The following is a 104,049-nucleotide window of genomic DNA, read 5'->3' on the forward strand; positions in this document are numbered from 1 at the left end:
TGATTGTGCATGCTGTATGACATTCTGATCTAGTTCTTAATGCTCTGGTATTTGAACTAAAGGTCCAAGATCTCTCTGACCTTCTCCTGCCCTCCTCTCTTGCCCTTCCTTCTCCTCTGAAGTATAAAAAGAGACTTTCTCCAAATTTCCCTTATGCACTTGACAGATCTTACTACAAGTAACTCAATTGCTATGCACCCCCCCCCAGCAAAAAAAATCTAATTGTGTCACAAGAGAAGACACTGGAGGTGACACCACCAACTCTGTCACAGGCTAGCACTTGTACTTTTTTTTTGAGGGGAGGGGTACTAGGGATTGAACTCGGGGGTGCTTTAGCACTGAGCTACATCGCCAGTTAATTTGCTGAGGCTGGCCTCGAGCTTGCAACCCTCCTGCCTCAGTCTCCCGAGACACTGGAATGACAGACATGTGCCACTGTGCCTGGCACAGGCACCTACACTTCTGAGAGTTGTTAGGCCACCTTTACTACCCGAGAAAGATATATTTATCTGTATACTAAGACAAGCTTTACTTACCATAGATGTCCCCAGACCTGTGTCCCCCACCATCCCCCCAGAAGCCCCAAGCCCCTCTTCCTTTCTGTAACTCAGGATGCTATATAAACTTCAATCATGTGGCTCTCCTTGAGCCTCATAATTTTGTGGGGCTTCTGTGTCTATGCACACAACCAACATGCTTCCCCTCCTGTTAACCTGTCAGTTTATTCATAGACAAATTATCGAACCTTTAGAAGATAGAAAGAAGGTATTTTCTCCTCTGTAGTTATAGGAATTTGATTTTAGAACAATGAAAGGGAATCAGCCTGAAGCAGTGGTGCATGCCTGTAACTCCAGCTACTCAGGAGGCTGAGGCGGGAGGATCTCAAGTTCCTGGTCATGTTGGGCAAATTAGCACGATCTTGTTTCAGAATCAAAAGTGAATAGTGGGGGGTAGCTCTGGGGTAGAGTGCCCTGGGTTCAATCCTAGTAGCAGAAAAAAAATGTTTGTTGTAAACAAGGATGTTGGATTTGTTGATTCGGGACTTGACAGCTCTGTGGCTCTCGGACAAGCCTAGCAAAGGCCCCGGGGTATCCTGGAGAGGGCAGAAGCTCACTAATCATCATGTCTCGATCAGATCCTAAAGGGGATGGGAGCCGGACTAATGGCAAAAGCTGGACTGGGCTTAGCTGATCACAGAGCTCTGACTGGGATCTTGTTTGCACACATCCACGGTAAGGGGGAAGGGGTCCATTGATAATTCTGGCATGCCTCCCCTGGGTCAGGTCCCACGTGTGATGCAGTTGTCAAGCCAGTCCTAGGGGAGATGTGATTCATCCTCTTTTTACAACTGTAAAATCCGAGCTCAGATGGCTAAAGAGCCTCGCTGTGCCTTGCTCTGCTTCCCTGGCAGCATATGGCGGAGACGAGGAAACTTGATAAGGTGAAACTGAAGCACACAGCCACACAGGAGAAAAACCCACTGCCTTCCAGAGAAACAACGGAATGGAAGAAGCAAGCAGACCAGTCCAAAAGAGGGCGAGATGCCCGGTGCACACCGCAGAGCTGGCCACTGAGGGAAGGAGGGCTAAAAGCTACTGGATGTGGGAGCCTCCTTATCTCACTTACCTTTTCAGAGTAGGGAATGTGAGCTCAAGTATGAGGGGAAGGGATGTCATTCTCTTGGCCATGGGTGGCTGTCATTTTGTAAGATGCAGAGAGGTTGGATCCAGTCCACTTTAAATGACTCAGCTGCCCCTTTCACATCAAAGAATCAAGAACTTCTGAAAAGGAAGGCCGTGCCTGCCTCTCCCATCTGCCCGCCTCCTGCCAGGCAAGGAAGGAAAAGGAACTTCCATGTTGGTGAAGGAAGCAGCTCTGGCCGGGATGCTGGTGAGCTCCGGGGTGAAATCCAAGCTGTTCCCGAAACCCAGAGCTCAAACTCCCTCACGCTGAGAGTATAAACCACCCCTGGCCTGTCCCAGTGCCAAGAAGTGAGGCCTCCTCGGCAAGCACAGACTAGCTACGCACACACATCACCAGGCTTTGTTCTATCAATTGCCATGGCTTCTGGGGGACCCCAAAGAAGCCATCCAGCTGCTTCTCCCCAGTTTGATCCAACTGCATAAAATTCTTGTCTCCATCACTTTCTTCTGCAGGCCGGCGGCTGAGTCTGGCCAGCTGGGATCCAGGAAGCCGCCCTGGCTGGGTGGTGGGTAACCGTCCAAGTTGTCCCGCAGGCTGTACAATCAATCCAGTTAATCAGAGTCCCATCTCGTGTGTGTGTGTGTGTGTGTGTGTGTGTGTGTGTGTGTGCGCGCGTGCAGGCGTGCAAATGATTTTAAGTATTGGGATGAACGAATGTTAAATATGCAAGTAGAAGTTTTTAAAATTTGGAGGGAAAAATACAACTTTGCTGAGGACCACACAATAGCCCCCAAGGAGAGGCCCATCTGGCTGCCTTCAGAGTTGTTTTGTCATCAAAGGTCCCAGCTGGTTTCCTTCTGCCAAAGGAAGTTTGTATTTCTTTGCTTTTTGATAAAGTCGCTGTTTTGATGTTTTGCTAGGGGTGAAAGGGCGGCTCCATGGTGGCCTCTTTGGGAAGGGTGGGGTTTCCTTGGGAAATAAGTCTCAGTCCTCTGAGGGTTTGGCCACACTGACTTGGGTTGAATTGGCACCTGGAGTATGTACCTGGGAAGGCCAGGGGGCCCACTCGAGGCATTAGAATGCGGTGACTCTGTCCCTTGATGCTCACTGCAGTGTGGTCAAGTCGGGCACTGGCTTCCTGCGTGGGTGCTCCCACATCTCTGTTGGGATCCGCCCAGCCTGTAACTGGAACTGATTTCTGGGCTTCTGTCCTTGCTTGGGCATTCTGGCTTGGGGGCGCTCCTGTGGGTCATTCTTTTCCAGCAGAGGTTGAGTGGCTGCAAACCCCCTAACCCTGGCTGTCCTGGGGTGAACTCCCAGCTGAGCAAGGATATCAGGGACAGGAGAGGAGGCCTGGATGGGGGAAGTCCTTCTTTTCAGAGTAGGGAATGTGTGCTCAAGTATTGGGGGGGGGATGTTATTATCTTGGCCATGGGTGGCTGTCATTTTAAGCAGAACCAGATTTGCTGGCATGAAAAAAATTATTTTTAAACAATCAGTAGATGCAGGCACTGCAGTGAGATCAGCCTCAATTAAAGATGTCACATGGGAAAAATCCTACGGCATCTTCCTCCACTCTCCCCACCCCACCCAAACCCACTGCCATCGACAGGAATGTCAGCTTCTCACTGGTTCCCCACAGAAAGTTCCAGTTCCTCCCAATTTTTGGTTATGCTGGAAGGTACCAGGAGGGTACCAGAGGACAGTTTGGGGAGCATTAGCCCTGCCCTCCCCTGACACACATACGTTTTCTTCATTAACCTCCTGAATCTAACCCAAACACACAATCAATAAAAACATTGTGCTTTCTCTGAAAACAGGGTGTCCAGGGAAGAACTTCTCAAATTTTATTGTGCATGTACAGCACCTGGGGATCTTGTGAAAATGTAGATTCTGATTCAAGAGATCTGAATTGGGGCCCCCCTAAGCCTGCATTGCTAAGAAGCTCCCAGAGGATACTAAAGCAGCTCCCGAGAAACCACACTTTGCTTCTGGAAGCTCCAGGCAACCCCATCCCTGCCTCCCACCGGTCAGCTAAATGCCTCCTGATCTTATTCCACAGACTTCTGGGAGGGCTGTAGGGAAGGAAGAGGGTGCCCTGAAGTCAGAGTCTTTCTGTCTGTCTCCGTCTCTGTCTCATACACACACCTCAGAGACTCAGATTGCAAGTCCAGACCCAAGCCATAGTCTCGGCTCAGCAGGGAGTTTCCAGGAGTTGCATCCTTCTCTGGGCCTCAGTCTCCTCACCGGCATTCAGTGGGCTTGATCTGAGAAAGAACCGAAGGCTCCTTTAGCACCAACATCATTTCTAATTTATCAACGAGCATATCTGAACCCCTCCCTACACATCTGAGGCCTCGGCTTCCCATGCAAACTCCATCCCATTTTGCTTATGCACCTTTGAAGGATCATTACCTCCTCCGGTCTTGGTGCTCTTGTTTACCAGGTAGGGGATGACAAGGCACCTTATCTGGGCAAGTCAGGATGTAAACAGGGCCTTGTACCGAAAGGTGCCTAGCCTAGTTCTTGGCAAAGTAAGGATCAGTCGATGTGTTTGGATTGGTTCATGCTTGTGGGGAGAATCAGACTGCCTACCCTGTGTCGGTGTAGAGTGGAATCAAACTTGACCCTGCCCTCCAGTCATCAGAGTGCACAGATTCTAGGTTAAAGGACGGGAGGTGGCAGCTAAGGAGACCGGGAGGGGATGCCTTTCCTGTGATCTGAAGAAGAAATACAAGAAGGGTAGGGGATGGTGAGTGGGGAGGGCATGCCTGATGTAACTCCTGATGAGCAGGCATTGGTAGGAGACCCCTGACCATATTCTGACTCAAACACGGAAAATGCATGTTTGTTGGGGGAACCGCAGCAAGAGGGGCAGGAGTATGGGGGTATCTAGATTTGGGGGCTTTAGATGGTAGAAATGTGTGGGACTTCTGATGGGATGAGGGTGAGGAAGGTCAGGGATCATCTCTGCCTGACTTCTTCTGGGCCTTAATCATTCTGGCTGGGAAACTGGAAAGTGCTGACAGGGTGTGCAGCAGAAGGCAGCTGTGATAACAAAGAATTTCATCCTAAAAGCACCAAATCAGGATAATGATGGTGGTGATGACATGCCCTAATTTTAATGTCATGACATTTCACAAGGGGGATGGAAATGGATACCCCTACTGATGACATTTCTGTTTGGAAGCTCTCAAGATTCTTTCCATGTAGGTGTTTTAAAATTTTATTTTATTTAAAAATTTTATTTACTGATAAAAAACATACCGTATGCAGGTCCTGGATGCAACTATGCTACCTTTGACTTCCACTTAATCAGTGTCATGACAATATGGGCAAAGTCATGGAAAACCTATTTGATAGTCAAATGGAAATGAAGGGTGCCCTTTGTGACCCTGATGGGTCCTTTCACTTGACTTTTGTTAAGATGATTCTCAACATAGCTAATGAAAATAAAGTGGGTAGCATGTTTGCCCAACCCCTGGTGTAGGAGAGGAAGGAAAGGGGCAGTGGGGCGTGGTATTTCCATTAAACAGTTTACAGGTGCCCTTTTGTCAGGCACTCAATGGAACAAATCCTCTCTGAGCTAGGAAAGCGACAAGGGGCAACATACTTTAAAACCTCCAAGCCCTCCCCTAGAGACCATGTTGGCCTAGTCTCTCAGGGGCTTAAAGTTACCAAAAGTGACCTAAAGTTGTTTTTAACAACGTGGCCTGAATGAGAAGCTGGTAACCAACAGGGACCTACTGCAGTTCCAGGCCTCAGTGCCAGAGACCCTTCCCTGGAAGGCCCGGGAACCCCTGCCTGGCCCGCAGGCGGCGCGCACGCGCCGTGGGGAGGAGAAGGGGGACCTGGTACCGCGACGGGACGTGCTCGCGGCCGGCAGCGGCGGGACCGCGCACGCCGGGGCTTCGGGAGGCAGCTGGCGCCTCAGAGAGCCACTTCCGGGAGGGGCGGGGCCGGCGGCGGGCCGACCTCCAATCTCTGCGGCAGCGGCCGCCCTGGGAGCTCCAACCCTGCGGTCCGCGAGTCAGTCGTGCGCTGAGGAGGAGACGCTGGAGGTGGAACCGCCGGCGAGGGAGAGTACCCTGGGCAGGAACCGGCCAGCTGGTTCCGACTGAGGAGGTGGAGGGGCCCCGCGGGCACGGGCTGGGGAGAGCCGGCCCGCAGTGAGCCCGGGAGGCGGGCGGCCGAGGCCGGGCGGGCGCGGGCCGGGGGTCCGGGCTGAGCGGATGGGAGGCCCGGAGTGGACGGAGCGCGGGAGCAGGGGCCGGGCTGCCCGGGCTCGCTGGCTCTTCTGTTCTGGAGGGAGCCGGGGCGGGGGGACCCCGGGTCCGACCCTCGGCCCGGGTTAGGGTGCTTGGGGGGCTGGGACTCGGCGACCCCTGACGAGGGTGGGCGGGGCGTGTCCCCTGGTGTCTGCCGGTGTGCACTGCTTTGTGGGAGGCTGGATCTGGGTTCGTGTCGCCTGCTGTGGGAGGAAAGCAAGTTGCAGCAGGATTCTGATTTTCTGGTTTGGGGTGGAGTGTGATATCAGGGAGTGAAATCGAAGCGACCCAGAAAGGGAGAATATTCTGTCTTGGCTGCTTTGGTGAATCTGGGTGGACCATCGGGCCGTCTGAAGCTTTAGAAGTAAACAAACCTGTTTCCCTTTTTCAGAAGCTGCAAAAGGGGGGCGCCGAGAGGACGTCGGAAGAGGAAAATGCCTAATCCCGACCTTTTGATGTTGGTGAGTCTTTCCCCGATGTCCTCCTCCTTAGACGGTTCTTGTTCCTGAATTTTTATTTTTAGTCGGAAGGATCTGAGTGTGGGGATTTTACCCCTGATGTTTTCTTTTGGTAGCTGAGCGTTGTTGCCATCTTTTGGGGGAGAGTCATGATCAGGATGAATAAATGTTTGACTGAAATATATTAATACAGCACACAGAGACCTTAGAATCCCCGCCTCTGTGCTGGAGATCAACTCGGCACCTTGCCCACACTAGGCAAGTTCTCTACCACTGTGCTGCATCCCCAGACCCTTTAAAATTCTTAAATCTTTTTGAAAATTCTTGCAGGTGACTTTGATCTCTTTCTTTCATACTACCAGAGCAGTTTAAAAACTCCTATTTATTCATTTTATGCTGCTCTTTCATGTATTAGTTTAGCAGTATTTGTCTCCTAGAGTTTTGATTCCTTGGAAGGCAGATAACATGGTTTATATGTTTAGAGATGAGTGAACAAGTATCAGAATATAGTAAGTGCTTAATAAATGCTTGTTGAATTTTTTTTTTAACTAGTCTGGATTTAAGTTGTTGCCTGATTTTGTGGAAGCTGTTTTCTTGCTTCCTGAAATCTTTTTTTAAAATATTTTTTTAGTTATAGACGGATGCAATATCTTTATTTTGTTTATTCATTTTTTTTAATATGCTGAGGATTGGACCCAGTGCCTCACATGTGCGAGGCAAGCGCTCTGCCACTGAGCCACAATCCCAGCCCCTCCTGAAATCTTTATGTGTTTTTTTTTTTCACTGAGCAGGAAGAAAAGCATTACAAAATGCACAAAGACATTCTAGTCTTAGGATATTTATGATTCCGTGATTCTGCGTAGGCTCTTTAGCTTGAAAGTTGTGGGGAGCCCACAGCAGTACAGAAAAAGTATCTGGGTTTAGTGTTTGGTTGAATAAATCACTACTCTGAGTCTGGTATCTCCTTGTGCACTATCAGTGATTTAAGACCAAGTTTCCCACGGCTGTGGTTATGGCTCAATGGTAGAGTGCTTGCCTAGAATATGCAAGGCACTGAGTTCAATCCTCAGCACCACATAAAAATGAATAAATAAAATAAAGATATAATTTTTTTTAAATAACAAGTTTCTCTTTATCTCATTAACCTAGAGAGTTGGTTGTTGTCATTGAGAAATTGTCAAAAACTAGTTGTATGGTTCTTATATTAGCACTGACTTTCTGTAGTGGTAAACCTGTAAGGTCTTCAGAAGGGATAATGAAGAGGGAAACGAAGTTGTGATCTCTCCTGGTTTAAAGTGTTTTTTCCTGAATGTAAGAGCAAAGGAATACTTGGTTTATATATAGAGCCTGATGATGAGTTCTCAAAATATATTCTTGCCCCAAGTGTCATAGATTTTCAGTAGATGATAAATAGCCTTATGTAATTTAAAACTTGTATTATAAGAGCATTATGTTAGAAACATTGTAAACTGTAAATAAGAGAAGGAGACAAATCTCTCATGTCCTCTCCTGCTTGCAATAATTTCATCACCCAGACATAATCATTATTGGCATTTTGGAATGTTCATGCAGAATGGCTTATAACAATTGGAAGTTTTTGATATTCCTCTTATAGATTGAATGTTTACATAAATTATAGATTTCTATATTTAAGTAGGATATTTCTCCATATACAGAGTTGTGCTTATTTCTTCTGGGGCTTATGAGTGTACTTTAGCAGTCTAAGCAGTGATTGCATTTATTTAGGGTATTAACTTTGGAGTCAGTTTTCTTTTGAAATATTTCTCAGCTGTTGTCATATCTTTTACTTCCTCACCTAATAATCTAGAATGTTCAGTAATCCTTTGCTTTTTTGCTGTAAGGATTAATTTATGTAGGTGTGAGTGGCCCTTGATAGTTCTCATTTCTTAAAGATAATGTACAGGTTGCATGAAATGCTTGTACTGGAAAAGCTGTCATCCCCTCCTTGATTGCAATGTTCTATAGGCTAAATGATAAAGAACCAATGACCAGCACTGGGGTTTTCAACAGGACACTAAACTGTCATGATCTAAGTTCAGCATGCTCTAAATAGTTTATGTGATATATAAGACAAGTTTTTGGGCCTCTGACTGGGAAGAAAGGATGCAAGCGAATGAAAAATAACCTCGATGCAGGGCAGTATCTCATAGACTCTCACAATTAAAAACTGTTAATTATGATATTGATCATATAATTATATGATGCAGCTTCTTATATTGCACATGAATCCTTTTTTGGAACGTCTCTTTTAAATGGATACCCAAGTCACTCATCCTTTCTGCTAGCAGAATAAAAGGAGCAAAAGCCAGGAACCAATACAAGGTGGAGTCAGCAATAATAGCATCACTCTTATAGTTAACTTTTATTGAGCATGTATTATATACTAGGTGCAAAATATATATATTCTACATATTTACTCAATTTTCATAAAAAACATTTGAAAAATATGCTGGCATCCTTCTTTAATAGTTGAAAAACTAGGGGCTGGGGATGTGGCTCAAGCGGTAGCGTGCTTGCCTGGCATGCATGCGGCCCGGGTTCGATCCTCAGCACCACATACAAACAAAGATGTGTCCACCGCGAACTAAAAAATAAATATTAAAAAAAAATTCAAAAAAAATAGTTGAAAAACTATACTTATAGCAGATATCACAACAGTGAAGTAGAGGGCCAGATCATACCTCAGATGGTCTGACTTCAGATCCCTCCCTCTTATCTACCTTGTGCTACTGGTGTATGTTCATGATATGGAACTGAGTTTGCTGACTATCCACTGGGACTGACAGAAGAGGGTTAGTGTAGAACACAAAGATTGGATTGCTCTGCCCTCTAGGGAGCACTTTGGAAATGTTGGGGTGAGGGAGAAGGGAGTCTTTGTCTTCTAATATAGTCTTGTCTGAAAATACATTTCATTATAAAATTTTCTTGTTAGGAACACTATGTAGAAGAAGGGATTGAGAAGGAGGGAGGAAGGGATGGCCTGGGGAAGTACAGAGTAATGAAATCTACCAAGTTATACTGTGTCCTTATGTGAGTATACCGCGATGAATCTCATGTCTGTGTGTGTGCGCACGCGCGCATACACACACATATGATTATATATAATTATAATGCATAATTAAAATAGCTATGATAATAATAGAAGGGAGATTAATAGAGCAGAGCAAGTGGTTTGAGGAAGGAGGGAAGGTGTTGGGGAATGAGATTATTTTATGTTATGTGCATGTACAAATAAGATATAATGAATTCCACTATTATGTATAATTATAATACGCCAGTAAAAAAAGAAAAACATTAAAATCTTGTTTATTTTACATTGTAGTTAGGTCATTATATTGAAATTTAAAGTTTGTATCTCTATAGATACAATATTATAATCTTTGGATTTCACTTCAGAATAGTAAAAGGGCATTATGAAATATTTGTTATTAAAAAAGATTGGGTTTGATAGGGGTGAAAACCGCTTGTGTGGACAGATGCTGAGAGAACACCTGAAATAATCTGACACTCACATGTAACAGCTGAATCCACACGAGGGAGCTTGGGCTGTCACTCCTCAGTGCATTTCTGCTCTCAATTTTGTCCCCATTTGAGGAGGGTGGTTTGCCTGCCTTTTCCCATTTGCTCACATGTGCATGTCAATGAGTGTTAATACTTTCCATCTGTGTCCCAGTGAAAATAAAACAAGTATGTTCCTCTTCTGAGAGTCGTGATGCTTTCAAAGGGAATTCAAATCCTGCAACTTGGTAGCCTCCTCTCTCCTTCAGCAGCCTTTCTTTTCATCCATATTTTTCTCAGTGCCAGTAGGCGGGCATTACTTTGCAAGTTGCCAAATACTTGTAGTTTAAAGGAAAAGGTACTTAATAAAGCCAGGTGTACCCCTTAGAACACTTTTCTCTTTTCCCATTCAAAGATGATGATTAAATTAGCTGGTATCACAGGTAAATCAAGGTTAGCATTTGTGGCCTGGTAGTACTGCGTGGGGTTTGAGTGGTAATTGTTTATCTAGGGCAGTGGTTCTCAACCTGGAGCATGTTTGCTCCCCGGGAACATCTAGCAATCTCTGGAGACCTTTTTGATTGGCACACCTGAGACCTTCATCTGTTGGGTGGGATTGAAGAATGCAACCAAACATCCTACAATGTACACAGTTCACAAATAGAATGATCTAACTAGGAATGTCAGTAATGCTGAGGTTGAGAAACCATAGTCAGAAGTTCCCTAACAAAGATAACTGGGTGTCAGTGTAGTCTGTGCTTTACTGTAGGTTGGCAAATGAGTCTTTTCTTAGAGTTGGTGGGTCTGTTCCCTTGTTACTTACAGTTGTTGTGACTGTGAATCAAGCCCTGCTGCTTTAGAATGGACTTGGAGAGTGTGTAGCATGGACTGCAGCAGAGCAGAATTCTTAAGAAATGCTTTTCTTCTCAGTATTTCAGCAGTCTTCTTGATTTCAAGAACAGCAAACCTCCCTCAGTTTGGGGTTTTGGTTCTTGGTTCAAAATCAAATCTTTACATGTCTTTGAGTTTATCTTTGAACTCCCTGAAACTTTTTTCAGGATTTTTTTCCCCCTGAATTTAAATGGAATGTAAGCAATAAACTGACATTAAAAGCTCATTTATATTATTTGTGCCTATTTTTGTTTGTTTATAAAATTAGAAGAAAGGTAAAATTCATTGGAACTGGTAGATAGGACATTTAAAATTTATTGACATTTGGGTGACCATTATAGGGTGAACAATATTTGGTATTGTTTCAATCTTGTAAATGAAGTGGTACTATGATAACTTCTACAGCCTTTGGTGTAAAGAAAAGGGGAGTTATAAATAGATAAACCCCCAAATCCCAGTATTTGGCTTAGCTTTGCAGTCTGTGTGTCAAGAATTTTTAGTAACATTTGCCTTCTTAATTCGGCATTGCCCAATCTAATATTATATACAGTTTATACACCTAGGTGGCAGAGTTAAGAACCATCTTGGGGTTAAGAATTTTCTATAGAGAATTGATTTGTAGTGAATCAGTCCACTTGTGTAAACATCGAGAACCCAATTACTGAAAGGAAAACCATACTGTGGGGTGAGGGGAGATAGGAATCTTCTGGAACGATGCAATAGTGAAAGCTGTAAGTAGTGTGTTGAATGTACCTCTTCTCTCCGCACACCCCCACAGCGTGATTGAGGTTAAGAGACTGTTTATGAAGGCTGGTCAGGGTTAAGGAAAACCAGTAGGGGATGGTCAGACGTCCCAGGGCTGGGGGGAGCCTTTGCCATTCTTAGGCCTGAGAAGGCAGGGGAAAAAGTAGTTTCTGGAAACTTGACAAAAGGAGGAGCTAGCCTAGAGGATTGCAGCCACTGTCACCAGTGGCCCAGGAGGAAGGGCATCATGTTTTCCCACCCTCTGATTCCCTACCCAACCCAGCTGGAAACCAGAGGAGAAGGAAGCCTGGGTTGATTTAATTCTGAGGGCAGCCTTGTGAGACGCACAGCAGAGTTGGAGAAAGTTGAATGGAGGATCTGGAGGAGAAAGGAAGAGTAACCAGCATGCTGAAGTTGAGGTCAAGTTAGTTTTAAAAGGTACAAGTTAATGCTTGAGCAGAATCTTAAAAATGGATAGGATGTAACTGTTATGGAAAAGAAATATTCCCATTGGTTACAATGGAAGAGTAGATTCAGAGGCAAAGTGTTGTCATGGCTTTGGCACGCCCAGAGCTGCTTTGTCCCAGTGGTAACCTTAGCATCTTAATTGCCTTCATGAAGGGCCTTTCAAAGCCCTGTGGTCCAGCTGCCTTGGTGCACAGCAATCCCTCCTACACTGCCCTGTTGGGTGTGAGTGCTGACGATGCTCTCAGGGAGTCTTTCTGCTGTTGGATGACTTCATTGTGAGAAAGTTTTTCATTTGTCCAAATTACCGCATGTGTAAGGATTAGGCTTGATTATATATAACAGAAAAAGCTTAGTAGAGTTTTTAAAAGACAAGGATGTATTTCTTTAAAGTAAGAGAAATTAGGAGTAGGCACTCCTGCCCAATATGACCATTCCTCTGGGTCTTTGAGGTTCCAGGCCACCTCTGTCTTGTGATCCCACCATCAGTAGTGGGATCCCTTCTGGTCGAGGGTAGCTGCTCTGGGTTCCACTTAATGAGGTTCATGTTTCATTCAGCATGATGAGGAAAGGGAAGAAGAAGGGCTCACTCTCCATTGAAATTATAGATGCTTTTATATGAAGTTTATTATATATACAGAAGAGCCTTTAAAGCACATATCTATATTTTACAGAATAAAAAAGAAAACAATTGTGTAATATGCATGTTAAGAAATAGAACATTTACCCTGAACCTCTTGTGCCCACCCTGTTACAGACATCTCCTTCTGCTCCTTCTAGGGGTAACCACTGTCCTGTTAGGATAATTATTTCCTTGCCATTTTTTTTTTTAAAGCCACGTTATCACCTATGTGTGCATCATTAAGTTTCGTTTCTTTTAGTTTGAAGTAAATGGATTTATGTGTATTTTTTGTGATTTTTTTTTTCTTTGTTGTTCAGTATTTGAGATTTGTCCACATTGTCACATGTCTCTTAGTTGACTCATTTTCATTGCTATATGGCGTTTCATTGTAGGACTAAACTGTAATTTATTTATCCTCATTTTTACCCAGGAGCGACATTGCTGGATTGTAAAGCCCATACACCCTTGAATTTGCTAGATGCTGCCACACTTTTCTAAAAAGGCCAATGCATACTGTCAACAGTTTGTGGGAGTTCTTATTTCTGTACAGCTTTGATGAATTTGACATTTATAAGTCTTTTGATTTCTTTTTTTTTTTTTTTTTTTGCCAGTCTGGTAGGCAGATAAGACTTAATGTGGTTTTCATGTGCATTTCCTGGTTACTGTTGAGGTCAAGTGCCCTTTTAAATGTCTGTTAACCGTTTGGATTTCCTATTTTGTGGGTGTCTCTTTAAAACATGTGTTTTAACAATCATCTGTTTCTCCTTGTGATTATATTAGATTTTGTTGTAGTATATGTTGAAATTTTGTGCTAGATGTGTACAGATTTTGGATTGTTACATCTTACCTAGTGAGTCAAGTTTTTAATCTAATAACTTTTTAAAACTTAATATAGCTACATTAGTTTTTTTGACATGAAATAGGCATATGTAAAATTTGATGAATGAATTTCCTGTTGTATAGGCAGAAGATGCAGAATAGTCCTCCTAGCCCAGTCTTCTGTCATATTGTCATTTGTGTGTCCTGTTGTCCCATGAAGTGAGTAAATCATATTTGAATTAAAAAACAAACAAAAAATACAATGAAGGGCACAAATCTTAACTGTATAGGTCAGTAAATATTTCCATATGGATGCACTATACTACTGTCCAGATGAAGGTCTAAAAATTTTCAGCACTCCAGTGGGCTTCCCACATTCCTTCCCAATTGATATCTACCAAAGGTAATCATTCTTCTCACTGTAGATTAGGTTTGGTGATTTTGAACTTTAAATGGAAACATACAGTATATTCTCTTCTGTGAATGACATTTTAAAAAATTTTAATTTGTGGTACTGAGAATTGAACCCAGGGTTGCTCTACCACCAAGTTACATCCCACCCCACAACCACCACTTTTTTAAAATTACCAAGCTAATTCCTAACCCTTCTCATTTTTTGTTTTAAGATAAGATCTTGCTACATTGCACAGGCTGGCCTTGAACTTGTGATCCTTCTGACTCAGCCTCCTAAGTAGCTGGGATTATAGGCATGCACCATTGTACTGGGCTATGATTGATCTTTTTTTTTCAACATCTTGTCTGTGAAATCTAGCTAGGCTCTTATGTAGCAGTGTATTTATACAACGTATAAATGTATCAGAATTAATTTATTCATTCTGTAGTTGAAGAACATTTGTGTTTCTAGTGTTTTGGTTATTATGAATGTTACTGTTACATTCTTGAACTTGCTTTTTGTAACCCTAAAACATAAATACATAAGTACACTTCCTGTATCATAGTGTGTTATGCCAAACAGGTTTCCAAAGTGGTTGTCCCACTTTTCATACCTATTGGGTTTTCTTAATATAGAACTTTTAGATTTAGCTTTGGGCAACAAATGTTAATTTCTGTCATCTGCAAGTAAACACTTGAAGAGAGCACCAAAACCCTTCCTAAGGAACTTAGGTACTTTGTAAATGTGAGATGCCCTTCCTTTTGAGTAGAGCCTATGTTATAATATTTATAATATCTATAAATATTAATAACATTTGATGGGAACAAAAAAGCTTTGATTTTTATTATTTAAAGGGTCCTGTTAAAGGTCAAATTTAGAGTTGTAAAAAACCATTTTTAATAGTTAATTTCATGGCTAAAATCATAATCCTCTGGAACATTTTAGAGTTGAAGTAGCTCTTGTGGTTTATTTACGCTCTGTGCTCAGTATTGGGGAGCCCATGGTATCTGGATGCTTCTTCTAAAGTATTTAAATGTGCTGTTTTGAACTGCATTTTGGCAGATGGTTCTAAAATCGAATAGATTTAGTTTCTGAATTCCAGTCTTAATGGTATCTAGTCTTTGAGACATTTGAGGCAAATAGAAAACAAGTTTTCTAACTCTTAAGAGAAGGCAGTCCAGGGCAGATATGAGGATGCTGTGGAGGACTTGTTCCTTGTCTAGTTTTAATTTTTTTTATTTTTAAAAATGTGTGTGTTTGTGTGTGTGTGTGTGTGTGTGTGTGTGTGAGTTTGTTCAGGGTGGAAGAAAACTTGGGGTGTATCACTCAGTCCATTTTGAAAAGCATTTTCTTCAGATTATTTTCCAAGAATCATGATGTAACAGTTAATAGCTTCTGTTTGAATGACTGAAAATATACAAGTTTATGATTTGCAAACATAGTGGGTAAGTGATTTAATTCTATTTTTTTGGTAGGTAAGAGGGCACTTGCAGCCTTCTGACTGATTTAGTGGGTTGTTGACTCAACATAATTCTTACCAAACTGAGGCGCAGCTCCTCACTAAAATGCATTTTATTACCACCATCTGCAATAAAATATAAGAGGTGTGGGAGTTGACCTGTTGAGAGCCTCTCTGGCTTCTTTGTTATTTTGCTTGAACTCAGCAAAGGTTGCTTATCCTAGCTGATTGCTAAGAGGAAAGGAAAATGTTTACCGTCAGAGAATTCAGGCTTATCAATATTTATTAAATATTTATTATCTGCAGTCATTTTCTTACCTCATTTAATATTTATAACAACCCGAGGAGTAGATGGTGGTGTTTTTTTTCCCCTTTGAATTTTTTATTTTTGCTATGAGCAAATTTCAGTCACACAGAAGTTCAGTAATGTGACAAAGTCTCACAGCTTCTTAGTGATTGCTAAAGTTGGAGCTTTTGATTACCAGTGGTGACTTTCTAGGGCCACATAGCTGCCTTTCTGCAGAACACATCAACGTGTCTTTCAGAGTCATAGAAGTGATGAGAAGTCAGTTCTGGGAGGACTCTAAGGTGACTGTCTTTCTCACATGTCCTAGGGAGTTGCTGTAGTGTGTACTCAGGAATTGCCAAAGAAAAACAATGGTTTTACAAAGTTTCATCATTTTAACAGTAATTATGTTTCTAAGTTCTTAAAAATATGCTTTTAGACAGTAATGGCTTTCTTTGTCTAGTTTTATACATAATTGTTCTACAAATTTATTTTTCTCCTTTTTTTTTTCCTCTTTTTCAGTACCAGGGATTGAACCCAACAGATGCGCAACCTGTTTTTTTATTTTTTATTTTGAGATGGAGTCTTGCTAAGTTGCTTAGGGCTTTGCTAAGTTGCTAAGACTGGCTTTGAACTTGCCATCTTCCTGTCTCAGCCTCCCAAGCTGCTGGCATTGCAGCCGTGTGCCACCACATCCAGCCTGTTCTGCAAATGTCTAAGTTGCTTAGAAACTTATGTTTGATCTTATTTGGAGTTCAGAATTGTACTCTCAATTCTGGAATTGCAGTTTCTGCTGTCTTTGGCTCATTTGGAAACTTTTCAGAAGAGTCCCCCCCACCTTTTCTTTCTTAAAGAAAGCTCGTGAATCCAAAGAATCCTAGGGAGCTAGTCTTAGCTGAGAGAACATCCAGTGATCACAGATGGCATTGCTGGGTCATGGTGCTTTTTAATTGTACAGCTCAGTGAATGTTTTGTATATTCAGAGATTTGTGCAGCCATCACCACAGTCAATTTTAGAACACTTTCCAAAGAAACCTTGTATTCTGCAGTCATTTCCTTATTTTCCTCTATTTCTAGGAAACTACCAGTCTACTTCTGTCTGCTGATTTGCTTGTTCAGGACATTTTATATTAAAAAAAGTTTCATTGAATTTCGTATATGTAGTTTCTCATGATATGATCTTTTGGGATTGACTGTTTTCATTTATTACAGTGTTTTCAAGTTTCATCCATGTTTAGTATGGGTCAGAATGGCTTTCCTTTTTATTTCAGCTGTAGGGCTTTTCCTGGAGAATTTTAAATAGTGGCTATATACAATAGTGTTTCTAAAATTCTCACCTACCAAAGACATAGGAATCTTGGGCTTACTTTAATTATAATAGGGCCTTTTATAACACTAAGGCCATGCATTGTTAATTAGGGAGGGACCCCAATGATTGGCCTTCAGGATGTCCTTAACTCTTTTAAAATTATTTATATAAGCTTTTATGTTTCTAATAATTTCTGGGGAGGGGTTGAGATTGGAAGAATTATAAAGATCTCTAGCTTTTGTTAAAAGATAATGTTCATCAAGTAAAATCATGACCTTCATATAGATATAAAATGAACAAGTTGAGGATTTTATTTTAAAGGTTGTTTATACATGTTATTTTTTATTTATACACGAGTGCCACAGGGATTATATGAGGATTTTCTGTACCTTTCTATCAGTTTTTCTGTGAACCTAAAATTGTTCAAAAAGTCTTATTTTTAAAAAGAAGATTTTACTCAGAATGAGGAAATCAGGCAGTTGTTTTAACTAGTTCAAAGGCCAGTAATATTGAAATGAATGTGCAAATGGAGGCAGAACTAGTTTCCACAGTGGAGAGGGAAGTCAGCTGAACCTTACAGGACCTGGCACAGTTCACTGGTTTATAGATGAAAGGTAATTTGTATTGCTGTCAGTCTTTAAAAGTGGCTCTTTGGAGACTGGACTTGGAAGGCAGACTTTTCAAAGGCAATTTATATAGGCTGAGGGTCAGTTGGAGACCCGCAGATAGATACCTGTTTTATTCTTTATAACAAATTTGCATTTCACAAATCTCTAGAGAAGTAGCCTTAGCAACTTACTTAGGTTGTTCAGATGTTTAGTATTCTCATCTCTGATAGCAGCATGACTTTCAAAGGGATGGTATTTTTACAAATAGTTAAAAATTTGAAAAATCTGTGTTTCTTAACTCCATGACAAAGGTAGATAATCCTGTTAGTAAGACAGGTAAATGGAGGGAGAAACTCAGCTCTCTTCTTCCCTAGCTGTTGATGTGTTCAGAGAAATTAAGGCTGTTCTGGGTGAAGAACATGGGCTTATTTCAATAGATCTTATTATCCAAGAAATTCCCTTTTCTAGTCTTCAAAAGTCAATACACTTCTTTTGTACTTTGAAAGATAGCCTCTGTGCATATGCACAGTAAGTCACTTAGCTGTATATTTTAATAGACTCTGAGAGTTCATAGCAAATTTAATAGGACATCATGTGCAAGCTTGAATGAGTTTTTTCCTTTGTCCTACCTAGTTGCCTTAGGCCAAGAGTGTATTTACCTAAAAAGCCCATAATCACTCCTTTCCTCTGTATTGCTTGGCATGATCTGCTTATGGAACTTAATTTTATGCATTTTACTCTTCTCTCCTCATTTAAGTTCCTTGGAGTACTGTGTACCACTGAGCTACATGATGTATTTTAGAAGAGAGGTTTTAAGAATTTAACTTGACATAATCATCCTATGTCTTTACTTCATTTTTTGTCCTGATAACAAGTAAAATAAATAAAGTGACCTTAAAGCAGTGTTTCGCCCATTAGGTTTTATAAGCTTAGTCACATTGGTTTTCTCTGAGTGCCCTCCTGATGACGTGGGCACATTGTATTCTGTCTCCTTTCTGTAGCCAGGATTATTTTGTATCTCATATGGAAAGGTGCTTTCCTGATTATTCCAGTATTAAGTGTAGAGCTGTTAATTTTGGAAGTGCTTGTTGAATAGTACTGAGTGTGCATATCTGACCCTGACAAAGTATGGCTAGAAGGGAACCTGTGGATTGTTAAACTTTTCAAGATAAACTGCTCAGTTACTGACATCTTGACTCACATAGTAGAATCTTAGGGGAAGTATGTGGTTTTGCTGTTGGTTGCCTAAGAAGCGATGATTCAGTCACTCCAAACATTTCTGAATCATACCAAGCGTGATGGTGCCCCTGTGCTTGTGGTTACTTGGGAGGCTGAGGCAGGCAGATTGCTTGAGCCCAGGAGTTAGAAACCAACCTGGGCAACATAACAAGACTCTGTCTCAAAAGGAAAAAAAAAAAGAAAAATTACGTGTGTGTGTGTGTGTGTGTGTGTGTGTGTGTGTGTGTACATTTTCCTTTCCTTTATCTGCAGTAACTACTGGTTACTTGGAATGATGTTTAGTTTTGTTGCTCAGTTCTCACTTCTTTAATGACCCAAGGGAGTTTTCCCTTTGGGCTTGTGATCTGTTTTGCTGATAAACTCTAATGCCTTTTGAAGCTCTAAAGACAATAGTGTTTTCTTACCTGTTTGCTTTGCACTTGAAGTTCTGCAGAATGTCACATGAAAGACAACCATGTGGAGTTACCTTTGCTTTGTGTATTTTTAGAACATAAGTACAGTAAGGATAAATATACTAACTCTTTGGGTTTATTTTATATTTTAACTTCACCCTCTAAACTGAGGTTTGGTGCTTAGACCATTTGATCTTAGGACTAAGGCAGTGGGTGAAAACAGGTTTTTCCTTTCCTCAACAGCCCATTCTTGCTTTAAAGCTCAGATTTCTGCTTTCTGGAAGAACTGCATTTGTGTTAGAGGTGAAGAAAGTGGAAGGATTGCAGGGTGGAAGATTTTGATTTTCATTAGTGTCTGGCCAAAGAATAAATATTAGCCAGGAATAATTAGTTGATCTAGTGGATTGATGTGGCTAGTCTCTAACTTAGACAGTTGGCAAGAAAGCTTAGTGGGTATCTGTTTCCCCCTTGGAGATCTGGGTAGTCACTAACTTTGATGATTGTGTCTAAGTATTATGTTAAGTTAGCTGTTGGATGATTCTTTTATAAAAGAAAGAGATGGGAACATTAGTAAATCATGGAATGCCTGTCAGAAACACCTGGGGGAGGTTTTTCAAAAGACACATTTCTGGGCTCCATACTGCACTTTTAAAGAACCTCTGGAAGGTTCATTAAGCTCCTTGGATGATGTTGATGCACCTGGTTTAAGGAAAGTGTTGAATAAGAAGTTATATTCTGGCCAGCCTGTGGTAGTGTACACCTCTAAATCCACAGACTCTGGAGGCTGAGGCAGGAGGATCACGTTTGAGGCTATCCTCAGCAACTTAGCAAGACCCAGTCTTAAAATAAAGATTAAAAGGGCTGAGGATGTGGCTCAGTGATAGAGTGCCCCTGGGTTTAAGCACTAATAACAAAATATGCCTTCCCTGGGCTCAAACTAGAGTCAGATCCCATATCAGAATCTAACCTTTTTTTGTGTGTGTGTGTGTGAGATACTGGTGATTTGAACCCAACACCTTTTGCATGCCAGGCAAGTTCTGTATCCCTGATGTATATCACTAACACTTTTAAAATATTTATCTTGAGTCAGGGTCTCCCTGAGTTGTCTAGGCTGGTCTCAGACTTAAAATCCTTACAGGCATGTGTTGCCATGCTCAGCTCATTTTGTGATTTTTGAAGACAACTCTTCCAAAGTACTTTCCAAAGAACTTTCTAACTTTCTTTCTTTCAGTCTTTCTTTTGGGAGCAGATGAGTAGTGTGAGTGGTGAAAGTCTGGCAGAATGAAGCTTGTAGTTTGAGAAGGCCATTCAGTAGCTGCCCACATCCCAGAAGAGTCCAGCCTTTGTGGACACCTCATCATCTGGCAGTGTTGGCTTTCTTGAGAGTAGTGAAGCCCTGGGCTCTTAATTTGACTCTTGGAGTAAACTAGATGAATGGACTTAGAGAATTGTTAGTTTTGAACCTATTGGTCTTCTGATTCGTACCACAAATAGTTTGTTTCTGGAAAACTGCAGAATGGAAAATGTGGAAAAAATAATATACTTTTGAACCAGGAGGTTTGAGTCCTTTCTATGGCATTTTGAGCTGTGTGACCTTTGGACTCAGTGCCCTTGTCTATGAAGTACATATCACCTCTGATAGCCTGTGGTGTGGCTTGTCAGAATAGTGCCTATGTATGCAGCGTGGTTACAAATAACCAGCTTTTCTCTTCAGATTCAACCCACTACTACTATCTACACAGCTTAAATAAGAGAGATGTGGGAGAGGGGGAGGCAGAGACTTCCTGGGATATTAACAAAACAAAGCTGTCAAAAATCAGTGTGCCATTGTAATTATTTTATTTTAATCAAACAAATGTTGAGCTCCTGCTGTGTTGAAGATGTTGTTTTAGGAGGTGCAGGGGTTATGAGACCTATATACTTTCTTTTTTAAAAAATATATTTTTAGTTATAGATGATACAATACCTTTATCTCATGTTCTTCTTTTTTAACGTGGTGCCGAGGATCGAACCCATGCCTCATCTGTGCTAGGCAAGTGCTCTACCATTGAGCCACAAACACAGCCCCTATATACTCCCTCTTATTTGCATTCTTATCAGCATCCAATAACATAAGAGAAGTCATGTGTTGAAATTTTTTACTTATTCTCCCTCACTGGGATTGAATGCTTTGCCTCTAGGTCAGATTAACCCACGATCCAATAGGCTAATGTAGTTTGCCCCTGTTTAGCTCCTCAGAAATAACCTGAATTGAGGCATTTTAGGTATTTAGCATATCAGATATTCAAAGAAGACTAACATGGTGTGAATAGGGAAGGAACTTTCCCAGAGCCCAAGTTTTATAGTTAATCTGCAGAGATCAATAACATTAGACTTTACTGTTTTGAGTGTCTCCTTGAGTAAGTGACAAACTTTCTTGGGACTCTCTGCCCCAATTCTCTGTGGTGGTCAGCAATCTGCATTGGGTCAAGCACATTTGAAAGGTACCTGTTATTTTAGGAGCCCAAGGAAGCTGGCTTATGTGCATTTTGCTTTTGACTGTACAAACTGTAGTTTTGTACTGTGTAAAAATCAACACTGAAATTGCTGTTATGAGAAATAGTGATTATATTAAATTCTCATGCCAGCTCCCTCTAAATGTTAATCTGTAGTTGTAACCTAGCTACACAATTTTTTTTATACATTTATTTATTTATGTGGTACTGAGGATCGAACCCAGGTCTTTGAATATGCTAGGCTCTACCGCTGAGCCACAACCCCAACCCCTAGCTACACCATATATCCAGGATAGATTCTGCCCAGAATATGAATCATAACAGGAAAACTCTTGGGCTGTCACTGGACTGAAATGTGTTAAGGGATCCTCTGCCCAGGGACTCTGAATTATGGGTTGAAAGAGTGCTGATTACTGAGTCAAGGGGCTTGGGTTCCTAGGTTTCACCCAGCATGAGCCTGTCTGTGCAAGGTCAGCCACCCATTTCTCTTCGGGCCTCAGCCTGTGAAGTGGGAATACTGAACTTGATCTCTAATGCTCTCTTTTAGCTCCTAAATCTGATGCTTCCCAGGGGCTGGGGTATTGCATCAGGATCCAACCTGAGGTTTGTGCTGTTTTCAAGGCCCAAAGGAACTACCTTGTCCTTTTTTTCAAGATAGGATGCGTTACCCCACAGAGCCCAATAATTCAGTGAGCTCTCAGTGCTATGAGGTGCTTCTCCACTGGGGACTGAATCTAGATTGTTTGTAGTAACCTAGAAGGACCTTAGAATGATGCCAGGAGATGTAATTTCTATGACCAGCTAGCTAGTCACCTACTCAAAAAGTTGTCAAGACCCATCCAGTTACGACGTCATTCTGTCTTCAGAATTAGAGAATTTAGAGATTATCTCCTCTTAAAGTATCCCTTTTGAATTCAGGGATTCCCATTATCCTCTTAAGAATCAAACCTATTAACAATAAAATATATTTTCACTGAATTTAATTATATAAATGTTAATGAGGCATGTCTTCATATTTTAATTTAAAAACATTTAAAAAATTAGATTGCATTTGTTGTTCTTTGCTTTCTCCCTAATATAGGTTCTGTTATTTTTCAGTTTTGTGCTAGGAAGAATTGATTACAGTCATTTTTTGACACTGGTAATCTCTAATTTCTGAGCAAATTAGAAGTTAGTATCTGCAAAAGAAAAGCTGATCTGATTATTCTTTCATCTTTGCATCATTGTATTCATTATTATGCACACTTCCTATGTGTGTGTGTGTGTGTGTGGGTGGGTGGAGATATGCTGGGGATCACACCCAGGGATTTACACATGCTGGGCAAGTGCTATACCATTGAACCACATCCCCACTCTTAACCCTTTGGGTTTGGTAACAGCTTTACCCTACTAAGCAGTTCTTCATAGGGCATACCTTTGATGACAGACTCTGTGGTCTTTCCAAGATTCTGAATGGTACTGCCACTGCTTTGTAGGATTGAGGGTATTGATAGCAACAGTGGGCTCTAGGGGATGGCCACCAAGAACTGTGGGGGGTGGACATTGCAGATTTGGTTGTTTCCATGGTTGGCCCTCGAGGGAACTCAGTACTTGCAGTAATTGTCTGTACCACATTCTAATTACTAAGAGTATTGTCCTAGTCCATTTGGGCTGTGATAACAAAATGCCATAAACTGAGTGGCTTATAAACAACAAAAAATAATTTCTTATAGTTCTGAGGGCTTGAATATATAAGATCAAAGCAACAGCAGATTGGGGGTCTGATGAGGGGCTAAAAGATCTCTCTCATAGAAGTAAGTTCATACAAATGCTTCATAGAAACTGTCTTCTTTCTGTGCCTTCACCTGGTAAAAGGGATGACTTAGCTCTTTGGGCTCTCTTGTATAAGAGCACTGCTCCTATGATGAGAGCCTCTGTCTTCCTGACCCAATCATTTCCCAAAAGCTTCCACTTCTTACACCACCAGCATTAGAGCAGTAGGTTTCAAGGTGGAATTTTGGGGGAACATAAACATTTGGTCGATGGCAGGTGTAAATTTTTCAAGAAGCACCTGTTAAGCACCTGGCCTCTCTAAGCTTTCATGATCTTATAGCAGTACATATGGATAGAAGCAGAAATATATGAAAAAGAGAAGAAATAATGCAGGTAAAATTTGATAAAAATCAATCAAGTCTAATCAAGAAAAAAGCAAGAATACAAAAATCAATATCAGTAGAAAGGGAGCTATCAGAGTAACCCTACAGATGCTAAAAATATATTAAGGTAATATTAATATTGTATACCAACATATGTGATAGCTTACATAATATGTTCTATATTAGAGAAGAATCCATGTGCTGAGAACAAAGTGTATTCAGTCATTGATGGATGAAATATTCTATATGTGTCTGTTAGTCTAAATTACCAATTGTATTTTTTACTTCTGTAGCTTCTTTATTTAGTTTTTGTTTGGAGCATCTATCCAATAGTGACAAAGGCATGTTAAAGTCATCCAGGATTATTGTGTTGTGGTCTATTTGATTCTTGAAATTGAGAAGGATTTGTTTGATGTACATAAATGCTCCATTGTTTGGGGCATAAATATTTGTGATTGTCATGTCTTGTTGGGTATAATTCCCTTAAGCAGTATGAAATGGCTTTCTTTGTCCCTTCTGATTAACTTTGACTTAAAGTCCACTTAATCTAATCTGAGTATAGAAACCCCTGCCCACACCCATTTTTTTTTTTTTTTTTTTTTAACTGGGGATTGAACTCAGGGGCATTCCATCACTGAATCAAATCCCCAGCCCTATTTTGTATTTTATTTAGAGACAGGGTCTCATTGAGTTGCTTAGCGCCTCGCTTTTGCTGAGGCTGGCTTTGAACTCATGATTCTTCTGCCTCAGCCTCCCGAGCCACTGGGATTACAGGTGTGCACTACCATGCCCAGCTCCAAGCCCATTTTAAATATAGGCCTACTGTCTTTCTTCTGGCCTTAGTACTCTGACTAATGAGTTTATTAGTTTACTTGGCCCTGCCCACATTGTCCAAGTTTTATTCAGTACAAGTTGTGTGCTGGGCACTGTGCTGTATGTTGGGGCTTGAGTACTGGTAAGACAGATGTGGTCCCTACGGTCCTCTAGCTTTATTTTTACCACATGGAACCTCTGCCATTCCCAGTTTTCTTTTATGCTTTTGCAGCTGTTCTTTTCTCTTCTGGTATGACTTTTTTTTTTTTTTAACTTTTCTGCCTAGAGAATTTTCTTTTACCTTTTTAACTAGCTGAGGTTTTATCCTGATTGTCATTATCTCAAGTAGAGTGAGGTAGGGCTTCCTCAGTGATCTCTTAGAACTTACCTATGTCCTTCTATGGTTTTTCCTCTGAAGAGTTTTAGTTGTGTGTGTGTGTGTGTGTGCGCGCGCGAGAGAGAGCCTGTGTAGGTATGCACGCACCAAGTATACAGCAACACACAGATGCCTTTCCTGCTAGGTTGTAATCTCAGTAAGGACCAGGAGCTATGCTGTTTACCCAAAGCTTCTCCAGCTTTGTGCCTTCAAAATGCTGAATAAGTGAGTGAATAAGAAGCTATCAGATGAACTTATTTTTGCAGGGCACTATGGGGGTTGTAAATAAGAAAAGAGCTAGTCTTCCTTCAAGGCCCTAACCTTGTAGCCAGCGAGATAAGAAATAGATGAGTAGACTGCAAGGCAGGTTGGGATCAGTTCTATATGGAGCTTATCACAAGTGAATACTTGAATTTAAAGGGAGAGATGAATTCTCACAAAAAATATTCTGGTAAGTTTACAGATGACAGTGTTTTCTTCTTATTTATGACAGGAATACATTGTGAGGGATACAAATGATGATAAAATATGGAACCTGATGTAGAATTTTACAACTCAAGTAGATCCTTACAACAGGGATTAGCAATCTGTAGCCTACAGGCTAAATCTAGGCCATGAACTAAGTAATTCTTACACTTTTTAAATTGTTGGGAGGAAAAAGATTTTGATGTGAGAAAATTAATATGAAGTTGAGATTTTAGTGTGCATTATTAAATTCTGTAGAAACACAGCCGCATTCGTTTGTTCGCATACCATCTATGACTGCTTGCACTGCAGCAGCAGCAGAATATTTATAACAGAATGATTGATTTGCTATGTCTGGCCCTTTACAGAACTAGTCTGCTGACTGTTGGGTTAGAGAAGGTAAAGATTCAAATAAAGTAGAGAAGAAGAGAAATGACATTTTTATTGAGGATGGTGGCACACACCTATAATCTGAGCTACTCAGAAGCCTTGGGAATCACAAGTTTTAGGCCAGCCTGGGCAACTTAGTGAGAGCCTGTCTCAAAAATTAACTAATTAATTAATAGGGCTAGAGATTGACCTGGATTTAATCCCCAGTACTGTCCAAGAAAAGGGTGGGGGGGGCAGAGAATATTGGCAGTTGTATAAAAGCTTTAGAACTCATATGATGATCAAATTTAGCCCTCTTATTTTGCAAAATAAGCAGAAGATCAAAAATTATGTCAAAGTCCACAGGGCTCACAAGTGGCAGTGTTACACTGGAATGAGTGGTTCAGAAGTTTTCAGGGCTGTAGAAGATGATAAGATTATTGCTGAGGTAGGGCTGCATCATGAATGGCCTTGCCCTTGAAAAAGGAGAGCTGAGGAACAAAATAAGAACAGGCTTCTTTTCTGACTTTGAATGTAATGTTTCTTTTTCTTTTTTTCTTTCTCTTGTATTTCTAGAAGGCCTTTGAGCCCTACTTCGAGATTTTGGAAGTATACTCCACAAAAGCCAAGAATTATGTAAATGGGCATTGCACCAAATATGAGCCCTGGCAGCTAATTGCATGGAGTGTCGCATGGACCCTGTTGATAGTCTGGGTGTACGAGTTTATCTTCCAGCCAGAGAGTGAGTATACTGTTCCTTCTTAAAGGCATAGTGGAGTGTCATTAGCTGTGGAAGTCATGGCTGATGGGTTTGGACTAATTTCTTGACTTTGGGTTCAGTTCCAGTTTTTATTTATTTATTTTTAAATGGAGAGTGATAGGTTGTTTCCTGGTTGGTAAAGGAAACCAAATAGGATTTTTGGGTAACCATTACTGTTTATATTGATTTTTTTGCATTTGTACCTTATATAAAAACTCCTCAGAAAATTAGTCATTGTAAGGATCCACAGATGTCTCAGTGTGGCATTAGCCTTCTTCAGGACCTAGAACATAATTGTGTCACCTGGAGTTCCCAGAGCAGAAATTTATCGCTTTCATTTAGGACCATCCTTTTCAGTAAAGATTAAATGAAAGTGGAATAGCACTCATGCAGCTACCATTTGCGTGCCTGTTACCTGCCAGTCATTGAACTAGGCTCTGGGGATATCTGCATAAATAGTATAGGGTCCCTCTCCTCTTAGAGTTGAACTTCTGATGTCAGGGGACAGTGGTAGTGACTGAGGGAGCCAGATCACCATGGGGAAGAAGGATACTATTCTCAGGGAATGCAGAAAAGAAGTCTCTTAGTGATCTGCTTGTGAATCCTCCACCCTTCCTAATATGTAAGCTTTGACCCTGCCCACTTATCTCCTCCCCACTTAGAAACCTAATTGCATGTAACCTTCTTGTGAATTATTTTCCCCCCTGCAGGTTTTGCTGGGTAAGTTTTATTTGATCACACCTAAATCCAAATATTAGATGTGGTGGTGGAGATTCTGGAACACTCTCATGCACCCTTTCCCCATTCTTATGAGGTTGTCTTAGTTAATGCCCTTGGTATAAGAAACCAGTACCATTGCTTATTCATTTCAATTTGTTCAAAATGTTTGCAATGCTTTTGTCATTCTGATCTCCATGATAACATCTGTTTATCTGTAATTTTTCTGCTTTTCATTCTCTTCCCCAGGAAAGTCAATTTAGAAGCCAGTTTTTTTCTCTTTACCATGCAGATAGCCATTGAGCTATTCGTGTAGCATTGCAGAGTTAGGGAATAACAAACATTGCAGAACCTGACAACCAGGGAGCAAGTTCCACTGCTTTTGAGCTTTAAAAACTAAAGTGGAAATGGGAGATGACTGTCTTGCCTAAAATTTTATCTTTAAAAACCCTGTCCTGAGTTTCTGTTCCCAGTCCTTTCAAGATTTTATCATTAATTCTGACAGATTAGACTGGCCTTTCTACTGCATCTGCTCAGTGGTTTGGTGTGGATGCTGCCTGTGTTTGTCTATCCAGGCATCTTCCTTTCCCAGAAAGATTTGAGTCAGTGACTGCAAGGTGAAGTGCCCCATTCCAGAGGGCTCCAAGAAGTAGCAGTAAATGTTCTTTCTTTCTAAAGGGATAAACATAACATAAAATTTACCATTTTAACCACTTTTAAATTCAGTTGCATTGAGTATGTGCACACTGTTGTGTAACCACCACCGCTATCCAACTACAGAACTTTTTTTTAATATATTTTTTTTTAGTTGTAGATGGTCACAATACCTTTTTTATTTTTGTGGTGCTGAGGATCAAACCCAGTGCCTCACATGTGCTAGGCAAATGCTCTACCACTGAGCCACAATCCCAGCCCCTACAGAACGTTTTTAACATTCGAAACTGAAACTATTACTTTAAAAAGTAATTATCTTATTACTTTCCCTCTAGCCCCTGGCAACCATCATTCTGTACACTTTTCTTTTAAAATAGTGTATTTATGAAACCAGACTAAATTTAGAGCTTTTTATATTTCTTTGCTATAATTAGTATTAATCTTAGGTATGCTTTAAAAATTTTTGTAAATTTGTTTTAATTAACAAACAAAAATCATATTTATTGTGTATCACATGCTGTATTGAACTATGTATACATTGTGGAATGGCTAAATTGAGCTAGTTAACATAGGCATTACCTAACGCTTTGCATTTTTTTACAGTTAGATATCTGCTTGCATTACCAGTTTTGCAGCTCACTGTACCAGGCATGTAACAGCCTTCTGCACCTGGTATTTACTTACCTCCTTTTCATGTTTAAAAGGGAATGTGCCCTTGCATTCCATGAGAAAAGTTAACAGCAGTATATTAATAAGTTGTGCCATCTAAATCTTTGTGGGCTGAATTCCAAGCCAAAGTTGTTTTGTTTTTATTTGTTTTTGTGTTTTGGTACCAGAGACTAAACCCAGAGGTGCTTAAACACATTTGTGCTGAGCCACATACTCAGTGTTTCTTATATTTTATTTTATGACATGTCCTTGTTAAATTGCTTAGGACCTCACTAAGTTGCTGAGGCTGGCTTTGAATTCGTGATCCTCCTGCTTCAGCCTCCCAAGCCAGTGGGATTACAAGCTTGTGTCACCATACCTGGCTGTTTTATTTTTAATAATACATATTTTCCTTTTTATAAAAATAGTTCATGTTTATTGTAGGAAATCTGGATATATGAATAAGCCATAGGAACAAAATTAAAATCTTACTACCAAAGGATACCGCTATTTGTATCTTTTTCTATGTCTAATTTCAATCAGGTTGACCTATACAAAAGGTAGTTTTTATGTCAAAAATTGTTGAACACTGATAGTTTTATACTCCTTTACACATACACACAAAAAGCAGTTATTATTTTGTAAATTCCACATTGAATTTGAGATGCAGATCATAATATCTTTCCTCCAAAGATTAGGGATAATTTTAATGGAATTGAGGGGTTTTATTTCCCCCTTAGCACTTGATAAGGTAGAAATAAGCTACCTATTGCTAAACAATCAAGTTCTTTTTAGTGTATTGCACTAGAGGAGTCTAAAATCTGGACTCATATCAAATTTGGCTGATTTTTACACTCTGCATTCCTTTCTGCGGGGGGAGACAGTCGTTCTGGAACCTCAGATTGGAGACTAGTGAAGGTAAGAAGTGGGAGCAACAAGAATCTGAGCAGAGGTCAGCCATTCTGGAAGGCACAGTCTTCCTAATTCTCTGTGTTGATCAGTCATAGCTATGTCTCCATACTGTAGTGTTGATTCTAACTGTGGGATTGTCCATAGCACATTAATGGAAACCAGTTTTATGGGGGGGTCTTTAGCCTGGCTTCCTCACAATCAAATGGGCATAGTATTACCTGCCCTAATTAGTCACAGGTAATATGAGCATCATTTGTGTGAAAGGAATTTGTAAAATGTCAAGAGCCAAACATTGTTGTTCTTACATTGGCACTTCTTATTTTAGCTTAAAAAATTCTTACTAAAATTCTTTCTTAAAAATTGACAAAAATTAGGGCTGAAGTTGTGGCTTAGTGGCAGAGCACTTGCCTCGCACTTGTGAGGCACTGGATTTGATCCTCAGCACCACATAAAAATAAACAAAGATATTGTGTTCATCTAAAACTAAAAAATTTAAAAATATTTTTAAAAATTGACAAAAATTGTATTTGTGATGTACAAAGTGATATTTTGAAATATGTATACATTGTGGAATGGCTATATCAAATTAAACATACACTTTATCTCCCATGCCTTTTTTGTGATGAGAACACTTAAAATCTACTCTCTAACAATTTTCAAGTATATAATACGTTGTTATTTACTGAACTCACCGTGCTGTTATTGAATCTCTTGAAGTTATTCCTCCTGTCTGACTAGAATTTTGTATCCCTTGACCAGCATCTCCTCAAATCTCACTTCCCAACCATCCTTGGTAACCACCACTAAAAAGTTTTGTTTACTTTTCTTTCTGTACCTCCAGGGACTTGACTTCTGAGATCGATTAAGTTCACATGATATTTCACTTTAAATTTCTCCATTATTATGCTGTATCCATTCCTTTTGCTCTGTCCCTTTTTTTCCGTTACAACTTTCACAAAAGTAGTTTATTCTTTTACTTTCCTCTGTGGACACATTACTATACTTAAGGAAGGCTGGCCCAGTCTGCTGATTTTTAGATAATTTTCTACCTCATTAATTAATTAGTTAATTCATCTGTTAAAGAAGCAGTTCTGAGTCATATTTATAAGTAACATCGTTAAAGTTGAATAAGCTGGGTACAGTAGTGCCCACCTGTAATTCCAGGAACTCAGGAGGCTGAGAAAGAAAAAGAGTTAAATAACAAGCAGCTTAAGAATCCCACGTTGTTATTCTTATTTGATAATATTTAAAATGTGCTTGGGGAGAATTTTTAATAATGTAGAAAATGCTCACAGTGAGAAGAGGATGTGGTTACATAAAGGCGGCCTCGGTTGTGTATTACATTGTGTAGAACTTAGGACTGAAAGGAAATGCTCTGAAATTCACACAGAAAAGCAACTACAAACTAATGGTTTTAGTTCCTTTGTCTTACTATTCAGACTGTGCCTTGGTGACTGGTTTTGTCCCAGGCATCTACAGAGTGTTGATGATAGAATGAGGTGGAAAGACAGGGAATGGCCTGAGCAAAAACAGAAGCCAAAACAACTAGCAGAGCTGCAAGCTGTCGCGTAATAAAACATGAGAAGAGGGAGGTCGCTCTCCATGGTAGTGGAATAGAGAGCGAGTGGGAGTGCCCCGGTCTCCTAGAAATGCAGGAAAAGTTCATGCCTGGATAACAGCTGGGTCTAGATTATTACAGTCTGATTTGGGATAACAGAAAATTCCTACTGTGCATTTGAAGTAGCATAGATTCCTGGAAGTCCTGGACTTAAAAAATGAAGACTTCAGTTAAATCCCTGTTGTCATTGATCTCATCTGTGACCTTGAGCTAGTGCTCAAGCTGGATCTTCGGTGCCTTTCGGTGCCTTTTTTTCTATTGGATGGTGTGTAAAACCTTTTAGACCAACTTCAGAATATTGTTGTCAGTCAGTTGAGACATTTTCAAATGTGAATATATTAGAAGGTATATCTGTCTATTTAGACGCTTGCCATGTATTTGTAATTATTATAATTGACAAAATCAGATTTCTGTATTTATCTTTTATACTGACTGACATTATGGACTTTGGTTTCTATGATTTTCAAGCTCTTTTTAGATCCAAAAAACGTTGCTAGGATCTGTGTTGGTTGAGAGACTAGAGCATAGATCCAGAAAACAAAAACAAAAACACAACACACTTAGCCATTTGGTTCAGGGAAAGGAAGAGAATTGTTGGTCATCTGTGGAAACCCTGGGAAAGTCAAGAACTTTGGGAAGAATACATCTGACATTTAACTGAGCAATTCTGCTTCTGAGTCTATCCTGTAGATATTCTTGTATGTATGCACTGTGGTATATGTTTCAAAGTTAGTTGTTTTAGCCTGATTTGTAATAGTACTATTAGAAATGATCTATATATCTATCAGGGGAAGGTTAAACAGATCATGGTACATTCATATGGTGGGATAATTTGCAGTTATAAAAATGAAGGAGTGAGGTAGCACTGATCTTTTGTCTTTCTTTTTTTCATTGCAGTACTAGGGATTAAACCCAGAGGTACTGTTCCACTGAGCTATGTCCCCAGTCCTTTTTATTTTTTGAGACAGGTTCTCTCTTGCCAATACTAGCCTTGAACTGGTGCTCTTCCTGCCTCAGCCTCCCATGTAGCTGGGATGACTGACATGTGCTACCACATTCATGGAGGAAATACAGTCTTTAAGATATTTCTGAGTGGAAAAACAGTCTCACATGGTGGTGGACAGTTACCTTTTGTATAATAAGGGCAACAGATAAGAAGATGCCTTTTTTTTCTGGTACTGGGAGTTGAGTCCAATGCCTCATGCATACTAGGCCGGCACCCCACTGGGCTATGCCCCCAGCCCTTTCTTTCTTTTTTTTTGAGACAGGGTCTTGCTAAATTGCTCAGACTAGCCTGGAACTTGTGATTCTCCTGCCTTAGCCTTCCTGACTAGCTTGGATTACAGGAGTGCACCACCATACTGGCTAGGAATGTACCTTTGCTTTTACTTCATATGTGTAAAGAAACCATTGGAACGTAGGCTGGAAACTAATAGAAGTGTTTACTTGAGGGCAAGATGAGGCCTGGAAGAGAAATACAAGAGAAAAACTGTCATTGTAAGTATGTTTAAATTTTCGCCTATGTAAAACTGAATTTAAAAGTTTTTTTTTTTTTGGTAATAAAATAATTCCATAATTCAAAGGCAGGTGAGGTTGTGAGAGACACATTGAATAATTGCTCTCTTGGACTAGCAGGTCATATCTATGAAAATTTATTTGACTAATTTTCTTCTTTAGGTTTATGGTCACGCCTCAAGAAGAAATTTTTTAAACTTACCAGGAAGATGCCATTTATTGGTCGCAAGGTAAGTGAACTTTCCTTAGGTCTTTTCTCACCCCTCAATAATCATACTTCTTTCTGTTTTTGTTAGATTCTTAAGGTGGAGGGGGGATTTTGTTGCTTATCTCCAGGAAAGATTTGGTGGCAATATCTGGAGACAGTTTTAGATTGTCACAACTTTGTGGCATGGTATTGATCTAGTGGATAGAGGCCAGGTGTGCTGTGACATATCCTGCAGTGTACAGGACACACCACAGCAGAGATTCTCTGGCTCCAGATGTCAAAAGGGATGTCAGGTGGTGGCACATGCTTGTAATCTAGCTGCTCAGGAGGTTGAGGCAGAAGAGTCTCAAATTCAAGGTTATCCTGGCCAACTTAGTGAGACTCTAATCTCTAAACAAAAGTTTAAAAAGGGCTAGTGTATAGATCATGAGGATACAGATCAGGAGTAGAACACTTGCCTACAAGAGAGCCTGAGTTTAATCTCTAGTGGGAAAAAAAAAAAAAATCAAAAGGGGTCAAGGTTGAGAAACCTTGACTTAACCCTTTCTCCAACATATTTGGCTATAGGAGGGATGATGAGAGGCTTGTTTCAGAAGAATTTGAAAATAGAAACCCTGAAGTGTTACTGAGCTTTAGAACATCATTTGGCAGGGCTGAGTTGGACATTTATCCAGGGGTTAGTTTGGGATTGGCACACTTCTATAAAGGCCTACCTAGGAAGCATTTTAGACTCTGCAGGCCATACTGTGTTGCAGCAGGAGGACACAGGTTAAGGAATGAGTCTGGTTGTGTTTTGGGAACACTGTTCACAAAAACAAGCCAGCTTTGGCCTCTGGATGCAGTTTGCTTATCCCAGGTTTAGAAATGTCAAGAGATAACAGCCATTCTCTTGCTCTTTGAACCTGTTTGCCCTCTCCACTGTGTCCTCTCTATCCTCACCCACACTGGGATAAGATATGTTCCTTGGTGTCCTCAGACTCCTTATCACAGGCAAAGATAAAACAGGGCAGGCCTCTTGCAAGCTCTAAGGAAGGCAGTTGAGGCCTTGCTATTATCATATCCTGCTGTACCTTGCCCCTCACCTTTCCTTTGATTTTTTCCAACTTTACCTGCCTTCAAGTGTTTTTTCAGTTTATCCTTTCCTGGGTGGGGAGGGGAGAGGCTGGAAGATAGGCTGGCTCACTGAGGTTAGCAGGATTCCCCCTTAGCATTCCCTGCATTTTTTTTCCTCTTAGGCTTCTCATTTTCTTCTTCAATTTCAGGATTTCGAGACAAATAAATGCTAGGGTTCCAGAACCCATCTTTAAATTTATAAAATAACAGAATTGGGAGATCCTTAGAGATGATCTGGTTACCCTCCATTTTTCAGACACAGATTCTGAGGCTTAAAGGCAAAAAGTTATTTATTTCTTCTGTATGTACACATGCAGGAATCTGTTATTCACTTATGCAACACGTGTTATTGACATTTGCTCAGTGTCAGCATGTACTTCCCTGGTGCTGGGGATAGGGTGGTGAACAAGACCAAGTCCTTCCTCCTTGTGGAGTTAATAGTTTAGCAATGACGACAGAAAATAAACAAGTAAACAAGTTCATAACAATTTTATTTTGAAATAAATGAACAGATTAAAATTGGGTAATGTGATAGAAACTCTGAGGCAGGACTTAGAGGTGGGAAAGTGCTTGCTGTGCTTTCTAATATTCCTCTCATTGCTGTTTTTAGTCTGCTTTCTTTTATTATAGCCTCATAGTCCACACAGAAGCTCAGCTTTCCTGGTTTCTTCTTGTTGCGGGGTCACTGTGTGTTCAGCATAATTTTTTTTTTACATCTTTTAAAATATCTCCATGTCCATAGATGCCTCGGCATTGCCTGAGAGTGTGGACTCTGCTCCCTGTCAGCGCTGACATGGGATGCTATGTAGACATGCTTTAAAGAAGTGTTTTTCCTGTGGTTTCTCTGAGGGCCTAAGAAGATCTTGTATGTACTCTAATCATCCATGACTTGGACAGAGAAAGTCTAAATAGTTTAGAGTGAGATCTTGGAATCAGACTTTAACAAATACATCACTGAAGCTCTAGCACTGTAACATGGCACAAATTGCAACACTTAGCCTCTCCCCAAACTTACCATCAGAGACTGCCTCTTACTCTGCTCTATTGTTTTTTTTCCCCTAGCACTTTTCATTACATGGCTTTTCATTTTCTGTCTCTTTGACTAAAAGTACACCTCTTGAGATCAGGAGTGTTTTTTTTTTTTTTTTTTTTTTTTTTTTTGCTGTTTCCCACTGCCTAAGTTTGTTTTGTTCACTGTGTAACCCTGACCTGCAGCAAATATTTGTTGAACAAATAAGTAAGGGAATGAATGAAAGAAAATGGCTCAGAAGCTGTGGTTATGAGAATGGAAAAAGAAATAACCTTAATGGATAAATTACTTAACAGAAAGGCCCTTAGTTCCTCTAGGGTTTCAGGGTCAGACAGTACAAGCTGTTGACAAGCTTGAGGGGGATACAGTTATCCGGCAGCTCCTGAAGTCTTGTGCTAATACATGGGCACTTGAAGGGGCTCTCCAGAGTCCTGATGTGTACTGTGCATGTCTCCTGAAGTTGCTTATCACTTGCACAGTGACCAAGATCCCTTTAATACAGTGTGGTGGGTTTCTTGACTCTGCTTTTTCTTTTTCCATATATGCACTTTAGGCTACTACCAAGACAGGGACAAAGACCAAATATTGCATTCAGATTATTGCTGACTTCAGCAACTACAAACCAAGTAAGGCAGTGGTGATGTCAGCATGGCAGAGAAAAGGGGTGTAGAAAGAAATTGAGCATATCTTTGACCTGTAGAGAGATGGTTGACTCTTCAAACTTCTAAGAGTCTGTTGAATATGCTCGGTAAACTTTCAAAATATCACATCTTTTTATGAAAAAATAACCTGGTTCAGTACTCCTCATGCATTGCTTAGTGTTGAGCAGTTGATTGACTGTCTAATAACTGGCAATTGTATACTCTCTATTGCGTCTTCTTGCTAATTTTTTTCTTTCCTTTTTTTTTAAACTTTGTCTTTCTACCTTTAAAGATCCAAGCCAAGCTGAACAAGACTAAGGAGGATATCAATAAGAACATGTCATTCTTGAAAGTGGACAAAGAATATGTGAAAGTTCTCCCCTCCCAGGGTCTGAGCTCATCTGCAGTTCTGGAGAAACTCAAGGAGTACAGCTCTATGGGTAAGATGCTGTTCAAGTGTGTGTTGTCTCCTTCCTTGCAGATGCTGATTTTGTCATTGTTTAATGTTCATGTTGGTTAAGAGTAACTCATTCCTGCACAGTTAGGTGCAGTGGTGCAACCTATACTCTCAGCGACTCAGAAAGCCACGTCAGGAGGGTTGCAGTTTCAAAGCTAGCCTCAGCAACTTAGCAAGACCCTTTCTCTGAAATAGAAAGGGCTGGGGATGTAGTTCAGTGGTAGAGCACCTCTGGCTTCAATTCCCTATATAGCAATTAAAATAAAATAGCTGGGTATGGAGGTGCACACATGTAATCCCAGCAGCTTGGGAGGCTGAGGGGCAGGAGGATGGTGAATTCAAAGCCAGCCTTAGCAATGTCAAGGCACTAAGCAACTCAGTGAGACCCTGTCACTAAATAAAATACAAAATGGGCTGGGGATGTGGCTCAGTGGTTGAGTGCCTCTGAATTCAATCCCCGGTTACCCCCCAACAAATAAATAAATAAAATAAAAATAAAAATAGCTCATCTCTAATCCTTATATTTTCAAGAGGGCCAAATTACATAATTTGAAAATTATTTTTAGATTCATCTTTCATCCATAAAGCAAGCAAATCTCACAGACAGTGGAACTTCGTTTCGTTTCTTTCTGGAAACATAAATAAAACAGATACATTTGTGTTTAAAAAAACAATATATGTAATACAAGTGGAACACAGAATCATATTGAAATTACAAAGTCTGTATGAAGGCATGAAAGAAAATAAAAGTCATTCTGATTTCATAGTCAGAAGGTGAACACAGGTCACGTATATCAGATAGGTAAAAGTAGGTATGGTCTTTCTCTCTAACTCTACCTGATGTCCCTGTGTATCTCACAGTTACACAGTGCTTTGTGTGTGTATGCATGTGTGCATGAACATATATAGGAAGGATAAAGACAACAAATAGCTTGAGGTTTAAGAGTGTAACCCCTGGAATTGGCCTGGATTCCTATACTGGTTTTGCCACTTACACGGTAATCCTGGGAGAGTTATTAACCCTCTGTCTGCCCCATTTGCTCCATTTCTACAGTCTCTACTTCCCTGGTGATTGTGGGGATTAAATTAGATCATACATAGAAATGTGTGGCATACCTGGCATGTAGCAAGTGTTCAGTAAATGTTCACAATTATTGCTGCTATTTTTAACACACATTCATGTTTATTATAGAGTAAGATTATATTACAATTACTTTGTTTAAAATATGCTTTTTAGTTTGGCTTTCTTTTTGATTTATGGAAAAGTAGCAAAGATGATACAGAGATGTCCTGTGTGTCCTTCATCCAGCTTCTCCTGATGTTAATGTCGTACATGACTGTGGCACATTTGTCAAAACTAAAAAATTCATCTGGGGACAGGACTATTATCCAAACTACACATTCCGTGCAATCAGTTTTTCTTTTTCTTTTTTTTTAGTTGTAGTTGGACACAATACCTTTATTTTATTTATTTATTTTTATGTGGTGTTGAGGATCGAACCCAGCACCTGGCATGTGATAGGCGAGCACTCGACTGCTGAGCCCCAGCCCCAGCCCCCCATTCAATCAGTTTTTCTACAAATGCCCTTTTTTCTACTTTGGAATCCAGTCCAGAATATTATGTTGCATTTTGACAACTTTACAAATTTCTAATCAACGTGTATTGAATTACTGGTGTTGGATGGTACAGCATTAGATATAGTGCAATATGTGATGGTATAGAGCAGGGTTTAATACCCTGAGACTCTGTTTAAAGATTTACATGATTATGAGGGCTGGTTGCTGCCACCATTCCTTCCTCTTTGGTTTTTAAGTCATGGTTCCTTACCATACTCTCTAACATAGTAAATGAACAGGAGATAAAGCCTCGTGTCCTATTCTTAAAAGGCTGGTGACTGTGGGTCTGAAGATACATCTGGTACCCAGCAGTGTCCTCTAAGGAAAGAGTGAGAGTCAAGCTAGTAGTGAGCCAGAGCTTGGCAGATGACCTTAAGAGTGAGGAATTTGTTAGTGTAACTGTGGCTCTGTGCAGTTTTCAGTTAGTGTGTTTCTGTGAGAGCTGACTCACTATTCACTTTCAGTAGGGCACAGTCACGCTGTAGCAAAAAAGGACCTGAGACACCCACATCAGCAGATGTGTTGGTATAAGGTGGAATGTCTCTGGAGAGTACCAAATACAGGAAGTGGGAAGTCCGACCCTCATTCTGATCCCCCTTTTAGCCAGCCTCGTCTCGGGGTGACTGTGCTCCTCATCTTTAGTACTTGGCATATGCTGCTGGAAACAGGAGGCTGCTTCTCTGTGGGTTTCCAGGCTTGTAGAAGAAAGGGCCCTGAGGCCAGATGCTCGCTGCTTGTCCCTCCTCATGGCCAGTGCTCTGTGTGGCTCCAGCTCTGAGGATAGTGTCCTGAGAGTTCACACTTTTGTGTTGTTCTGCCGACCTGCCCACAGCAGTTCTCACACTTGTGACTGGACAGGAAGGTAGGGAAGGAGGGTTCGTTTACAGAAAACAGTCACTCTAAAGCCATACAAAGAACAGAGAATAAGTATAGGTAGCTTTTCTGCTGAGAGAAGGGGCTGAGGACAGGGGCAGCATTATCACTAGACTGTCTGAGCAAGTTTTTTTCTTTCTTAATTTAGTATAAGAATGACATGTGTCTTCACCCAACTTTTGTTTTCTCCTGTGCCCAGAGGGATTTCTGCGTATTTGCTCTTTTAGAACCTAGCTGTCTTCCCTGGGCACCTGCCTGTTGATCGAGTGACCTTGACTTTCTCCACAGATGTCTTCTGGCAAGAAGGAAGAGCCTCGGGAGCAGTCTACAGTGGGGAGGAGAAGCTCACGGAGCTGCTTGTGCAGGTGAAAATGCAGCTCTAGGGCCTGGGTGCTGCTCTGTGTACTTGACCTCATTTTTCTCCTCCTCCTTGTAATTAAATAAACTTAGTTAAGAAAAAGCTGCTTGTTGAATAAAACCACAGAGGTTTAGAAATTTTCTCTTTACACAGACATTCATGAATATGCATAATATTGTTACCTCTTCAGTCTGTAACAAAAAGTAAAATGTTATTTATGTTTCTATGTTTTGGAGAATCGCTATGAAAAAGGTAGAGTTCTAGGGAAGGTAGTCCTATCATTTGAGCTTTTAATGGTAGGACAGATTTGATTACACAGCATAGGGTCATTTAGTCATAATTTCCTCAAATCACACAACCTGAGATGAGCAGTATTCTCACTTATACTTCATATTATTCTCATTCTATGTTGACTTTAGGATGGTCCTTAGCTTCTTTCATTTCTAATAATTTTTTTCTTTTTAAAATTTATTCATGGTGCTGGGGATTGACCTAGGCCCTTGTGCAAGCTAGGCAACTGCCCTACCACGAGCCATGTCCCCAGCCCCAGTCAGTTTTATTTATTTATTTTATATGTTTAGGTTTGGATTAAACCCAGGACCTCACACATTCTAGGCAAGTGCTCTAACACTGAGCTAATCCCCAGCCCTAGATTCATCATAACCCTACTTCATCATATAAAGTTAGGATTTGACTGATGATCTCCAAGGCCTTTATGTTTGATTACAGTAATTACAAAATTGCACACAATTTACTCAGTGTTACAGTTTTGCTTAGCTATATGTTGGCTATGCTCTAGTCTGTCTTCTATGCTTAAATCTTTCGGTTAGCTCTCCATCTATCAGATGAAGCCTGGATCTCAAGCATCAGGGAATACAGAAGCAGCTCCCTCCTGTTGTTTTAAACACTCCCGATACCTTCCCATGTAAACACTTACCTTCCATTTTTCTTTAATCAATGCATTTACTCTATCTCAATGTTTTCTTCCACATTCAATTCCTCCTGTCTAGATGAACCTTACATCTCTCAAGGTTCCACTCAATGGACACTTCCAGAGTGCTCAGGTGTTAGTTATGCCCTCCTTAGAGGCCCTCACATTGTGCATGTAAACCCAGTATTGTACTCAGTAATAACTGCAGCTTTGTGCCAGGTGCTCTACGAAATGCTTTACATGCGGTATGTTGTTTAATTATTGCTAGAGCTCTATAAAGTATGATTTTCTCCCTTTGCATATGAGGAAAGTCAGTTTCAAAGAGTTATTTGACCTACACAGCTAAAAGTGATAGGCAAAGCTACGATTTCAAACTGTATCTGTTGGTGTCATCGTCTGTACATTTACTACATTTATAATTCTTCCCTTACCACATTATAAAATCATTTATGCATGTCTGTCTCCTCCGGTATAATTTGGTCTTTAGTTGTAGAACATATCTTACCTTTTTTTCCAGCTCCTAACATTGGGTCTAATACTTTGAGACTTTTATTTAGTGCATGATTTTTTGTCCTATAGAGTGCAATAATCTTGTCTCACATCTTATACTTCTTTGTAGGCTTATGGAAATTTTGCATGGAGTAACCCACTACATCCAGATATATTCCCAGGACTACGTAAGATCGAGGCAGAAATTGTGCGGATGACTTGTTCCCTGTTCAATGGAGGTCCAGATTCCTGTGGCTGTGTAAGTATACAAAAGTGACATATACTTAGCTTCGAAGATAATAGTTTATTAAAAATGTTTTTATTATACAAGTAATGTATGACTATTGTACAAAGATCTAGAATAAGTGCAGTTTTAAAATGTTACTTGTAATTTAGTAATCCAGAATATCAACATTTTGGTATGTATTCTTTTTTCTTTTTTAATGTTTTTGTTTGTTTGTTTGTTTTTACTTGTAGATGGACACAGTACCTTTATTTTATTTATTTATTTTTATGTGGTGCCAGAGCCTCACATGTGCTAGGCAAGCACTCTACCACTGAGCTACAACCCCAGCTCTGGTATATATTCTTTTAGACATTTTTTTTCTCTTTACCTGTTTAAAAAATTTTTAAACGTACCTAGGGTTTCTAGCATGTTTAAAGAATATTCCAGATCCACCAAATGTAAATATTTTGCCAAATCTGTTCTCCACTGCTTTCGTTCCCTTCCTCTTTCTTTTCAAGCTTAGTCATTGACACACCTACCTACCACCCATTTATCTTAATTCTGTTGAACCCTTTAATAGTCCTTTTTTAAAAAAAAAAAATAGTGTTTTTGTATTTTTTTTATACTTTTATTTTGTTTATGTGGTGCTGAGGATTGAATCTAGTGCCTAGGCAAGCGCTCTACCACTGAGCCATAACCCCAGCCCCAAGTAGTGTTTTTTTAATTACTATATTAGCATCAGGAAAATCAGCATATTCTGGTATTCACTAGTTAACCAAAGTGGTATTCCTGGTATTTCTTTTCATAACAAAATTCTGAAACTATTTGGAACTGAACTAATCACAATACAGCAGCAGGCCCTACTGAAGGGGTAATGACTTAGGGGACATGGTGATGTACTTGCACCAGATGGGTATTCTTCTCACTATTAGACAATGAACTTTTTAAAGTGACCACAAGTTACATATCCACAAAATAATTTGAACTTTTCTAGTAAACTTGAAGATACATATGCCTTGTGACCTAGAAATTCTGCTACTCAGAATAGACTTTAGAAAAATTAGTGCACATGGGTATCAGGATATATGTACATGAATGTTCATAGCAGCATTATTTGTGATGGCTAAAAACTGGAAGTAATTCAAATATCTCAGTCCATTGTAGTTTTTATTCATATTCACACTCAAATTACTCATTTTTGGCCCGTAGAAACATCTTCATTTTGGTTCTTGGGTCCTTTTTCATGATTCAACTAACCAAGTAGCCTTTGAAAACTTCCTTGCAGACACAGAATCAGCTGTTTCTTCAAGGAGCTCTGGTTTAGTTACAGCTATGTAAAATATTTACATGGTTTCAGAGTCACATTTATGGAACATGACAAATTCTGGAAAAACTTGAACATAACCGAGAAGAAGAAAGAAATAGAAAGTACAAAAGAGAGGCTAAGACATAAGAGGGACAGAGAGAGAAGAGCCAGCACATGTGATTTGGCTATTTGAGAACAGCCAGAGAAAACAGATGACCTGTAAAGGGAGAACTTGAACAACTGATGTTCTCAGTAGCAACTCATGGGGGCTGTTTGGGTAGTTGAAAGATCCTCTATGAGCTGGAGAATTATTGGAGGTCGATGGTAAGTAGAGAGTTTTATTAATTCCCTCTTTAATCATGGCTAATCTGCTTAGTTGTTCCATTGGGCTTTTGAATTCACTTACTGTACTTTTCATTCTTTGAGAATTCTGCTCTTATTTTATGATATTGTTTTTTGCCATACTTGGGATTGAACCCAGGGCTTGCACATGCTAGACAAGCACTCTCTCTCTGAGTCACATCTCCAGTCTTATTTACTTATTTATTGAGTCAGGGTCTTGCTAAGTTGCCCAGGTTGCACTTAAACCTGCGTTAGCCTTCTGAGTAGCTAGGAATATAGGCATGTGTTACTGTGCCCCATTTGTTTATTTTTGTTTCCTTGTTTTAAATCTGCTTGGTTCTTTAAAGTTTCTTTCCTTGGTTTATAGATTATTTGTTTAAATATGTTGCACATGAATACTTTATGTTCTGCGTGATGATTTTTATATCCATGAGCCTTACCTGTCTTACTCTGCTCCTTTTCACTTTTTATTTCCTTTTATCCATGATTGTTCCCCTCTGCCCATTTGAGTCACTCATTTTCCTGGGAACTTCACCTATAGGGATTCTTTGAGCCTAGATTAAAGTTAAGTTCTTTCAGAGAACATTTTGAATTACTTTTGCCAGTTGCTGGGAGGTTACTGAGTATTGTACAGTTCTCAGGTTGGAAATAATTTTGTAGCACAGAGGTCATGTCAGTTCAGACCACAGACTCACATAAAGCTGTCTTGTCTCAAATTCTAGAGTCTTTTTCTTTCCCTTAGTGTGAGATTGAGAAAGGCAACATCCTTTTGTTCTAGAGGAGTTTGTTTCTCTTGCACCTAAGTGTGTGTAGGTCTTCAGCCATCTTGTGTTAGAGCCCTGCTTGGACAGGCCCTCAGATTAGCTCCTGGTCCACAAGCTGTTCATTTGTCTCCTGGGGTTGGTTCCTCCTCAGGAAAAGAGCTAGTTTTAATAGTCACTTTGTCTTGCAGGATTCTGGATTTCACTTTGTTTTGGAGCTTAGTATATTTCTTTATGTTAACTCAGTGATGGGTGTAATTTTTTTTAGGTGTAGATAGATACAGTACCTTTATTTTATTTATTTTTATGTGGTTCTGAGAATTGAACCAGTACCTCATGTGTGCTAGACAGGAACTCTATCACTGAGCTACAATCCCAGTCCTGGATGTAAAAAAATTTTAAAAATGTTTTATCCGCCTTTTTACTTATTTTAGTTAGAAGGATTGTTCAGGGTATTAATCTGTGTTGGTGGAAATAGAAATTCCATAATTTTTTTTCACACGTGACAGGTCTTTGTATATTTGAAAGCCCCTTTCTTTCTGAATCTTGTCTTTCACATCTTTTCTAAGTGGCCTGGGTATTTGTATTCTTTCATGGGTTACCAGCCATTGCAGTCCTTCTCTGAATGCCCTTGGCTATCTCTGGTCAGATGAGTATGCTCTCTAAGTGGAAGGTGGCATTGGTCTTTCAGTCTCTCTTTTTAAAATCTGGGTTCACTAAATTTATCTCAAACTTTTATCTCTAAATCAGTAGTTTTATCTTTATTCTCAGTAGTGTTTGTTCTGTTTCTTGCTGTTCCTAATGAATTTATTATTTCTGTATTGGTGCCATTTGCCTCTTCTGTTTTTTAGGTCTGTAGTTTCATTGCTCAGTCTTTGAACTCTGGTTTTCTTGAATTGCAATCCTGTGGTAGTGTCCTAGAGTGAGAGGCAGCCATAAGGGATTGCCTTCTGTACCTTGACTTGTTCCTTAAGTAGAGCTTTTATTTTGCATACTGCATCCTATCCCACCTCCCCATTTCATAGGTTGCACAGTTGCTGTTTCTTCATCTTGGTTCATCCTGGGGTGACTCTCTTCAGTCTATTCTGACACACACTGGATGACTTCTTGTGTGCCACTATTTGGTTGGTGGCAGGACTCAGCTAAAGCTTTATTCTATCTGTTAGAATTTCTAGTCTGTATTTCTGATTATGTTATTGTTCTTTCTGGCCAGTTGGAAAAGAGCAACTTGCTTTGAGCTTTGATTATTGCTTTAATCCCCCCCTGTATCCCTGAAGTCTTCATTCAAAGAGTCAGGCCTGGTGTTCTTTCTCTCCCCGGTTCACTCATTTCTCCTGAGCAGCCATGTCCAGTATTCACTGATCAGAAGAGAGGGAAGGTCAGGAAGCTCTCTCCATTTGTTTCTCTGAAGGTTTTTATAGGCTGTTAATGAGAATTCTCCAGATTTTCTTGACTGCCTAGTACATTTTCCTTGCAGATTAGGAACTATATTTTGCTATGTAACTCTTTTAATGTTATGCGTGTTTCTCTTTCTCTCTCTCTCTCTCTCTCTCTCTCATTCACTCACGCACTCACTCACTCACTCACTCTTTTTTTTTCTTCTTCTTCTTTGCTTCCTAATTTATATGTTAAGGGGAAAGGAAACTCGGTGAAGTAATTTCAATTTTCCATTTTAATCCAGAAATCCAACCCTAGGAGCTTTTTGTATTGTGACAATTAAACTAAGTCTCTCCCATCATGATCTTTTCTGGTGACTGGGGTAGGGACCAGGGGATAGTCTGATTCCCAATCTCTTCTAGTACTTAGACTTCTGTAAGATAACTAATTAGCTCTGGCATTATCTGAGTGTCTCTCTCACCCCCAGCTCTTCCTGTCTGCGGTTTCCCTCTCTCCTCCCTTAGTCTCTGCTCTTATTTCTGTTTCTTTCTCTTTATTTTGCTCTGTCTTTCTCTTGAGGAGTCACTTTTGGTGAAGGAAGAGTTTAGTGTTGAGAAGTAGGAAGCAAGTGAAGGCCAAATGACTGGGCCATCTTTAGACTATTCCTAAGGGTCTTTTACTCTTCTCATTCTTAATTTTTCAACCTTGAAACTTTCCTTTTATTAACTGTGTTTGCCTCAGCTATTGTGTATGAGAGGTGACTCCATACATTGAAGAAATCTGGTTGTCATGTGGAACATTGCTGGCTTATACAAATATCATCAGGACCAACTGCATCTGAAAGAAAATATCTTGTTTTCTTAATATATACGTTAGAGTGAGAGTTTTTATACATGCTGAAAGAAGTTGAATAACATAACAAGTACTTAACTGGCACCTCCATTTTCTTACCTCACAATTAAATATCTGTTTAGATAGAAGTAGGAGAGTAACAACATTTTTAAAAGCAGAATTTAGGAATCAGAAGTAAAAATTAGAAGTAGGATTTAGGCATTCCTGCTTTCACAGTACACTCGTGCTTGCCCAACAAAGTAATGATGTTGATTTGATTAGTTATTGATCAATAAACAGGACACATGAAGTGGGAGAGTCCCACAAAAAAAAAAAATGTTTTTTGCTTTGGTTATTACCGAACCTTAGGAACCTGAGATTGACGTGCTGGAGATTGGCTTTGCTGGCACTTCCCTGACTTTCTTCACAGCTGGCTGGCTCCTCACATGACATTCTGAGGTTTTGTGCTAGGCCACAGGACGGCCTGCTGATGTGTAGAGCTGATCTCAATTCCGAGCACTTTGTCTTCTCCCGCATGGAAATGCAGAGACCTACAAACAAGTGTCCCATGCCCGCTCTGCATATGTTATTTTGCGGATGATACTCACACGTTCCATGAGGGCTTCCTAAGTCAAAAAATGGCTTAACTTTTCTGAGTTAGTTTTCATATAACCCCTGGTCACTAGGATTCTGTATTCAATGGTATTTTTGTCCTGTATATTAATGGATATTAGGAAATAATCATCCTTTCTCTTTCCATCTTGTATTAAGCTACACTAAATATCAAAACATAGATGGGCTACTACTCACGACCAGATGCTAACATAAGACATTGAATGAATTGTTAGTGACTCAGTTTTCTTACCTTTGAAAAGAAAAGCCCGAGATGGTATGAATTTTCAGAAATGGTAAATCTTAGAAGATAGCCAAGTGGCTATGATATGCCTGTGCTGGTCACAGTTTATGGAGATCAAGTCAGGCATCAAGAAATGTCAGGAAAAAAAGGCAGGAACCACTCCTAGACCGACCAAAGCAGCTGTGTCCCCACGTCCAGCACCTGGTCCCTCCACCGTGTCCAGGAAAAAGGCTGAAGGGGATGTTAAAGGAGATGAAGCCAAGGTGAAGGATGAACCATAGAGAAGATCTGCAAGGTTGTCTGCCAAACCTGCACCTCCTGAGCCAGAGCCCAAGCCTAAGGAGACCCCTGCAGAGAAGTGAGAGAAGGTACCCACAGGGAAAAAGGGAAGAGCTGACGCCGGCAAGGACACGAATAACCGTGCAGAAAGTGGAGATGCTTTGATAACTGTGTATTTCGGGTGACTGTTCAGTTTGAAATACTGTTTTTATCAAGTTTTATAAAAATACAGAATTTTGGTTTATTTTATTTATTTATTTATTTTTTAAGCTATGTTGTTAGCACATAGAACATGTCATTGTGGTTTTGGGGGAAGGAGCATACATCACTAGTAGAATGTCTCCAAAGCTGGATTGCTGTGGGGGAAAACATCTTTCCCTGATAATTTTAAAAGACTTCCCCCTGGCTCCCAGGAGGAGGGACTCCCTGATGTTGGCACACAGAGCCTTGGCACAAAGCCTTGTGGTATGGAAAACTCAAATTCATCTTTATATCCTTGTCTCCCTCTCTGCCATTGGCATAGACTTATCTCCCCTAAACTCAGACCTGTTGGGACCTGACTCCCAACAACTGGTTTTACCCGTGTGTAGGGCAATCTGGACTTTCCAGTGACATCATCGAGATTGTGTCCCTCAGAAAAGCAGCAGTTCCTTTTCTGGATTGTGGATCTTCAGATTAATAATTCTGCCATTTTTATTTCATTTTCTGAAAGTCGGGGTCAGCTCTTGAAAAGTTGTTAACATGTTAATGTGAAATGTCAACCCTCACTCTAAGTTTTCTGTATTCAGACCATCAAATCAAGATTTCATTGGGTTTTATAGTGGCTTTCTGATTTTGATAGTCCATCTAAGAAGGGAGTTTGAAAGTTATATACTGTTAATGATTGTTTGTTCATGTCCTGCCTGAAATACCATGATTCTTTTTGAAAAGTATCTTTAGTAAAGCTGGATACAGTTTGGCTTGGGAAAAAAAAAAAAAAATGTTGACTAAGGGTCTGTTAGGTGTCAGCTCTCAGCTGATTTCTAGGAATGTAGTTAGGAACAGATTGGCCTGTACCTTCAGGGGTCTGTGGTCAAGTGAGGAAAATAGAATAAATGAAAAGACTTCTGCATGTTTTTTGAACTCTGGTAAAGAAATTCACCTGTCAGTAGGGCTAAGTCTTGCTTTTAAAAATCTTTTATTTCCCTTAAAAACATTAGGATTTTTGTTTTGCTTTCAGATAAGTAAAGCAACAAACTTCTAAGTGGAAACTTCTGCATTTTTCTATCTTCTAGACTGTCAAAGCCACAGGTTCACTTTGGAAAGTCCAAATTTTTTTTTTCTGATCTTCTAATGTATTGCATACTTTACTAGACTTGTAACTTCACAACTTCACATTCTTCAACAGGCTTTGAAATTTTAAATTAAAATCAACAATCCTGGGCTGGGTGCAATGGTACATGAGTATAATTCCATTGACTTGAGAGGCTGAGGCAGGAGGATCACAAGTTCGAGTTCAGCCTGGGCAACAGAGCAAGCTTCTGTCTCAAAATAATAATTAAAAAGGGCTAGGAATGTAGCTCAGTGGTGAAGGCACAATCTGCAGTGCCAAACCCCCCAACATAAAAATATCAATAATATGGGGCTAGGGCTGTAGTTTAGTGGTAAGAATGTGTGCTTAGCATGTGTAAGGCACTGGATTTGACTTCCAACCATGAATAAAATAAATCAGTAATCCTCATACTTGTGAATGGGATAAATGCACTATCCTCTCTGAAAAATCGATGAATTAATGCAGAAAAATAAATGGATTGTAAACAGGGTGAATCTGAGCAGATACGTGTTTCTCCAGACAGTGCTAAGCACTCACTTATTTAGAGTTTTCTTTCTTTTTCTGAAGCAAGATTAGGCTTTGCAACATAGCCAGTGTTCCTTCTGGAAGACAGAGCAGTGTCTGCCCTGTAGTATGGACCCAAATCCTTATCTGTTTCTGCACCAAACAGTGTCAGGATTAGGGCAGGTAGTACATTTTGATATCTGTCCCTAACTCCCCCTGTTGATGGCTTCTTTTCTTTATTATAGGTGACCTCTGGGGGAACAGAAAGCATCCTGATGGCCTGCAAAGCTTATCGGGACCTGGCCTTAGAGAAAGGGATCAAAACTCCAGAAATGTATGTGTGGCTGCTTCCCCTCTGAGATGGTCCCTGTTGAGTGCTGCTATTTGTCAGCTGTGGCCCATTTCCTGCTGCCTCTCTTCTTCTTACAATCCAGTCTCCTCTCCCTCTCTCCTGGCTCCTCTCCTCGTCCTTTCACATTCAACAAAATTCTGTTACTGTTACAGACTCTTCCTACTCCTGCAAGTTTGTGTGTGATATGTATTACTAGGAAGAATGACATCCTATTTCCAAAAGTGACAGAGTTGAATCCTGTGGTTTGAATCCTATGGTTTTTAAGTTTTCTGAAGGCTAAGGAAAACTGTCTACTTATCTTAGTTCAGTGGAAGTTTCTCAAATGTTTCAGGCTGAATGTATTAGGGTGCTCCCTAGAAAAAATTCAATCTGAGGGCTATTCTGGAAGGAAAAATTATTTAAAAATCTGTTTGAGATTTACTCATGTATCTACCTGTGAACATAATTTTGGTGTTTAGTTATATATTTTTTTTCTATAGACCATCTCCTACAGTCTAATTACTCTGGACTGTTTGGGTTAATGTGTTTTCTGTAAGTGGCAGTGATGAAGGAGTTTCTGTTACATGTGATCTTAGAATGTGACTCATACTTAGCCTAAGAGAATAAATCAGGCTGCCATTCTTGCTTCATGTGTAAGTCTTTGGTGCTTTATACTTACCATAATAAGAGTTTTCTGTCTTAAAGGGAACAGAGCAGTTGTGAGGGTGAGTGAGGAAAGTCAGAGAGCAAGTGTGTCTATGCATAGCTCCTCTTGCAACACTGTTTGACATGCTGCTTCCAAGAGTGAAGGAGAAGTAGAGATTTTAGTTTCTCATAGGCTCATGATCTTTCAGAGTTGGAAGGGACAGCTGACCTGGTGCTTGACCACTTTAGCATCCCTGCCAGGAACCCTGAGTCCCTGAGGGAGCACAGGTCAGGAAGCTGCTTCTCTTTGAGGTGCCTTAGCATAGCCAGCCTTTAGAATGCTCTGCCTTGTCCTGCTCTTATCTAAGCCCCTTGTCGCTGAATTCCTCCTGCCATGCCTAATTTGTGCTTTGATTCTCTCCCTTTGGAATTACTTCTGAGTTCTTTCTTTTGCCAGAAGGATTTCCTAACTAAATAGTGGGGAGAAGGTTTCTACAGAAAATGATCAGACTTCTTTTTTGTTTACACTTAGAAAACAATGTGAATACTTCCAGTAATTTGAGGAAAAAATAATCAGAAGTTTACTTCTGATGAGTTAATTGGCTGCTAACTGTGCCCTCTCTTGAACCCTGTCAGATCTGAGTTTCATCATTCTCCTTTCCCCCGTCATCTAGTGTGGCTCCCCAAAGTGCCCATGCCGCCTTTGACAAAGCTGCCAGTTATTTTGGGATGAAGATTGTGCGGGTTGGCCTGAATAAGATGATGGAGGTGGACGTGCGGGTGAGTGCTCTGGAGGCATGGGGGCAGAATGTGCACCACTTGCCTTCCCAGTCACACACAGACAGCCCCACTGTCGCAGAGTACCATCAGCTGCCCCTGACCGTGGTGATGGACTGTGCTTCCATCATTTCCTAGATCTGTGAATCCTAGAATATGACCAAGCCCCTAGGTTGGGACCTTAAAGACTTGCATTTTGCTTTCAGCGCCTTCACTTCATTTTCCTTTCTCTGGATTTTACTTCTAATATGAAGTCAATGTGAATGAGCCACTCCAAGACTCAGCTGTGGTTTTGATTGGCCTGAATTAGTGCCATTGTCATTCCCAGTAGTAATTGTTTTTAAGCTTCACCTTTGTGTGGAAGAACATTTCTAGCTGCAGAGTGCTGTCAGAATCACACTTGAGAACCTTGTGAGAGTCCAAGGGGTTGTGGAAGCTGTTTTATTATTGTAGTCCACAGATGAGGAAATAGACTTGAGGTTAAATGATTTACTATTGCTTAGTACATTGTGGGGCTGGGACTAAATTTGGGCTCTCTGCCTCTTACGCCGGTATTTCTTTTCACTTCTTATCTTGTGCTCTGGACAGTTCCCTGAATAGCCTTCTCTGTCCCCCATGGTGGGAGGAAGTCTTTCCCCGGGCTGCAGCAGTGGAGGAGACACTGGTGCAAAACACTAAGTTGTGGCCCAGATTGTACCACAGCAGAAGAGAAAAGTAATTGTAGATTACTCTTTTTGCAGAAACATAGATTCCCATGTTTCTTAAAACTTTAAATCCCTAGGCAATGAGAAGAGCCATCTCCAGGAACACTGCTATGCTGGTCTGCTCTGCTCCACAGTTTCCTCATGGTGTGATAGATCCTATCTCCGAAGTGGCTAAGGTGATGAGATAATTGAGCTGATATTTTAAAATAGAATCAAATGGAGGGTTGGGGATGTAGCAGAGTGGAAGAGGACTTGCCTAGATGTGGGGCCCTGGGTCCAATCCCCAGTACTACAAGGAAAAAAAAAAAAAAAGAAAAAAGAAAAGCAGATGATATAAAAATAGAATCTAATGGTGCAGTACTTGGCGGACAGAAGTGGTTTTGATTTTAGGTTTGAGTACAGTGATGAATTGCTCTCATCAGCCCCTAGTGTAAGCCCTGCAGCCCTGTTTGGGACCTCTGAAAGTCATTAGTTTATGCTTTGGGGAGTGTAATTAATACATGACCAAGGTGTCTCACTAGATATTCTGAAATAGTGTTGACTTTTAGATTTAGATCAGGAAGTAATCTGCATTTAGAAACATGGACACCATCGACTGAAGGCTAAAAAATACAATTGAAAGATATTCTGTGTTAGAAATATAAAAAATAGCCAGTTTTGACCACAGGGGAGACATGGTACAGGATGGCTGTGCCTTTGAAGCCCACCTTTCCACCCATGTCCTACAAAATTTTTATTATAGGGTTATAATGAAATTCTCTGATATTCTTTGTTTCTTGGAACCAGCTGGCTGTCAAGTACAAAATACCTCTTCATGTAGATGCATGTCTGGGAGGCTTTCTCATCGTCTTTATGGAGAAAGCAGGATACCCACTGGAGAAACCATTTGATTTCCGGGTGAAAGGTGTGACCAGCATTTCAGCTGATACCCACAAGGTGAGTTAGGGAGGAAATCAAATACTGACAGTTGGTTATTTTGACTGTTATCTATAAAATAAATTGGCTAATGCATTAGTTTGTCCTCTAAGCATAAAATTAAATCTGGCTCTTTGCTCTCATCTCGTCAACCATTCAGGTGATGGGATTGTAGTGGTATAGGTGATAAGCCATAGTGGAAAGGATCTGGTGTCTTTGCCTCACAGTGGCTAAGAGACCTTCCCTGTCACTCACTGCATGTAACCAGTGCATGCCAGCTCAGTGGCCATTGTAACAGGGATCCCTGAGGCTTTGAGGCTACTTGAAGTGGTGGTGGAGTTGGCGAGTGTTGATCCTGGAGTTCCTTAGCAGGTGGCTGTTGATGCTGCAGCTCCTGTGCTGGGGCCCTGGACTGAGTACTATGCATGACTGGGGTGCACTGATGGAAGAATCCTTGGGGAAGAGGGTGCCTGTGTGCTCAGGTGTTTGGCTTATGATGTTTGAAATGCCTGTGCCTGTCCTGTTGGTGAGCCCAGGTGAAGATCAGCTGGCCATTCTTGACAGTGTATCCAGATGTAGGAAGCTGAGCCTTGTTGAGAGTGCATGTTCAGAGCTTGTTTTAAATTAAGAAGATTTAATAACATAGGAAGATTTGTTTTTCAAACTCTAAATGATCTGCAGTCAGTTTTCAATCAAGATCTGTCTTGCCTTACCACACCAGCTGCTTCTGGGCCCCTGCTTCTTCACCATGCATTTTTGGGTGGGTCTGGGGATGAAATTGGTTCCATATTATCTTCAGTAAGGGTTAATTAGGAGAGCACATTTTCTATTAGGAAACCAGTTACACGGTGTATTTTCATGTTGGATTAAGTAGCTTTTAGATTCTGAGCACCACAATGTTCTTAAAAAAGAAATATAATATTAAGTAAACAAAGATGGGAAAGTGGTCAGATTGTGATTTTAGTTGCTCTGAGTGACTTCATGCTTTCCTGGTTTCCAGTAGAAATTCATCCTTGTTTCCATCCTGATATATCATCCAGAGAAAGTTTTTAAATAAGGAAAACAGGAAAACCCCATGCTAGGCTCGAGAGGAAACCCATCAACTGAGCGAGGCACCATTCTTCCCTGGCCTCAGTTCCTCACCCCTCACTCACAGAGAGAATCTGAACTCCACCCATTAAGTTCTTTCTGCCTTTCAACACTCTAAGTGTGAACCCTTAGTGTGAGTGCCGAACATCGCCGTGTCTGGTGCTCAGGGCCAGTACTGCTGGGCAGAGCCACTCTGACATGTCACCTTTTCTCCTCAGTACGGCTACGCCCCCAAAGGCTCGTCAGTGTTGTTGTACAGTGACAAGAAGTACAGGAGCTACCAGTTCTTCATTGGCACAGATTGGCAGGGTGGCATCTATGCTTCCCCAAGCATCGCTGGCTCACGGCCTGGTGGCATCATTGCGGCCTGTTGGGCGGCCCTGATGCACTTCGGTGAGAACGGCTATGTTGAAGCTACCAAACAGATCATCAAAACTGCTCGCTTCCTCAAGTCAGAGTATGTGTGGAGGACGGGGACTCTGCCTTGCCTCTTGCTCTTTCTGTTAGTTGGCTTAAGGCATCTGCCTGGCCATGCCCCCATAGCCTGACCCCTTTGACATCTCCTGGGAGATCTGGGTAGAGGACAGTAGCTTAGGTGTAAGTGCTGGCGGGAGGAGACGCTTCCCTTCTCTGCTGTGACTTGGGAGTGGGTAGAGGGATAGAAGCCAGTGGTTCTGATTCTTTAGGTCTCAATGGAGTTTGGATTTGGATTTGTAGTGTTCTGCCTGTGATTCTGGTCTTCTAAGAAACACTGATCCCAGCCTAGCTGCTTTAGTGTAGAAGATGAGAAGACCAAAGGATGATTGAGAGATGATAGCCAAAGGACGTATGTGGCTGAATTTCCTTTTTGTTTGCTTATTTTCAGACTGGAGAATATCAAAGGCATCTTCGTTTTTGGAAATCCTCAGCTGTCAGTCATTGCTCTGGGCTCTCATGATTTTGATATCTACCGACTGTCTAATTTGATGACTGCCAAGGGGTGGAACTTGAACCAGTTGCAGTTCCCACCCAGGTATGCTTTAAGAAGCCTCTTTTCCCCCCTTCACTCCATGGCTTTTGAAGAACTTGGGTAGCAAGGTAACCTGATGCACAGTTTGACTGCTAGAGCCTAGCATTTTCTTGGTGACCTCATTATCTGTAGGATTTCTGACTCACCACCTGCAATTTAATTAGGCATTAAGAGATTTGCTGTCGATTTTAGCAGAATCGGGTAGCAGCCACCTGAGACAAGTGGTCAGCTATGAGAACCACCCCCCACTCTCTCTCAAGTCACTATACCTTCTGATCTCTTTTGTATACAGTCATGAGATTGCTAATAAAATACTTGTGGCCTGGTAATATTTACCTCACAACCCTCTAGAAAGGTCTCTGATCATCCAGGCCTGCCCCTGTGTTCTTCGTATGCTTTTCTAACCTGTCTTTCACGATACCCTTAGGTCCTTTGCTCCAGCTGAATGGGTCTGCTCAGTGTCCTTTACATAGAGCCTGCCTTTTGTGGATGGCTGCCATTGCCAGCTCTATCTCCTTTTTTTATCTTCTGGTACTGGCAATTGAACCGAGGGCCTCTCAAAGGCTGGGCAAGTGCTCTACCACTGAGCCATATCCAGCCTTTTCCTCTTCATAATTCTGCCCTTATCCTCCCTTCAGGGTGAAAGAGTTTCCTCATTGCCCTGGAGTCCTCTGAGACCCAAGCCACATGGTCCTTTCCCTATGAAGGCTTTTCATCTAAAATAAAGCATCCCACTGGTGGTCCTAGGGTTGGAGGAATCATGATGGACAGCTTGAAGGGAGGGGTGGCACAGGCCAAGCAGCTGTGTTCATTCTCTTAGGATGGTTCTTGATTCTGCCAAGAAGCCCCGATGCCAGCCTATGTTCGACAACCCAAGGATTTGAGAGCCCTGACCCATAGGACTGGGAACAATGGGAAGAGGCACCCAGTCAATTCCTATATTGGGAAATGCTTTACTTTAGGGCATATTTTTCTTTTTTCAAGGTTTATCTCTCTCTTTTTCTCTTCCCATAGTATTCATTTCTGCATCACATTAGTACATACCCGGAAGCGAGTAGCAATCCAGTTCCTAAAGGACGTCCGAGAATCTGTCACGCAAATCATGAAGAATCCTAAAGCCAAGACCACGGGAATGGTGAGGACACATGAGATTTTTTTTCCCTCCTTGGAAGGTTTTGGCATTGGTGTGGGGGTCTGAAAGAATCAGACACTTGGGAGTGTGTTCCTGTCTCTGTCCCTTTTCACAAACTTTCCTCCTTGTTAGTTAATCGTTGTGGATGATCTCTCCCTGCCCATTCCCAGGGTTGTCTGGGAGTCTCAACTGACATATATTACATATAAAGCTTCTATAATTGTGTATTAGAAAGTACTGTACAAAAGCAGGTGAAAACAGTGTCCATTTGAAAAAATAATTTGACACAGAGAAGTCAACAGACACATTTTCTCTGGAGTTTTTTTAACAGCAAATCCTGTATGCAGAAAGGCAGACGGGAAAATACCTTTGCATAGTACAATGTGCCAGCTGTTTATCTGATAGAATGAGCCTGAGTCGGGAAGGTCAGTGGGTGCACATGGAGAGCTAGGACTGGGGGAGCAGGGATCATAACCACAGTTTCATCCTTGTTCCTTATTCATCACCACTGATAACGTATCATTGATTGGATTTATAGGGTGCCATTTACGGCATGGCCCAGGCAACTGTTGACAGGAATCTGGTTGTGGAATTGTCCTCAGTCTTCTTGGACAGCCTGTATAGTACGGACGCTGTGACCAAGGGCAGCCAAATGAATGGTTCTCCAAAACCCCGCTGAGCACGGACCCTTTCCAGTCCCACGGAGCGTCTGGTCTTTAGAAGGTTCTCGGGGGATGGAACAGGCTGCGTGCAACTTTGACATCTGTTCCTGCTCCATAGAGCACGAGGTGGACCACGAGACAGCTTGCGCCTCAGGATGTTGGTTCCTCTTGTTACTTTTTAATGATTTTTAATTTGAAGACCCCAGAGGATTCTACTGCATAATGATTCTTCCTTTGTCATAAATGTTACCCTAGGAATTGTTTTAACTTTTTCCTTCTCTAACTTCTCAGCTTTCATCTTTGCTCAGTTCTTATGTGGTGGCTCTGGCCTGTCTTGATTCTATAAGGAAGCTGTAAGATAGCAAAAGGGTTTCCTTGTTACCTAGGTGGATGTTTTGGCTAGCTAGGCAGCACAGAGTATGTAACAGGTATTTCCTTGGGTGGGTGTTAGGTACATTTTAAGTAGGAGTCTCTCGCAGCCCTCTGCTCAAGAGTATTTCAGTTATCTTTCAAAATCTCTTTCATTGCAGCTTGTTCTGTTTTTCTAGGACACAGGTTGGCCAGGTTGCTGTTCTCTGTTGTGCAGCACTGGAGTGGTTGACCACGTCTGCTCCGTTGCCCATGGCAGGGTATGGAGTGCTCCATTGTCCTCTTGTGTGCTGACAGGCCCTATGAAATGTTGGTTGTCGCCATCTTTGGAGATGCTTATTTGAAATGATGTGCCCATGGATTTGTTACTGTTTCCCTAGAGTACGAGGAGAATGGTTTCCAGAGCATCTAGGGCTTTCTGGTTGTGGTGCTGCCTCCCTGCGTTGGCAATGGCCAGAGTATACTTGAGTCCTTTCGGTGATGAGCAAAAACCAAATGGTTTTCTATACTTCCCTGAATATCAGCATAGGTGAACATCCAGGTTCCAATATGGGTCACCAAAGTTAGTGGTGGTTCTGCCTCGCCCTAAGGGATTCTGTCTGCTGAAGGAAAGCTCAGAGCACCTCCACAAGTTGCCTTGACTTACCCTAGGTGGGTGTGGAAGGGCGTGGAGAACATTTCCTCTCTCCACATCTTCCTGCCTCTTCCTCTTTGATTTACTTTCCAAAGGTACTAGGCAATTTAGCCTCAGGTACTGGATGCTCCGCAGCTCTGGCTAAAAGGGAGCAGCAGGGGAACAACAAACATTTTGGAATAGGAATGTCGGACTTCCAGCAGCCATTATAGTCTAGGGCCTGGAGTTCCTCCAGGAGACTAGTTGCTCAGGGTGTGCAGGGGAAAGAGCCAATCCTGCGCTCACTTCCTTCTTTTCTCCCTTTTTTGGGGCCCTGATCTAGGTTGAGACACTGTCCTTCTCTAGTGACATTATACCATGTGCCTTTCTCCCCAGCAGTGAGCCCTTCCTGACCCAGTCCTAGGGGAAGTGGACCAGTCTTAGAAGTCCCTGTTCTGGTGGCAAGAACTTAGGAACAAGTCCAGAGCAACTTCACTCTGTTCCCTCCCCTTCTCAGGGACTTGTGCCTCCCAGGCTGCTGTCCTCAAGCTGCCCTCGAGTTCCTTAGCACGTCTGTCACAGGTGTTCTTTAGCACTGTACTTTTCACCCAGTAACTGTGACAAGCTGGCTACATCATTGCGGGGCTGGTGTGTGTGAGTGTGCGCTCACGTGCTTGCTTCCCTCCTGTTTGCTCTGCAGTGCGTTGTGGGGTTCAAGAGCAGTTGATGTACCTTTGTGTGTGTGTGTCAGGAAGAGGCTGAGATCTTTAGGACGTGGGAGTCATACGCTTCCTCCTACTTGCTGAACTGGTGGGCACTTCCTTGAGAGAGTAGCTGTGGATGGAGCCAAGAATTGTCCCAGGCCTCCAGGCATCATGTTGGAGGTAGTCCAGGGACTCGGGGCCACCCAACAAGCTGCACCATGGCTTGCCAGCTGCTAAAAAGGAGAAGCATATGCCCTTTCTGTTTCCCCAGGACCAGACCCTGAGCCACTCACTTCCTCTGTACTGTGACAGCACTGGTGCTGGGGGCGGTGGTGGTTTTCAAAGGGACCGACTGTAACCACTTTAATTTATGATTAAGAGCCTTAGTTTGACTTAACACTTGTGTAGGCTTTCATTTTGTGTAGATTTGTGTGTGTGTGTGTGTGTGTGTATGTGGGTGTGCACATAATTCCTAGTATGTGGCTCAGGTGAGTAGGGTATCTATTAATGGTATCATGTTGCTAACAGATGTCACATTGGCTTCTGCAAAAACTATACTGTCTTGTTTCTGCATTAGAAGTAAGTAATCCTGTGAAAATACTGCCACGTCACTTTTAATATTACCAGTTTTATACTTGGAAAATGGTACTTGCCTCTTTTAAATCTGTTTTGTCTTCTCTAACCCCCCCCCTCTTCAAAAATACGCTCCCTTCCTAATTGCAGCAATAATCTCTTTAAAAGAAATTAAACAATTAAATGTCCCACTGTGGATGGTTGCATTCATTTGTTTACTGGGGTGCACACAAACCAGATCATCCATGCCCTGATGGCAGCGCTCCAATGGGCTGTGGTGAGGGATCGCCCCCTGGTGGTGAATCATCATGTGGCCGCTAATTGGCAGGGCCAAGGGACACAAGCTAGCAGCAGTCCAGCTGGTGTCTAGGAGCTTCAGTAGGTAGCTGATTGGTTTCTCTACACCAGAGCTGGTAGGCACACCTGTTCTGGGAGTCCTGGCGGACAGGACATCAGTTCCCCAGGACCAGTGCTATCTTCTGTTTCCTGCCATCTTCATCTACTCTACTTGCCATGTACCAAGGAATAAGCCTCCTGGATGGTCTTCGGCCAGCTGAGCCACACAGCTCTATCTGACCAAAGGACATGTCATGGCTCTGAGCCTGGCATTTGGTCTTGGGGCTGGCAGAGCTCTGGTGATCTTCACACGTCACTACTGGGCATCTTGTTCCATTCTGAAAGAGGAAGAGGAGGCTTCCCAAGGGCTGGTCAGGATCTAAGGCTGTCTTCAGGTAGCCTAGCTTTCCATTCTGGTTTTCATCCCATTCAGACTTTTCCAGAATGAAGATAAGGAGTGCTGGCTTTGTTGTAGCTACTGTCAAATGGCCTGGTCCCCTGAGCCGCAAATAAACCCTAAGGAGAGGCCAGAGTGTGCTTGCAGCCGGGGCCTGGCCCATCTAACAGGTAGTGACTGGGAGGCTTGGCACTGCCTCTGCAGCTCTAGACCCCTTTGCCTTCTCTGTAGGGTTCTTGGAGGCACCAAGCAGCTTCTAGCTGGTCCCAACAGTGACAGAAATAATGACAGGCCATAGCCTGGGCAGACAGAAAGCTTTGATAGCCCTTTCTTGACTTGGGGTTTTAATGGCCTTAGTTTTCACTTGTGCTTTTGTCCTTGACATCATCTTTTCTCTGCTTAATATCCCCTCTTATTTTCAATTATTGGGATTAGTTTTAGAATAAACATATGTTTCTGAAAAGTGTTGCCTATGTCTTTGTCCCACACAAAGTTTCCTCATACAAATGGAGGGCTGCATGGGTGTCAATTTTTTGACTCTTGATCCATGATAAAAGCAGAGGCACAGTCCACAACTCCATGTCTGGTGTCTTCTGTCCCGTAATCCTCAGTCATCAGATATAAGAGACCTCTGTCTGAATCTTGCTGGTCTTGATGTTAAGCATTGCAGAGAAATCACCATCCACATGGGTCTTGATTGTCTTTTACAGCATGTAGGCTAGGAAAGGGTCCTGCTTACCCTCTTTAGACAGTAAGCTTATTTCTCAGCCACCAACCTCTGCCTCTTTTATGGCCCTGGGGTTTGACTCATCTTGACTACCTGAGTTGTGATCTTGCAGGATGCCTGCTCCTAATGACTCTGGCATTTGCCAGGCATCTCAGTGCCCAGGCAGTGCTTCAGGTTGGCACCACAGGTGAGCGATCCTGGGAGAGAGCTTCCCTGTCTGTCTCACAGCACATGCAAGGTGGGGGTCTATGTGGCATGCACACTGGGGTGAAGGTAAGTCTGCTCTGACTGTCCCCTTCCCAGTCATGGTACATCTGTAGACCTATTCTGTCCTGGAGTTACTGACTGGGGACCAGTCCTGTGTAAATCAGCCCTTAACTGACTCCTAAACCACAGCTCATTTCCTGTCTTATAGAATAAAAGCAGGTGAGCTCTGAGACCTTGGCTAAGATTTCAAGAAATGCAAAGGTCATCAGGATTAGGAGCTCGCCTTTGGTGTTACAGGTCAGTGTATGAGGTTAAAACAGCCAGTATACACACAGAGAAGGAAGGGACTTCTTAGGAAGAACTGGCTCATGTGACTAGAGATCAGCAAGTCCCAAGATCTGTGGTTGGCAAGCTGGAGCCCCAGGAGATCTGAGGTGCAGCCTCAGTCCAGAGGCCAGCAGGCTTGAGACCCATGGAGCAAGGACTGTTCAGTTTGAATCTGAAAGCAGGAAAAGACCAATGTCCCATCTCAAGGCAGACAGGCAAGTGTTCTCTGTTTGGAAGTGGGCCAGCCCTTTTGCTCTATGTCAGCCTTCTGCCTTAGGGAGGGCACTCTGCTGTACTCAATACCAACACACGAATCTCATCCAAAACATCAACACTGATACATCCAGAATAATACTTGACCCAAGGTCTGGGCACCCCATGGCCCAGCCAAGTTGACACATAAAATTAGTCATGACCGCAAAAAGACAACATTGTCCCAGACGGTCTAGTTGGAGGTCCCATGCCCTATTCATCTTTACCTGTGTTCATGATGCCCCCTTAGCCATCTCTGCCTCTCAAGAACCCTCTTTGGGTCTTTGACTCAGAATCATCCTTGTCACCATTAGTCACTGCTTATTTCTTATCCTGACATTTAGCCTTAACCTAGTTTTCCTCTGCCTAGTCGATAGTCTTCCTGATTAAGTCCCCTACATGATAATGAACCTGAAGTTGCCTGGTGTGTGCAAGGCCCTGGTTCCATCCCCAGTAGGACCACATGATGCATTAGATTTTATTAGAAGAATAAAAACACATGTGTTTCCTAAGACAGGATTTTATTTCACCCTGTGTCACAGCTGCTTGGGAAACGGATTTGGGATCAAGACACATCCTGGGAAGAAAATCACTATTGTTGCTGGGAACTTGCCAGGAAAGGAAGGGCTCACTCTAATATAACAGCCCAAGGATGAAGAGTGGTAGAGGGGAAGGGACTCAGTTCCTGGTGTTGGCAATGACGCTGCCATCTTCCCACAACATGGACTCCGCCCCTACATGGAGGCAAGAAGGGTGGACACAGGAGAGCCGACTTCAGCAGTCTTGGGACCAAGGGCTCCCTACCTGGATTCCCAGTTCAGTCACCCGCCCTTCCCCTGAAGAATACAAAGAAGGGCAGGGTCTATGTCATGGACACTGCTACTTGTTCGATGAAGCTGGCCAGATTTATGTCCCGTTCTGAAAGGCCTGCACATTCATGGGTGCTCAGGGTGATGTGCACCTGAAACAAACAAACAGAAGTTCAGGGCAACTCCACTGACTTCACCTAAGAGTAGGAGACTCACTAACTTGGGCTCAGCCCCACTAAGCGCTCCAGAACAGCAGCTGGTCACTGCCATCTTTCCTGGGTCCTGCTGCCCTGACAGGTCTGTGACAGCAGTGCAAAGCCATCTTGTACCGCACTTCTCTAATGTTTTCCAAAAACAATGGTAACTTCAACTACAGAATAAAAATTTAACATCCAGATGTCAAGAGCAACCTAAAAGCTAAAGGCAGAACCCAAACTACTGCTAGCTCCTAAACTACCCATTTACAAAGAGCCTCTTCCATCCTTAATGTTTTTAAACAGGCCAGCAGAGTTCTTGGCACATGCTAGGTATGACTATTGACTATTCAATTGATTAAGCAGACAGATCTGTTTGTTATGCATGGGGATTCTCAGTTCAAGTTTATTACTTTTTTCATTCTTCTATCCCCCCAGAAAGATTAAAACCACGTGGAGCTATTAATAATTATGCCTGATTCCCACAGCCTTTCCTTTCTTGGGTTTTGCCTTATCGATATCTACTTTAACCACAAGTATCTCAAAGTGTTTTAATTTGAATGTCCTTAATTTGTAGTGAGACTGACCACTTAATGTTGATTCTAGGAAGGAGGTGGACAGACTGAATGGACGGTCAACCTCTGGTGGGGGCAGAGTCCAGTTCAAGGGAGAGCCTTCAGAAAGTGCCCAAGTGCTCAGATGTGGATGGAGACAGAGCACAACACAGGCACACAACCTTGCTCACCTTGTTGTACATGTTAAACCACTCAGGATGGTGGTCCAGCTTCTCTGCCTGCAGGGCCACTCTGGTCATGAAGCCAAAAGCCTATTTAAGTGAAGTGAAACCCAGGTTAGCGCTCTGAGAGAAGGGATTCCTGGGCACCTTTTACTGATCGATTGATACAGGAGGCTGGACTAGCTTCCCTTAGCTCTAATCATTTCCCATGACAACCTGCCCCTGCTCTGAGATCTTACTTCCAGGTTGTCTCTCTATAGCAGGAAGAAGGTCTTTTACTAGGATCCCTAACAAGTTCAAGAGGTTAAAGTCTTAGTCTTTTGACTATGAAAACATCCTCAGATGTATCTCTGTTTGCTACTTGGGCTGTCTTTTCTGAGGATTGTTCCAGGTAGGGAGAGTCCAAGACCCACATTCCTACTCTGTGATTCCTGAGGACGCCACTTTCCAAGTTATTCAAGGAAATGAATTTCCCTACCAGCGGTGCCTGAATAAACTGGATTAGTGTGTCTGGCACTGTAGGACTTGAAGGGAGGGAATAAGTCTGCAATGTGGCCCATCAGCCCCAGACTGGGCAAACCCTCCCACCCTGGACACACCCTGTTGAAGTCTTTGAAATGGAACTGCTTGAAGATGGCGTCTCGGCCTTCCATCTCATTCCACCCCACAGCCCTCAGGTTTGGCAGCAGCTGGTCTCTCTCCTCAGCACTTAGCCTGTGTGCTTTGCCAGCCTAGAAGAGGAAGAGAGCAGAGGCCCAAGGGCATTTCTTTCATAGGTCAAAAGAGAGGGCCCCAGACCACAGGGAACTTAACCAGCCTGTGCTGGCTGCTCTGGACACAGATGACCAAAGGGCAGCAGCTCTCTAGGCAACAGACCAGCAGGACTTGAGAGGGGTGCTTCACCCAGGAGGTGGGGTCTGGGCTTACTCACTGATAGGCTCTCAGGTGTTGAGTTTTACACTACCCTCAGAGAGAGATCTCAAAGGAAGTGTAATGCCAATCACAGGATGAAGCAGCAATCCCCCCTCCAACTCGCCCCAAGTCCCCAAGCCCCCCAGCTGTGTGGATTATATCTATGATGAGGAGTAAAAGCAAAATCCAGCCAGATCTCACACAAGGTTCAGGAAAAGGGCACCAAGTATCAGGCCTCCCTTTATCAATCTTCCTTTTTTTTTTGGTACCAAGGATTGAACCCAGGGACGCTCAACCAGTGAGCCACATCTCCAGCCCTTTTTATTTTTATTTTGAGATAGGGTCTTGCTAAGTTGTTGAAGCTGGCTTTCAACTCATGATCCTCCCACACAGCCTCCCGAGTGGCTGGGATTAGGCCTGCACTGCCGCTCCGGGCTCCAGCCTCCTTTGGTATCAACTCTGTCCTCTGTGCGTCCCCCACCCCCACCCCTCCAGAGCTTTCAGAGAAAGCGGAGGTGTAGAGAGGAGACAGGGCTTCTCCACCCCTCTCTCACCCCAGCACTAGGAGGTTCTCAAAAGTGTGGTCTGTGCATCTGCATCCCTGGGCTGGGCTGGGCAACAGCATGTAGAATGTGTTTCCAGTGATTCTTAACCACACTGCAGTTGACAGCCGTGGCTCTGCGCCCCAAAGGCACTTAACCACACCACCACCTAGCCTCTGGTTCCCAGTTGTCAGGCCTGGGTTCTCAGGCTTTCTGTCTCCTGGAAGCTTGGAGAGCTCTGGCCACAGGGCTCAGTCCCAGAGGGGGAGTAACTTGTCCAGGCAGCTGGCAAACCCCATCCTGTTTGTCTATTGGTAGAGCACACTGGAGAAAGCCCAAAGTGACACGAGTCAGGCCACGAGTGGACCCTCAGAGAAGAAACCAGGGTCAGTTCTGTTCTCTAGAGGGACCCAGGAGCTTAACGGACCCCAGAAGCTAGACTTCTCAAATAAAACCACCTAAGAGCAGACAGGGACAGGGCCCAAGCTGAAATCAATTAGGTCTGGGGAGAGAAAGCAAGGGAGTTTCCTTGAGGTTTTAGGAAGCGGCCCTGTCTGGACGCCTGGGGGGAGTTGGCCCAGCTGGTTTAAGTCTCAGTTTTCACCATTTACCAGTCAGGTGGCCCAGTGGCACTCAAGAGAATTTTGGAGTCATGGGTCAAGCGACAAGAGCTCTCACGAATCATCCAGAAGTGCCAGTGCAACACTTTAATAAACCACATGGCTACTAAGTAAATGCATGCGTTTTTAAAAATACCTCCTGGGTCAGGTGTGGTGGCATAGGCCTATAATCCCAGCAGCTCAGGAGGCTGAGGCAGGAGGATTGCAAGTTCAAAGCCAGCCTCAGCTTAACAAGGCCCTAAGCAAGTCAGCGAGACCCTGTCTCTAGATAAAATATAAAAAGGGCTGGGGATGTGACAGTGGTTGAGCGCCCCTGGGTTCAATCCCCAGAGGCCATGATGGGTTCACTGCATTGAGCTAGCACTTTGGGTAGAAGATTTTCTCCCTCCAGAAAATGTGGGATCTTTCTCTGAACTGATGAGGCTTGGTCCTTCTCTTGTCATGGGCTACAGACAGGGACAGGGATGGCAGCTGAGATGTGCATCGCCCACCTGACAACTAGGTCTCCTTTCCAGAGCTGGCCTTTTCTGGGGCTGATAAGCCTGGTCTGTTTCCAGGCAACCAAATGTCAGCCAAGACATCAGAACCCTGCAAGGGGGCGGGCAGATACAGGTGAGTTCCTGAAGGGCCCCTATTTCTTTTTAGAATCTTCTAGGCCCTCCAAAGTCCCATAGCCTGGGCAGACTGACAAACCTTAACTCTGGGGTCAGAGGGAAGGAGCCTTGTTTGCTTAGTAAATCAGGATCAGGCCTAGACCAGCCTCTGGTCTCTGGGGGAGTGTGCAGGGAGTGTGCTGAGGGGTTACTGATTACCCAAACTGCAACTCTCCAGTCTCAGCCCCTATCCCCAAGCTGTAACTGCCAAAATGCCCTTCCAGTCCTGGATGCTCCCAACGACGGTTCCTGGCCTAGCGGCTCCAGGATGCACAGACCGGAAGGGTCCGATAGCCCGCCCTGGGGCGGCTGGGGGGAGTTCAGCCTGGAAGAAGGATGATCCTGGGCCATCAGGAGCCCACGCTGGGCACTGACCTCCAATCAGGCGCAGGGGCGGGGTCTGAGGCCAGGTGTAGCAGTACCAGGTCTGAATCCCTGCTAGACCCCAACCTTAGTGGGGGCAGGAAGGGGCCAGGATCAGGCCCTGCCTGGGCGTGCACAGCAGCTGTCCCCGCTCTCCGCCCCGCCTCTGGCGCGGGCGCGCAGCTGTGCGACAGGGAGCCAAGGCCAGGCCCAGCTGCCGCCTCGCAGGGCCTGCCCGCCACCGCCCCTCAGCAGCCCCGTGGCCACCCCCGCCAGGGAGACCCGACCGTCCAAGGCGGGCCACGTAGGCTCTGCAGAGGCTTGAAGGGACCCCACCGCCTTCCCCACGCCCGGCTCTTCCCCGCCCCGGCGCTGCGCGATCTCGAGCTCACCATGTCGGCTGCGGCGCGCGGGCAGGTGGCCGGACGGGCAGCAGGTGGCGGCGGGCACGGCGAGCTCGCGGGGCGCTCTGGAGGCTGCCCGGGGGCGGAGCCGCGCTTGGGCCGCCCACTGGTAATGATTAACGGCGGCCGCGCTCAGCTCGGGTCCTTCCAGCACTTTCCTGGGCGCAGAGAGCCGCTCCCAATGGCTGGCCCTTCTGAATCACACCCCTGGTTCCCGACTGGGTGATCCTGGGCTCTAAGTCACCTGACTTTATCTTGAAAAACAATCGGATATAATTGACTAGAATAAATGGCACATATTTAGAGCACACTTTGACATGTGTCCGCCATGGAGCCATTACCACGATCAAGATCATGAAAACATCCCATCAGTGCTAAAAGTTTCCTCATGCCACTTAGGAAACTCTGCCCCTCCCCAGGCGACCACTGATGTAATTTGTCACTATACTTTGCATTTTCTAGAATCTTATGTAGAGTAGATGGGACCGTACCGTACCCACTCAGCATAAGTCTTTTGCGGTTCATCCATCTAAGTCTTAGAATCAGGTAATGTCACTTCTCTTAACATTATAAAAAAATTTTTCTATTAACTTTTTAAAAAAATTTTTTAGTATAGGGGTGTTGAACTCAAGGGCACTAGATCACTGAGCCACATCCCCAGCCCTTTTTGTATTTTATTTAGAAACAGGGTCTCACTGAGTTGCTTAGTGCCTCGCTGTTGCTGAGGCTGGCTTTGAACTCCAGATCCTCCTGCCTCAGCCTACTGAGCTGCTGGGATAATAGGTGTGCACCACCACGCCCGGCTTCTATTAACTTTTATTCTCATAATCCATTCTTCTTCTCCCTTTAGTAGCAACCTCTCTAATGTGCTAATGTAGTTTTATTTGTACACATTCTTGCAAAATTCATGTTGTTGCCTCTTCTCTATGCATTTTTAAATTTCTGTAAGTGATGGTGTTACCTATCACATTCGGTTTCAGGTTTCACTTGGTGGAAAGTTAAGACTTTTCCAAGCATATATTTAATCTGCAGTACTAAGTGTTGTCACTGCTGCTTGGTATTCCATGATGATTCTCCAACGTGGTTGAACATAGTACCACTCATACTTAACACCACCGCCACCACTCTTGGGTCCCTGGAGTGTGGCAGGTAGTTGGTCCCTCATGCCTGTGCATAGCAGTAGACAGTGATACTGCAGTGAACAGCTCCAGGAGCTCCCTGGTCTGTGGGAAGCTTCTTAACTTCGGTAACTGCATAACACGTAGGCCAGCAATTCCCCTCGTGGGTGTGAATCTCAAAATAGTTCCAGATGTTGTCCAGAATGGCCACTTCAGTCCAACTCACCTGTGCTGCGTGAGCATTCCTATTTCCCTACACATCTCATGCGTACTATACTTGGCCTTATCTGCCTTTTTATTTATTTTGGTTAGGCTAATAGCTATAAAATGAGCTCACTGTTTTACTCTAAGTTTTTTTTTTTTTTTTTTTTTTCCTGATCATTAGCGATTTTGCACACTTCATATGCTTGTTAGCACCTGGGGCTTGTTATTTGTAAACTGCTTTTTAATATCCTTTGCCATTTTTTTTTACAATTTATAGTTTTTTTTTTTAGTTGATTCTGTAGGCATTTATATTTGGACATTAATTGCTTATCAAGTTAAGATGTTGCAAATATTTCCTTCCATTCTGCCATCTGTATACTAACTTCAACTTTGATGTTCTTTGTGGGTAGAAATCTTATATTTTATTGCAATAAGACTTATTTTCTCAACCCATATTGCCTTATAATTCTGTGTTTTTCAAAACACTTAATGAGCTGGATGTGATGGTGTACATCTGTAATCCTAGTGGCTCGGGAGGCTGAGGCAGGAGTATTGCAAGTTCAAAGCCAGCCTTAGCAACTTAGCGAGGCCCTAAGCAACTCAGCGAGACCCTGTCTCTAAAAAATCTTTAAAAAGGACTGGGGATGTAGCTCAGTGGTTCAGTGCCCCTAGGTTCAATCCCTAGTACCAAGAAAAGAAAAAAAAAAAAAGGAGACTTTAGTCCTCTCCTCCCGGGTCATAAAAATATTCTCCCTTTATTTTTGTTAACTTCATTTTTAGATGTATGACTTTTTTTTTTTTTTTCCCAGTACGGGGGATTGACCTTAGGATGCTCTACCACTGAGCTATATCCCCAACCCTTTTTATTTTTTATTTTGAGACAGGTCTCGCGAAATTGCTGAGGCTGCTCTCCAACTCCCCGTCCTCCTGCTCAGCCTCCTGAGTAGCTGGGATTTTAGGCACGTGTCACGACACCCAGCTTGAAAGTTCCCTTTTCATTACTTGGGATATTAGCTAGTCTCCACATGGTCCCTCAACTGACACTTGACTCCCAATAATCACACTCTATGCAGTTTTTCCTTGTTGAATCGGGTGGCCCTGCCTGACCAACTGAATATGGTAGAAATATCACCATGTAACTTCCAAATCAAGGTCAAAACCAGCCAAGGACCCCCGTGACGCCTCCTGTTGAGACTAGAGGTCAGGGATACCTGGATTTGTTTGGACCATCTGGTTGTCCCATTCTACCCCAGAATTTTGCCCCTCCATTAAAGTGACTTAGTAGTCACCTCTTCCAAGGACCAGGGGCAGATCTAGGATTTAGATTCTTCTCAAGTTTTGTTCTTTAAGACACAGAAGCTGGGGCTGTAGCTCAGTTGTAGAGCATTTGCCTAGTATGTATGTATGAGGTGCTGGCTTCCATCCCCAGCACCACGTAAAAAGAAATAAATAAAATAAAGGTAATGTGTCTAATACAACTGAAAATATACTTTAAAAAAAAGAAAAGAACACAAACTACAGAAACAATTTTAAGTATCCAACATAAATTTTTATTTAGAAGGAGAAAGAAATTCACAACAAATTGCAGATTTAATAGAACTACTACAAACACCACAAAGTTCAGAAAAATAATTCTTTTATTAGCTGCTTGGCACACGGCTATAGCAATGTTCGTTTCCTGCCATATTGGCTGTTTCCAAGGCCTCTTCATATGATGATGGTTTTGCATTAGTAGTTCCTTCCTCCCTCCCTCCCTCCCTCCCTCCCTCCCTTCCTTCCTTCCTTCCTTCCTTCCTTCCTTCTTTATTTTGAGATAGGGTCTTGTTTTGGTACCAGGAATTGAACTCAGGGGCACTTAAGCACTGAGCCACATCCCCAGTCCGATTTTGTATTTTATTTAGAAACTCGCTAAGTTTCTTATGGCCTCCCTATTGCTAAGGCTGGCTTTGAACTCAAGATCCTCCTGTCTTAGTCTCTCAAACCGGTGGGATTATAGGCTTGTGCCACCTGCCACCTGCCACCCGCCAGGCTGCATTAGCTTTTTTTTTTTTTTTTTTTTTGTCATGCTGGGGATTGAACCCAGGACCTTTTTCATGTGAGGCAAGCTCCAAAGAAGCTACATCCCCAGCCCTGCATTAGGATTTTTAAAGAGAGAAAAGCAAGATAAATTTGGGTAATCAGGCTAGGAAAAAGGCATTGTTTTTATTATGCATAGTTTGAATGCATAAGCTGTGACCTTGCACAGAGTATGTTTGCTGGTTAGTCTTGATAAACAAACAAACAAATAAAAATTTGAAAAGTTCTCCTTGTGCAATAAAAAAATGATAGTGTATTTGTAATTGGCTGTACTATATAATTGAGAATATTCCTAACAAGGAGAGAACATCCATCTTGATTAGGTAATGATCAAAATAAAATTGTCTGCTCACACATGTCACCCACTTGCTGATTGGAACAATTTTCAGAGATACCAGCGCTGTGCCCAGCAAGTTCTCTTCTCTTACCCACAGACTTCTCTGCCAGGGGATATGGGGCATATCTGACAAGGAGAAGTCTTCCTGGAAGGCATTCCTGTCACCAAGATGACAGTGGCTGAAAATCATAGAGATGTATCTTTCTAAGCCCAGATTAAATATATCCTCAACTTGTGTGGCCCCTAGCCAGGTTCCCAGACACACCCAACCGCTACACTGACAAAACCCAATTTTCTTAGTGAAGATCAAAGTGGAAAAAGACAATGAGCTTAATTCACTGCACTTAAAATACCTGTCTTTTCAGCTTTTGCAAAAACATATGACATGCCAGGCGTGGTGGCACATGCCTGTCATCCCAGAGGCTTGGGAGGCTGAGGCAGGAGGATCACAAGTTCAAAGTCAGCCTCAGCAACTTAGCAAGGCCCGAAGCAGCTCAGCAAAACCCTGTCTCTAAATATAAAAAAGGCTGGGGTGTGGCTCAGTGGTTAAGAGCCCCTGGGTTCAGTCCCTGGTACCAAAACAACAAACGAAAAACACATGACATGTTGGTCCTCAGACGGGTCCCATTCAAGGAGGGTTCCCAGGCCCAGGCCTCACTTGCTTCCCAGGACACCCACTTTAGCCATTGAGCCCGCTTCCTTCAGGCCATGGTTATGAGGTCCCTTTCCCCCGTTTCTTTCTCTTGCACCTGAGGGATGAAAACGGGGCATCTCGGGTCTCCACAGTGCCTGGCGCTCTGCCCTGGATTTAATACTTTTCAAGAAACGTTTCCCAAGTCTATGTTTCTGTTTTTGGGTGGCAGCAATGGCTACTCAGCACCTTATAAACTATATTCAAGAAGAAACGTTTAACTTTGACGACTCTGACACTCTGCCATTTAGGTAGTGTTCATCTTTTGCCAGGCCTTGGGCTGAAAATCCAAATTTTTTTTTTTTAAAAGCTTTTAAAAAAATCATAGAAGGAAACTTGTATTCGTGGTGCAGGGGACCATATGGTTGGGGTATGAGGAGAAATGCCCAAGGTCACCTCGCAGAGGTGTCCACTGCCATTAGAGAGAGCATCTGCTCTGAGGTCAGGTTCCTTCACTCCCATAGTTGTGAGATTTACCTTTGGAGTATCAGTTTTCTCACCTGTAAAATGGGGATAATAATAACAGCTGTCTTGGAGGATTTATTCTAGTGATTAAATGAGATATTCCATATCCGGTGCCTAGCATTGTCATCCAGGTCCTCTCCACCCCATGCTGAAGGTCACCTTCACAACGTGGCTTTCTGCCTCTTCTGCCTGCAGGATGGACTGTGCCCAGGTACTAGGCAGACTGCAGGGGATGGGAGTCAGTGCCCTATTCTCAGCCTTTCAATGTCCAGCAGGAGTTCCAGGATGGAGACCCACCCTCAACGCTCCTCTGGCACTGCACATGGTCTCTCTGTCTCTTGTGGGGTCCCCAGCAGGGTTCTGTGATCAGCTGCTCAAAGCCCTTTCGTCTTGTCCCCCACCACTAACCCACCTTTTTTATTCTCTTTCCTATTTCAAGGTTGTCTTTTTCTGGTGGATTTGTAAGATAATAGCCCTTCATTTATTCTTTATGTTATAAATATTTTCTCCAAATCTCATTTGCTTATTGGCTCACTGATTCTGAGAAATGCTTAATTCTTAGATAGCCAAACCTGCCTGACTTTTCCTTCATGTTTCTGGTTTAGGAAAGACTTTCTGGCCCCAAGATTAACAAATACATGTCTTTTGGGGGGGTGGGGTACAGGGGATTGAACCCAGGGGCATTTAACCACTGGACCACACATCCCCAGCCCTTTTCCCTTTTTTTTTTGGTATTTTATTTAGAGTCAGGGTCTCACTGAGTTGCTAAGTGCCTCACCAAGTTGTTGAGGCTGGCTTTGAACTTGCATTCCTCCTGTCCCAGCCTCCTGAGTTGCTAGGATTACAGGCATGCGCCAGCCGGTGACAAACATGTGTCTTGATTGCATTCTCAAACTTTACAGTGAGTAAAAAGTTGGAAAGAGGCTTGTTTCTCTGGGATTTATTTTGGGGCCTTATGTGAGGAGCAGTAATAACAATAACAATGTTCGTTGTTTACTCTCTAGGAGGGTCAGCACGCATCCAGGCAATTTTGTTAATACACTGAGGAAGGAGATTGGGATGATGCTCACAGATGTCCTTGCAAGGATGTAAGCAGGGTGACACATCCTTTGCTCTTGTGCTGCCTTCCCATAATCCCCTCATTGGTTTCCTCATTCTTCTCCGCTCCTTTGATCTGGCAGCTCCACCCTGTTTTAATTTCTCTAGCTTTGTAGTTCGTTTTGATGGCTGGTAGGTCACATCCCACCTCATTTTTCTTCTTCAAAACGTTCTTGCCTGATCTTGCTTGTTTACTCCTTTGGGTGAGCTTGAAAATCAGCTTGTCAAGTTCTATAAAAATCCCTTTAGGAGTCTGATTGGGAATGCATTGAATTTATAGATTTAATTTGGGAGGAATTGACATCTCCGTATTATCGAGTCTCCTCATCGTGGAACATGATATATCACTCCATTTATTCAGAGCTTCTTTATGTCCTTCAGTAAAGTTTTATCGTCTTCCTCATATAGGACTCGGATATTTCTCGTTACGGTTATCCTTAGGTTTTTTATAGTCTCGGTTGGCCATTGCATATGGGATGTTTTCCCCATTACCTTTCTAATGGACCTTCGCTGGGCTATGGGGGGTGTGGCTCTTGATCTGTTATCCTGTCTCCAGTTGGCACATCGGCCCTCTGCTGAATCCTACTGTTTGCCAGTGGATTGGAAGACCTTTGAACCAGTACTGCCCAGGCCACGTGGGCGGGCCTTCCAGTGACTGCTTTTGAACTCACAGGAGTTCCTAATTGTGGCCTCAGGTCTGTTTCCGTGCCCTGTCTCCCGAGCTGCCTGGTGCTCGAGGGCAAGCTCCCTTCCCTTCCTTCCTTAAGAGTACTTGATTCTAGGTGCCAAGCTCTGTGGCAAGGGCTGGGACGGCGGGGAAGGAGACTGGGATGATGCTCACAGATGTCCTTGCAAGGACGCAAGCAGGGTGACAAGATTCTCAGACTAACATGGGGTAGAGCCTGGCTTTAGTGCCATCTGTATCAGGGGACTTCTCTCCTCCTCAGGTGGCTCATGAACCCCAGGGGTTTGCCTCCTCCCAAAGGAGGGCTGCCACACTCAGTGACCCAAGAGTCCCACGGCTGTCCCTGGTTGCTGTCCTTGACTTTGATCACATGGTGCTGTTTTGGGGCCCTGGACTTCCCACCTATTGTCCCACTGTGGGGCTGGGAAAATCTTCTGAGTCCTGCATGGAGGTGGCAACCCCATGGGGAACCAGCCTTCAATGATAGGGCCCCGAAGGAGGCTCCCTTTCCCTCAGGGACCTCTCTGCCCTCCTTCTCTACGTGCATGCAGACTCACAGCCAGCGGACAAGGACAGCGGGGCAGGCCCTGGCCTGGTGAGCCCTGAACTGGCCACCTCTGGTCCTTCCCTTAGGCCCATGGAGCTCCTCCAGGCCTGCTGTTCCCTTCCCTCCCTGCCACACAAAGGCCTCTTCCTACCTGGCTCTCGCAGGGGACATGAGCAGAAGGCTCTGGGGCACTTGTTCTCAACTGGAGTGGCTGTGAGTTGTGTTCCCTAGGCGACGGTTGGCAGTGTTTGGAAACGCTTTCTGGTTGTCACAGCTGGGGATGGGGTGCTATTGCCATGTAGTGGGTACCGCCCAAGGGTGCTGCTAAGCGTCCTGCAGGGTGTGGCGCAGCTGCTTGCAAGAAGACACCAGTAATTTCCAGCTCCAGTACCTCAGTGGTGCTGAGGCTGAGAGACCTCTGTCAACTGGGCACTGTCCAGCAGAAACTCTGCAGACAGACACAGCACAGGGAGCCATGTGTGGACTTTCAATTTTCTAATGGCTCCATTTTTAAAAAAGCAAAAGGAAACATGAAATTACTTCCAATGTCCTCTTCTATTTTACCAAAATTTTATCATTTCAACCTATAATCAGCAGAAAGTTGAGATATTAAATGTTTATACCAAGTCTTTGAAATCCAATATGTGTCTTACAATTAGGGAACAGCTTAATCTGGATGCTAAATTTTCATCAGAAATACATGATCTATATTTAGATTTCATAAAATTTGCAATTGAAGAAGTAGATTTGCACACCCAAGTCATTGGTGTGTGTGTATTTACATGTGAATTAAAATTAATCAAAATTAAATGTCAAATTCCTTGGTCTCTTGGTCATATTTCAAGTGCTCAGTGGCCACATGTGACTGTTATGAAGCTAGGGCCTTCTGAGAAATTGAGGCAGTGTAAAGACCCCCTCTTCAAACCCCAATTCTTACCATCGAGTCAGAAAGATTTCAGACAAGTTGCTTAGAGTAACAGGAATGAGCTTATGGAAGGACAGGAAAGGGGAAGGGGACACTTTCAAGGTAGACGGAGGATCCCCTCAGAGAGAAGAGGGATCATGTGCCTCTCCTGCACTCCAGTTTTATTGGGGACCCCAGAGAAGTTTCCAGAGTCCCACCCAGGTCCACCTTTTGAACGACAGCTGGTGACATCAGACTTTCAAGTCCACTTGTGGCACTGTAGGTCTCCTTGGCCCATGCTGCCCAGTTCTGACTGGATTCTTAACCATATATTCCAACAGGTTTTATGCTTAGGAGGGACTATCCTTATCTCTCAGAGTTTCAGGATCTGATCACAAAAGTCTCCTCCTTCAGGGAAACTTGGGCTCCTCTTATCAACATTATTTGGGGCCTGTATTTCTCCTGCAGGTAACAGAATGTGACACAGTCTGTCAACTAAGCCAGGCAGGACTGCAGGTAAATTGCTTTTTGGAAAAGAAAGAATGTAGGGGTCAGTACAGTGGACACATTTCCTAGAATTATTCTGTTAACCTCGTGTTCCCGTGGTTCTGCCTGTTCCCTAACACGAGCATAGCTGCTGTATTGGACAGCACAGTCCTGGATGTTAGAAATAGAAAGTCCCAGTTTCTTCCTCAGGGAGGCAAAAACTGCTCCATGTCCTTTCCCAAGGACAGAGGGGACTTTCTGCCCCTGGTGGAAACTAGACATACAAGTTCACTTGGTAATGGATCACATTACCAAGTGCTAAGAGCCAGTGTTTTCTGTCAGGGCCTCCTGATCTGGAGAGAGATGGTCACCAGTGCTATAGGTGACAAGCACTGTCATCCAGGGCATGTGTCAGGCTGTATGTAGCAGGTGACATTGGGTAACTCTCCATGTGGGTGGCTGGGAAGCACTCACCCAGGAGGGGGTTTGTTGCCCCCCTGAAAGATCACTAAGGCTTGGTGAGGTAGAGATGGTGTGGTGGAGTCACGGGCACCCCAGGAGGGAAGGCAGCCTGAGCAAAGGCCCCCGGGTCTGCATGGGCACCGTATGCTCCCAAGGTCAGTCCCTAGAGAGCTGGAGCGATGGCAGGCTCTGCAGGGTTTTCCCGTGAGCTTGCTGCCTGGAGCTCAGTCTCAGCTCTGCTCAGGGCAGGGGAAGGTAGACTGTCCCCCCACACACACCGCCCCACCCCCTGCCCCACCCCCTGCCCGGCTTCCCTTCCCGCCGTCCCTGCAACACTTCTTTCCACCAACAGGGGGCAGGGCGCCCTCAGGAAATGATACCCATTCTTTGGGATATTGCCACCAAGTTGAAGTCTTGAGTTAGGTGAGACCTTTCAATGCTCAGTGGACATTTTCAGGCCCTGTGCTGGGACCTGTGTGAATTAAGATGAGCCCCGTATCCTGTAAGATGTGTGCCCAGTGTCCCAGGCTGCAGAGGTTGTGGGGACTCCAGGAGGCAATGGGCCGTTCTGTCAGCAGGGAAGCCAAAGGAGAATTAGGACTACTTCCCAGAGGAGATGATTCCTGGGCTAAGCCAACATGAGAAGTGCCCCCTCTACCAATGGAGAGGTGCCCTCCAAGGGGAGGGGCAGAGCAGGAGGCTAGGTGGTGGGACCTGGGTGTCTGGCAGCTGACTGGTCCTGCATTTTGGAGGGCAGGGGACAGGCACAGGGGTGATGGGCCATGGCTTAGAGAGCCCAGGGGCCCTCTGGGGCAACAGGGAGAATCAGACAGACTCTCTTTTGGAAACACATACACACACACACACTCACACACACACACATTTTTATCATAAAAAGCTTTCACATATGCATCAGAATACAGAGAAGATTTCATGAACCCCATGTCCCCATCACCTAGCTTCAACGTGATCACATCCATTTTGTCACCCATTCTCCCCCTCCCCATCTAAAATAAACTTCTTTTTTTAATTATAGAAAATTTGAACCCACAAAAGTAGGGAGAGGAGTCACGATCCCCACAAACCTCCCCAGCTCAACAAGGAGCACTAAGCCCACCTTGTTCAGCTCTATCCCTACCTGCGCTCCTTGCCCTCAGGTTATTTTAAAGTAAATCGCTTATTATTTCATATATAAATATTTTAATATGTATCTCTAAAAGTTAGAGAAAGACCATCTTTATTGCCCCGTTACGATCACATCTGAATAAAGCCAGCAATAGTCTTTCTTTCCGTTCCTCCCACATGCAGGATTGACCAAGCCCCGGCAGCTGGCAGGGCACTGCAGGAAGCTCAGTGGCAGAGTGAGGGGAGGAAGGAGGGAGAGGGGCTGGCAGAGCAGCTGCCAGGAGACTCCCGGGAGGGCCTGGAAGAAGAGCCAGAGGGCCTGGACTTGGCTAAGGCAGAGCAAGCTGGGGGAGCTATGTGAGGCTCACCAAGGCCACTCTGCTTGTGATGTCGTAAATCGTCCCATGAGGGGGTTTTATCATGTCCCTGGTTACACATGAGGAGACAGTGGCTCAGAGAGATCGAATTGCTCAGGGCCCCACAGCAGAAACCACAGAGCCAACTTGCAGAGCTGGGATTTGAACTCGGGTCTGGGTGTTCCTGAAGCCCTGACTCCTAACCAGGGGACACAGCCTGGGGGCCCAGCAGGGGGCAGCTCTGCAGAGCCCTGCCTGCCTGGACGTGAGGCCTGGAGGAAATAGATTTGGTCTGCATCTAAAGCTCCAGAAGCCTTGGGGGACAAAGCTAGCAGGACACTTCAGAATCTGCAGGTGGCTTCCACAGAGGTGACCTCCCTGGGGCCTCATGACCACTCCATGAGCCTTGTGTGATCCGTGGGAAACACAAGGCCCAAAGGGGCCCCAGACCTTCCCAGGTCTCCCCCGGGCAGAGGAGGGAGCTGTCTGTTCCACTTCCTCTGGGCAGACTGGGGCAGTCCTGGGCGCCCAGAGGGGAGTGGAGGTGGTGGTGAGGGGGGCAGGGACACCTTCCTACCCTGTAGCCAGCAACGCGCCAGCCATCCCAGGTGACTCTGTGCAGGCCTTCAAGCCACCTACCCTTCCCTTTCTTCTCCCAGTCCCATCTTGGGCACATGGCAGGGACGGGCAGGGTCCCAACAGGTCCCAGGAGAGCTGGACCATCTGTAGGTTCCTGTCTTGGAGCAAGAGATCACACTGGGGTCGTCGCCCAGCGGGGATTCTGGGCACAGAATGTAGCTCGGCTGAGCTGCCCCCTGCCCTGGTTCCACGTCACAACACTCCTCAGGACAAGGCCATGTTCTCCCACTCTTCAGCTCCCTCACGCCACCCCTGAAACCCCAAGCCTGTCAGCAGGGCGGCCAGCTCTCCTGGGCACCGGGGGCTGGTGGAGTACCCCTCTTCCTGGGGCTTGCCTACCTGGGCCAGCAAGGCCTTCGGGGACGAGGAAGGGTCTCCCCAGGGTGGCCCCCACAGGACCCAGGGATAGGGAGGGACCTGCAGTTGGAAGAGTGGGCATGACGACCCCCGTGGGCTCAGATTGCAGGTTGAGGGCGAGTGGGGGCCTTCCTGGCTGGGAGTTAGTCTCCCGGCCACTGCTTACACCTCTGGGCCTCCCCTTCCCATCTGTCATATGAGGCTCATGGAGTGGTCCTGAGGCCCCTGGGAGACCACCCCCGTCAGAGCCACTTGCAAGCTCTGCGGTGCTGGGCCTGGTGAGGGGCAGGCGCTGGATTATCCTCCCCGGCTTCTATGGAGAACATTTCTGCTCTTTCGTCCCTCCTGAAAGTCCAGGGAGGGGCTCTGCCCACCTGAGACCCCAGCCAGCTGCCCCCTGGGGCTGGAGCCCTGTGTCCCCCCAAGGAGTGTCTTTCTGAGGAGAGGCCGGGGGTCATCCTCCAGGCCTTTCCTCCTGTCCTTGAAAATGAATGCTCCTTCCCTCCAGTGCCCGCCCACCGAGCAGCTCCTGTTAGTCCCAGCCCTGCCCACCCCACCTGCCCTGCCACCTAAGTGGCCCCATCCGTCTTCATACCAGAGATCTGAGCAGCCAGCCCTCCCCTTCGGGGCCTCCCAGGGATGGGCACCCGGTCCTGAGCTCTGGAGGGGGTGGACACAGCCTGGCGGGTTCCCCTCTATAGAGGGGAGGGTCCTCCAGGGCCTGGCCATTGTTGAGCACAGGGAATCGTGGCTCCAGGGGTCAGGGGGACTCAGGGGTCGTCCCTGGAGATGAGGAGACAGATGACCATGGGGTGAGGGACTCGCCCAAGGTCCCTGCCCGTTGGAGGGCAAGTGGGCCAGTCCCCAGCCCCCCTGCCCTGCTTCACCTGCCCCTGCCAGGCCGGCTTCTCCCCTCTGCTGCGGAGCAAGGCCCAGGAGGGACGGTTCTGCCGCTCAGCAGCCCACTGAGGGTCTCCTCCATCTGCACCCCCACTTCCACCTCACTGCCCTCCTTCCAACCCCCTGCAGCCAAGGGAGGGAGCTGGCCACCCTGGCCATCCCTGTGAGTGGTCCCAGAGTGCAGTGGCCCTATCTTTGTCCCCTGTCCTCCTCCTGCAGGATGGTGTAACAGGACAATCTTCCTCCACCTCGTTCTCCTCCCAGAGCCACCTCAATTCAACTTTGGAGGGGAATGGGACAGGGGGACAGGGAGTGCAGACACTTGGATTCAGGTCGTCAACCTGCCCACTGCCGTGTGATCTTCAGTAAGTCACTTGGATTCTCTGATCCCATCCCACACAATGATAATAGTCCCATTAACCCTGCCCTGAGCAAATGAGTCAAATCTGGAAAGACACCCCTGGATAAGTATAAGGAGTGGGCCTGTCCTGAGATGGCTAGAGAGCTTGACCAAATTACCGAGTGTCCAGAAGCCAGAAGACTTCACAGTCCTCTTGGGCCCCAGAAGACTGTGAGTCTTAATTCCAGCTCTGTTGTTGATGTGCTGTGTGGTTCCATGTAAGTGGTCTGACCTCTCTGGGCTTTATAGAAACATGGAGATCAATGCTTCTGTAGGCTATGGTCTCAACCTCCTGGCAACAAGGGGAAGCTAAATGCAGAAGTGCTTTAAGATCCTTTGAAGAAAGTCCATCCATAAACGTAAAGGATTATTAACAACCTCTAATAATCCTGCTGCCTGCCGGCAAAAGTAATGTCGCCCAAGCTGGGCGGGGAGCAGCCTGGCAGCCGGGGTGGCTCTGGCCGGGCTCCTCTGGGCTCTGAGGCTGAGAACCCGCGTCTGTCTGTGTGGGTTTCTCCTCTGCAGACCAACCACTCATTAGTTCCTGCCCAGGGTGCCCAGGAGGTGGGCAGGAAGGGCATGGGGCAGGGAGGGAGCCTGGCTGCCCCTCTGCCCTGGGTGGGGTGTGGCAGCGCTGGGGAGGACGTTCTCAGCACCCATTTCTGCTGCTGCCCCGAGGCCCGCGGGCAGCTAGTATTCTTGTTCTGGGCCTCAGTTTCCCCACCAGAGCTGCTGGTGCCGGAAGGCGGGACACGTGACCCGGGATCACCTTCTTCTGTCCTCACCATGTCCTGGGCACTCATGCAGTGTCAGCACACCCGGGAAGGCCACTCGATGTGGCCTTGCATCTGGAGCTGGGGAATCCCACTGGCACTTCTCTGTGGCCAGGTCCTCCTGGCGGTGCCCAGAGTCAGTGGGCACCTCCTGTGATCGGAGCCTTTCTCCCCCTGGGTGCTGTGCCCGTCCTGGCCTGACCTAGGCGGGGGAGACCTCCGGGGGCCCCCTGTCCTCTGGTGGCTCCGGGTGGCGGCCGGGGGAGGAGAGCCCCTCTGCCCTGTCACTTTCCGTCTGGCGGAGGCCTGCGGGGACTTCCCTGGGGGCCGCTGCAGGCCCCTCTCCTCCATGGCTGCCCCCATTCTGTCTTCTTCCTCACGCCTATTTTTAACTTTGGGCCTTGGGGGAGGGAGGGAGGGAGGCGGCTTCGTGGGGACTCCCCTTCTCCTTTGTCTCTTTTCCTGTCCTCCTCTGCAGTTGTCCCTGCCCTCCTCCCGTTGTCCCACCCTCCCAGGTTGCTCATGGCTCTCCTGTCCCTCCTGTCCCTCCTCCCCGGCCCCTTCATCCCCTCTCCGCCTCTGGGTCTGGCTGTCCAGTCCCTCATCCCTCCTCCCTGTCCTCACCAGCTGCCCCTCCTGAGGTCCCTCCTCAGCCCCACCCCAGCCGATGTCCTCTCCCCACAGTCCCCCCGGGGCAGCAGTTGGTCCCTGGTGCCCCTTCTTGCCGTCATCACTCTTGGCCACGCGGCCAGTTTGGTGGATTATTCGTGGTGGCAGTCGACACGGGTGACCCCTTCTTCCTCCTGGAAGCCTGGTCTTTTCTTGGTGTTCGTGACCTTGAGCTGTCTGTGGAGCAGGGCAGACTTTTGTGAGTGCTCTTGCTGTCCCTTCAGTGTCCCTTGAATTAACGGCTGTGAGTGCCTGGGCAGCCCTTCCGCATTCTTTGGAGACCAACCCCAGGATTTCCCTGGACCTCCCCGGCCCCCCGCCCCCCGCGTCTCAGTCCCTCTTGTCCCCGTGGGCTGACCCCCTGGTTTCAGAGGTGTGCATGTGACCAGGCCTGGCCAGAGCAAGCCCAGCTGAGGGTTCTTGCTGGAAAGAAAAAGGGGTCTTTCCTCTCGGTTGGATGGAAGCAATCTTTCCTCTTGAAGCCTCCCCGGCCATCTTGGTCACTGCAGGAGGAAACGGGAAGGAGAATAGAGCCAGTGACGGAGGACCCCAGGACCCCACCGTAGCACCTGGTCCCACTGTTCCTGATCTCAGTGTTTCAGTTTCATGAACTGATACTGTTCCTCTGAAACCATTTGGAATTTGTTATTGACACCAGTTACTGCAAGAATCCTGACTGTCACTGGGGTTCACTCTGGTTTCTCCTCTCAGTTCACCCCACCTCTCTGCCCCGCCCTTTCCTGTAGCTCCTCCTTTCCTAATGGCTAAGAATCCACTAACTCCCAGCCCAGGCTGTGCCGTTGGGCCTCAGGCCTGTTATCGGTTGCCCCAGATGCTGTTGACGGAATGCCCTGGAGGTTCTCAGAACACAGCGTGCCCGGGGCTAAACTCACCCTGCTGACAGGGGGATCCATGTCCACTCACACACATCCATTTGTCTGTCCATCCACCCACCCACCCACCCATCCTTCCACCCAACAACAAAGATGCTAAAACTATCTTAAATTTACCGGGCGCTTGCTTGGCACCAGGTGGAGTTCTAACTAATTCACCTGTACTAACTTAGTTAACTCTCAAAACAAATCCTATGCGATAGAGGTAGCGTTATCGCCACCATCTTAAAGACCAGGAGATGAAGGCCCGCAGGGGTTAAATCACCTGCAGTCGGTAAGTGGAGAAGCCGGAACTCCTTGCTGTTGAGGCAGGAGATCAGGGCATTGTCCCCTGGCCCCACTCTCCCTGATCTGTCACCACATCCAGCTAACTCTGCCTCCAAAGTCACCTCAAACTGGCTCATTTCTCTCATCTAATTTACCTCAGGGCACTGCGGCCTCTGGTCTCTCGCGCTCTTTTCCCCTTCGATGCTCAGTCGGGTCTGCCCTGCTGGGTGACCCTCCACAAGAGCCCGCGGCCCAGGCAGGGGGGGACCTTGCTGAGAACTCACGCACGTGCTGTGGAGCTGGGCCACGCGGGTCTCTCGGGACCCTGTACTCAGCTCAGTGCCTGGTCCCCTGGGCACTTTGTAAACACCGTGGAATGAAAATAGGCACAAATGACAGCTTGGGAGTCACCGGGCGCCCAGCGCACTTGGACTCGGCCAGTGGCTTTCGGGAGGAGGTGTCCCTGGTGTCCTGAAGCCCCCGGTCATGAGTGTCCTCTCCCTGCAGTCCACTCTAATGGGACAGCTCCTGCAGTCTCAGCGCGGGTGAGGGCGCGTCAGACACCGTCAAATGCCTGAGGGCCTTTCATTCAGCTCAACACTTCTGTCCACCCCCCCAACAGTCTGAGTCCCCCAACCCTCTCTCTTGGATAAAGAATACCCAGGGCTGGGGGAGCTGGGGGACTCTGGGTATCTGTCCCCACTCTCGCCCCAGGTGGTTGCCCCTAAGTAGGGAACCATCTGCTGATGCACCCTTGGCCCTGAAGCTGAGGTCAGTTTGGGGTGGCAGAGGTACAGAGCCCACCTTTCAGGCTGCCATGATGAGTCTGAGGTCTGGTGGGAGTGGGGTTCCTTCTGGCAGGCCTGGGGGGCCCAGTCTACTCTGTGTCCAGCTGTCCCAGCCCCAGTCAGCAATATGGCCTTTGGGAAGAGGCTGAGGCTGTGGGCACGTGCTGGGCTGCCCCAGGAGGGACCGGGAGGGACTGTTCCCATATTGGACTGGCCCTGGGAGTCCAGTGTGGCAGCCATGGGGTCCCCCCCTCAGACCTCCCTGCACAAGAAGCTACCCAAGGGACACCCCTGGCTGCACACCTGCAGGACCTACTGTGGCATCCACGGTCCACCCTGCCTTTCCCCAGGCTCTGGCCAAGGGCTGAGCCCAGGGCTGCCAGAGCCGGGCCGTGTTGCAGACACGGAACTCACCAAGTGAGCAGCTTGTGCCCGGGTCCCCTTGGCCTGGCTAAGATGTCCTCAGGGCTTCCCTGGGCCTGAGACTCGTCCTCCTCTCTCCCCTTCCTGCTCATCCAGGTGCGTTCTCTCTCCTTCACGGACTGTCCAGGAGGATCAGATGCCTACTCAGCCTGAGGAGGGGACAGTCCCCCCCAGCCAACGGGTTCCTGCACCTCCCACAGCGCTGGCAGTTGTCCGGGGTGGGATGCTGCCCAGGGGAAGATGCAGCTGCCCCGGCAGCAGCTTTGGGGGCTCTGGGGACAGTGCTTAGAAGGCCTGAGTTCCATGCTCAGCCCCAGGGTCTGAATCAGTCACACATGGGCTCTGGCCTCCTAGTTGGCAAATGGGGGCTGTCTGGGCCTTGCTGGAGATCCCTGTGGGCCAAGGCCCCACCTTGGTCCAGTCGGATCATAACTTCCCAGTCCTCTGTGGGATTGATAGGATCCCAGGGCAGAAGGGCCTCTTGAAATCATCCAGCTCTACCACTTAAATTTACAAGGAGGCACAGAGAAGTTAAGTATCTTTCCTAAAGCCACACAGTAGGTCTGAAGCAGGCTGTCAGGACCATGGCCTGTCCTGGGCTCTCCTCATCTGACTGGCTGTTCCCCTATGACCTCAACAAAATCAGAGGCTTCTTCCTCCAAGAGTCACACGAAGGTCAGAGCTCAGCATCCACCTCTCAAACCCATAGCCCTAGAACCCCAGAGCCCCCACCTGACGTGGTAGGGCCCTCCCCAGCCTGGTGTGACCACCCTTTCTGGATCTGCTGTCCCTTCTGGCTCCTCCCAGGTCCCCGTGAGCCTTTTCCCTTGTCCTCCTGAGGTCCTCTCTTCTTGCTGATGGCCCAGGGACTTCTCTGAGAGGCTTCCTGGGCACCAACTCAGGAAGCCCACCCTGGGCCCCTTGGCGTGAAGCCCCACTTCTGCATCACGGCCTGGGCAGGGGCCTGGCTCCATGAGCACCCCCGCCTTAGAGCCAACCCGCGCGCGCCTCAGGGCTGGGGGTCAAATCTTGGCTGCACCACTGGCCGGGCGGCCCGCTCGCTGAGCTCCTAGGGTCGGGGCAGAACGGGTTTCTGAGTCAGACCTGGGTTTGAGCCACAGCCTGGCTGGGGCAATGGCTTCACGTCTCTGGGCCTCAGTGTCCTTGTGTATAAAATGGGGGATTAAAACCCACTTCAGATATCTGAGGATGACTCTGGATAATGTACGGAAAACCCGGGACAGTGTGTGGCCCAGTCTGTCCTTATCCTCTGAGCTGCCCCTCCCATCCCACCCTGCCTTAGGGTCTGGCTCAGGGGTGGGCACCGGAGATGTTTAAAACCCTGCTGTGGAACTGTGGGGTGGCACCACAGGAGGCCACCTGGGGGAGACCGAGTGAGCTCAGAAAGGCAGACCTAGCTCTGGATTCCCAGGGGGACACAGCAAGGGGGCCCAGAGGTGGGGGCGCAGAGCTGGAGAGACAGCAGAGGGAGGCCGTGGCAGGGGGTGGGGAAGGAGGGACAGAGGGGGACCCCAGGAGGGAGGCTGGTTAGAGACCCAGGAAGAGACCCAGCGGAGGTGACGGCTCTGAGTGGCCGCTGAGGAGATGTGCAGAGATGAGGGACATCCCGGCACTCACAGGCAGAGTCGGGGATCACAAGTCCAGCAGATGGAGAGAGGGAGGGAGGGGGCTCTCTGAGGGGCACCAGTTTGCAGGTCCTCTGGGACAGACTGACTGACTCCCCACCGTGGGGAGATTTCCTTTTTCCAAGGTCACATCCATTTGTGAGCCCCATGAATGCCACCCTGGAGTCCTGCTGCCCAGAGCTACGGCCAAGGAGCTGGCTATGCCCCAATCGGTGGGGGCTCTGGGAGCTCTGAAGCTCTGGGACAGGCCATCCAGAGACCCCCAGGCCCTGGTGAAGGAGCTGGGGGTGGGGCAGGGGAGGGACATCTGTGCTCTTGTCTTTCAGGCCAGCCGGCTTTGAGGGCTACTGGAGAGGGAGGAGGCGAGTGGTCAGCTGCGTGAGTCTTTCTGGAGTGGAGAGTCCCTTCTGTGTTCTTGGCTTGAAGGTCTCCATGGTCAGGCAGCTCCCAGCTCCTCAAAGCCTGCTCCGATGGTGAGAAGGTCCTCGCCGGGCTGACACTGTCGCTGTGGCAGTCTCGACCGTGTGGCGTGTGCATGTCTGAGTGCGTGGGCAGGGAGCCAGCTGTAAGGCAGCCCGAGGCCCTGGGCTGCCCAGAGAGAGAATTCTAGCAACTTTTCTCTGTACCCCCAAAAGAAGCAGAGGTGGCGTTTCTCTTTTCCCCTTATTTGATCATAAGCAATTTCTGCTCCGCACAAGCACTTCCGACAAATCCATTTATAGGAGATGCTGGGAAATCAGTCCCTACCTCCCTCCGAAGAGGGCAGTTGGAACCCAAAGCGGGTCACTCATGGTGGAGTGGCAGGCCGTGGGGTGGGGAGAAGCTGACAGAACAGCTCCCCAAGCCTTTGTACCGTGAGCCTCAGCACCAAGCAAGTGCCAGCTCAGGGAGCAGGTCCAGCTGTGGGTGGCTTGCTGTCGGCCATTGGGCAAGTCACCATCTGAGGTTCTGGACCTTAGACCCTCCTTAGGACCTGGACAGGCCTTAGATCAGGACAAGGTGGTTGGACTCCTGAGAACCCAGTGGTCTGAGGCCAGGAGAAAACCAGACTCTTCAATCTGGAAGGAACAGGAGCGTTCTTGGAGCCAGAGGCCTCTGACCCTCTTTCATCCAGTTTCCTCGGTGACAGGTACAGAAACAGGTCTGGGCAGAGGAGAGCCTGGCCCGAGGCCCACAGCAGGTTAGCCTGGGGCCTCCTGCCACTCTGTGTGCTTAGCTGGGTCTTGAGGGTAAGTTCTGGCAGCCTCCCTGATGGAGGTGAAAACTGAGATAGGTTTTAGAGGAAAGAGAGCAGGAAGAGGTGGAGGGGTGGGTGTAACTGGCAGGTCTTCCAGAAGCCCCGGGCAAGGCCGAGTGTCTGGGTGGGCCGTCCTGTGTTTGGTCCTTGATGGACAGTGATGGAGGAATCCTCTCAGGCCGAGGCTTAGCCGGGCTGGACACAGCTGTAAATCTGTGTAATGTAAATGCATCCCAGGCCCCCCAACCCCCACAACCCAGAATAGGCAGCAACATGTCATTTTAACAAGGCTGCAAATTCCTTGTCACCCAGGAGGTTGACAGCCGGCACCACCTCACTGAATCCCAGACCCCTCAGCAGCCTTCCCGGACTGTGGAGTGGGTGCAGAGGGCACAGGTAGCAAGTCCAATCCACAAGGCTGGGGAGGGGGTGGCCAGCCTCTGAGGTTTGGTCTCCCAACCCCCCTCCCTCCCTCTGGTCTCCTGGGCTCTCTCCTCTGGGAGCCAATCCACTGTCCTTGAGTCTTCTGGGCCAATTTTCCTGTCCAGATCTCCACCCACACGGGCGCTGCTACCCAAACACTGCCTTCTTTCCCTTTGACTATCCAGAATCTTTTTTTCAATAACTTTATTTTGTTAATTTATTTATATATGGTGCTGAGGATCAAACCCAGTGCCTCACACATGCGAGGCAAGCGCTCTGCCACTGAGCCCCAGCCCCAGCCCTGACTATCCAGATTCTTTCTTCAAGAAGACTTCTGCTTCCAGGAAACCTCCTGTGCCCCTCCTCCCCCTCCTCCTCCTTCTCCTCCCCCTCCACCAGGGAGCTGTGCACCCACGGTGCCTTCTGATGCCAGAGGTCTGGCTGGTGGCTGCCCGGAGCACCTGACAGGATTACAGAAGGCGGCCTGCAGGCTCCTCTACTGAGGCAGATCTGTGGTGGATTGGTGATGTCTGCCATGGTCAGGGGTGGGGCTGGAGAGCCTGTCTGCTTCTCACTTCTTTAATCCCTTCTGCCCAGGGGAGGCATATCCTCCTGACAGCAGGCACCCCGCCTCCTGCTTCCTGTGTCCCTCCTCATGCTAGGCACACATGAGAACTTCGAAAACCCCAGTCAGTGGAGGGGTAGAGAGTAAAGTGCTGCCACTTCCCTCGAGTTGGGGAACTGAGTCATAGGGTCTGGAGGGGAAAAGGCCTTTCCTCGTGGTCCCGGAGGAGGGAGGGCGGGGAAGGCCCTGCAGGGGACCCAGGGAGCCCCTATGTCCTGATGCAGAGTGTCAACACTGGGAAGTCACTGGCAGTCATGGTTACTGAGCACCTTGAATGAAGATGAAGGAGAGGGGTCCCAGAGAGATCAGGGGCTGGCGCCAGGAGGCAGGGCTCCCCTACCACAGGCTTCCTGGCCGCCGGGTCTGCCGGGGAGTGTAGCGTACAGGGAGAGCGGGGGCCGCTGGCCTGGGCTCTCGCTAGGGCCCTCCCTGCCTGGGGACAAGACACCAAAAAAGACTCTCAGGACCCTGTGGCACCACCCTGGGCCAGCATAGCTCCCTGCTTGGCTTCCTCTCCTCCCAGGTGGATGCTTTTTTATCCCACCCTTTCTGAGATCAAGACTCAGGCGTGGGGAGCCCCAGCAGTGTAAGGCCATGGCCCAGACCGGGGCTTCCAGGGTTTCAGCTTGGCCACTGACTGGAACCCTGGGCCTCTTGCCCACTGAGCCTCAGCTCCCTGGCCCCCAAATACAGGTGGAATCCAGGCGACTCCAAAACCTATGTGGTGTCAGGTTCTCGCTTTGGTGTAAGTGGCTGGTGGCAGAACCACCCCGGCAGCCATGTTGCCAGGCAGGGGAGCACCTGAAAGAGGGGGTAGGAGGCTGGGGTGCTGCCAGGACAGGGCAATGGTGTGGTCCAGGGAGGCCTGAGGGCCTAGACACCAAGCCGCCTCCACCTTCCCCTCCCAGGCCAGCCCCTCCCCCTCCCCTCCCCTCCTCCTCCTCCTCCCCTTCCTCCTCCTCCTCCTGCCCTCCTCCTCCTCCTCTTCCTCCTCCTCCCCCCTTCTCCTCCTCTTCCTCTTCCCCCTCCTCCTCCTCCTCTTCCTCCTCCCCCTCTCCTCCTCCTCCTCTTCCTCCTCCCCACTCCTCCTCCCCCTCCTCCTCCCCACTCCTCCTCCCCCTCCTCCTCCCCACTCCTCCTCCCCCTCCTCCTCCCCACTCCTCCCCCTCCTCCTCTCCCTCCTCCCCCCCTCCTCCCCCTCCTCCTCCCCCTCCTCCCCCTTCTCCTCCCCCTCCTCCTCCCTCTCTTCCTCCCCCTCTCCTTCTCCTCCTGCCCTTCCTCCCTCTCCCCCTCCTCCCTCTCCTCCTGCCCCTCCTCCTCCTCCTGCCCTTCCTCCCTCTCCCCCCCTCCTCCTGCCTTTCCTTCTCCTCCTCCTCGTGCCCCTCCTTCTCCTCCTCCTCCCTCTCCTCCTCCCCTTCCCTGTCTTCCTCCTGGGCACCTCCTCCTGCTCCCCTCCTCTGTTCTCCTGCGGCAGCTGTTAATTCCACCCTCTCTCAGTGGCGTTTGCTGTAGAGTTGGCCCCCAGCCAGATTTGCATTGATGGTTTATTGATTTAATTAAGCAGGGGCTGTAAGCGGTGTCCCCCTCCTTGGTGTGAGGCTGGGCAGAGCCAGGATGGGCATTCACAGGGCAATTGGCTGTTATTAAATACCCAATGAGGCTGCTGGCTTCAGGGGCAGCCTGTTTGGGGACCGTGGTTCCTGCGACCTCCGTCTGACCGTCCCTCTGGAATTCTAGCAGCGGTGCCATTGCACGTGGTGGGCCCAGCTCGATCACAGCTCAGAGCCTCTGCCAGGGCAGAGGACCTTGAGGATGGTGGCAGAAGGGCCAGGGAGCCTCAGCCCTCCCTCAGGCTAACCCCTGCCCTGGTCTGGATCTGGCTCCCGGCCCTCCTCCCCGGGTGTTCTGCCCCCAGCTCTGCAGAGCTCCTCTTTCCTCCTCCACCAGAGCCGCAGTCCTGGAGACACGTGCCCGCGCTCCCTACCCACTCTTGCTTGGCATCTCCAGATGCCAACACGGAGGGGCATTTGCTGCATCTGCAAAAGAGGAAGGAGTGACTTTAGATGATCTCCATACTCCCCACCGCCTTCCCCCGGCTGAGTCCCGGCCCAGCCCCACCTCGGCTGCTCTCCTGCGCTCTTTCTGGATGTCAGGATGAGGTTGCTCAAAGCCCTGTCTAGCTGTGTCTTTCTGCGCATGCCTGGGGAGACATTCTTAAGTTGGGGGTGCGGAGCGCTGGGCTGGTAGTGTCCTCACACCCCATGGGGCCAGCCAGTCCACAATGGCTCTGCCAAACAGACTCCTCGTCCCCACCTAGGAGGCTGAGTGGCCTGCCTCAGGTCACACTGAGGTGCAGAGTTTGGTTTGAGTCCCAGGAGGGGTGACAGTTAACCTTGACATTCTCCCCACCCCGCCCATCCCCAGAGCTCCAAGGAAAGGTCTGCCTGGGCAGTGGGAGGAGCCTGGGGAAAGAAAAGCTACAGGAGGTCTTTGACCCCATCCTTTGAAGAGGAAGACTGAGGCCCAGGTTGGAGGGTCGGAGCTCTCCACACTTCCCTGGGAAGCCGGGAGGTGGGCGAGGGGGCAGAGCCTGGCAGTGGTGTCTGCAGGAGCTGGGTGCGGGGGACATACCTCGTGGCTCAGAGCCTAACAGAGCCCCCGAGAATGCCGAGGCCCAAGTGCCAGGTTTCTGTTCTCGCGATTAAAAGGCTCAGGGGTCACTCCAGTTGAACTGGGCTAACTGGGCTGCACAAAATAACCACTCAAGAGACACAATACCTTTTTCTTTGGGTTCGCTTTGACGGCTCCTCTGACCTTAAGGGTCCGCAGGAAGAGAGAGCGAGAGCACGCGCTGACCCCTTTTATTGAGGAGAAGCTATTCAAATGAGGCAAGGGGTCAGGTTTCAGGGGGCTGAGTCTATCTTCATGATGTCCACTGTCAGCAGGGTGACTGACACCTGGGTAGGCCACACCCAAGGGCACAGTAAGAGAAGGGGACACACAGAAGGCACTTCCATGGAAGATTCTATCCTAAACAGGGCAAGGGGTTATTACAAAGGAACAGGTGAGCACAGCTTCACCCTGGGGCTGTAGTAAGATACACCCATGCAGGAGACACCGACACCGACCCTCCCTTGACCCTCGGACCCAAGAAGGATGGGGAAAGCTCTGCCACATTTCTGCGACTGAGTGCCTCAGCACTCAGCCGGGAGTGTGACTCAGTCAAGTGCAAGGTTGGTCTCCCACACCCAAGGTCACACAGGCCTGGTGGTCTCTCACGGGCAGGGTCAAGGGTGTTGCCTCAGTCACCAACCTGTCTGCTCCCAGGCCTGGGCACGCTTCTGGAACCCTGGACGATGTAGGTTCCCAAGCCCATTTCCCCAGCTTAATGCTGTCCAGAGGGCCCAGCCCATTCCTGCCAAGCTGTCCCAGGCAAGTGGCCACCACCCGTGGTGTGATGTGATCAGGGCTGTTACCAGATGGGACTCCTGCCACCCGCTCAGCTCTCTCAGTCTCAGCCCCCTGCTCACCCTCCCTCTTTTTATACCTAGCCACCTGGACCAAGGTGGGCAAAGTTAGCTTGCTGGGGACCAGGTGGGCATGGAGGGCGGGCAGGAGCTGCCCCTTGAGCCTAAGCTAGCAGCACATCTGCCCCGTCTCCCACCTTGGCCGCTGCCTCCCACCCCAGCCCCACTCAGCCTCTCATGCCTGGCTGCCTGCTTCTTCTGGAATGTTCCTCGTCTCTCTCCTCCCCAGTCTGCCTAGTTCTCTTTGCTGTTTTTCTCAGCTTCCTGCATCTCGGCTTCTTCCTCTCTCCTCCCTCTTCCCTTCCTGGGTCTCTCGGAGTGGGTCATCTGGGCCCCTTAGTGTGCTCAGGACCCCTGGGGGAGGGGGAGCCTAGATGGGATCGCTGGGCTCAGGGTGCAAGGCGGGGGGACTTGCCTTCCCTGGCCGGCCTCCCTGAGCCTCTGCCTCCTCATCTGCAAAGTGGGCAGAGGAGCGGTGGCTGGACTGGGGGGTGAAGGCTGAGGACAGTGCTCTGCCATGTCCAGGTTCACAGCTACCACCTGTTCCCAGGCCTGGATGCACCTCAGGACTCCCGGCAGCCCTGGAGGATACAGCTTCCCAACTCGTTCCCCCAGCTTGAACCTACCCACTGGGCCCCATCTGCATCCATCGAGTCGTCCCAGGGAAGTGGTCTCCACCTGGGGGCGACATGATCACTTGCAGGTCAGTCACAGATGGGGCTTCTGACACCCGACTGAATCCTAAGCTCAGTTTGCTCATCTGCAGAACAGGGAGAGTAAGGCCTTCCTGGGCCCCAACAGAGATCCTGCAGGGCCCTTGGTGCATCCTCCAGGATGCCAGAGAGGCACAGCCCTGACCGTGGGCTGGCTCCTCCTACTGAACCCAACCCTGCCACACCTTTCCTGGTCCCGCCCACGCCCAGCACCTACATCCAGGTGGTTTGCTCACTCTTCCTCACCTGCAAAGTTGCAAAAGCTCCCAAATTGGTCGTTCCATCTCTCTTGCCCTGCGGTATTTCTTGGTATAAAGTGCTCATATTCTCAGTGTATAGCTGATGGGTTTGTACATACAATAAACTGCAAACGTCCCACAGATGCAAGACTTCAATAGCCCAGGAAATGCCTTGTGCTCCTTCCAGCCAATAATCTCCCCAATCAATGCTATTGAAAAACCACTATTCAGACTTAAACTCCCAGAGTTAAATTCATTTTTCCTTGAGCTTCACACAGGTCTCCTGTCTGCCTTCCCTAGACCCATCCATATGGTTGCATGCATCTGTACTTTGTTCTTTTCCCTTGCTGAATAGTATTTCATTGATTGATTGTACCATCATTTATTTATCCATTCTATAAGAGATGGGCTTTGGAGTTGTTTTCTGTTTGGGGCTATTAGGAATAAGATGTTGATGACCATTTTGAAGATGTTCTTTGGCAGTCATCTGCTTTCATTTCTCTTGGGTAAATACTTAGGAGTGGAATTGCTGAGTTATACACAGGCATGTACTTAGCTTCAATAAATATTGCCCAACTGTTTCCCAAGGGATTAGACTAATTAATACTGCCACCAGTGGTGTATATTCATTCTGGTAGCACCACATTCTTGCCGACACTTGGAGTTACCATTGTTTTTTAATCTTAGCATGTTTGGTGGGAGTATAATAGCATCTCATTGTGATTTTGTGTTTCCTTAATGATCGATGAGGTTGAGAACTTTTCTCCTAATTATTCCATAGCTGTATACTGTCTTTGTAGAGGGCCTATTAAAGTCTTGTCAAAGTTGTAAGAAGTGGATCATCTGATCTTTTTCTTGATTTAGAGTTTCTTCTCTCTCTCTTTAAATATTCTAGACTTGAGCCATTTATCAGGTATGTGCTTAGGAAAGGTGCTTTTCTGTCTTCCCCGACACCTACCTCCCTACCCTCTCAGAACCCCTTGCCACCCCCCAAAGTTTCCGGGGATCTCAATGTGGGGTGCCCCCTACTAGGTGAGACTTCACCTCTTTTCCACGTCATCAGGGCTTGCTCTCCAAGACCCAAATCAAAGTCCACATCTAGAAAACCAGCCTCTTTCTCCCTTCCCCACCGTGGCTACTCTGTTCTTCGAGCATCACTGGACTCCCTAATGGAAGGATGAGGGGGTGTCTTGGTTCCCGTGTGCACCACTGGGGCAGGGACGGTCTTCTCTCCGCCACTCTGCCCTGCGCCTCCACGATGCTGGACCTCAACCAACTCTGTGGTGGAATTCCAGAGGCGGGGGAAGTAGACTGAGGAGGTGTGCAGGGGCAGAGGGACAGACTGGGGCAGTCCCAATCCCACCTGTTGATCCTGCGGGGTCCTCGGCATCCCCTCCCGGAGTCCCAGTGGAGGGAGGCGGGAGAGGAACCAAGGGATGAAGAATAGGTCACTGTGCCCGGGACAGTCCTGGGTCTGGTCTGGACCGGCCTCCAGGGTGCTGCGTGCCCTCAGATGAGCCCCTTGTCAGTTTTCTCCTACGTTAAGTCGGGAGGACAGACCTCCCTACACCAGATTCAGAATGTGACTCCAGAGGTTCAGAAAAGCAGCTCCCGTCCTCCTGCCGCCTCTGCCTGCAGGGGGCGCGTCAGCCTCACCTCAGCCCTACGAGGGGAGGACGGGGCTCAGAGGCACTGCGCATGCTCAGAGGGGCCGGGGCGTGCGGAGCCGACACCTGCCTGATATTAGCATCAGTACACTCCAGGTGGTGTCCTAACGTTCTTTTCTGTCCTTTTCTGAATGTTCAAAATATTTCGCAAGTAACATTTTTTTTCTTTATTGAAGTATACTCGACAAATAAAAATCGTATTTATTTATGGTGTCAGTGTGACGTTTTGATGTATGCACACAGGGTGAAATGTTACCACCATCAAGCTAATTAACATATACATCACCTTGAATAATTACTTCTTTTTTCAGTGGGAACATTTAAAGATCTACTTTCTCAGCAATTTTCAAGTACAGTATACAATATATTATTATTAACTATACTCACCATGCTGTGCAGTAGATCCCTAGAACTTATTTATTCCATCTAACTGCAATTTTGGACCCTTTGATCCAATCTCAATTTAATTAAAAAATTCTTAATTAAAAAAAAATCATTCTGGGCACGGTGGCGCACGCCTTTAATCCCAGAGGCTCCGGAGGCCGAGGCAGGAGGATTGTGAGTTCAACGCCAGCCTCAGCCATTTAGCTTGGCCCTAGAGCAAATCAGTGAGACCCTGTTTCTAATAAAATATAAAAAAGGGCTGGGGATGTGGCTCAGTGGTTAAGCACCTCTGGGTTCAATCTCCCAGATTCCATATCAAAAAGAAAAAAAAAAAAGAAAAAAGAAAAACCAAACAAATCAACAGCATAATTTGGGCTCTCCTGACGCCCAGCCCCAGGCTGCCTGTGAGGAGTCCCCCCGTGGCTTGCTTGGGCCTTGTGGGTGGACTGGGCTGTCTTCCTGGCACGCTGTCACCTGTCTCCGCACCCTCCACACGTGGCCCCTCATCAGAGGACTCTGTGAACCACTCCAGAGACAGCTGGCTGAGGACAGGTGTGCCGGGGCAGAGGGACAGTGACTTAACACCTGGGACTCGGCCCCAGGGTGTGGGTCAGGCCTGGGGCAGTGGCAGAGAAGGAAGTGACAGAGGAGCTTGGCAGACCTCCAAAGGTCACAGATAAACCCACACAGGTCACAGCACTCAGGTCTCACCGAACAGATGGGAGACTGAGACACAGAAGGCACAGAGGACTTGTCAAGGTCACGGGAGAGGTGTGGGGGTCAGGTTTCCACCACTGACCTCATTTCCCACTTGTCCCCCAATTGCTGGAGTCCAGAGGCTTCCCCTTGACGCAGTCCTGTGACCCCCCAGGCCTAGGCTGGCCTCTGTGCCTGCCCTCTGGGCTTGGAGGTCTTTGGAGTCATGGGGAGTCTCCAGAGGGGCTATCCCGAGGAGCAGGCGTCCCACGCCTACCCAAGTATTCTGGGTTGCCTGTGTCTCTGACCTTGGCTGACCTTCCTGATCTGGGGTACCTGGAACAGTCTGAGATGACCTGAGGCCTGGGCTTCACTGGGGACTTGCTCCAGGCTGATCTGCAGGACCTGGGGTGGGGGGCCTCCTTCCTCCTGCCCTGGGGACAGACAGGGAACAAGCTCTGCTGCTAATCTCCTCTGGGTTCTTTAGTGGTGGGAAAGAGACCTCGGTTTCCCTTTCTGATAGGAAGGATCCGCCAGAAGCTACCCAAGAACTTGGCGCTCCTTCAGGAACCAGCACCTTGGGTGGCGTAGGGGGCCGGAGCCAGCTTCCACCTGGGATCGTGTGGGAAAGGAGACAACAGCTCCTGCCCAGTCAGCTGGGTGGGGCCGATGGAGGCCACAATGGGCCATTGTGGGTTCTGGAAGGAGGCCAGACATAGGAGCGTGCCCTGCCCTTCCGGATTCTTCTCTAGAAGGACAGCGAGTGCCTCTGTCCAACCCGGCTCCACCAGGTCCCCCTGCCCCCAGGCCTGCTGTCCACATGCAGCTGTGTCTGCCCGGTCACCCATTGGTTTGGAGAGGTGGAGGGTCATCTGCCCGTTTAGCAGATAAGGCAACCGAGGCTCAGGGAGGGAAGCGCCAGGTCAGAGTCCTAGGAGCTGCTGGGTGGGGTGTGAGTGCTTCCCAGACTCCGCCACCTCCAAAATGCCTGTCCTGGTCTCCTTGTCCTGACTCTGCCGCCTTCCCAGGGGGAGCTGAGGCAAGAGCCGCTGTGTCCACTGCTCCTGGCCTCGGGTAACCTCTGCTGCCCTGCGCCAAGGGCCTGGTTTCTTCGGGATCTGCGGGGCCTGCTGGGGAGAGAGTCTTCCCAAATCAGTGTGCCCCATGGTGACGCTGCGTGGGGCCAACACACTGTGCCCCTGTCTCTATTGAGAAGGCCCGTGCTGACCTCAGAGTGCTGCCCATGCCCTGAGCTGGGGACACTCCTCCGTCATCTTGGCCATCCAGCGGCCCTGTGCTCTCCTGCCACCTCCCCAACAATCTGACTCTGTTTGTCCCCACACCTAGTTCTTGTCCCCCAGGGAGGGTGCACACCAGGCAGCCACAGCCCCCCGCCCCTTTGCTATTCCTGAACCCACCCAAGACTGTCCTCCACGTCCTCCTCCAGGGAGCCTCGGATCCCCACATGGACCTGCGGGTCAGCCTGTGAGCGCCCAGGGACCCTGGAGCCCCTTGGAAACCGCTCCCTGGGAGCCCTTAGGGCAAACCCAGGTCACGCACGCCCTGGAGGTGCACAGTGTGTGTGAGAGGCCAGGAGGACAGCTGGGGCCTTCAGTACATCCCCTGCCTCTGGGAAGGCTAGCCTCTGCCATGGAGGCCACAGCCCAGGCACCTTCTTCGTTGTCTGGGCTGGTTGGGACCTCTGTACCTGGGGACTCTGGGGACCCTGGGGAGAGACACTCTGAGCTGCTGGGCCTAGAACTGGGGCATAACTCACCAGCCTGACTGACTGATTCTCCCGAGTCTCGTCCAGCGCTCGCTCTGCTGTGGGGCCGGAGGCTGAGCGCGCAAGCCCATCTGGAGGTGTCCAGGGACCTGAGCAGAGACACACCCCCTAAGGCTCCTGGCAGCTCTCAGGATAGACCCCGACTGCCACCCGTGGCCTGGAGGCCAGAAGGATCTGACCCAGCCCACCCCAGCCTCACTCTGGGCTCTTCCTCCCCCCAGGCTCCCTCCTGGTCATCTCCTCCTGGACCCTCTCCCCTCTCCCAGCCCCCCTCATCGGGGATGCGGTCATCCTCCAAGCTCGGCTTCAGGCCTCACCATCCCATCTCCACTGGCTTCGGACTCCCTCTGCTTCTCCTCTGTAGCCGCCACCTCAGTCCCCATGACATCGGCTGTTCAGTAGCTCCCCTGTGGCCTTGTCCCACGCCGTGGACTCTCTGTGACAGTGTGGGCCCTGCCCCTCCTCGAATGGATGAATGACAAAATGAACGTGTAGAAGAGACTGAGGGGGACGGGGTGGCACCGCAGGTCAGCCAGGAGGCCCGTGTGGATCCAGGCCAGCGAGCGTGGGTGCAGGAGCCTGGGCTTGTCCTGAGTGGTGAGTGTGGAGGGGTGGCCCCTCTGGACCAGGGCTTGGTGGTGAGAAGTGGTCAGAGCGGGCTGGGTTGAGGGCGGCCCATGGGCAGGTTGGTGCCAGTACACGGGAAAGAGATTTTTGGCTCGAATAACCGGGACGACAGAGATACAGGAGAATGCAGAGCAGGTTTAGAAGGAGGCGTGGGGTCCAGTTCTGACCAGAGCTACCTGCGAGTCCCCGCATGGGGGTGAATGGTGGGCAAATGTGAGAGTCTGGAATTCAGGGCACACGTGGCCCAGGGGACAGAATTGTTAGGTAGATGGAATTCAAAGCTATGAGTTAGATGAACTTAGAAAAGACATGGGAAGCCTGCTCTCTGGGACTTTTAGACTTAGAAGGTCAGGGCTGGAGGACACAGGGAGCAAGTGGCCACAGGACAGGGGAGAAGGCGCAGTGGCAGGTGCCCGCTGGTGGGAGAGGAGGGCTGGGAGACCCCAGGAGGCCAAGGCAGAGCGGTGCAGAGGCAGAGTGAGGGATGACAGTTGGGCTGTCCTAGAGGGCTCTGCGCATCAGCACGGAGAAGGGCCGTTTCATCTGTGGGCACTAGGGAGCCACTGATGGTTGGTAGACACGGCAGGACGAGGCCCACTTAGGAACTGCACAGGAGAGAGTCAGGTCTGGAGCAGGGGACTAGGCTGAACCAATGATAGGGGCTTGACAAATCCCAAGGTGACCTTGGACTTCAGCTCTCTTTTCTGTCTAGAGGGGTGAAAATCCTAGCCTTGCACCATAGGAGCGTCTGGTCAGGGGCGCCCACCTGGGAGCCACAGCCTGCCATTCCAATTCTGGCCGCTAGGTGGCAGCCAGCACCTGGCTCCCCACCACAGACCTGGGAAGGGCCCAAGAGGACTTGCCTGTGTGGGGACCAGGCTCAGACCCCTGTCCCAGGGTCCAGCTTCAGGGTGGCACCTTCTCTCTTTACTGTCCCACCATGTGCTAGAAGCTCGCCATCCAGGCTGCCTGTGTGGGGCTCCCCTCTGGGGCAGTTCTGGGGCAGGCTTGGGGCGCAGGGGACCCTCATGAGGTTTCCATGTCACCAAAAAATCGGAGCATTGGGGACACCTTTACACTGGACATTACTGTCTTTAACCGGAAAATCAGACTTACCCAGCAACCCTGACCCTGCCGCGCTGGCCCTCTGAGGAGCAGGGCTAGTTGCTAGTTGTCCCCAGCCCAGGACACAGACCCGGGCCGCCAGGGCTGAGGTTGACGAGGTTTCAACCATGACCACCTCCCCGGAAGCCTGTCCCCCTGTAAGTCTATCCTCCCTAAGGGCACGGGCTGGACTCTGAGGCTGCGGAGGTCACTGGCTGCTGCCCTCGCATTCTCTGGGACTCACGTCCACCCTCCCAGGCCCAGACCACTGGCTCCTCTCTGGATCCTTTGTAGAACCTGGTGGTCAGGCCACATGGAGTCCCCAGCTCCTGCCTGCTCCAGGAGCCTGCCCTTTGCTTGTCCCTGCTGTGACTCTGGCTGGACATTGTACAAGTCACCACCCCTGACTGGATTGTGAGGGTCCAGAGGGACGGTGGCTCCAAGTCCCCGCGGGCGTTGGCAGTGAGCCTTCCCTGGGGTTGGAGTATGCACGAGCAGGACACGGAGAAGGACGGGGAGGAGAAGAGGGCACATGGGCAGGGAGGCGTGCGCCGTGGGCAGGGTTCTGGGGGCGACCACTGGGGGCCAGGAGGGAGCCTCAGCCACGTGGACACGCCGCCCTCCCCTCACCTCCAGGGAAGGTGGGGCTTTAGGTGGAGACTGGTTGGCCTCACCCCTTGCTGGACGCCAGGTGTGGAAGCTGAACCCGAGAGGGGCAGCGATAACCCCAGGACACACAGCATCCTGCCCCCTGTCTGACCTGTCCCCCTGGGTCCTCTAGTGCTGGTCTGCCTCTGGCTCTTGGGTGCTACCCCTGTCCCTCAGGGGTCCCTAGCAGACCCTGAACAGGCCATCTGCAGGGACGGAGCCTGGATCCTGAAGCCGTGGCCTCCTCCCTCTCACTAGGAAGAAGACTCATGAGGCAGGTGAGTTGGTTTAAGGGAACTGCAGTCTTTTTATCACCTTGATGGCCACAATGGATTTTGTTTCAGGGAGGATCTGGGAGACTTTAATTAAATCAGGAACTCAGGCCCCGCCAGATTCCCGGCTGCTTATCAGCTTCTTAGGGCCGTGATTCATTACCCAGGATTACTTTTTCTCATCCCTGAAATAATCTTTAAAGGCCTCTATCAGGAGATTAAAGCCATAAGTCAGACCCACCCACGTGGCTGCTTTGTTTCCTGGGCACATGGGCAGTGTGGATCCACCCAGAGGACCGGCCGGCGCTGCCCAGCCTGGTGGCCCCTTTGCTGCCTCAGGTGAGTAGGGAGGATGGTCATCGGGCTCCCTGGCTGGGCAGAGGCTCTGCTGGAGTCCTGGGTGCCAGGGAGCTCAGCTGGTGGAGGGGCCCATGGCTCCTCTCCTTGTTTCACTTAATACTCATGCTCTGGCCCCCTCCTGGCCTGGGTGCTGGGCAGACAAGACGAGTGGCTGCCTTCTGGGGATACAGACGGGTGGGCAGTCCCCCTCTTCCTCTCTGTTCCAGGGGAGCAGGGCTTTCTCCCAATGGGCGCCAGGATTGATTTTGGGGGGGGGCAGGGGGTGCTACTGGGGATTGAACTCAGGGACCCTGAACCACGGAGCCACATCCCCAGTCTTTTTTTCGTATTTTATTTATGGACAGGGTCTCGCTGAGTTGCTCAGGGCCTTGCTGAGTTGCTGAGGCTGGCTTTGAACTTGCGATCCTCCCACCTCAGCCTCCTGAGCTGCTGGTCTGACAGGCGTGTGCCCCGGAGCCCGGCTCAGGATTGCTGACTGGAGGTCGTGGGCTCTGAGCTCCTCTTGAATGATTCACCGTGACTCTCCCCTGAGCAGCTTGCCAAGAGGAGGGTGGCCTCCGTCCAGGTCACCAAGCCCTAGAGGATAAATGAAGCCCCCAGTTCAGCCTCTAATGTGGGCAACGGCAACTATGGGGATGGAGAGGGAAGGCTGGGCTCCCTGGAGGAGGTGGTGGTGGGGACGCAGGCTGCAGAGGGCTTGGACCTGGAGCAAGACCTGCCCTTCTCTGGTTCCAGAAAGGGGCCGAGGAGATCCTCAAGCCTGGGCTGCAAGTGCCCACCATGACTCACTGTGAAGTTCACTAAGTTGCTGGCCACTCAGCCAGCGTCCAAGGCTTTGGCACAGTGACCATATTGTGTGATGTTGCTTCAGGTAGGTCGCTGGTGAGGCACCAGCCTTCCTCTGACTGGCTGGGCAGGGGTGTAATGGGGACATCTCCCAGGAAGGTTCCCTGGTGAGTCTGGCCCAGGACTCAGAGCTACTTCAGGCCAGGGACAACAGGGGCACCCGTGTATATGCTGACATGTGAGGGAAGGATATATGTGGAAAGGATTTGGTTCTAGGTCACAGAGATGGGGAAAGGGGACCCAGGGAATCCAGAGCCTGGGATGAGATTCAGCCCCCTGTCCCCAGCTTGATCCCTCTCCATTTGAGCATGATTTTTCTTCCTGTTCTCTTCTAACCCCTGGGCCTTTGCACATGCTGTTCCCTGCCTTCCTCTACCCCCACATCACCTGAGTCATCCAGCAGTCTCAGCTTCTGCCTCCCTGCTCTAGTGAGGCCAGGTTCCTGCCCTGCCCTCCTAGCTTGGTGCCCTCTTCCCCAGGAGCTGATTTTCATTGTGACTTGGTGGGGTCATGCTCCCTTTGGGCAGCCAGGCCTGTGGCTTTTGGGCCACTCTGCAAGGGAAGTTGTGCTGAAGGAGAGGGGGCAGGCCACACTGGGGGACGTGTCCTAGAGAGGGAGGCATCCTCCTGCTCACAGCTACCTGAACACACAGGGGACCTTGGGGTGCACAGGGCTGCAGGGGACAGGTTGGCAGGGAGGGGTCAGAGGGGTCACTCCCAGCTCCTTCTCACGAGGCCCTTGCCTGGGCAGCACAGGAGCCCATGGGAGAGTCTCCCCAGACCTTCCTGGGAGTGGGGGGACAGCAGTTGAGCAGGCAGAGCCCGAGCACACGAGCAGTCTGGCCCAACAGCCTGTGACTCTGTGCCACTTCCCGGCCTGAGTGGTGGTATTTATGTCACGACCGGTCCGTGTCACCCTGAGGAAGCAGGGTCTGTCCAGTCGAGGCAGGATTTCTGCACCCTCTGCTCCGTGCTCTGCGTGTGCTCGGAGAGCCCTGGGCTGTATGAGACAGTGATGGAGTCTCGGGGGCTGCGGCCTGACCTGTGGCTCATGCCCAAGTTGAGGGGTGAGACCTGGCCATCGAGAGGCAATTAGCTGGTGGCCCCCGGAGGGCAAAGGCCTTTGCTTGAAACCATAGCTCCTGTTTATTGGCTCTCTGCGTGCCCCTGAACGTGGTGCTGGAGACACTGTGCACGGCTTCTGAACCTCACAGCGACCTTCCCAGTAGCTGCCACTATTCTGCTTAAAAGTGACAGCACTGAGCACAGGGCACGTCATTTATTGGCTCACTCAAACATGCTTTGACTGTTTTGGTACTGGGGATTGAACTCAAGGGCGCTTAACCTCTGAGCCACGTCCCCAGCCCTTTTTATATTTTATTTAGAGACAGGGTTTTGCTAAGTTGTTTAGGGATTCACCGAGTTGCTGAGGCTGGCCTTTTCCCTGCAATCCTCCTGCCTCAGCCTCTGGAGCCGCTGGGAGCTGAGGTGTGAGCCACTGTACCCAGCCAACCGTGCGTCCTGCAGAATCTTTTTTGTGAGCCCTCCTTGTGCGAGGCACCTGCTGGGAAGCTGGGGGGCTGGTGGAAGCTCTGCTTGGCTGGGCCCAGACCTTGACCTTGTCACTGCTGCTCAAAAGGTGGCACCTCGCTGGGACTTGATAAAGGCCCCCGTGTTCCTGAGTGAAGAGCCCAAGGAGACGACAGTGCAGGGGACGGGCTCCCGGGTGGCTGGGCTGGACCAGGGCTGGAGGCAGAGCCTGGTCCGTGGGACGTGTGGGCTCTGATCTTGGGCTGGTGGCGGTCCTGGGCCCCTTGCCTCACAGTCTCCACGCCCACAGGATCCTGCCTGAAGACACAGAGCCTCAGTCCTTCTGTTCCTGCCTCCCCTGGGCCCTCAGTGCCCCACATCCTCAGGCAGCAGCCCGGCCCCCTCCGTCCCTGCCTTGGAGACGGCACGTTGGGCTCTCGAGACTTCACCGAGCGTCTCGTGTGACATCAAGCTGGCAGGCGCCAGGCAGCACGGATGGTCGAATAACGAAGCCCACGTCTGTCGGTGTCCAGCTCAGTGTCCACCCCGATCCTCTCCCCACCTTCCCTGGGGAGACCGTCCAGGGAGTCCCTGCAAAGTGGTCACAACACATGTGTCCTTGGCTGGAGGTGGCAGCGGGAGAGCTGAGGGCCACAAAGGAACACACCTTGGGAGTCCCCGGCTGGAGTTGGCCTCTCAACTGCTCCGAGCCTCAGTTTCCCTCCTGTGCTCACAGGGGCTCCTGAGTGTCCCCCGCACGAGGCTTTGGTGAAGGGGACAGAGATGGCTTGCTCAGAGCCCCCAGTGCAGCGTGGGCACAGGGCAGGTGGGGTGACATGCCAGGGCTGAGAGGAAGTGGGGTCACGTGGCGCCCTGCTGCAGAGCGACAGTTGAGCAGCACTCTTCACGGTCCTGCTGCTCCTGGCCCCGGGGAAGGGAGGCATGGGCTCGGCCAGGAGATGGGGAGGTAGGGCCAGGTCCCGTCCTCGAGCCTCGGTTCTTTCTTTATGAAGCAGGAGGCTGACCTGCCACTGCTCACCCTCCCGGGCCCCCCAAGAGCTGGAACAAGGTCTGGGTGGGGGGGGGGGCTAGAAGCCACAGAAGTTCCAGGAAGTTCCCCTGCACAGCCCCCCACCTGCTCATCTCCGTCTACACTGCAAGTGGCAAAAAGGAGGGGTGCAGAGGGGGCCTCAGCTGGAAAGCTCCCATCCTGTGGGTTCCGGCTCCTGCCCACTGGCCTCCTGGGCTCCGGCCCTCGCTGCTCCAGGACCTGCTCTCGGGTTGTTCTCTGCTGTTTGAGTGCCCAGGGTCCAGCGTGATGGCTCCCGAAGCCCCGGCACCACCAGCTCGCTGGGCCACGGCTCTGACCTCCGCGCCTGCTTTGTCACACTGCTGCAGGATCCAAAGTGACCGGTGTGGACATGGTGGGCACGCAGCCCCCCGTGACAGCTTGGGGAGGAGCGGGCCCCGGGCTCTCCAGGGCCTCCCCTTCTTCATCAGCAGCTCCCTCATCTGGGGAAAGAGGAGAGCGGACCTTAATGGAGGGTCAAGGGGGGCCACTCTCGGGGCCGGCCTCACCCTCTAAGGTCAGTGGTGGACAGGGCTGAAAACCGAGGCAGTCAATTGTGTGCAGGTATGAGTATGTGATGACGAGTCCATCGTTATGTATAATCACATGCACCAGTGAAACTACGGGAAAGAATAAAACCCTGGGCGGGGAGCGGGGGGAGCTGCAGAATCCTTCTTCTACTTTGGTACCAGGGATTGAACCCAGGGGGGCATAGCCACGGAGCCACATCCCCAGTCCCCTTTTGTACTTTATTTAGAAACAGGGTCTTGCTGAGTTGCTTAGTGCCTTGCTAAGTCGCTGAGGCTGTCCTTGAACTCACAATCCTCCTGCCTCAGCCTCAAACTGCTGGGATGACAGGCGAGCCTCACTGCACTGGCTGCAGAATCCTTCTTAATCCAGGCGCCGGGGATCAACGTGGAGGGCTTGAAAGGGCTGAAAGAGTTCGGAGGTGGGGAGGCTCAAGCATGTCATGTGGGAAGAGAATCTGAAGCTGCTGTATAAAAAGAGGAGGAAGAAGAGCAGGAGGAGGAGGAGGAGGAGGAGGAGGAGGAGGAGGAGGAGGAGGAGGAGGAGGAGGAGGAGGGATATGGTGATACCCCATGTGCCCAGTTTTCAGATCATTTTCACCCTGGGGTTGGGATACAGAAGGGCCCGTTGCGGGCAGGGTGGCCCACACATGTAATCCCAGCAACTCGGGAGGCTGAATCAGGAGACTCACAAGTTGGAGGCCAGACTGGGCGACTTAGCATGATCCTGTCTCAAAATAAAAAGCGCTGGTAGCTTAGTGGGTAGAACATCCCTGGGTTTGATCCCAGTTCCACAAAACGACTAACCGACCCAACGGCCAGTCTCCAGAGAGGTGCAAGATGGGAGCCTTGGGTTTGGAATCCCTGTTATCTTCTCCGTCCCTTGGTCTCAAAGGCGCTCCAACACTTGTCACTGCCATCTCCTTCATTGAGGCCTCCTCTGTGCCAGGCCTTGAGCCCCAGATGTACACCTGGGATCTCTAAATCCCCCCGGTCACCTGCATCCCCATTTTACAGATGGTGAGGCAGAGGCTGCTGAGACACTGTGACTTGGCGGCCAACGACGGCACAGTTAGATAGGAGCTGAACCTGCAGGGTCCCCGTCTGTTCCTCCTGGATACACCCAGGCCACCAGCCAGGTCCCCAGTATCAAGTGAATTCCGTGATTTATAAACGCAGCTGAGTGGCGTTTACAGAGCATGTCGGGAAGTGATAAAGCACACCTCTGCCGACTCACGGAGCAGCAGGGTGCAGCCTCTCGCCTCCTCCTCTTTCTGTAGCAGCCACGGGTGGCTGGCAGCCAGGAGCTGCTGGGCTTTTACAGGACAGGTTTGTAGCGCAGAGACGGGGACAGGGAAGGAGGGAAGTGCTGTTCCCCCTGGGGCTCAGACAGGGACTGACAGGCCCTGGGAAGCCTGGGCAGTGGCTCTCCACCCTTGCCGAGCCCCAGAGGGAGCCAGCAACCTGGCTGGGAGCTCTGCGTGGTGGCAGGCACCTGGTCTGCGGCTCTGGGGTGGGGTCTCGAGAAGGCGCCACTGTGATTCTGGTGGGCAGCCTTGGGCTGAGGACCTTCAAGAGCCATGGGACGGTGGGCTGGTGAGTTCAGGAGTCTGCGGTGCTTCCTGGTCCCCGGTCCTTGCCTGGAAGCAGAGTCACCTGGGCCCAGGTGTCGTGAGGAGCAGGAGGAGACACCTCCAGGCCCCGCTGCCACACAGAGGCAGGCTCAGCGTCAGACGCCAGAGGGCGGGGGTGGCATTTAGGGCCTGGAACCCTCTGTGCCTCCCTCTCCTCCCCCACGTGGAATCTGCTGCCAGACCCTCGAGAGCACAGCGTCCCTGTGTGTCTAGGGCCTGTGCCTCTCTCCTCCACTCTCACCTGCTCCCACCACTGGGGTCACTCCCTGCCTCCAACCCCCCAGGAGGGCATGGGTGGCCTGGTGGATTCAGACAGAGAGGCCCCGGGGTGAGGAGGTGAGGGGTGAGGGGGTGAGGGGGTGAGGGGGTGAGGGGTGAGGAGGTGAGGGGTGAGGGGGTGAGGGGGTGAGGAGGTGAGGGGTGAGGGGTGAGGGGTGAGGGGGTGAGGGGGTGAGGGGTGAGGGGGTGAGGGGGTGAGGGGTGAGGGGGTGAGGAGGTAAGGAGGTGAGGGGGTGAGGGGTGAGGAGGTAAGGAGGTGAGGGGTGAGGGGTGAGGGGGTGAGGGGTGAGGGGGTGAGGGGGTGGGGTGAGGGGGTGAGGGGTGAGGGGTGAGTGGGTGAGGGGGTGAGGGGGTGAGGAGGTGAGGGGGTGAGGAGGTGAGGGGGTGAGGGGTGAAGAGGTAAGGAGGTGAGGGGTGAGGGGGTGAGGGGTGAGGAGGTG

At 47.3% G+C, this 104,049-nt stretch overlaps 2 protein-coding genes and 1 long non-coding RNA gene across 4 annotated transcripts in view; 1 reads left to right on the forward strand and 2 right to left on the reverse strand.

Annotated features, from left to right (window-relative positions):
- Positions 1-5,603: 5,603 nt before the first annotated feature.
- Sgpl1 (sphingosine-1-phosphate lyase 1) lies at positions 5,604-57,820 on the forward strand. Of its 2 annotated transcripts, none has more exons than XM_077105423.1 (15): positions 5,604-5,769; positions 6,304-6,373; positions 26,347-26,512; positions 32,757-32,824; positions 35,879-36,026; positions 38,822-38,898; positions 40,442-40,570; positions 48,351-48,439; positions 49,756-49,861; positions 50,640-50,738; positions 51,349-51,498; positions 52,785-53,023; positions 53,432-53,578; positions 54,590-54,710; positions 55,246-57,820. In XM_077105423.1, the coding sequence occupies exons 2-15, from the start codon at positions 6,347-6,349 to the stop codon at positions 55,384-55,386; spliced, it is 1,707 nt and encodes a 568-aa protein (XP_076961538.1). In that variant the 5' UTR covers positions 5,604-5,769; positions 6,304-6,346; the 3' UTR covers positions 55,387-57,820. The 2 variants fall into 2 exon arrangements, with proteins under 2 accessions (XP_076961538.1, XP_076961537.1); XM_077105422.1 differs by having other exon boundaries at positions 5,604-5,705.
- A 2,554-nt stretch (positions 57,821-60,374) lies between these two features.
- On the reverse strand, positions 60,375-65,175 carry Pcbd1 (pterin-4 alpha-carbinolamine dehydratase 1). The gene is made up of 4 exons (XM_077105434.1): positions 65,096-65,175; positions 62,213-62,344; positions 61,623-61,703; positions 60,375-60,835 (listed from the first exon to the last, which is right to left on the reverse strand). The coding sequence occupies exons 1-4, from the start codon at positions 65,096-65,098 to the stop codon at positions 60,737-60,739; spliced, it is 315 nt and encodes a 104-aa protein (XP_076961549.1). The 5' UTR covers positions 65,099-65,175; the 3' UTR covers positions 60,375-60,736.
- A 32,895-nt stretch (positions 65,176-98,070) lies between these two features.
- The window catches only part of LOC143638015 (uncharacterized), an 8,243-nt gene continuing 2,264 nt past the window's right edge, over positions 98,071-104,049 (reverse strand). Inside the window, exons 2-3 of the long non-coding RNA XR_013154529.1 lie at positions 101,236-101,612; positions 98,071-98,300 (exon numbers count right to left, since the gene is read on the reverse strand). This is a non-coding gene — a long non-coding RNA (uncharacterized LOC143638015). The remainder of the gene's footprint in view (positions 98,301-101,235; positions 101,613-104,049) is intronic.

Source organism: Callospermophilus lateralis, chromosome 15 (genome assembly GCF_048772815.1).
Source record: "Callospermophilus lateralis isolate mCalLat2 chromosome 15, mCalLat2.hap1, whole genome shotgun sequence".
NCBI lineage: Eukaryota > Metazoa > Chordata > Mammalia > Rodentia > Sciuridae > Callospermophilus > Callospermophilus lateralis.

Excerpts from the sequence above, each read along its gene's own strand:
- Pcbd1 (XM_077105434.1), bottom strand. Across the intron at positions 61,704-62,212 it reads ATTTCAAAGACTTCAACAGG|GCTTTTGGCTTCATGACCAG; the intron begins GTGTGTCCAGGG and ends TCACTTAAATAG. Across the intron at positions 60,836-61,622 it reads GGTTTAACATGTACAACAAG|GTGCACATCACCCTGAGCAC; the intron begins GTGAGCAAGGTT and ends TGTTTGTTTCAG.
- Sgpl1 (XM_077105423.1), top strand. The coding sequence starts at position 6,347 with ATGCCTAATCCCGACCTTTTGATGTTG. Across the intron at positions 51,499-52,784 it reads TTTCAGCTGATACCCACAAG|TACGGCTACGCCCCCAAAGG; the intron begins GTGAGTTAGGGA and ends TTTTCTCCTCAG. Across the intron at positions 53,024-53,431 it reads GCTCGCTTCCTCAAGTCAGA|ACTGGAGAATATCAAAGGCA; the intron begins GTATGTGTGGAG and ends GCTTATTTTCAG.